General features: G+C 40.8%; 10 protein-coding genes and 1 long non-coding RNA gene across 15 annotated transcripts; 8 read left to right on the top strand and 3 right to left on the bottom strand.

Annotated features, from left to right (window-relative positions):
- Positions 1-2,546: 2,546 nt before the first annotated feature.
- LOC146512936 (uncharacterized) lies at positions 2,547-36,272 on the bottom strand. The gene is made up of 3 exons (XR_014875660.1): positions 34,769-36,272; positions 33,835-33,899; positions 2,547-16,897 (listed from the first exon to the last, which is right to left on the bottom strand). It is a non-coding gene; the product is annotated as an uncharacterized LOC146512936 (long non-coding RNA).
- Positions 16,891-34,903, top strand: kcnj12a (potassium inwardly rectifying channel subfamily J member 12a). 2 transcript variants are annotated; one of them, XM_085169853.1, is made up of 2 exons: positions 16,891-17,138; positions 21,921-27,623. In XM_085169853.1, exon 2 carries the CDS (start codon positions 22,080-22,082, stop codon positions 23,379-23,381), a length of 1,302 nt encoding a protein of 433 aa, XP_085025979.1. In that variant the 5' UTR covers positions 16,891-17,138; positions 21,921-22,079; the 3' UTR covers positions 23,382-27,623. The 2 variants fall into 2 exon arrangements, with proteins under 2 accessions (XP_085025979.1, XP_085025980.1); XM_085169854.1 differs by lacking the exon at positions 16,891-17,138 and adding an exon at positions 20,658-21,638 and having other exon boundaries at positions 21,921-34,903.
- On the top strand, positions 36,232-48,578 carry med24 (mediator complex subunit 24). 2 transcript variants are annotated; one of them, XM_085169840.1, is made up of 26 exons: positions 36,232-36,348; positions 36,575-36,705; positions 36,784-36,866; positions 36,991-37,029; positions 37,119-37,192; positions 37,445-37,668; positions 38,024-38,135; positions 38,239-38,389; positions 38,574-38,687; positions 38,964-39,017; positions 39,137-39,219; positions 39,688-39,774; positions 39,989-40,100; positions 40,359-40,501; positions 40,651-40,688; positions 40,799-40,881; positions 41,692-41,870; positions 42,191-42,290; positions 42,781-42,956; positions 43,085-43,349; positions 43,868-44,049; positions 44,138-44,231; positions 44,340-44,439; positions 45,285-45,365; positions 47,360-47,508; positions 48,262-48,578. In XM_085169840.1, exons 2-26 carry the CDS (start codon positions 36,576-36,578, stop codon positions 48,376-48,378), a joined length of 2,970 nt encoding a protein of 989 aa, XP_085025966.1. In that variant the 5' UTR covers positions 36,232-36,348; position 36,575; the 3' UTR covers positions 48,379-48,578. The 2 variants fall into 2 exon arrangements, with proteins under 2 accessions (XP_085025966.1, XP_085025967.1); XM_085169841.1 differs by having other exon boundaries at positions 40,001-40,100.
- A 78-nt stretch (positions 48,579-48,656) lies between these two features.
- Positions 48,657-51,300, bottom strand: csf3a (colony stimulating factor 3 (granulocyte) a). Its single transcript, XM_085169860.1, has 5 exons — positions 51,162-51,300; positions 50,453-50,625; positions 49,867-49,974; positions 49,627-49,773; positions 48,657-49,533 (listed from the first exon to the last, which is right to left on the bottom strand). Exons 1-5 carry the CDS (start codon positions 51,175-51,177, stop codon positions 49,342-49,344), a joined length of 636 nt encoding a protein of 211 aa, XP_085025986.1. The 5' UTR covers positions 51,178-51,300; the 3' UTR covers positions 48,657-49,341.
- A 7,618-nt stretch (positions 51,301-58,918) lies between these two features.
- Positions 58,919-69,171, bottom strand: lrrc3ca (leucine rich repeat containing 3Ca). The gene is made up of 2 exons (XM_085171251.1): positions 68,025-69,171; positions 58,919-64,077 (listed from the first exon to the last, which is right to left on the bottom strand). Exon 2 carries the CDS (start codon positions 63,990-63,992, stop codon positions 63,198-63,200), a length of 795 nt encoding a protein of 264 aa, XP_085027377.1. The 5' UTR covers positions 63,993-64,077; positions 68,025-69,171; the 3' UTR covers positions 58,919-63,197.
- A 7,299-nt stretch (positions 69,172-76,470) lies between these two features.
- On the top strand, positions 76,471-89,238 carry top2a (DNA topoisomerase II alpha). Of its 3 annotated transcripts, none has more exons than XM_085170602.1 (35): positions 76,471-76,658; positions 77,364-77,510; positions 77,644-77,734; positions 77,845-77,908; positions 78,023-78,168; positions 78,370-78,467; positions 78,560-78,772; positions 79,087-79,260; positions 79,540-79,641; positions 79,753-79,890; positions 79,982-80,120; positions 80,208-80,365; positions 80,456-80,581; positions 81,267-81,377; positions 82,202-82,307; positions 82,454-82,563; positions 82,709-82,801; positions 82,880-82,994; positions 83,207-83,328; positions 83,692-83,840; positions 84,132-84,363; positions 84,443-84,577; positions 84,699-84,899; positions 85,038-85,233; positions 85,398-85,489; positions 85,577-85,726; positions 85,825-85,908; positions 86,086-86,286; positions 86,398-86,518; positions 86,986-87,141; positions 87,462-87,645; positions 87,730-87,785; positions 87,883-88,002; positions 88,119-88,357; positions 88,710-89,238. In XM_085170602.1, the coding sequence occupies exons 1-35, from the start codon at positions 76,641-76,643 to the stop codon at positions 88,857-88,859; spliced, it is 4,737 nt and encodes a 1,578-aa protein (XP_085026728.1). In that variant the 5' UTR covers positions 76,471-76,640; the 3' UTR covers positions 88,860-89,238. The 3 variants fall into 3 exon arrangements, with proteins under 3 accessions (XP_085026728.1, XP_085026730.1, XP_085026729.1); XM_085170604.1 differs by having other exon boundaries at positions 87,892-88,002; XM_085170603.1 differs by having other exon boundaries at positions 86,989-87,141.
- Positions 89,239-90,144: 906 nt separating this feature from the next.
- LOC146512942 (gap junction delta-3 protein-like) lies at positions 90,145-91,572 on the top strand. Its single transcript, XM_085170608.1, has one exon. It carries the CDS (start codon positions 90,604-90,606, stop codon positions 91,462-91,464), a length of 861 nt encoding a protein of 286 aa, XP_085026734.1. The 5' UTR covers positions 90,145-90,603; the 3' UTR covers positions 91,465-91,572.
- Positions 91,573-94,938: 3,366 nt separating this feature from the next.
- Positions 94,939-98,309, top strand: LOC146512943 (gap junction delta-3 protein-like). The gene has a single exon (XM_085170606.1). It carries the CDS (start codon positions 95,959-95,961, stop codon positions 96,823-96,825), a length of 867 nt encoding a protein of 288 aa, XP_085026732.1. The 5' UTR covers positions 94,939-95,958; the 3' UTR covers positions 96,826-98,309.
- Positions 98,310-98,548: 239 nt separating this feature from the next.
- LOC146512944 (gap junction delta-3 protein-like) lies at positions 98,549-102,111 on the top strand. The gene has a single exon (XM_085170607.1). The coding sequence runs from the start codon at positions 100,129-100,131 to the stop codon at positions 100,993-100,995; it is 867 nt and encodes a 288-aa protein (XP_085026733.1). The 5' UTR covers positions 98,549-100,128; the 3' UTR covers positions 100,996-102,111.
- Positions 102,112-103,530: 1,419 nt separating this feature from the next.
- On the top strand, positions 103,531-107,005 carry LOC146512945 (gap junction delta-3 protein-like). The gene has a single exon (XM_085170610.1). It carries the CDS (start codon positions 104,521-104,523, stop codon positions 105,292-105,294), a length of 774 nt encoding a protein of 257 aa, XP_085026736.1. The 5' UTR covers positions 103,531-104,520; the 3' UTR covers positions 105,295-107,005.
- A 9,791-nt stretch (positions 107,006-116,796) lies between these two features.
- LOC146512946 (gap junction delta-3 protein-like) lies at positions 116,797-119,882 on the top strand. Its single transcript, XM_085170609.1, has 2 exons — positions 116,797-117,802; positions 118,230-119,882. Exon 2 carries the CDS (start codon positions 118,443-118,445, stop codon positions 119,292-119,294), a length of 852 nt encoding a protein of 283 aa, XP_085026735.1. The 5' UTR covers positions 116,797-117,802; positions 118,230-118,442; the 3' UTR covers positions 119,295-119,882.
- Positions 119,883-143,200: the final 23,318 nt, after the last annotated feature.

Consider the following 143,200-nt stretch of genomic DNA (forward strand, 5'->3'; position numbering starts at 1 on the left):
CCTGATTATAAGCTAGACTGACAGCAACGTACACTGTTGCTTCTCCTTTGCACCCCTCCTGCCTCTGTTACTTCAAAAAGTGCCTCGCCGTTCGCTCTAAGAGTCTGGAGAAATGTCTTGTTGTAAAAGACAATGGCCTCGAGTTTTTCTTTACACTTTCATTTTGGTGTCAGAAAGGGTCAGCGTTTCATCTGAATATCAAATCAGCTGAGATCAAATGGAAGTGAGAGTACTGTTATTGTTGGAGAAAAGGGGAGGCAGCTATAACAGTTTCTTTCTGCATTTATTGATCTCTGGATCTCTTCCACAGTCCATCTTTAGTCCTTTCTTTCTCCCCTAAAACCCAACAGCAGATGGCTGCCCCTTCATGAGCTTGGCTCTGCTGGAGGTTTCTTCCTGTTAAAAGGGAGTTTTTCCTTTACACTGTTGCCAAGTGCTTGATTGTTGGGTTTTCTCTGTATTATTGAGAGGGGGTTTACCTTATAATATAAAGTGCCTGGAGGCGACAGTTGTTGCATTTTGGTACACTTTTGGTTTCACTTTCAAATGCCACAACACACGAACAAAATCAGTTATCAGTCCATAAAATAATCAGGTCTTCTGCTCATACAGAAACACTTTGCTATGGGGTTGTTGGGGGTTAAGGGGTGGATATGAAACGCAGACTGGTGAAACACAATCCGAGCGGATAGAGTGGTCCTGGGTGATGAGGCAGCTGAGGTGATGATGCTCAGAGGACAGTGAGAGGCCAGTGATCAGGGTGCCACCACACCCTTTTCCTCACCAACCAATTAAAGTAATTAGTGGACTGTTTCCAGTTACTGAAAGGTTAAATGGTCAATTTTCCAGCTGCCATCACAGTTATTTCTGTATGAGCACAGAGCAACAATATGCAAAAACGTAAAAGCTCATGCAACATTTAATATGGAGAAATAAATTAACAAAATAAATAAATATTAAAAAGAGAATAAATACAGACATTTTGTGGAAACCAAATGGGGAAATGACATATTAAAAACACATAATTAATATCATAGTGTTTGTTTTTTACTTCTGATTTGTATTGTTTTGTTTATCCTATGTCCATGTTGCATTGTTCTTCCATTTGACAATCCTATCCTAATAATAATCGATTTTTGTCTTCTGGGTATTTTTAAAGAAAATATTTCATCACTGTTTGGTGACTATCTAAAGCTCAGTCGCTATGAAATAGACCAGGATATTACTTAAATGGGTTATCATTGATTTAATGTGTCATTCTTTACACAAACCAATAATTTCAGGAACCACAGGCAAGACGAGTGAGCTCCATCTGTCATGCCTTAATTGCCTAGACACTGAGGTCACTGTTCAGAGCCACTTGAGGTATTTTGTGTGCCCAAAAATAAGAGAAGTCCATAAAAATGAAAGCATGAAGCATCATCACTTGTGATCTTCCTGTCCTCTACTTCTGTTGCCTGGTAAAGATGTGATGCAACACAGTGAATAACACTGCAGGTGTAGGACACTTGTGCCTCAGCCAGAGTGAGCGCCCTAACACAAAATTACATTTATTTGTAGGAGGTAGTGTTTGGGCAAAACAATCTCTGTGAGCCTGAATTATTGTCAGGAATAAGGCAGCCTGATCAGTGATTTCGACACTGAACAAGGATAAAGATTATTACATTAACTGGGACTGAATTCTGAAACACAAATCTTGTGAAAACAAGCGTAAAGATCAGCGTGACACTGTATCAGGCCAATAGGTCATAGAAACAGCTTTTACTGAATTATAGCAAAGTGTTAACTTTGGTAAAATGTTTAGTAAGAATGAGATGGGGTTACAGGTGTGACAAACCTCAGGGGGTACTCTCAGTCCTAATCTTACTGACATATGTGTTGTCAGGTTAATAAGAAGCTCTCCCCATCAGTGTAATAGAGAAGAGTGCTGAGTGGCAGTTTGCACCTTTTCTTTCACAGTGCTGTGGGTCTGAACCTCATGGTGACAGGAGGCCTCACTCAGGAGGCGTACTGCTGTAATGAGAGCATTCCCTCCCAGTGTCTCCTGAATTGGATAATATTATGAGTGGGCAGCTTTAGGTTTTTAAAGTCACGAGATTAGACGCACTAAAACTGCAAGTGATCTAAAGAAAGCTCAAAAGGTACAACTTTACACCTAAATCCATTTGAGGAATTGTTTATGGCTGTGTGAACTGTTCATCAGTTTTCAAACGCCATCCTCCAGGGCTAAATAATGAAGCTGCTGTTTAGATTGTATTAGGGCTAAAAAATTGGGCTCGATTACACCACTTTGAGAGAAAAATGGATGCTGACACAAATGACTGCAGTTGGTAGGTTTCGCGTTTGTTTAATCAAGCCACTGAACTCAAACCCTCAACTGTGATTGTGGTGTTTTGATATTTGGGAGCATTTTAATGATATTACATCACAAATAACATGACCCTCTGTGCAGTTATGCATTGTACTAACAACCTGTCCAAGAGGTCTGAGCTCAGGTTTTGGTCATTAAAATTCTTGTAGCAATTTTTTTTTTTCACACCAAACTCATCACGAAATCCTGAATTTTCTGCATCCAAACTTATCAGGTAAGGCTGAATTATTGTGTTTTCACAGAAAATTTGCCCTTTAAAAACACACTATCAAAAAAGATGAAGTCAATATTCAGCCATGATGAGCTGGTCCTGACTGTTAACAAGAAAAGTAAGAAACTGAGATTCTGGGTCCATCCAACTGTCATGAGCAGCATAGAACATTTCATGGTTTGATCCAGGAGTTGAAGCTGTATCACGGCCACTTTTGTACATATTTCAAATTGTCAGTGGGACAGTTTGAGCTCTTGTTAGGAGAGTTGGGACCGCATCTGAGCGGACAGGAAAATAATTTCAGATTGACATTACTCAAATTGAGCAGTGCCTAGCTCTGTGTCTGAGGTAAAAGAGTGATATCTTACTATTTTCATATCATTGTGCATTCAGTCCCGGCGGGCGATTTGAGTCACTAGTGCACTTGTTGCCAAATGCAGTGATTTAATTGAACTAATTTTATTTTTCTGTTGTGTAAAGGTCTTAAGTAGCAACTATTTAATGGCTCAATTACACTACTGTAAATAAACGGTGGCTGTTGTAGATCAACTGCAAGTAGCAACACAATAATCTCTGGACCACCACTTTTGATTGCAAGTTAACTTTACAGGTCAGTCCGGCTGGGTCAGTCTGCACCGGTGACTGGTTGTTGTATCCTGGTAATACTCCTTTATAAAACCAATGCTGCCAAGCAACAATGTAATTTTGCAGTTAAATCACTACTTTGCAGCAACTTTGTCATTATTGTGGAGAAATGTTTTGAATTTCTTTTTCAGATCTATGAGATTCTGGCAGGACTCTGAAACTACTGGTTAATACGAATTTCTGTTTATGTAGGTGGCAAAAGATTTAGAACAGATTCACGATTTTTGACGATTTATTCCAGTCGATGGCCGTATAGATTGCAGATTGAAGGTAATTGCCAACTTAAACACATTCAATCACAAACTGATACCACAATGATAGCATTGACTCCACTTAATTGCCATCTTGATGCATTCAAGTCACTATGAAGATGGCAACTGGCTCCACAGATCTGGGCCTCGTTTTTGAAAGAACCATTTCAAAGATAGTAACTTGCATTTGCACATGGTTGCAATATATGTATATATGTGTATATATGTGTATGTGTGTGTTATTCAGCTCCAAATATTATTCAGCATGCTGTGATTTGCTGAACAACAATAATAATATTTCAAAATGCCAGTTTTGTTTTGTTTTGATTTTTTTGCTTAAGTGCCACATTGAATACTGAGTCAGAAAAATGACATATACTCAACACAGGAACAAAACTTCCTAAACAGTGAGAATGTTTTCTTATGGGATCAATATTTCATGAGCATACACCTAGTCTCAAGTAATGTGTGTGTTTGTAGTTCAAAACGAGTGATTGATATGAATCAGTGTACCTGATAAATCTGTATCTCAACATTACGTGATTCCCATAACTAAAATGAGGGCTGGCTTTCACACAGCCTCGGTCTATTTCTCACTTCGATCCACACGCCCACAGTGAGAGCTGTTAAAGAGGGATAGCAACTAAAAAAGACTAATCTCTCACCAAAGCCAAAGTGAATCCCTGTGTCTTATCCCAGGTCAGTGATACGCAAATACACATTCTTATTAGTTACGTATGCTACTCTACCAGATTGTCGCTAAAGATTTAAAAGTGCTGGTGAACTTCACTCACTTCAACAATAGCAATCCAAAAAAAAAAGAAATTGCTGAATATCATTCCCTTCCCTTGCCAACCCTTTAAATCCAGCCTCTCTCAAGGGAACAAAGGGAGAAATGTTTGGCCTTTGGAGCCAGTGAGCGGGGCCATTGAGCGCCTTGCTGGAGGATCGGATGCAGTGAATTAGCGTAAAGCCTCAGCGGAGAATAAAGCTGACGCAACGACACTGCCGTGGCCTAGCGATCAGCTACTGCCATGCAACACTGAACCTAACCTGAAAAGCTCCAAAGTTGAGAACAATTGGTATTACCACACCAACACCAAGGGATATATATGGGTGTGAATATTGTTGAACTGTACTCCTGTCCTTATCTACTCTAAAACGGACAATTAGGAAGAGCAAACATTGATTTGCAAAAACAATCTGAATCCACAGAGCTGAGATAATTAAATAGTTGGTGAAAAAGTGAAAGGTGTTAATCTGTTGATTTTTTAATTAACTGAAAAGACATCTTTTGCTTCTCCACACCTGTGCAAAAAACAGCTGACTGAAACACAGCTCTATTGCTATGAGGCAGGCTAACATGCTGCCCTGGCATGTGGGAACAATAAGCAATGGCAGCATTTAGGATTATTGTTAAATTAATCTTTACTTCAGGAGCTTAGGCTCCAGAGTCACCTGAATTGGGTAAAAGATGAATGGAGGAAATTTTGCTATCACATAATCCTGACTGCCAAACAATTTGGGAAAATAAAAGAAACAAAAGTAAAATGCAATGATCTGCAATGATCTCATATCAAATGTTCAAACTCAGAAACATTCATTATTTCATTAAAATATTGGCTCATTTTGAATTTGATCACAGCAACTCGTCTCAGCAAAGTTGGGCGGAAAAGAGGCTGGGAAGAAAGCGGCAATAAAAAGAAGGAACATTTTGCAACTAATTCATTTAATTGGCAACAGGTCAGTAACAGAGTGGCTATAAAAATGCTTTGGTGAAATTCTTGAGGGGTAGAGTTTCTCCGAAGCAAAGATGGAAAGAGGTTCGCAAGAACTGCATCTATTAATTGTGAACCAACTCAGAATAATGTTCCTCAACATAAAATTGCAAAGACTTTGAATACCTCATCATCTACGGTACATAATATCATCAGAAGATTCAGAGAATCCGGAGAAATTTCTGTGAGGGACTACACTAAAAACAGACATGAAAATCACCCCATGTTCTCAGGAAAACATCCGGAAATTACTAATTTTTTTTACTGTACCAGTTCACTGTGCCATCCACAAATGCAGGTTAAAAAATTGGCACAAATAGGAAGCCAGATGTTAAGATTATTTGGAAAACATGGACACTGCATCTCCGGGACTAAAGAGGAAAGGATCATCTGTTTCCTTTAGAGTTCAAACCTCTGTGGCTGTGTTAGTGACTATGAAATTAACAGCTCTGTCATCTATCAGAACACAAACGGGTAACTGACTGCATTCACCATTTTGAGTCTGTTTGGTGTATTTAAGGACATCATGACTTCCTTAATAAATAAACTATGATGGCAGAAAGTCATCCAAGTCTGAAATTCTTGGTGTCTGCACACCAGTATATGTAGTTTTCAAAATCCCCAAGGTGCAGCTGGACAAACAACATACCGCCCCAAAAAAGCCTCTCTAAGTTAATGTTTTTAAAAATTAGCATAGCATAGTACATGGTCCTGGCACATCCTCTTCACTCTCAACTCTAATGTGTAAAGCTGAGCTTCTTAACCCAGTCTTATGAATGGTATCTTGCAGTATTCTCCAAAAAGGCCCCGAGCTAGAGGGGCAAATGGCATCTCACCATATGCCTGCAAAAATCTACCATATGCCCCACTGGTTAATTCATTTTTCCAAGGCCACAGGCCTCTATTGCATCACCTCAACATACCAGTCAAACAACACACTTGAATATTTGTTCAACCTCCTGTTCCGCATGACATTTAAGTTTTCCAATTATATCTATAACTTCCAAAAGCTCTTTGTTATTTAGCATTAATCTACTGTCTCTTATGTCTATTCTGGTGACATTACAGATGAGTGTGTAGGTGTGAAAGCACATAAGTGCTTAAGGAGCATGGTCCTCCTGAGTGTATGTTGATGGAATGAGGGAGAAAGTAAAGTAGACAGTATGAGCGAGAAGGCAAAGACAAAGTCTGCGATGCTTAGTGATGAGCATCTATGATGCTGCTGAGAAAAAAAGGTCAGCTGCTGGTAAATTTAGGGTAAAATTCGAGCCTCGCTGGGCTCCGCTGTGTAGCATCGACAGATGGAGGGTGGGCTCCCAAGGAGCTAGACCTGCTACAAATATGTGCACACAGTCTCTATATGCATGTAAACGCATAAATGCAACCATTAAAGAAGCTGCACATGCAGAACAAGACAGCGGTATAAAGATCTTACCTTCATTCTCCTCTATCTCCATGTACTACATGATAGTATGAGATCTGGTTTTTGGTCTAGTATCACTTGGTTTCATTCAGTTCTGAAATCATGTCTAATTCTTTGGACCAACTCTTAACTGTCCAGTCACATCGCTGCTCCAAAAACAAGATTGGAGAAGCAAAAAATAAAAAATTGTGTGAACATACCCTGTAGCTCTGATGAGGTCACAATTTATCTGCTGAGTACTTATTCTTAATATTAGCTAACCCACAAGAAAATGCAAGGGATTATTTGATTTTACTGTGAAGAAACCATCTCTAATATATAAACATCACAAAGACAGAACCAAGAGCCCCTGAAGACATAATCAGTTCTGCAAAAGAGAGAGGCTGAACTTGTGTCATGTCCACATGTGTCATAATTAATTTTGCCATCTCTTATCCAACATTACATCATTAAGTGGGAACACTGCTTTAGCTGCACTAAAGCTAAGGGTGGCTTACATAAAAAACAGTCATTAAGTGTTTTATGTGGATAAATTAAGAGGACCTGAATGTCCTAAATCCTGAAACGAATGAACAAGGAAAAATCTTGCTCTGCACTCATCTGGTTTATAACGGGATTCGCATTAGCATTTTTCCACAAATCAACAAGCATTCCCAGCTGTCGTTGTAGATGCTTATTTACCCGAGATGCCAGGTGTTGAATGTGTCACAGCTAATAATGCTGAATTTGTCTATTTCGTAGTATCGGTAACTTAGATTTGAAAAAAATCATGGTGTTCAAAATTTTCAGAATGACAGCTCCTGTCACATCTCCTTCCTCCAGAATCTATGGCAGTGCATTCAATAAGCTGACAGCATGCTGGACACAAGATTTCAGCCATGTGACAAGTCCGTTCTATTCAGTATTTGTTCTGACCACCTTTATTCTTCAACACAACCTGAACTCTGGCACTCAATGCTCTTCATTGGATGTTGGCAGCCTCTGTTCTCTGTTAAGTTAAGATGATCCCATTCTGCTTCAGTAATGTTGAGGTCCAGGCTCTGAGGAGACCAATCCATGACTGATAGTGTACCACTGCAAGTTATTAAATTCAGGTCTTGGTATGGCTTTTATTGCATTTTTAGTGTGTTTGTAAGGATTAGGATCATTGTTGTGCTGAAAAAATCCTTGTAAATCAGGTGTCTTCTAGTTGGCACTGTGGTCTAGTGGTCTAGTGGACCAAACTTTGATAATACTTTTCTGCATTCATTATTTTGTCAAGCTCCGACAGAACTGGATGAAATACAGCCCCAAACCATGAAGGGAGCCTCCACTGTGTTTTACACAGATTATGATTGTAGGCACTCATTAGTCTACTTTTATTCTACATTACCCGACCTTCTCTGGATACAGAGTTCTTGTGTAATGTGGCATACCTCAGCCTTTTCTCCTTGTTTCCCTTCCCTAAGAATGGGAAGTCTTGACATGGGAAGCCCCGCTCTTCCACTGAGACCATTTCTGATGAGGCTTCAGTGAACAGCAGAAAGATCAACTGGAGACTTAGGTACATCTTTCAGGCTCTGTGTCAGGTCTTTGTTGGGGAGTTTTTCTGTTTCTTGCTGACATAACTTTCTGAGAGAGTTCATCTGCTGTAGATAATTTTTCCAATTAAAATATTTTATGCTTGTTAACTTATGTTAGTAACAAAGTGTCTAAAACATTTAAAACTGATTATTTTCTAAGTTGTCTAATACGCATAGACACAACACTGTTTAATCCCTTGAGTTAGGTACCTTTCTATGCTTGAATGATTCATAGGTCAGTGTTAAGTGGCTTAACAAATGAAAAGCGTTCCTCTGAAAATGATCAGCTACAAGGCCTGGACTGAAAGTGAGTAATAAACAGCCAAAGAAAAACATTCAAAGGCCTTCAAAAGACAACTGTTACTGAAGACCACTTTTAAAAAATGGCATAAAGGCTTAACTCCCTGGAACCAAAATATGGAGGATTTATAATTCAAATGTGATTGGATTAAAAATGTGGGAGCTAATTAGCTATGGCTACCTACTATCTTATGATCTTGTCATTAATATAATCAAACTCACTTCCAGTGACCCACCCTAGATAATCTTGGTTGCTATAAATATGGGACTACTGTGCTCGTATGATTTTAAATGTGTTGCGGTGCTGTATTTCCATCTGATTGAGTCTCTTACTAAAGTTGACATACTAAAGTCTCTTGTATTAGGAAGGAAATAGTGTAGAAAAGCACATGTACTTCAAAACGATGTTATGAGTTTTTGAGTAAATATACTCGCACCAATGCGAAAGGAGTTGAGAGCTTTCGATCACCACAGGGATGTTGTGTCACTTGGGCTAAAGCTGAGGTCAGGGTCAGCCAAGGGAGGGGTGGCTGTGGGGACACTGGATCCTGAGCTGATTAATTTCTCACCCCCAGGGTATCAGTGGAAAATCAGACAGGTGCTTTTCTTAGGTGAGGACACAGGGAACCATAGACACCCGACTTTCACCCCCAGCACTGCACATTAGATAATGAAAGTCTCGTGAAAAGCAAGCAGACAAGTTCCAGGGCTGTACACGAAGACTTTCAGCCAATCAGAGCAAGTAATTTATCAGGAGAATGACTCTGCTGTCAGCTATTAATGATAGCATTTCTAATTTTTAATGCAACATTTCAAACAGCAACAGGGATACTTTTTTCTTTTATATTTTAAATACTTTTCAGAATTTGTCCTTTTTCATTTCTATTTGAGCAACAAGGTTAAATCTGTACTTCAACTTTTAAAAGGATTTGTAACACAAGAATCTGTGTTTCTATCAAACTGACTAATGCATATACTTTTGCCACCACTGAGTGTTGTTGTAATATTTGTCATCAATGAGGATACTGCACTGAACTGTTTAATGAACAATGTCTTGCTCGAGGTCTTTTTGTTGCAGTTACCCATGGGACATTTAAAGACAAAGAGTTATGATTTTTAATAATCTTAACTAAAAGTATTAGGTGCTAATCAGCTGTTAATGGGTTACTTTATTCATACTTTCCTCAATCATATATCTAAATATGCTTTCGTGTCACAAAAAAATGTTATTATAAAGTCACAGATTTAAATGAAAGTCAAATAGGCTTCTGTAGAAGAAAAACAGAAGAAAATGTTTCAGTGATGAACGATGGCAGGACTCTTTCACCTCCAGCCAATTAAACGCTGAAGAATATTGAAGAGGCAGCCATATCTTTATCGACATTTGCCATAAAGAAAAGAATTTATATGAGAACATAGAGAAGGTTAAAGACTAGGTGAAAAACTACTCATAACAGCAAAAGGAAGAAGGCCAGATTAACAGAGCAGTTCTGAAATGTCATTCTTTTAACACATGAAAATAAGATCATACCTGTACCAAAATAACAGGTAGGAACAAGCATGGAGAATTCTTGAAATGGTTCATGATGAAATATTAATTAAAGGTGAAGGTTTTCACTTCAATCCCATACTGATTGTTTGATTTACAATCAACTGTGGTGGTGTACAGAGGCAGAACTACAGGAGATGTTTCTTTGTCCAAAACATTATGGAGAATGCTCCAAACCCATGGCATCCAAACATGATTAATGTTTAAATGATGATGATAATTTGTTGTTTTGCTGTGTTTTTTCAAATTCAAAGAATCCAAATGAAAAGAGGGTCAAACCAAAAAAACCCTCAAATAAAACAGGATTTTTGTTTGCTTTTTACATAGCTTTAACAGAAAGCTAAGCCAAGAAAATCTAGATAAACAAAACAAAAGAAGCCACACATTCTGAAACCTAGAGGGGTAAACAAAGGAGCCAAAAAACAGCAACCACTCAGTGTAACACACGTCCTCACTAGCATGAGAACCTTACAGCACTGCTAGAGCCAGCCCACTGAGGCTGCACACCTTGTCTCCACAGCCTTTATACTGCAGTGTTGATTGCTGAGTGGAGCCAGCTGTACACTGGCTCCATAGGGGAAAGGGGCGGGACCCAAGTCATCGGAGAGAGTAACACTACACATGCATATACACACCACTACTGCGCACAACACCCTGCATAACAATATGTGTAAGTTCTCAACATTCAGTGTATTTTTTTTTTTTACTCAACTCCTTGAAATAAAGCTGAAAATCTCTAATAACATCTTGATGGTTTCTTTTTAAATCAGTTGTAGTGTTCGTGTGAAGTGGAAATAAATTCTACAGCTTCAGTGAGTGTACAAATATTTCCAGCCCTAACTGCACAATTTTAATAAACGCATCTTAGACATTCAGAACTGTTGCTTGTTGTTCTTTTGTTACCTAATTACTAAGTCGAAGCAGCAGATACACTGTATAAGTGGAGGTCAATTCTTAGCGTAGGATAAGAGGCACATTATTGAAGGTGTTCTTCAGATTAAATCTCCATCATTGTTCATTTCCTGAGCTTGATGTAGCACCTGCCACATGGAGTAAGGCGTGGAGACAGAGAAATGTTAAGTGCAGATGAAGAAATCATTATGTAAAAGCATTAATAGTGTCTGTCCTCACATTAAATCATAGCTCTTGTGACAGTGGAGGTACTGTGGAAGACACTATTGTTGAGTTTTTGTGTCTTGGACATATGTGTGCCATAAGAGAAAAACTTTGCTTAATAGGAACGACAGGAATTTCTAACAAGACTGAATGTAACAGTGGAGATTTTAATGTATGTCATGTTTTACTTTAATTTTTGAAACAATTGATGCTCAAGTAATCTGTATTAACCAATATCTCAGGCTCTATATGCTCCAAATGCTCACTTTTATATAGTTCCTTCTACTCTATGACATCAGTGAGGCAGGATATTCTTAATGTGGGCATCTTAGGCACAGAGCTCTGACTGTGAGCATGTGCAGCAGCCCCACCTACCTGCTGTTTAACCCTTCTGATTATGAGATACAGCCAATCAGAAGGTCACCTTACAGGGAAAAGAGGTAAAACAACTTGATTTAGCGGGAGGATGATTTCACCAAGCCTCAGTGTAAGGTGTATAAAATATAGTCTTAACTGTGAATCATGCACAGCTAGGAATGCAACAGTCACTGAAATAATAATTGGTTACAACCAAGGTATGCAGAAGAGCATCTCTGAATGTACAACTTATTCAAACCCTGAAGCAGATGCAGAGGCTACAGCAGTAAGATCACACCAAGGACCACTCCTGTCAGCGAAAATGAGTAAGTTGAGCCTACAGCTTGCATGTGCTCACCAAAATCCATCCAAAATCCAAAAGTGTTTCCTGGTCTGATGAATCTGGATGTGAGGGTCAGAATTTTGTGTAAACATCATAAACACTTGGTTTCATCCAGCCTTGTATTAACAGTCAGGTTGGTGGTTGTAGTGGTGAAATGATGTGGGGGATATTTTTTTTGGCCAAATTTGGGGCTCTTAGTATGAGCTAAGTATCATTTAAACACCACATCCTATTTGAGTAGTGTTGCTGATCATGTCCATGCCTTAATGACCACAGTGTACTATCTTCTGATGGCTGCTACCTGCTGGATAACACACCATGTTACAAAGCTCAAATCATCTCACATGCTCTCCAGAGTCACTAAATCTCAATCCCATAAAGCACATATAGACCAGATACTCTGAGAAATGTTTCCAGCACCTTAAATTTATACCATGAAGAATTAGGGCAGTTCTCAGGGCAAAATGGGGTCCACCGTTGTAATAGCAGGGTGTAAAGTGGCAGATGTGAGTCTATATGTATAAATAGCATTTTACTTCTTGAAAAAAAAAATCCCTACCTGTAAGTGGACACCAGAAATGATGATCTACGTAAAAGCACCAATTATGTTCTGCAACAATTGCCCCAAAAATGAAAGAACGGCAAAAAGAATTAAGGCTTCAAAATCCTTACGTGTAAATGTAAAACGTTATTTCCACACTGTCCAAGAGTGAATCAACCCCCAACAAGTATGCACCATCACCAACCAGCTGGGCCCAAGAACAAGAAGGACTTTTCACAACTACTGCAGCCAGTGTGAGTACAGTAATATCACATTCTTAATCCCTGCTGACATGAAACGAAGTTGCAAAAATGAAATGAACAGGAATGGCTCCAAAGCCTGAAATAGCTGAAACAGACAGGAGTCTCAGAGAATAATGTAATTGGGCTGCTTAGTGACAAAGCTGTGGAAGAAGGAAGAGAAGGAAGGGGGGAGTTCAGAGCTTTTCTGGGTTTCCGCTGCATAAAGAAGCATTAACGATGGAAAAATTTGTTAAGATAAGGGGTAAAGAGGCATAGCAAGGTTGAATTTGTTTACGATTTCTAATAACATGCAGTAAGTGTGACAGAATGCAGGACTTTAATATTTTGTAAAAATGCATAAATAAAGCCTTAAATGATTTTTTTTTAAAGTAAATCAGACAAAAATAGAATTGATTTCATTAAATCCATGCATTTTACATCAATAACACATTCCTATATATTCATCTTTGTGTGTCAAAACCCTTTTGATGATATTCCTTGATTATGATGGAGAGAGATTGAGCTGTCAGCAGCAATAATTCAACAGAGCTCCTGTGCGGTGTCTGCCCTGGGCAAGTGTCATTGGGGAAAAAAATGAAAATGCCACAATCACTATCACCAGAATGATTGTGAAAAGTTTATTCTTAGGGCCTGTCTGATTAATGCAAATTACACAGTGCTGCACACGCCTGGAAAAACTAGAGGGACCACGTTACCACGAAGTCTTCACTTTCTGTGCTTAGCCATTGTTTTAATAATTAACAAGCTCTCGCTTCCAGGTTTTACCGGAAATCTGTGGCACAGTGGAGTTAGACTGTTTTTATAAGGGGGACCCTCACTCTTATTATTTGCTTATGCAGGCATGACTTACATGTAGAAGTGCATTAGATGACGTCATATAAGTCATGAAAATGTTTGCCTTTTTCCTGTTTTTTAATGATTCTCACACCTATGTTTCAGATCAGCAAAGACAAATAAAAACAAGGTTTTTGAGTGGCCCAGTCTGGACTTCCTATTGAGCTGCATCGACATGACCCTAAACAAGCTGTTCATACTGGAAAATCCTCCAACATCACAACTCTGCAAAGAAGAGTGGGCCAAAATTCCTTCATAGTCATTTTAAAGACTCATTAGATTAACTCACTTAATGGGTGGATGATCAGTGATTGAATGTAGTCGCCAGTTACTTTTTCAGATAGGGCCTGATGAGTTTATGTAGCTTTTTTCCTTGTAATAAATGAAATCATCATTTAAAAATGGCATTTTTCATTTTTATTTTCTACTACTGGGGTCACCAAAATTAAGATTACATTTCCTGGTGAATTTCAAAAGAAGTCCCACAATTAATTTTAGGTCCTCTTTTATTTCTTATTTTTATAGACAATAATTGTAAGAATAAGTTTACAGTTAAAGTGCACCTTTATGTCGACGAGTCAATATTCTACTGGTATTCATATCCTATAACAGAAATGAGAAAAATCACCTTACAAATACTTTGGTATGTGGGTGGATTAAATTTTCCTTTAAGCTAAATATTTAGCACTGACGTTTAAACTGGAATTTTTTATTATTAAAATAGGGCCTTTTTTAAATTAGCAGTCAGAGAAACGCTTGTATAGGCTACATTTGTTTATGTTCTTGATTATGGTGACATTATTTATGCACATGCTGGCTCTTGCACATTTCATTTTCTAGACACTGTGTATCACAGTTCTTTATGTTTTATATCATTTTATATCATCATTGTCCAGTACACATGACTGTGTACATTATGAGTGTCAGGAGACAACAGTATTAGTATATTTTTATACTGGGCATATGCCTTTGTTATCTGCTAACTGCTATGATTTTTGCTGTTCTACATGGTTTCTCTTATGAACATGGTGGAGCAGGCTCACTCATTTTGTACCCTGGTGATGGAATAACCTTCAGGCTTTGATTCCATGAGAATGAGATTGCTATTCATATGTTGGACTTTGCATTCTGTGGTCTTTTATTTGTTTATTTTATTTTTCCTTGTTTGCCACGTGTCCACTGATGTTACACTGGACTTTATCATTTTTGTAACCTTGTAATGATGCACTTTCTTGTCCAAGATTTCCTTGGAATAATGATTTTAATTTCAAGGGACTTCCTGGTTAAATAAAGATTACATTGAAAAACATGGTGTGAAATAGTACAGATTTAACAAACACAGATAAATAATAACAACTAATCTGCTGTGGTGACACCTAAAGGGAACAGCTGATAGAGGAAGAAAAAAAGAAGACTAATTTTTCCATAGCCAAAGCTGAAGCTTTTGTTGACTCTGCTCACGCTTCATCTCTCTTTTGCTTCATTTCATATCTTTTTGGTCTGATAATATTGAAAGTGTATTACACCTGTAGCCATGGAAGCACGAGTGATCCCACTCAGCGATCTCCCTGGGAGGCAAAACCCTCTCATTTAGACAGAGACATGGATATGTGAGCAGCCACCTGTGATTATGGTGTGGTTACATAACGAGGTTTACAGTCTAGATGTGTGAACTGTGTGATCTACTGTTCTCGAAGCTTGCATCGCCACGGCCTTACATTATGCAGGAACCAGTACAGTACCTGTTGCTGACACAGACTGAGAGGCCCCTTAAAAGGATTCTTTGAGCTCCATTAGTTGACGTCCTCAGCAAAACACAATAGGCTGGTGATGATCACACACAGGCTATTGCAAATCACCCTCAGAAGTCTGAAATCAGAGGCTGCCAGGGAGAAAGAATAAGAGCGTAGAGAGAGAAAGGGAAAAAGAGAGAGAGAAAGACAGAGAGAGGGAGGGTTCCTGCACTGATGAATCATTAGTGATAAAGCTAGGGCTGAGCCAGTATGGCTGTATTTAGAAACTTCTCACTCTTTCAGCCCCCTCTCTTACTAATTGTCATCTCTTTTAGCGTTTGACTGATGACAGGCTCTCTGAGAAGATGTGAGAAAAGGGGAGCAGACACACAGCTCTGAGGGTAATGTCACAGTTTTGAAGCTGTCAAGGGTAACGGTAAAGTACTCCACATTGGTGATGACTGAGAAAAAAGCTGCAGCTTGTTCTCCAAAAAACAACTTAAGGCAAAAACCAGGGACACTGGAGAGTGTTGCAGGCACGGTGACGCACCAAAACAAATAGACTTGTGAGTTTACTGTGTTTTCCTGGAGGAGGTTATTTGGAAAACGCTGTTTCAGTATATGGTGAGAGGAACTGGGCAATAGTGATTGTCATCTCTCTAATATTTAAAAGCTTCACACACACACACACATCCTGTGGTCAGATGTGTTTGATTAGTTGTTGGTGACAAGTGTGAAAGGCATCTCCCTTCCCTGAGACACAGCACCCAGCAGCATGATATTTTGAACCCATGGAGCCTTTCGTTCGTGGAATTGGCTACCACAGGGTCAAAAAGACACATTATCATTTTGCCCTGGTCACGTCAATATTCTCACCTGAACCTGAAATACATGACAGAGTAACCTCAATTACTTTTTAAATATAGGATCACATTCATCTACAGAGTAAAAACTGAACAAATGGTCCTCAGAAAGGTGGTGAATTAAGAGCTATTCATCTACTTTTGATTAACTATGTCTGATGGTCTGCGTGTGTTTTCTGAATGATACGTCTGTGCATCAAGTTGCTGTCAACTGGTAGTACCATGATGTGAGAGGGAGGGAGGAAGACAACAAGAGAGAGACAGAGAAAAAAAGAGAATAGGGAAGGAGAAGAGAGAGAGAGAGAGAGAGAGAGAGAGAGAGAGAGAGAGAGAGAGGGAGGGAGGGAGGGAGGGAGGCTGCAAATGGCAGCTTCTGTGACACCACAGGAAGGAGGGAGGGAGAGGGAGAGTGAGAAAGAAACAGTCAGAGGGAGAGAGTGTGTGCGCGAGAGAGGGAACAGCAGTCCAACCAGATCAGATTGCAAAAGATTGATAGAGAGAGCTGTTCTGTTAATAAGTAGTTTTATGGAAAATATGACAGGCACACTAAATACAAATAAAAATTAAGGATGAACACCAGCTGAAGACAATGCCTCTGAAGATGGAGATACAAAAACCTGAATTTTCACTTGGATAGTTCTCGTTTTGCACCTGTTCTGCAAGTCCAGTGCTGACTGAGTAACGGCTGCTTGGGCCAAGGTTTCTGGTGCGATTCAGCCTCGTCAGAGCTCCGCTTTACCTGCGCTCGCAAAAGCACCTGAAAACGACAGAGAGAGAAAGAGAGAGAGAAATCAAAGAAGGATGAAGAAATTCAAAAGAAGCCTTATCCTTTTGCTGAAGACGAAGGAGTGGTTTTCTTCAGTATTAGATTAGCAACAAAGAAGGAGGAGTTGTAGTGGCAGATGGAGAGAATGCTTCAGTTTGGTTAACAGGGATACTGGGAGAGAAGATACCATCTTTTAGTTCTGCAACCTGGTGTAGGACAAGTAATCATAAAGGTAAGATATGGAGAGAAAACTTTAAGCTGAACTTGGGGCCTGAATCTATTGTCGTTCTGTGTCAAATATCATTGCTCTGTGGCAGTGGAAACTGCAATTTCTACTTTTAAGAATTCCCAACAGAACCAACCAGTCATTCTGCTGAAATTCAATCAGAATAATCTGAAGTATTTGTTAAAAATCCTTGAATTAGACTAAACCAAAGTCATGTGCATCTTTTCAAGCATGGACATGTCCCCACGAACCCAGAACTCTCAATATGAGCAATGCCACGCAATGATACCTGACCTGATAAGTGTAAGCACCATAAATTGAACTAGTAGTTTAATTGTGTCCTGTAAAATCCACTGAGCAGGTACTGTGTTATAGAGTATAGCTTAAATTAAGCACAAATTAACATAAATATAGTATTATAGTTTGTGTGGATTTTTCCACCAGAAACCTTTCATGCATGCAGGGTTAATTAATTTAATTATGGCATCAGATTCTGGCCTTCCCTGCTGATATCACAGCAGGATATCGACAAGCTTCCAATTCGCACAGGGTTAAAACAAAAGTAATAAAAATAAGCTGGCATTTACTTTGATCCAAATCACCTATTATTATTCAGTACAATAGGAATGCAGAACAAGAAAGCATTAAAATGAGGAATAAACATGGTTTAATCACGCACAGCAGCAACTCCGATTTACCAGTTTAGTCTACACACCAAACTGGTAAATGTGTTAACTTTGCAAGTTTCTGATCTGGGTTATTATAAATCATGCTTATGCTTAGTCATGCTTATATGCTATTTATTATATCTGTGCATATTTATAAAAATGGGTCAAATTAAACAGGCAATTTTAGCTTTTCACTTTCAAATATGGTTTGCATCTGGTAGCATAATTAATGGCATAAATTAAATGAATTAGTTTGTTGATTCAAAACACAAGAGGTTGTCAATCAACCGAAGCATAAATCCAGTCAACGTAAATAAATAATCTGCCTGCTTTACATTTAAATAACTTAATATTGTGGGAGTTGAGGACAGCAAGTATCAAGGGACCAGTGGGCTTTTTCAGGTGGTGCACTTTTCTGCCTGTGTATAAAGAAATCACTGATGTGCAGGTACAAAGGAGACACAGGATGAAGAGAATGAACATTATGCAATCCTGCCCGAGAGTTCAATGACCTCATCGCGCTTTTTATCTCAGCTTAGTTCAGTTTGACATAATGTACGAATAGTTTTGTATTAAAACTAATGTTGTCAGAGATTTTTACCGTAGACGTCACTTCATATTTGAAATTGCAGAGTCTGGCTTTAATATGGATGATTCAGCTTGTGAAAATGGGCACAAACAATTAAGATAAATTGCACAAGTAAAGATCAAAAAAGCCCAGAGTGAAGCTCACATGTGGGAATGATCAATCAGTGGGAACCAGGTGTTTGAACAGTGGAATAGCTACAGGTGCAGCTGTAAAAAAAACCCACTAATGTTGTTCTACTTAATAAAGCAGCTGTTCTAACAATGTGTGAAGGCGACTCAGTAATTTATGTTACGTTTATCAGTCTTATAGTACAATTCAATGCACCGAGCACCTAAGATGGTTTTTCAGCACGGAGTCCAGCCTCCGGTGTTGGTAACTGTTTATAGTTTTACTATTTCTGTCTAGCAGTTAGTCACTGGTGCACCTGAAAACTCCCAAAAAATAAAAAATAAGATGTAAAGTTGTTTGCATAACATATTTCAGACAGCATCTCTCCATGTCGAGGTGGTGTCACTTTCTATAGTAAAATACTTGCGGGTCACTTGAGACGAGACGGTTCCACATGGTGAGCTATAGGAAAATACAATGACACCTGAGCCTTGGCTCTTCCTTTACAATGGCCTTGGGAGGTGGGCTGGGATCATAGTTCCTCAGCAGCTCAGTTTTCTGCGAGCTTGTCTTGAGATGCGGTGCCCTCTCCAAGTCCACTTCATTGTTGCCGCCCAATCCCTTCTTTTATTTTGCACATCCAATTATTCATTCTATTCATCCTAATCAGCAGGCGAGCTTATTATCTCCCCCAGTCGCTCCTCTCAACTCCCTAAGAACAGACACGATGGGCGAGGTCACAAAAAGGTTACACAAGAATTTTATTGAATTTGGTGCAAATCACTTTCTGTGCCCTGCCTTTTAAAGGAAAGATGTGTCAAAGATGTTTTTCAGACTTGAAGTGCTTTAAACACAGAACAAATCAATATGCAAAAAAAATGCACTGCTAATAGCCTGCCTCTGAGATATTGTCACGCTGCATGTTGCGTAAGACATTTTACATTTTAATGCTGACTTGATATAGGAATTAACAAATAATAATAAAGGTGCAATAAAGATGATCCCAATTAAACAAGCAATATGTAGAACCTGTTGCAACTTCCAGACTGACTGACATGATCCTCAGCTAATGCAATATATATATATATGTGTGTGTGTGTGTGTGTGTGTGTGTGTGTGTGTGTGTGTGTGTGTGTGTGTGTGTGTGTGTGTGTGTGTGTGTGTGTGTGTGTGTGTGTCTGTGTGTAAATAACAAACGTAAGGTTGCTATTTTTAGCTGTGCTCTTCTGGGAGTGTAATGCAACATTTGTCGAAAGCAAACATGTAAAAATAGCATATTTGTTTTCCTGACACGGAAGAATTTACCTAATTGGACAATTTAAAGACTGTGCATGATGTAATTGGGCTAGAGATCAAGAGAACTTACACCTGAAAAGAGTGTGAATGAGAGCAGTGCGTAGTGTGAGTGTTAGGCAGACGGCGGGACACCTGGGATTTTACATTGCACATGACTGAACTGTCTAGTCTTCAGGGTCCAAATCATGAAGGCAGACACACAACGGATGTGTCCAGGCGATAAAAGCTGTCTGCACCCAGAGGGACCTCAGTAAACTCCCATGGGTCAAACTTCTTAACCCCCAGGCTCGACATCCAGCTCAGTGGCCAGGTTATCTGCTGCCAAACAGTCATTTTACAGCTCTACTAATTGTGATCCATTTTATCCCACTCTGACATTTCTACACTTGCAAGGTTTAAAACATCAACTTATCATGTGTCTTCCTCATCATATTGTTGTAAGCTCAAGTTCTACCATATAATTAAGAATTATTATGCAATACCGGGCACTGTACCAGGAGAAAATCCTCTACCTACTTGTATGCTGCAGCAAGAGAAGAGAATATGAACCTGCAGCACCCTCACAACATGATTAATAACCCTGGAAATTTTACAGAATGGGGCCAAATAAATAGAGCCCGTCTTTATTAATCTCTTTATATAGCATCTGGAATTGCATGTCCATAGAATCAGTGGCACACATACCCTTAGGAGTTTAAATAAACAAGTACTACCCCATCCAGTCCCCTGGCAGAAGCAGAATGCTAAAAGGACAATGGCCTCAAAAGAAACAATGGAAGAATTATACTCATAGACTGTTTATACCACTTTGTAGGATTCCTTGTTACTTAATGGCCTCTCTTATGAGCTGTGATCAAAAACCTGATTAAACTTTGGCCAATCTCTTATCTAAAGCATCTTCTTGTGCTACTTATATTTTTAGATCTCTTCCTGGAAGTTCTTTTCAGATCACTTAGACAGGTTTCTATGATTTGACAACAGACCTCAAAATTGTATAGAGCAAACTTAAACTTGTCTTTCATGTCAATGTCTTTCATGACGCTGGTAGTGTGTACCAGCGTCCCATTTCCGGAGTCTCGTGGCTACACTGGCAAAATGTTTGTTCACAACCTGGATCAGTCATTAGATGTGGCTGCACCTTCATCAAGCCTGAAAAATTGCAGTTTTGACACACTTGTGCCGATTATAGAAGCACCAATTAATATGGCAACATAATGACACTTTCACTGAGAGAGCTTAAAAAAACAAAACAAAACTCAAACCTCAAAATTGGCTTGAGGGTCTTACGATCCGCAAAATTTAAATCAGGTGAGGCTTTTGATTTTAATGGACCTGTTCTCATAACTTTTTGAACACTGCTCATTCAACAGGCATCCTCATTATATTAAAAAGAACAATTAGGAGCAGTGACTCATACAAGAGTTAATTTGTTCATTAAGTAATAATAAACATCTGGCAGGGTAAGGCCTCCACTGTGAACCTTTTTTATAATTTGCAAGAGAAAAGCAGAGGAAATGCTAGTTGACAGAAGTGGATGTGCTGTGAGGCCAGCTCCTCACTTACCCAGTCGACATCAAAAGACATGAGAGCCCTTGAGTGAGGACCGATTGGATTTTGAGTCGTGAGTTTTAGAGAAAGGAAGATGAATACTACTACTACAGCTTGTACTAGGAAGTACAACAGAAACAATATTGCTACAATACTGAAAGTCTTTGTTTTTTATTTATTCAGCATAGATTTGGGAGTCTACAAACTTAAAAGAAGATGGACTCTAGCAAGACTGACTGCACTGATTAAGAGTCATGTGGACATAGAAACTAGTGATAACTTGAAATTTTACAGAAGGTCAGTGTAGTTTTTTTGTGTGTTTTTTAATAAAAACATATATAATGCTGTGAAAGGTAATGATATGAAGTCCTGAAAAAACATTGTCATTCAGATAAATATATGCAAAGAACCAAGTTGTTGTAGGCTTAAATACACATTTCACTGTCATTTTCTGGACAGAAAAGTGGTTATACATGTATCATTTAAAAGCTTTAATAATGAATATCTAATTTCAAATACACAAATAAATAAACAGAAAGATTTTCAGGCATATTCTCCTCTTCTGATTTTTTTCTGCAGGGATTGGATTAAGACACAAGGCTACCAACCATCCACCTAAATGACTCACTGACATGCAACTGAGCCAGTGATCAAGCTGTGAAGGGGCCTTGATCCCACACTGGGACTCCAGGTCTGCCCTTCTACTCTAACCCTGCAACTGGAGGTGCCGTCAGGAACATGAGCGTGGGAAGAATCAACCGCTACAGCATTGTGTCATCTGAAGAAGAGGGTCTGCGCCTCACTACCATGCATGGTATGAATGGATTTGGCAATGGCAAGATCCACACACGCCGCAAGTGCCGCAACCGCTTTGTGAAAAAGAATGGCCAGTGTAATGTGCAGTTTGCCAATATGGACGACAAGTCGCAGCGCTACATGGCCGACATCTTCACGACGTGTGTTGATATCCGCTGGCGATGGATGCTCGTAGTCTTTACTCTTGTGTTTGTTGTCTCTTGGCTGGCCTTTGGCTTAGCTTTTTGGGTTATAGCTTTGCTGCATGGAGATCTGGACAACCCAGCTGGAGATGACAACTTCACTCCATGCGTTCTACAGGTCAATGGATTTGTGGCTGCCTTTCTATTCTCCATTGAAACGCAGTCTACCATAGGTTATGGCTACCGCTGTGTGACTGAAGAGTGCCCAGTAGCTGTCTTTATGGTGGTCTTTCAGTCTATAGTTGGCTGCATCATTGACTGCTTCATGATTGGCGCCATCATGGCCAAGATGGCAAGGCCTAAGAAGCGAGCACAAACACTCTTGTTTAGCCACAATGCCGTCATTGCCATGCGGGATGGAAAGCTGTGTCTAATGTGGAGGGTAGGGAATCTGCGCAAGAGCCACATTGTTGAGGCTCATGTCAGAGCACAGCTTATCAAACCTCGGATAACTGACGAGGGGGAATACATCCCTCTAGACCAGATAGACATTAATGTGGGCTTTGACAAAGGCCTGGATAGGATTTTCTTGGTTTCACCTATCACTATTCTACATGAGATAGATGAGGAGAGCCCTCTTTTTGGAATCAGCAAACAGGACTTGGAGACTGCAGACTTTGAGATTGTTGTCATCTTGGAGGGAATGGTTGAAGCAACCGCCATGACCACCCAGGCTCGCAGCTCCTACTTGGCCTCAGAGATCCTTTGGGGACACCGGTTTGAGCCTGTGTTGTTTGAGGAGAAGAACCTGTACAAGGTGGATTACTCTCACTTTCACAAAACTTATGAGGTGCCGTCCACCCCCCGCTGCAGTGCCAAGGACATGGTGGAAAACAAGTACCTAGTCCCCAGCTCTAATTCTTTCTGCTATGAAAACGAGCTGGCCTTCCTTAATCGCGATGATGAGGAAGAGGATGTAGGTGGTGGAAGCAGAGCACTGGCGAACCTCAGTCCAGATCGAAATAGCCGACCTGAATTTGAACGCATACAGACCACCAGGGTCCTGGATCAAAGGTCATATCGTAGAGAATCGGAAATATGACCTCTACACTTTGACCTGAGGGTCAAATTTCAATAACTTTATTAAGGGTAAAAATGCAGAACAATGCAAAGTGCCATAGGAAAAGCTGACTACTGTGAAAGAGTGTAAAGGTGACAGGACAACAGTAAAAGGGACTTAATTGGAAGAAATGGGTAAAAGTGGGTGTATGCAGCTTGGCAAATTGTGGAAAAGAATGTCTACAAACAAGGAAAAAGCTAGAGGGATACCTTCTTCCTTTATGGAAACTTGAATCTTTTTTCACACGGTCATTTTGAGTTTAGAGTGTTAACTGATAGAGCATCAAAAAACCTTTATGACAAAACCTTATAATCGACCTTAGGTGTAAATACATTTATTAGATAAGTTATGTTTTGTGTGCAGTATCAGTTTCCAAAAACACTTTTAAAATTAAAAGTTGCTATTTCAAATTGTTCTTGAGATCAAAGATAATGTTGGAAGGCTTCTCTTAAGCTCTCTTCGAATTGCTGCGATTTGCTGGAATTGCATTCAGTGACACATTGAAAATTTGTGCACCGCAGCATTCAGATGCAATGAGCCATGATCAAACATCTGACCATGAGCTGCTAAGAACAACACAAGTCTACAACTTCATTCGAAACCCAAGCTAGGGACCCAGACAAGAATATAAAGTCCGAAACAGAAATGAAACTGAATGGACTCCCTATTTATAATGACCTAATTCCTCTTACAAGCTAACAAACCACGATTTGGCTGCCTACAGATATGATGACATTTGCAAATACGGTTCAACTAAGAAGTCAAGTAAAACAAAACTTAATCACTGATTTTAGACAATCGTGCTACAGGTGGCAATATCAAAGTTTGTACTGATCAAATTAATAAATAAACAACCCTTAAGAATGCACACTGAAGTGCTCTTTTACTTTTTCCACTTATGTGACAAGCAAAGATCAACTAAAACCTTTATGTTATCACTCTTCACTACTTTATCCTGAATTCTATCAAGACAAAACTGGTATAAACTGACTACACTTAATTTTTTTTTAAAAAATGGATCTATGCATATTAACCTATCAGGGGACAAGCATCCTATAGAGCTAAGTGTGTGAGATAAAATTATCTAAAGGGATTAATTCAACGAATGCCCAATGCTTAAAAAAACAAACTGAAATTAAAAAGGTATGGTGTCAATTTCCAAAGGTAACTGCTACTGAAGTTTATTTCACCAGAGTTAAATTAAATTTACAGTAAACTGACTGTCAAAAATGGATAAAGGAAGACTGCTTGATAGATTTATTTTGTCTGAGAGTGGGCCTATGATTAGGTTAAATCACAAATCTAAGATTTAGTTGTTTGTATCTTAAATGAACGAGCACCATAAAGTCTCCAGTATGGTTGCTTCGCTCACTGCTGCAACCTCGTCTCACAGTCTCTTGTATTTAAACCCGCCAGTACGGCGCAGGAAGCTGCTGCATTATTCTCTTGAATGATACAATATCACCACATAAGTGCTGATATAGGAGGAGAAGAAGTCAAAACCAGAAGCCAAGACTTTGTTGAGTGTTTTTTCCACAAACTCTCAAACATTTCCTGCATCTCCCTCTGTATATCTGTATGTCTCTGAGCTTCTGTGGCGGAGTATCATTAAGATGGCAGTAAAAGCCGACACGCTCATACACTCGTGTCTTCACCCAAGCCGCGAGCAGCCACGGCGTCACACGTCAGGTTACAAAAATTGAGAGGTACACAACCAGCACAAGGTACATAACAGATGATGTGACATCAAAATCAGCGTGCGACACCAGCGACACAGCGAGCATAATGACCCCATTAGGCAGATGAGTGTGTGTACAACACTTTGTGCTTTTAGATTAAGTTTAAAATACTTAAAATGTATAAACCAACTTTATAACTGCTCTGACATTTCTATTCAGTTTACATCAACAGTGGTAATATTTGACTACTGTTGTTATAATGTTACTAAGAGAGCTTATTTCAAACTATACTTGGATTGTAGATTTACATGACAACATTTTATTGATGATACAACAAACTGATCCTTCATTAAGCTGAAAAGTCAGACGTCCAACAGTAACACACACACAAAAAGACAGTGTTCCCTTTTTTAATACTTGACTTTTGCTTTTAAAACAGTACATACTGTAGACAGCTAAATGCAGTTTAGCAATATGCTAATAAATGAGTTAAGACACTGGAGGGAGTTCAGAATAGAAGCAATAAACACTGAAGCACACTTTTTTAAAAATGCGCTTATTCATGTTCATTCACAGATAACAAGTAAAAGCTTTTGTGCAAGAATAATGACCATAGAGGTTTTTTTGTTTGTTTTTGGAGTTTTTTTGTATTTTACTTATAATAAAACTTGTAATAAAAATAATTTCTCATGACTGATACCAAAGTAGTGGAGTGTAGCCTGGACTTAACTTGTTAAGTAATTGCTCCCACCTTAATCTTCCAAAACCAGTTCAGACAGAATGGGTAGATAGGCTCTAAGAAGGAGTTTGAGTCTCCAGTTTGCATATTTAAATCATTTCTAAAACTATATCAAAACATAAAGTATATATCTGTCAAATAAAAATCTAAAACCACATCAAGTAATCTTTTATTTGTAGTTTGCTATATAGAGAGTAGGTTAAAGTAACTATATAGAATTATTAAGCATGATAGCTTTCCTCTATGGCATGGACAATAAGATTTAAAAAAGAGCCCTTATTCTATACCATGCCAATTTATCATCCAAACCTCAACATGTTTAGCATAAAGTTCAGCTTAATTATTACCTCAGTAAAATGTGTATTTCATGGTCCTATACAAAAAATTATGGCAAACATCAAAGATTCTATATGTGCAAAGAAGGAGATTTAGGTCTCATTCACACAGGCCTAGAGACCAGTCGGTGGCCACTGAGCAGCCACTGGTATCTAGGAAGAAATTTGTATTTTCTAACCGGTTATTGGTAGGTGGTTAGGCTGTTGGCTGTCGTTGGGTGAAATTGGTCACAAAGACGTATACGGTGCTGCATTTAAAATCTCCTTGCAATTGCTTCAGTCACAAGCAGATTGCCTTTGTTGTCTGTAGTTTGCATGCTGTCAGCCAACAATCACCGACTACTTGCCGAGCAGAAAATAAATTGTGCGAACTTTGATCCAAATTGGCAAACACATAACATTTGGCTTCAAATTAAAAGTATCTTCAAAGTTGCTCTCTCTTGCAACCTGTCAGCAACCAAGGCTATCTGCTAACAAAGCAATCACAATAAGGACGGGTAGAGCACCCTCTTTATGACCAATTTCACCTGGCAATAGCTAGGAACCTCCTGCAACCCCTCAATAACTGGTTAGGAAACACCAGTTTCTCTAGCAACCAGTGGTTACCAAGGGTCACCAGCTACTGTCTGTGCCTGTTTGGCTGAGGCCATAAATGGTTTAAAGAAATGGGAAATAGAAAAGAGGAACCATAAAATGGTTATTATGCTGGTCACAATGACTAATGTTTTCAGTTAAGTTGTCATACGTGTGAGTCTAAGATACTTCTTGGCTATATGTTGCTTTTTTTGTAGGATGTAGTGAAACATAAATAGATTTTTTGGGGCTTATAAATGAAGCATCCTTTACCTACCCTGAACATTCATATGTTCATTACCTTCTGAGAAGGTTTTGCACACTGATGTGTGAAGCCTCTGCACCTACTCACGAAACATTAGTGATAAAAAACAGGTGAAGGGTCTACAGCTTCCACACTGCATTAAAGAGATTCATTAAATTCAATTTATACTGAATATTTTTTTTCAAAGATTGTTTTGAATTTTCATGTTGCCCACCTGAGCCCTTAAAAAAGAAGCACACACTAAAGTTTTAGCTAAATAAAACATTTATAGTGTAAAAAGAACAATGATTATAAAAATGATAATCAGGAGCAGCCAGGATGAACAACCTGCTTATTTTTATACAAAGTTGTTGGGTTTTTTCTTTTTTTTCATAGAATACAACAATCAATATTTATCTGTTTTTACCAGAGCACTACGATAAAAATCACACTGAGAGGCTAAAATGTAATTCTTGTCTTAGTTTTCAAATTTTCACTTTCTGTTGTTTCCTTTCTGCACAGAAGTTAATGATTAAACAAGTATTTCTCTTAAAGGGATGATTGGAAAAACCTTTGACCTCTGTAGAAGTCTTCCTATGTCCAGCAAAATGTCTACTGGGCTTTTTATTTTAATTCAAAGTCATTAAAATATTCAATTAAAAACAAAGTGAATTTTTTCATCTCTTTTGTTTCTTCATCCCTACCAAGTGTGGTCTGTGATGTATTGAAATGTACAGTCCAATTCAAACCTAGAGTTTCCTCGAGCATGCCCTCACATGAGGTAATACATCACCACGAGGGCCGTGTGAAGAAGAGAGATCGAGCTTCGTGTCACCACAGTCAGATAACTTCCTGGGCTTGGGCCAATTATTCAAGAAGGCTCATCAATTAACCACTGTGACACACAAACAACTATTGGGGCCAGAGGCCTTTTGGCCCTGGGGAATTGAGCAGGAGGCCTGCAGCTGACTTTTTCATATCAATATGGCAACAACACATGACTTTGCTACAAGAGAGTAAAAAGAAACCTTACTGTTTTTCACAGAAGACAAATTGATATAACACAGTAGACAAAGTACACATGTTAATAAGAAGATGGATGATAGTTTCAGCATCTTAGTTTTGTGCATGCTGACTTGTTGTCATGACTTACAGTGTGGCCTGAATAGTGCTATAAGTCAGCGGTCCCCAACCCCCGGGCCTCGGAACGGTACTGGTCCATGAGTCGTTTGGTACCGGGCCGCGAGAGTTGAGGCTCAGGTGTGAAATGTATGGTTTTCAGGGTTTTTATCGGTTTTCAGCGTTATTTTGTTATCGTTAACTCGGTTTTCCTGGGTCTTTTCACGTGTGTTATGAATAAATTTTATTTTTTTCGGTACCGGTACTAGTTTTATTTTGTTGTATTTATCCACGACACCTTAAAGGCCGGTCCGTGAAAATATTGTCGGGCATAAACCGGTCAGTGGCGCAAAAAAGGTTGGGGACCGCTGCTATAAGTAATAACTCTCATTTTCTTTCTAAAATACGTTGAAGTTTTTCTTTTAAGTTTAAGGACTTCCACTGCTGATTAAAGCCCAAACAACACTGAATAAGTTTATCGCTGCTATTTGAAAGGGAAAACTCTGAATTATCTAAAGCGATTTATTTTGTTGGGGTCCTTAAATTTTTTCCATCCATCTTCTTCGATATGCAATTCAAAGTTGGGGGCTGGGGATGGAGCCATCGCAGCTGTCATTGGGTTAAAGGAAGGTACAGCCTTGACATACAAAATAACTAGGCTAAGAAACAAAGTCATTATAAGATAATATCAGCCAATGTTGTTGCCCAAGTACAGAAATACATAGAAAATGTGAAACTTTACTTAAAGTGATGAACTGTAACAGGGGTCGTGGAAGCCAGTTAAACTTAACACTGAAAATGAGCCGTCTTTAGAGGACTGAGATGTCAAACTGGTGTACTTCCTCAGTAGGATTAGACATCAAGAGGTCCTGGATAATTAAGGGCATGTCAGGATAAAATGTAGCCTACTGGGACAGGGAGACTCTGACTTCAGTTTTAATTATCCCGAGCAACTGAAATCCCATTGAATTCTTGCTATGCTAAGTATTTTGTGGCCTCCGTTTATCCACCCTAACAAATTGCTCAAATTTCTCAATTTCTCAGTCATATATAAACACATATGACAATGTATCATGAGACCAAAATTATTAGCTAAAAGTAATTTTCCAAATCAGTATATTAATTACAGGCAAGTCAGTCATGCTCGGTCAGTGCTGGGATGTGAGTTTTTTTTCTTCTAAGTTTGGTAAATTGTGATGAAATAAAAATTGTTTTGTATTTTTATAGCTTTAACTGTAGAATATGCCTATTTTTGTTTAACCTAAAATCGTGGTAAAACAAAAATGCACTATCTGTTAATTCTAAAATATTCACGTAGTAGGTGTTAGCGCAGTGGTTAGCACTGATGCCTTGCAGCAAGAATGTCCTGGGTTTGACTCGACCACCCGGACAGGGCCTTTCTGTGTGGAGTTTGCATGATCTCCCAGTGGGTTTAGGTATTGCTGCTCTCTACCACAGTCCAAAGACATGCAGTCAGTGGGGATAGGTTTATTTAACAAAAACTGAACCAAAATGCAAAAGCTGTGTATGGACAATTAAATAAACCCCATGATTCAGTAGCTTATGGAATCATCTTTAGCAGCAGTGACTTGAAGTATTTACTTTCTGCATGACTTCATCAGTCTCTCACATAATAGTGGAAGAATTTTGACCCACTCTTCTTTACAATGTTGCTTCACTTCAATGCAGCTTGTGGATATTTATCCACACACAGCTGTCTCAAGTCGGGCTGACAACAGACTTTGACTGGGTCATTACAACAACCTTGTTTTTATTTTCTTTTTCAGTCATTCTGTTATAATATTCTGCTGAGCTTGAGATCACTGTCCTGTGGCATGACTCAGTTTCTGCCTCATATTTGACTCATTACTTTGGTCTTTGGTATACAGAGGAGTTCATGGTTGACTCAGTGATACCGAGGTCCTGTGGCTGCAAAACAAACCCAAACCATCAACTGTCCACCACCGTGCTTGACAGTTGATGTGAGGTGTTCATGTTTTTATACTGTGTTTGGTTTTGGGAACCTTAATGTTGTGCATTATGACGAAACAGGGCCCTTTTTTTTTAAAACTTTTGTGGTTTGTTCATGCAATTTTGCAAACTCAAGTTATGCTGCAGTGTTCTTGTAAGATAGATAAGGTTTTCTCCTGTCAACCACTACAAAAACATCACATTTACAGTGTAATGAATGTTAACATTTAACAGCTTTAAGCTAACAGAAGCCTGTAGAGTCTAAGATGTAGCCTGTGAGTTTTTAGCAATTTCTCTGAGATTTGTACGGTCTGACCTTGGGGTGAATTTGCTGGGACGTCCACTCCTGGGAGTATTAGCAACTGTCTCAACTAGAATGAAAAACTTCAAATGGCCATACAGTTCTTCTCAGATTGATTGGAAACAGCAGTTGCTTCTTTAAGTTCATTAATGATGTATTTCCTAGTTGGCATTTTGCTAACACAGACCTGCATGCTCCAGACCTGAAAACTGCCAAATCGTCTGCTTTTATAGAGGTGCTCACACTTCCCCATGATCAGTTAATCAAGTGCATTTGATTATCAGCACCTGGCTGATTCTCTTAACTCCTCTGGAAGCAGTAAGGGTGTATTTACAAGTCCAGACTTCACTTTTAATGAAATGCTGTGGCGAGACCATAACACAGCTGTGCATGAACAAATGCCCACGTACGTCAATGAAATTAAACAATGTTGTAAAGAAGAGTGGGCCAAAATTCCTCCACAATGATGCAAGAGACTGATAAAGTCATTCAGAAAACAGTTACTTCAAGTTATTGCTGCTGAAGGTTTTTCTAGAAGCTATTGAAGCATATGCTGTATACTGCGCCCGCATTTTGGATTAAGGTTTGTTAGACAAATAACGACACAGTGTAATATTTCATGCTTTGTAGCTCATCTTTGATTGTAATACCATCATTTTAAAACCTGCTATGGACCAGATGATTTTTTTTATTGAGTCCTGATGCATAAAACAATTTATTTCAAACATATCTCAACATGCATAACTTAAAAATGTAAAAAACAAAAAATACTGTAAACAGCCTATGCTTTTGTTACTATTACAATACACCGCCATTAATTGTTGTATTTTGTAGTGCAGTGGTTAGCTGTTATCAGGTCTGTACCTGCTGCCATTCTGTGTGGAGTTTATAGTCCAAAGGCATGCATGAAGGTTAGCTGTTGAGTCTAAACTGGCCGTAAGTGTTTATGTTGTCAACTTTGTTATGTTGTTAGATAGATAGAATGACTTGAATTATGCAACACACTTGACAACCTGGATCCCATGGGAATGTCCCCTCTGTGACTCCCAGGGAATAGACGAAGAAGCCAGCTGGGGTCTGGACAGAAACATTTACTAATATGATCTAAAAAAAAAGAAAAAAAAAGAAAGAAACTCTTACACCTACTAAAATGTAATTAAACTATATGAAAGGATGCAAGACATAACCTGGCTAGGATCCACCTAGCCCATATAGACTGGTTATAAATAATCCTGGAACACATTCCCTGTAGGCTGAATTGCTGATGACAGTAAAATGGGGGAAAACTGTGTTGAAGCAGCTATATAAAGCTCTTTGGTGTCAAACCACATGTGGCTCTAATCCGTAGCCAGCATTTCAATATTCGAAGTACTCTCGATTAGCTGCTGTGGTAGTATCACTCAATGAAAGATACTTCTGAAATCTGTGTTACTATGACTGAGAATATTACTAGATGGAATTTAAGTAGTTCAAAGCTCATTGAATGCTGCAAAAAATGGTTAATATGACGTTATATAAAAACAGACAACGATTTAATATGATAGCAGCAACATAATATAGAGACAGATATTACTATATTGAAGTGAGGTATAAATAAATATATCCTATAAAGACACGCAATGTATTTTTACAAGCAGACACTTCACAACAGTTTGTATGCCAGAGCAGACAAATGAAAATAAAACCAGTTGAAAGCGCTGCTGAGTGACAGTACAAACTGATCCTGAAGTGTGATGGGACTTTATCCAATTACTGAGATGTGTTTTTTAGTTGCCCAAATGGAAGAGACACAACAGCCTTATCCTACAACCCATCCTTGTCATCCTGTGTAAAAAGCCCACGGCTGTAAGCCGTGCCCCAGTAGACGTTAAAAGACAGCATAGATTAAAAAAAAGAATAATAACAAAAATTTTTGCTAGCTACAGGTATTTTGTTAGTGCTACAGTCCTCAGTTGTATGTTGTAGTTCCAAGTGTGTGTGTGTGTGTGTTTTTTCTTAAAGCATGGGCTATTATTCCTGATATTTTGGGCTCTTTGTCTGTTCTATAAATGGGCTCTAATACAAACACTAGAAATGGCAAAAATTTGAAATTCTCTATTATATCAAATGACAGGTTTATTGTTTTATTTTAGCAAAATTATTATCCTCAACTTCACTATACACATCAGTAAGACAGATATAATATGGGTAAAAACAACTCAACACATTTAGTCTTTTAGACATTGTCAAGGCAGCCTGATGAAGTCTAAACCGAGGATCAGAATGGAGAGGAAAGGTGATTTTGGAGGTGGCATGGTTGCTAGTGCCAGACGGGCTCGTTTCAAAAACTGCTCATTTGGTTGGATTTTCCCACACAACCATCTGTATGGCTCACAGAAAATGGATGAAAAAGAGAACATATCCAGAGAGTAAAATTCCTCTGGTTGAAAATGTCTTATTTATGTCAGAGATCAGAGGATAGGCAGACTAGATGGCAACAGCAACTCAAACAATCACTTGTTAAATCCAAGGTATGCAGAACAGTACCTCTTGTACAGCAAACTGAATCTTGAAGCAGATGGGCTACAGTAGCATAAAATGATACCTGGTGCTACTCCTGTCAGCTAAGAACAGGAAACTGAGGCTAAAAAAACTGGACAATAGAGGATTGGAAAAACGTCGCCTAGTCTAATGAGTTTCCATTTCTGCAGCAACATTCAAATTCTAGACTCAGAATTTGGCATAAACAGCATGAAAGCGTGAAGCCGTCCTGCCTTGTGTCAATGATTTAGTCTGGAGGTAATATAATGATGTAGGGAATACTTTTACTTTTACCAACAGAGCATCATTTAACACACCACCAGAATGTTGTTCCTGTTTGTCCATTTATCACCACAGTGTACCCATCTTCTGATGGCTGCTTGCTTCCAGTAGGATAGCACACCATGTCACAAAGCTCAGATAATCTCAAACCGCTTTCTTGAGCATCACAATGAGTTCACTGTCCTCAAATGGACTCCACAGTCACCAGATCTCAGTATAACATAGCATGAAGCTCTCATGTCAGTATGGACCAAAATCCCTGAGGAATGTTCACCTTGTTAAATCTATGCCATGAAGAATTAAGGCAGTTCTGAAGGCAAACCCACAACTAACAAGGTGTAACTAATGAAGTGGAAGGTGAGTGTTTAGTGCATATAAATTTGTTATAATGTTATTTACTGCAACTGTGCTTTTCCTATGTACATTGTTTGTATTACAAGAGTGGGTCAGCATATTTAGAAAGCCTCCCCATACACATGTTATTCCCAAAGTCGGTTGCCATGACTTTAACAGCTTTAACCAGATGTTCATGTCTCTCACTTTATTGTTCACCTATGTTAAAGCTGCTGTTTCTACATCACCCTCCAGAAAGACTTTCAAAAACCTGAGTTCAAACCTGAGAGAAAGAAGCTGTATGCAACATTAAACGTACTGACACATCATGTGCCTTACCTTCTCTTGGTTACAGTAGTTGCCTCTAGTCTATCCTGATTCATGAAGCAACATCACTGGACAACCTGAGGGGACAAGAGAGGGCCACTCTCATTTCCTGGTTCTGAACCCTTGGTAATTATCTTGGTGTGCCCAGAGGCCCCAGGAGAGAATGAATGACAGTAATGTTGTGTTTAAAAAAAAAAAAAAAAAAACAGAATAGAGAAGTATAACAGATATAAAGATCTAATAGAAACACATGCTATGAAATATCACATTTATTTAGTTCTGCTCTTTCATAGGGATCATTATCTTCTGCCTCTCTGTGCACCCCATACAGGTGGATGATTATGGTTTATTAAGCAATTGGCCCTAATGGGTTTAATAAATTGATTACACAAAACACAACGCAACACATAATCCACATTGTTTCATTGTTAATTGCTGGTGTGTTTGGAGATAGTAGCTTGTGTTTATCTCATTATTATGTAGCTGAAAGGTATTGGTGGTGTTGAGAGAATTTAAAAAATTTAGTTTGAAAAAATAATAAGCATCTGAAAATAACTATGTGCCATTTTCAAAATTAGATAAGTTGTCAATACAGGGCTCTTTCATAGTGAAAGTATCTACATCCAGGTAATCCTGAGAGACTTTGAGCACCACAAACTAAACACTAGTGAATCCCATTATAATGGGATTACTCAATAGCTTACATAGAAGAAAAATAAGAGTCAGCAAAACTGGGTCTGTCCCGGCAGTGAAGTCATGAGAACAGACACAGAGCTGTGACTTCAGTCTCTCTGGTCTCCCCAGGGGTAGACTCAAATCTCTCAGTACCCTCCACTAATGCAGCTCTCCACTATGTAGAAGGCAGAGGGGATAAGATCACTCTGCCCAAATTCACCGCTGCACACACACATCTCACAACTTCACAATCTCTCCAACCCTCACCTACCAAGACAACGCCAGGACGCACGGATCATCTCTTGCTGGCTGGCACAGGGCCGTCCCAGGACACAGACTTCGCTCTATCAGGACACCGTCTCCAGTGTCAGGCAGAATAAGGGTCTTTGTAGTCATAAACTCAATACAGGATATTCCCTAACAGAAGTAGTTGGGTGGTTTTGATATAGAGAACAGTATCCCTTTTAGCATGAAATACAACTGAGTTCAAAAGTTAAAAGGAGATAGAGAAACCCCTGCCTGAGTAGAATTGTTTTAAATACCAGTGCCACTTTCAGCATTGTTCTGAATATATTTTCTTCTTGAGCATGTGCTTTGTGAGTAACCAGATTGTTTATTTATTTAAATCTAAATAAAGGAGCCATTTCCACATGTGCTCATAGTTTATTCCACCCTTGTTTCTTTCTGGCTTTCTAAGAGTGTGAGCTGTTGTAAAGACACATGTCCTGTTTTGCTTATTTTCCACCTCAACATTCTGACATAATAAACAAAATCCTGCTGAAAGGGACTGGACTGGCACACACAAAAGAGGTACACCGAGGTAGTGAATCACACAGCTGAATGAGGTGGTTATGTAAGACAACAATGCATTTCACTGTATGCATGGATGAAATAATCAAACAAAATAAATGAAACTTAGTTATATCAGGTATAGCTTATGTCATCATTTTACAGCTAAAAGTACAAGAAAAAAATCAGTTAACGTTGAAACAAATAACACCAGTTGTTACTAAGTTAAGTTTGGGTTTAGTTTAGGATTGTTATGTCATAAAAAAGCAATAATAATAATAACACCTACACATGTGGGGTTGCTGAAATTTATAAGTAAATACATCATTGGCCTGGAAAACTGCAAGTGTATTAGAAAATTTTGTTCTAAAAAATACCTAAAGCAAAAGCACTTATTAACCATAAGGAATCATTTCAGAATATCACCAAAACAATATTGTGTAAACAAGTTTAATATGGTAGTTGTAGCTAGTTTTACTTGGTCTTCATACTGCTGAGTAAACTAAACCTAGCTAAAATCTCCAATAAATGAGGTGGTGTATAAAGTCCTGTATTTTCCTCCAAAATTTAAAGGAGTAGAAACAAAAAGTTGCATAACTCAAAAATACTAAGTCATGCCTCTGCAAGAACTATACTTTCCTTCATTTTCACTAACAAACAAAACGACACTGCAAACGGCTAACAAGACATCACAGGGGTCAGGCTAAAATAGCTGTTTATATTAGAAAATGATTCAGTTCTTTGGTTTCATGTTTTACCCTTAGCTGGAAGGCACAACAACATTTTTGCTGCCTTCATTTCCTTATGTATAGAAATGGGTATAAATACTGTGGTCGAGCTATGATTCTTACCTTTGTAAACAGCGACATCTGCTGCTAGTCGAGCGGAGCTCTGCCGGTATTCCCCTTCAACCAATCCGCGCGAAGAATACTGAAACGTCAGGAGGTTAACCAATGAACGGGTACGTCTTTCAAAACAAAAACGTCGCTTCTTGCGTTGTGAAGCTGGGGTCCTATAAACAAATGTATTTTAGCGTAAGCTTCTAAAAACTCAAAGCGTCAGGTAAGTATCAGATTTAGCACCGCTTTAAGACTCGTTTTGGTGTTAATTTATTGTGAAAACTTTGTTTTCTGTATCCGACAGGAGAAGTTTTGTTTAACTATTTTATTAGCAAATAGCATGAGCTAACGTAGCTAGGAAATAGTGTGAAATAAGCTTGAGTGTTACAGCGTAAAAACGAACAGTGACTGAATGGTGGCCATTTTTATTGATTTTTTTCCCCCGCCAGGATGAAGATGGTCAATTTGAAGCAAGCGATTCTGCAGGCTTGGAAAGATCGTTGGAGTGACTACCAGTGGGCCATCAACATAAAGAAAAACTTCCCAAAGGGAGTAACATGGGACTATCTCAACCTTGCAGGTTGGTAGTAGTCTGTTTAAGTATACCGGTTCTTGTGTTTTCTAAAGTTGCTCTAACTGTTCCTTGTATATAATTCAGAGGCTTTGATGGAGCAGGCGATGATTGGACCATCCCCTAACCCACTCATCTTGTCTTATCTCAAATATGCCATAAGTTCACAGGTGAGATAAAGCACTGTTGTATTAAAAAAAAAAAAAAAAAAAATGAAAACGTGTGAAACTGAGAAGATTCTCTAACCTTGTTGGTCGTTTTGCATGTTGTGATTTGTCTCCTCTCTTGCCATAGATGGTGTCTTATTCCAGTGTGCTTATGGCTATCAGCAAGGTAGTTTTCTGCATGACAATACTCAATGCAAAATTATTTTTACTATAAGAAAATGTGAATGATCTTAATACTTGTCTTTTCTGTGACAGTTTGATGATTTTTCCCGGGAGCTCTGTGTCAAGTCACTGTTAGAAATAATGGACATGTTCTGCCATCGCCTTAGGTATGTTAATTGTTTCTAAAGCATCTGCATGAATCTAATTCACGTCTTTTTAAATTCTGATGGATGCAGAAATGTTTTTTAGAACCAAGGTTTGCAGAAGAGCATTTCTAAATGCACAACACATCAAACAACACGACAAACCATGAAGCCGATGAGATCCAGCCCTGTACTAGCAAGGTGTACCTAATAAAGGGACCAGTGAGTGTGTATCTTGCTTAAAATGTCACTGCTTCTTGTCTCTTATTGATCCAGCTGTCACGGAAAAACAGAGGAATGCATCGGGCTTTGTCGGGCTCTGCTGGCAGTGGTAGTGTGGCTGCTGCAGGGCTGCGCGTGGTACTGTGAGAAGCTCAGAGAACTGGGTCCATCAGCCAGCACAGAGACCAGTCTTGGAGCCTGCCAGGAAAGGCTCCAGAGTCTGATGAACAGCACCAAGAACAGAGCTTTGGTCCACATTGCCAGATTGGAGGACCAAGGTATAGAAGTGTGTGTGGGTATTTGTTTACACACAGGGTTGTGCTCAGTTTTGTCTGGCTGTAATCTGCTGATGTATCAGTACATCTATATAGTGTATAAATTACCCGAGGCTCTATTAACATGCTCTCAAAAGTTTATTGGCAGTTTATTTGCCTTTTAATATTAAGTCATTCTAAGGCAAACACCTGCATATGTGTGAAATCTGGCAATTGTCAAAATTATTGGCAGTCAGCCATAGTGATTCAAAAATTTCACTTAAGCTAAAACTGTCATTTTTGGCCAAATCTTGAATGTGTGTTTTTGTGCCGAGCGTGGCATCTAAACACTGTTTCTGCTGCTGCTTTTCCTCCACAGGTTCCTGGAGCAATGTAGAGCAAGCTGTGCTTAATTTGACAGATGGTCTTAGTAGTGTGACTAACTCAAAACTGCATACTAAATTAGAGGAAAGCTTGTCACTAGTAAAAAGGTGAGGCTGACATGTTAATAATGAGCAAATGATCCTAATTTGACAATAGTTTCAAGCGTCCCATCTGACTTCTTTGTGCCGATTTCTTCACTCTCTTCTTCAGTATTCCCCTGATGCTGTCTGAGCAGAGTGACCCTCCAGTTTATGCCTCTTTTCCATCAGTTCATGCCTTCATCATGCTGGAAGGGACTATGAATTTGACAGGAGAGATACAGCCACTGGTGGAGCAGTTAATGATGATCAAAAGAATGCAGGTGAAAATTAAGCTGTGAAAACAAAAAAATCCCCAGTAAAAATTTAGACTGACAGATTTTTATAAGACAAAGGAATTTCATTACACACAAAAAAGAAAAAAAATCAGCTTTTGGCCAAAGTATTACGCAGCCTTTCCTGGTGAGGTTTTGTGTGATGCAAATTGAATCTTTCTGTTCCCATCAGAGAATCCCTGCTCCCCTTTTTGTCCTGGAGATATGGAAAGCTTGCTTCACTGGCCTCATTGAGTCACCAGAGGGCACAGAGGAGCTTAAATGGACTGCTTTTACTTTCCTTAAGGTTAGATCCACTTCAACGAGGAAAACTTGGTCTTCTGTTGTCTTTTTGTCTGCCTTTTGCTGCTTTTACATGTTGTTTATATCACTGACTGCTTCCTTGACTCTGTTTGTTGTGGATTTTTATTGTAGTTTAGAGAAGGAATAGTGTGCAAAATTTTGTGCGGTGATTTTTAAATCTCCCCTCTGAGCCGTCTGCATAAAACTGATTTGGTAGTAATATTACTGTCTACACTTCACAGAAATCAGATGAAATTAACTTGTGATTTCTTCATCTCAGATCCCACAAGTTCTACTCCGACTAAAGAAATATCCTCAGAGTGACAGAGGACAGGTAAAGTAAATGCCTGACCGATCTTTGTATTGGAAGTTAACACCTAGATATTGAGCGCTGGGTGTGTAATGTCATAAACTGTCTTTGTCACTTTCAAACGTTGCAAACGTTTTTCCCAGGATTTCATGGAGGATGTGAACATAGCATTTCAGTACTTACTTAAGCTTACGCCACTCCTGGACAAAGCAGATCAGAGATGCAAGTAAGTGTTCGTAAATGTCACTGGAGATGCCCCTGATCTCATAATAAGATTATATAGATAAGACAAGCAGCTATAGCTACTAAGCCTGGTTCTGCCGTAGGCTTCTTCTTGTTAAATGGGAGTTTTTCCTTCCCAGTGTCACCAAGTGCTTGCCCATAGGAGGTCATCTGATTGTTAGGGTTTCTCTGTATTACTGCAATATATAATATAAAGCACCGTGAGGTGACTGTTTTTGTGATTTGACATTATATAATTGAGTTGAACTGAAATGGCAGTAATTCAATATCTCTTTTATATTCAGCTACTGCCGTCTGTGACATTGTTAAAGCGGCTATTATTAGAATTATTACCCATCTTCCATTTACCATCTTGTATTCTAATAGTATAGCTGTTTATGTTTACCTGTATATACCAAGTTCAATGATGCTTCCAATTTTTTATTTTTTTCCCTTTTGCTTCTTTACGTAGCTGCGATTGCCTTGGAATGCTCCTGACAGAGTGTAATAAACTCGGGCTGCTGTCGGATTCAAATACAGTTAACCTCACATCAAAGCGGTATGGGTTTCTCTGCTATCAGAAAACATGCGATTATGGATATTTTAGGACAAAGATTACCTATACTTCTTTTTTAAAAATTTTAATTATATTGATGAGAAATGAGAATGGAATTTTATCCACTATATTCATGTCATTTCCCCCAACACCTCCATCCTATCCCCATCCTCTTCCCGTCCCTTTTTATCCTTCTCCCCCTGCAAATTTGATTCAGGACCGAGGACAGGGAGTTCGCCCCCAGGCTAAAGACCGCAGAAAATGCTAACATCCAGCCTAACCCAGGCCTGATCCTGAGGGCGGAGCCCACTGTTACCAATATTCTCAAGGTAGCACCCCATAACCATGTTTGAATTGTGCATGTTTTTAATTAATATATATCAAAATGCTGATATAGTGTTGGCCATTGACAGAAGTGACAAAGAAGGTTCAGAGAATCATGTATATGATTGTAAAAGTGATCCACAACCAATGAGACCTAATGTCTGAAAATATCAGAATCAATGTGTTTTAAAGGTCACAACATTACAACAGGTTAGTGTTTTTAAAAAAAATACAAGTTTAAGTTTTCCATCTTTGTTCATTAGACAGTAGATGCAGACCACTCTAAGTCTCCTGAGGGTCTGCTCGGTGTTCTTGGCCACATGTTGTCTGGGAAGAGCCTAGATCTGCTCCTGGCTGCAGCAGCAGCCACTGGGAAACTCAAATCCTTTGCCCGGAAGTTCATTAAGTGAGTAAATTACGCTTTTGAACTTTTAGTAACAAGAACTTTGTAAGACCGGCAATGTTCAAGTGTTAGGAGATTATGTGCAACGTCATCTTGAACGTGAAGTTTTCGTGTGTTACTGTGTAATGTTTCATCCCCCTGTTTTGTTTCAGGCTTAATGAGTTTCCCAAGCACATCAGCGGGGAAGGATGTGAGTTCAAATACAAGAGTGACATGTTCCGAATAGGGAATTTCTTCTTTCATTCACACGATCTTTCAGTGGGATACTAACACTGTGGATGTTCTCCTCCTTTCCATTAGCCAAATCTGCGTCTGTACGGGCTCTGCTCTTCGACATCTCCTTCCTCATGCTCTGCCACGTGGTGCAGACATATGGATCTGAGGTTAGTTCAGTTTGACAAAGTTCGAGTGCACAAAAACAGCCCAGGAATGGCTTTATTGCAGCTCGCTGGACGGCTTTGGAAAATGTAACAGAAGACTTTGTTTTTACAAGTTTTAAAACTTTTACTACTGATAAAGACATCGCCCATCGTCATTCATACTGCACTGTTATAATGAGGTAATAGATGTGTATGAAATGTTTTTTCCACTGCATACTATAGAAATTACTTTATTTATATATAATTTTACAGTGAATCCACTGTTTAAAAAAACAGTTTTTGTGAATTAACAAAAGCTTTTATACTTACAGGGCAATAATCACACAGAGCTGCCAACAATTACAATGTCACTTTACACATCTCTTACAATTTAGGCCCAAAGAGTTTTTAAATTTAATTTAATTTTAGAATTTCTTTAATTTACAACTGCAACATTTCTTTATCTTGACAAAATATTTTTTTTAAAAAACAGAATTTTTCCTTTTTCTTTTATTAAGAGATCTCAGGAGTTAAATGTGTAGTTAAACTTCTTTATGCTGACAGAAAGGGGATTTCTCTGGTAGGCTGTATGTGGCCCTGCGAGGTAAAAATGAGTTTTATGTCGTTGAAAATTCAAGTCTTAACTATGTTAATTGTGGACAGACTTACTTTGCCTCTGTATGTAATATTATATATATATATAAATATATAAATATTCTATAAAGGTATTCGCTAGCGTTAAAAAGGGAGAAAAATGTGGTGGTCACCTCAAAATAATAAACAGTAGAGATATTGTCTTTTTGAGCAGACTGTGATCAGCTGACTTTTGTCCAGGTGATCCTGTCAGACCCCAGTCCTTCAGGAGAGACGCCCTTCTTCGAAACTTGGCTGCAGACATGTATGCCTGAAGAGGGCAAGACTCTGAACCCAGAAAACCCCTGCTTCAGACCCGAGCCTGGGAAAGTGGAGAGCCTGGTGACCCTGCTGAACAACTCATCAGAGATGAAACTAGTGTGAGTGAAATCTGTAAATGAATCATTTACAGTCAGTGCAGATGTTGCCTGGCATTGCTGCGGTAATTAACTTTAGATCTTTTCTTTAGATGGTGGCATACTCAACCCCGTCATGAAGTTGCTTAACACCCTGAACTTCATTTACATGCCTGAATAACAATTACGATAGACGTAAAAGAGCACCGTTTTTTTACTGTACTGTATTTTTGTTTGACATAAATGTTTCTGATTTTAACTTGCACTTATTTAGTGTTTAGAAATGTCTTAAACGTGGCCAGCAATGCTCTGAATGTGTGTTTTTTTTCCTAACCTTGTGACAGGCAGGTGAAATGGCATGAGATCTGCCTTAGCATTCCAGCGGCCATACTGGAAGTCTTGAATGCATGGGAGAATGGTGTGCTTTCTGTAGAGGCGGTCCAGGTTTGTCTAGCTTCACTATTTTTCCTTCCTGTGGGTAATAAAGATTTCTTGTGGTTTCCTAAGTATCTCATGTCTGTGAAGGTTCTCAGTCATCCAGGTGATCGTAGTCAAAGGAGCTTGCAAAGAAAAGCGTCTTAAAGAAGTCCAGACGCTTTTCTTTGCAAGCTCCTTTGACTAAGTATCTCATATGATTTTCAGGTTTCAACCCTTCCCACCCTTGTATTTCGTTGAGTCATGACTTGACATTTTCCACTGAATATTTCGAGATTACTTGAGTAAAAAAAAAAGCTGTGAAAACGCGCATCATTAGTGACGTCTAATAGGTGTAGCCAACTTGTCACTTCTTCCCCATTCCTTTCAACTTTGTTTTCTAATGCAAAGTGGGAGGATGCCCATTTTAGTCAGAATTCGACCGTCTCTAACCCTTCCTTCTCTTCATTCTGCTAATCACATCCTTCCTCTTTCCTGGGTGCTGCCATTGCAAGCGTAGAAGATTACTGACAATATCAAGGGCAAAGTGTGCAGCATGGCCATCTGTGCGGTGGCATGGTTGGTAGCCCATGTCCGGATGCTTGGAAGGGATGAGAGGGAGAAGCCCCAGACTATGATCCGGCAGCTTGTAACGCCACTTTATGGGGAGAACACTCTGCAGTTTTACAATGAACGGTACAAACGCATAAAGAGCACATCCACACCAAATTCTGAGAAATTTCCTTGTTCTGGATTCAGTTTGATTCAGCGTCTCTCATCACCCGAGTTAAAAGTAACATCATTTTCTTCCACAATCTCACCAGCGTGATCATAATGAGCTCCATCATGGAACACATGTGCGCCGACGTCTTCCAACAGACGGGTGCCACCCTGCGGTCCCCAGTGGAGGGCCAGGAGCCGATCCCCTACCGCAACCTGCTGCCACCCAAAGAACCCATCCACATGGCCCTCAGCAAGCAGTTCCAGGCAGTGCTGCGTAAAGGCTGGGTGGACAGCCGAGCTCTGCATCTGTTCGAGAGTCTTCTCAACATGGGAGGTGTCTTCTGGTTCACTAACAATCTGGTCAAGGTACGGGGATAAAAGGTCTGATGGCTTATGCAGTGACCATCGACAACACTATCGATCTTTAAAGGCGAATTATTTTTATTTTATTTTTTTAACTTGAAGATTTTCTTTATTGGCTTCCTTGATCTATTACAATTTTTCTTGAGCAACCTTTAGCCAGAAACATAGTTAAATGTTGAAATTTAAGCAGAAAAAGTGAGAACATCGAGCCAGAACAAAGACGTTAGTGAAACCAATGTGGTTACATTAGGTAAAGAAAAGCTTTGCATGCATTAATTTCCTCATAAAATGTTGACAAATATGTGATGTATTTATGTACTTGTTTTTTACCCAAGCCTGTAGCTGTTTCTTTGCACGTCATTGACCTTAAATAGTGTTAGTAGGAGTCCGTGTTGTCGGTTGTGCAAACATTTGTGCATAAAACACTGTTGACATTATTCCGTTGCACTAATGGTCACTAATCTCATTTTATTCAAATCAATGGCCAGTTTGTGAAAACATGAAACTGTTTCTTAACACAGGAACTGTTAAAGGAGACACGGCAGGAGTGGGCCAATCGAGTGGTAGAGTTACTCTACAGCATCTTCTGCTTGGACACCCAGCAGATCACCCTCACGCTTCTAGGTACCATACTGCCCAATCTACTCACAGACTCCGCCCACTGGCGCAGCCTGGCAGACCCACCTGGAAAGGCACTGGCCAAGTAAGAGAAGCTTAATATCCTAAGGGCAGCAGTCGCTGTGGCGTTTTTGACTTCCGGTTTTGACTTTTGTCTCTGGATGTCCCCTCAGGCTGTCTGTGTGGTGCGCACTCAGCTCTTACTCCTCTCACCACAAAGGTTCTTTCTCAGCTCGCCAGCGCAAAAGGCAGAGAGAAGATATTGAGGTAAATAAATTTTTTAAAAACTTGGTAAAATTAGGAGAACTTGTGTTCTGTAAGAGGACGTGTTTGAGTGTAGAAATACTGACATGATTCCTTTATTATTCCCTGCAGGACTACAACAGCCTCTTTCCCTTGGATGACACTCAACCATCTAAACTCATGCGGCTGCTCAGCTCCAACGAGGATGAACCTGTAGCCCTTTCCAGTCCAGGTTAGGCCCCCTGGATTTGAATACACCGTTAAATGATAAAGCCTGTGGTTTGCAGATGTCTGTCTGCTAGTCTGAGCTGGGGATGATAATGGTGGTAATACCAGAGAGTTTCAGAACTGTAACAGCAAGTTACTTCTAGTAAGCACTGCTTTGTAAACTGGTCTTCCTCCTCATTAATTATCCTTCAAGTGCATTGGCTGCCAGCAGGTTCTAACTTGAACGCTGCCATCCAGTGCTTCTTGCTTTGAGCGATTGTGCAGTTAGCATACCCCCTTCATCCTGCTATTCACATGACTTAAAGTAATGAGCATTTATATTAACTGCTTTGGAAACTTTCCCTGGTTTAGTTTTACACAGAAACCCCCACACAGGATGTCAAACTTCAGTGTGTTGCATGACTTAGGAAAAAAATGCTTTGATGTTAAGACTGAAAGTGACACTGGTTTTCTTGCTACGTAAAGTCAATCATTTAGAAACCGTTCATCAACGCCGGATGCCTCACTTTATAGACTTTTTAAAATTTTATTATGAATAAAATACATCTTTTAGCGCAAGGAGAAATAAACGTTTATTTTCCATGTTAAGAAAAAAATCAATTAATTAATTTTGTTAAAAAAGTCATCTTTTCATTTTTAGTATCATTGAATTCCAGGAATTATGATTATGATGTAAGATGGCAGTGGAAACCAACCGTCAACGGATCCTTAACTTCCTTTTTCACATCCTCTAGATTTTTAAATGTTTTTTTTGGAGGGGGGAATAAAATTTCCTCGAATGACTAAATTAGTAGAACGAAAATGAAACTTGTCAACTCATCTATCACATCTTCCTTGTCTTCTGTACAGGAGACCGGTCTATGAGCAGCTCTCTATCTGCCTCACAGCTCCACACTGTCAACATGAGGGACCCCCTCAACCGAGTCCTGGGTGAGAATTTTACCAGCATCTCTCTTCTCTCATCCCCATCTCTTTCATAAAAATGTCTAAATTACGATGAACAAATTAAAGAAAAATCCTGAATTAACTAATCAGGAAAACGATTTGATGTGAAACTGGAGAGACTGGTATGTTGCTGTGATTAAAGCCACAAGATCTCCCATTCTGAAGGCCCAATGGGACCTCATCCAGCCCTTGAATATGTTTGCAAGGCCAAACACAGAGCTAAGACGCTCGTTATTTTCATGTAAAGTGAATTTTAGTGTGATTTTTATTTTTTATTTTTTATTTTTTTTAAATCAAAGTCCCGCTAAAAGAAATGTCTGACATTACTGAAAATTATATTTTGCATAAAAATATATTAGAAAGAACCTTTTTTGCCTCTGCAAAACACCACAATAGATTTTAGACCAAAACGTTGTAATTAAAGTGCAAAAGCTTTAAGCTTTCGTTTAAGTGATTTAACAAAAGTATTACATCAACTGCTTAGGAATTGCAACCATTTTTATTCATAATGCCCATTTTCTGAGGCTTGGAAATAATTGGATATTTACTGAAAAGCAGATTCATGACTAGGTGAGGCCTGTTTCCTCTTTATATCATGACACACTAACAGTTTATAATATCTGTAGTTGATTCCATGTGTTGAACTTGTATTTGGTGTCTTATCACTGGAGCTTTCATAATGAAGTCCAAAGAGATGCAAGCAGAGAAGACTTTCATTAGACTAACAGAAATCAAAATAAAACTTAGAGAGACGGTGAAAAAAAAGCATGAAGTGGTCAACTCAGCAAAATCAAACAGTGTTAAAGACCACAGAAGAAAACAAAAGTGCATGATCACAGAATTATTTCCTTTAAGCATATAACCACATCAAAAACACATTGAGGGTGTAGGCGTAGCATTTAAAGGTCTACCATCAAGAGACCTTCGTCAATGGAAAATTTGTTGATGGTGTGACTGCTGATGGAAGTAGCAGGATGAAGTGTTAAGTGCATGGGGCTGTGCTGCCTCTCAGAATCAGCCAAAGTCTGCAAAACTGATTAGTCAGCATTTCACGATGCAAATGGATAATGACCCAAAGCATGCTGAAAAAAACCAGCCCAAGAGTTTCTCGAGGCAAAGAAGCGGGATATTCTTCAGCCGCCAAGTCAGTCAACACAAGTGAGCACTGCAGAGAGACCCACTAATAAGCGGCAATTGAAGGTGCTTGCGGCAATCAATATAGTTAACTTTATGTTAGTTTGTCCAATTACTTTTGAGCACCTGAAAATGGGGCACCATATATTAAAATGGCTGTAATTCCTAAATGTTTAATGCACTACTTGTGTTAAGCTCTTTAAATTCAAAGTGAAAGTCTTCTTTCCAGTCAAGTATTTCAGATTATTTGGCTGAAAATCCACTGTGGTGTTATAAAAAGGCACAAAAAAGGGTTATCATCCAAACTTTCACGGGCCAAACAGTAAACATGACAATAATTAAAATACCCCATCTGTCTGGGTTTCTGGGGTGGGACCACCTTGGGTCAACCGCCTTCCGTGTATGCTCGTTTAAATTAAGATCTGGGGAGACTGGGGTTCTTAGGCTTTTTGTTATTTACTCGAACCTTTGTCGAGCAGTTTCTGCAGTGTGGCAGAGTGCAGTGTGCTGCTTTGGGAAACTGCTGTCATCAGGGAGTGCCATTACAACAAATGAAAGCGCTTGATCAGCAATAACATTTAGAAAGTTGATTGGGTTCATCTGGATGTAACCTTTTTTGTTAGATGCTCTCCTGATGAACAGATTTCCTTACCTGGATGATTAAACATGCATCAAAACATTTAGATGGGTGGTTCATGCCAAAGAATGCTAACACCCAGCCCAACAGTGCACTGCAGCAAGAGGACGACTCATCTTGTCAGTGGTGTTGATATTGGGGATGATTTGATTTGGGATATAAAATAATTCAGCAGGATAGTACTTACTATCTGTTCTCTTTCTTTTAGCCAACCTTTTTCTCCTCATTTCTTCCATCCTTGGCTCAAAGATGGCTGGACCTCACACCCAGTTTGTGCAGAGCTTCATGGAGGAGTGTGTTGAGTGTCTGGAGCAGGGAAGCCGTGGGAGCATCCTGCAGTTCATGCCTTTTACAATGGTGAGTTATGAGCTGTGAGGGGAGAGGCCAGACAGGTGGAGATAAAGGAGGGAGAAGGATGACTGCTTCTTTAGATATTATCGGGAAGGGTTCAGGAATCCTGCTTACAAGTGTTCTACTGCCTTTAAAGACTGAGTGTTCTGATAAGATCAAGAGGGAGTCTGAAGGTCATAGTACAGATGCTTCTTGCATTTGCAAGAGATATTAATCACTCCTACAAGCTTTGAAATGTTAGGGTTGCCACATTTTCAAAATATGTGCAGAGTTTGAAATGGAATAAAATGCCAATAACAAACCAGAATTGATAACAGAAAGGAGAAAAAATGGGTAATGGACAAAAAATGGTAAATGGCCTGTATTTGTATAGCGCTTTACTTAGTCCCTAAGGACCCCAAAGCGTTTTACACATTCAGTCATCCACCCATTCACATTCACACACTGGTGATGGCAAGCTACATTGTAGCCACAGCCATCCTGGGGCGCACTGACAGGCAAGACAGAGGCAACGTAGCTGATTTAGTGGAACATCTTTTTCTAGTTCTGAGAAAAAGTATTTCTTAATTCATTTCTTTTGTTCTAGTTACATTTTACCATGAGTGTCCCATGAAAATCAGATCAAGGGTCAGGAACACACCCACTCAAAAAGGAATGACAATTAGCCTTGAGCAACACAATAAAATTCTTACTGTTTCTTGGGAAATACCGCCTCTCAGAATAACAGTTAATTTTCTTTTTTTTTTTCTGCACATTTAGGTTTACGAGTTGGTGAAGCTGCCCGCTCTGGCCAAACCTAAAGTTGTGCTTGCAATCACTGACCTGACTCTGCCGCTGGGGAGACGTGTAGCTGCCAAAGCCATCTCTGCTCTGTGAGGCTCGGGTTTAAATTTACCTCCGAAATAAATCGAGGCATCGACGGATTTATCTTCTGTTGGTGGGCAACAAAAGCGCAGCGGAGGGCTGAAAACAGTTTGCAAGAGCTCTGGACTCACATTGTTTTGATATTCTTTTATATATTTTTTTTTTCACGCTTGTAAATAATTTTGGAGTAAATAAAGAAATCAGACAGAAAATTGTTTTTGCTTGCCTGTGTTTATTGGTTGCATTTGTTTTGTGAGTTTTTGTGACACATCATGGTGATATGGCACCTCTGTGTTTTGGTAACATGACGTGTGGTCGCTGTCGTTGTTGTCCCTTGAGTCAGAATGATCACATGCTAGCCAGCCCAACACATGACACCATACACAAGGCACTGTGGGTCATCTCTTGTCACAGTCATACACCGCTTGCAACACTTCTTAAAGGACATCCGTCTGGTGCAGTAGCGGAAATAATGACAGCAAAGTCCTCATTTCACCCTTTGTTGCACTTCTCTATTACAGTAGTAACTTCACTAGAAGTTCAGGTTTCATTTTATTGTTTTGTATAATTATGCATGTTTTTTCACAAAGAGGTACAAATGTTTTTCAAAAAAATGTTTTTTTTTCATTAAAAAATAAGAAAATACAGACATTATTATTATAATTTAAATAAAAATAATACAAAAATATACAATTTTACTCATGTTCTGCTGTTGGTATCGATTAACATGCCACCAACACCTTAAATCAACTGTCAAATACCTTAATGTACTGCTTTACAGAGCATTAGTCAATTGTGTTAACATTTCCTTAGTTTTAAACTGTGAAAATAAATAGTCCAGTCCAGTTCTGTTAATAAATATATAAATATGAAATGCAAATACAAATACAAAAATAAATAATGCTTTCACGGATCAATAAATACCATAACGTACATTTTGGACATGAGCCAAAAGCAAAGTATGACACTTTTTGGTCAGGACTCTGTCTCCACCTCTGTGCTGCGGTCCAGAGTCCTGAGGAAGCGGACCAGGTCCTGAATGTAAGACTGGAGGTCCACCAGAGTCAGGTGTGCTGCCACCTGAAATTCATAATCTGCTGGTAGATTTAAGGGCGCGGAGGGTTTGGTGGGGTGGGGTGAACCTTGTGGCTGGACAATTTTTAGCATCTAAAAAAGCAAAACAAAGAAAATGAGAAGATTAAGAAGATGCAACATGCAAAAACTATTTGTCAGACTGGATGTAATTTAGAAAAATTCTACCTCTTTGATCTGAATGGCGAGGTCTCTTACATCAGCCATTAGCTCTGTGACTTTATCTTTGTTTGCCAGCCTGGGGTAGTTTTTGAGGGAGCTCAGCAAGGCCCGGTACGTCTGCAGACCCTCATAGAGCTGTCTCAAACCGTCCTCCTTATGGAAGAGAGAGAGAAAAACAAACTGGTCATCATGTCTGCTTTTAGACTCTCGAAGCATGATGACAGTTCACTCTCAAAGAATGCTTACCAAAGAGATGTTTTCTGACAGGGCTTTGATATGAGGAGCAGAGGGGATGCCAAGCCTGGACCTCATGATCTCAAACTGCGCATTATCTGTGGAGTTCAGCTGCAGAGTCTACGATAAAAGAAATAACTTAAAATTGTTAAGGATGTATAGCAGCGAGGAATTCCAGTGAAGGCAACAGCAGATCGTTAAATTAAAGCACTAAAATGTCACATCCTAAAAACTAGACCAGAAATATTTGTCCTGTGTTCTTACAAGATGCTGAGTCATTAAGAGACTTTTATTTGTGGTTTCAGAAATACTCAAGTAAAATCCAGCTGTGTAAAAAGAACAAAAAACATGCCAGATGTTGATAACTCAGTTGCCTGTCATCTAAAAACCAAAAGACCATTGACAGACATGTGCTGCTTCTTTTCCAGAGACTGTTCATATCAGTCATTAGAGCTACATAAACGCATTTCAGATACAAACGCCGCAGACTGACAGGCTCGACCGCGCAGGCTTCTTACGCTGACAGCACTTTATCAAACACAAGTCATGACGCAGAAGCTTTAAAGAAATCAGGCAAAACTGCATTAGTGTGTCTCACCTCCGTCTTAATGCAGGATTTGTGTGTTTCGGGGATAGAGAGAAGGATCTTCTCTGTCAACAGCTTGCAGTTCTGTACAATCTTTTGAAATCCCGGACCTTCAACAAGTGCGCTTCTTTCCGGCAGAGGTGCGCTGAGGGCGAACGTGGCCATGTAGCAAGAAATGGCGAAAACTGCAAAAAAGAGAAGCAAACAAAACAAAAATTAAAAAAAAAAAAAAAAAAAGCTCAAGGCATCAGCAGCATAACATAGAAACAACCCCCGTTATTCATCCAGTATGCTGTGTGGAGGCAGAGAACAAAAGGCAGAACAAAGCCTCCTCTCAACCGGTCCTCTCTGCTGCAGATTTGGGCATGTCCCCCCTTGGGGCTAAATATGTGCAGCAGTTGAGAACAGCCCGTGTAATGTGAAGCCTGAGCCAAAAGTAACTGCAGTAGATCAGCATGGTGGAAAAGAAAGTCCGAGCAGATGTTTTAAAAAGCACCAGATGTTAACACAGAATAAAAGCCCTATTAATGAATCAAAACATCTGGTGCTTCTAAAGCAAACCTGCCTTTCTATCAGTCAGAGATGTCTGCTTGTCCAAAGGCTGATCCTTTGAATTTTTCTTGTAGCTTCCTCTACAGACTCTACAGAGTGTTTTCGCTCTCTGGGGACGATCAGCAGAGAGGAGAAATCAGTATTCTGTAAGGATTGCCTCACTACTCACCAGTCAGAATGTGCATGGCCTCTGCTAGGGAATGCCTTAAAGTATTGACCTCTAGTGAACACCATCAATGATTTATGGTACGCTTATATATGTAAAGCTGGACCGTGTGGAGGAAATTCCCCCAATTACTCATCCGATGGTGTTTCCATTAAAAATGTACACGTTTGCACTTTAAAAAAAAATAAAAAATTACAAATTATTGGGCCCAATAAGTGAGTAGTAATTTAATCAAGTTCACATTAAAATTATGGCTTGTTTTTTTTGTTTTTTTAAGCATTTTTAGCATTTTAGCAATAATAATAATAATAATAATAATAATAATAATAATGATGATGATGATGATGATGATGATGATAATGACAATAATAATAATAAGTATTATTATTACTATTATTAATATTATTAACAATAATAATAATAAATTTGGGGAGAAATAGGAACAAAATAAAACAAAAAATAAATAAATAAAACACTTGTTTTAAAAAATATGAAAAATGTTTGAGTCACATTCAAATATAAAATAACTAAATTGAAAAACGGACACAATATCAAATAAATTAAAAAAAAAACCCCAATAATAACAGTAATAATTAAAAAGTAAATTTAAAAAGTCGTAATGAAATTTCTTAAATGGATGGACCTGGTTTTTTTTTTTTATTTATTTATTCATTTATTTATTTATTGTAACAAAATATTTTTTTTAAAAAAGAGAGAAAAAAGAAATTTGACAGTTAAGTCATACAATTCCAGAATTACGTTTTAGGAAGTGAAATTTCCTTAATTACTGTCGTCCTACAGATTGCGCAAAACCGTCATATAGTAAAATGTAAAGGAAAGAAAGAAGGAAACGGAAATGAAAAAGAATTCAGTGAATTATTGTCTTTTGAAACACTGGATTTTTGGGCTGAATGTGTTCTTTTGTTTTCTAATGTTGTCAGTCGTCATTTTGCCTGTTAGTCCATTGAGTCATCTGATGACGTACTTTTTTTTCTGATGACGTTTTTTTTTTAATCTATTAATAGACTGAAACATGTGACATCTCATCCCAGGATCAAACAGCTCCCCTGTCAATAAGAGAGCAGCCGAAAAGTAGCTGCCTAATCTGTCAAGAGATGAATTCACCTCAATCTCGAATATCTACACGTAGCTGCACCCCCACACTGTAAACGTTGTTTTTAGATTTTTATTTATTTATTTATTTTTACTGTGGTTCCTGTTGCGGTATTAAGGATGATCAAAGTTTTTCCTCTTGTCATTCACACAGCTGCCCACTGATTTGGGGTTAGTGACATCACCGGATTTTGCCTCGAAGCGAAAAGGCTTACAACAGATACAACAGTCCCCCCTGGTGGGCTCGTCTTAGTATATGTATTGAACACTTGCCATGCAAAATATCACGATTCAATACGTTCTCCACATTAAAGGCTACAGTTATGGAATTTAATGCACTTAATTCCAGCGAGTGTGGGATCTATCTAATTATAATAATCATATATATCTCATCGTTTTTTCTTCTTCTTTATTATTTATTTATTTATTTTACAAGCTATTTCAACTGTACACTATGTCCCTAAGTAGTGATATTTACATGATGGGGTGTGGAGGAGGAGAAGGTCCAGTAAGTGCTGGGGGTCATGTAGCATCTGGGAGTTGCAGGTGAAGAGAAGGATTTTATAGGAGACACTGGAGTCGACTGGGAGCCAGTGGAGGTGCATATGGGTGGGTTTCAGAAGTTACCAGGACTGAGAGAGGGTAAGAAGTCTGTCAGCTGAGTTCTGAACACACTACAGTCTCTGGGGCTTTGTTGAGCAGACCTAACAGCACACCAGTGCAGGAGTCTAGCCAGGAAGTGATGAAGAAAGGACTGAGGGTTTCAACTGCATAGTCTGATGGGTGTCTGGAAATGTTCCTCAGGTGGTAGAAGGCTTTTATGTGAGTGTTAATTGTATCATGTATTATTTTAGGTTTTTGTTTGTTTGTTTGTTTGTTTGTTTTATTGCCAACCTGTTCCGTAAATACATGTTTATCCTTTATTTAAGAGTGCTAAAGGTGGATCTGGTCACCACTTCCTCTGAAGTCATCATGGCATGATGATGAAGTTCTTCTGAATTAATCATGATTACAGCATTAGGAATTAATTTCAAGTCATTACTGGCTTGGGTTTTAGTCTATTACATGATCTGCAGACCTGACCACAAAAAAGGCGGGAACATTATTATAACTCATGAATCATTAAGATTTGATGTAGCAAGGCATGTGTGAGATACAGTTACCTCATGTACATTTCAGCTCTATTACAAGATTTTATGTTAAGTCATGTTTAAAGTCATACTTCCTCTATCCTTACTGCAGACTGTTGTTTGCACAATCAGACAATAAAACGTACATTTATTGGTCAGTTTCATTGCCTTAGTTATCAGGTGTGACTTGAAAACATGTCTAAACATCTTAATCAGAGTGTAATCACCTTGCAGGTCAGTCCTGTGTCTCCTCTGTAGCCGTCGATAGGATCGGTTCTCTTACCGCTCTAACATGAGGCACTTGATCAGTCGGCGTAGCTCTGATATGTGGCCATGCTTGATGGGTTGTGAAATAAAGCTGTCAAATCTGATCCCTGAAATCTACACTGCTCTGATCTCCAATCATTCCTCTCCGTGAAAGGAGGCATTCATTCACTGCTGTAATCTCTCTCTACGGCCCAGCAGCGACCTTGTTGGAAACATGATTTGGTTGTAACAGAGGAACAATGTGTTGGCCCTGCACTGGGCTAAGCAGAGAAGGGTTGAACAGTCGTGCCCTGCGTAGCGGAAGAGGATAGATACCTGATGCATGAGTTGATTACACTTTGTATAATATGTCAGTTGTGCCTGAAAGCCTTGTGGTGTGGTGAACTTTGAATTATGTTGACAAATGCTCAGCTCTTATTGTAAACGTTGGATCCACGGATGAATCTGGACATACTGTGGCGGTTAAAATGGAATTTTAATTGGCATGTGAAGACATGAAACAGATAGTTCTACCTTAAATGCCTTGAAACCCCTCCAGAAAATGATTAAAGGGCACGATTACTAGGGGTGGGTTTTGATTATCTATCTATTGATTAAAATTGATTCTGGCTTGGATAACGTGATATCGATTCATTAAAATCCTGAATCGATTTTTTAATATAAATTTATTTTGCCCGAAAAGCCAGAATCTCAGGTTAAACCTCACAAAATTTCAAGCTAAAACGGTAAATGAGAGCAGGTACACGGATTCTGCACAAAGACGTAAACACAAAGCGCGGACCCGCCGACACATCAGAATCAGTGAGATGTCGCCTTTCTCACCCGACAGCACGGGCACGGTCGGGGCTGAAAGTCGACAGCTCGCTGATTCTGATGTTTCGGCCCTTTTTGGGCCGATTCTGAAGCTGCAGGTTTTATCTCTCTCCGAACAATATTGACTGAACCAGCAGCAAAAGAAGATCCAAACTAAGCTTCACATAAACATCGTCATGAGTTCCCTCTGGCTTTCGCTGTTTTGCTTCAACCACGATAAAATCACACTTCATCCACAACTCTCTCTCTATACTTCAAGAACAGTTTCCCGTCTAAAAATCTGTTTTCTGCATTATTCGCTTGTTTATTACACAAGTCTACCACTGTTTACAGCGCTGTCGGCCACTGTTTTTTTTTTCTTTTACTTACTTCCGAAAAGAAAGCCTCATTTCTGTTGTTCAATAGGCTACTGAACAAATTTAAACTTTTTAAAATTATGCAAAATCGCAAAACGCTTAGCTGTGTCTCTAATCATACCACTGTAACTTTGCTTCATGTCAGCAGCATAAGGTAATGTTCATATGTTGATTAATGGATTTCTTTCGTTTTTGATCTACTGCAGAATATTTTTTATAAAACCCAGGCCCAGGCTGTCCTGATCATGTTTTTCTGTTTTATCCTCAGTTACTTTGACACAAAGGCATCTGCTGTGATGCTTACACCTTTGATAAAGTCTTGCAAGTGTCAGCTTTCTTTTTTATAGATATAAAAATATGGAAATGTACAGATGCATGATCTGAATTATAATATTTCTGACTCTCTGAGGCAAAATTTCCCTGATTCAAATCGAATCAAATCGAACTGAATCGAATCGTGAATCGAATCGATTCGGGACCTTTTGAATCAGAATCGAATCAATTCTAGAAATCAGTGACGATACCCAGCCCTAACGATTAGCATAAAATGTACAAATAGTTAAAGGAATTAAAGGAAAGGGGTTTTCTTAATATTTTAGTCTTATTCCTGGGTTTGGAGAGCTCTTCTGAATGTAATGATCCTTAAAACAGAATCATTCGCCACTGTGCTGAAAATCCTCATCTGTTTCTGTATTTGTTTTTCCACTAAAGCTAAGGCCTGTGCACTGATTTTCTATAAAGACAGTTGTGTTTAACCAGTTGATACCGGTAACTGCTTACAAAAGCCAGTTTTAAAGATTTTCATTTCATGTGGATTGAGAAAGATGGTTTGCATCATTCGTTTTACGTGGAATCTCAGCCCATCTGGGTAGATATGCGTTGAAACGAACGAGGTAGGTTCCTCAGAAAAAAGATGTCTGAAGAGGAAAAAAATCATGTTGGGGAAGTGTTTTAGTGTCAGTCACGTCACAGACATGGTGACGATGATATAACTAGTAATTCCATGACTTTGTCATGACAAAATGTGTAGCTGTCTGTACACACGAACTATGAGGATTTGGTCTATGACTTCCTGTTATTGCATAGACCACAAGTCATTTGTCATTTGTTAATCTCCATCCTGCAAATGAACCATTCGCTTTTCATTATGTTTTGTTGGGCAAAAAAGAGAAATAAATGTGTTACATCTAATTTGCATTTATATGTCAAACAAGAGCATTCAGAGAGCCCAACTCTCCCTGAAGGACACGATTTCACCTCTTTAAATCAGTTCGAGCTGATAACCAACGGGATGATAAACAACAATTTATATTCGACGGATTGTAACCAAAACCTGTATGAACTTCATCACTAGGACCAAGTTTGTGTCATCAACACAGATAAACCCAGTTTTTTTCCATTTGGTTGTGGTTGGCCCAATCTACAAAAGGTTTTAATGAGCTAGTTTATATAGGTTAAAGTTGAAATAAAGAACATAATCCAAGGCTCTGGTAGTGGGAGAGGGGGTCATTTGCAAATCAGAAGGTTGCTGGTTTGATCCCTGGCTGTTCTAGTCTGCAGGCTAAATATCCCTGGTCAAGAAACTAACCACTGCTTGCTCTCCGATGCATCCATCATAGTATGAATGTGTGTGAATGTTAGATAGAAAGCACTTACATAGAAAAGGCGTGTGTGAATTGGCGAATAAGGCAAGCTGTATAAACCACTTTGAGTGCTCAGAGTGGAAAAACGCTATACAGCAGGGGTAGGCAACCTTTCAGATGGCGAGTGCCATTTAAAATTTCCTCAGAAGTCAGTGTGCCATATGATTGCATTAGCAATAAATTTAATAACACTCTATATGAACAGTTACATAATATATAGAACCACTTTATAGAATTATATTTGTTTGCAGATGTTGGCAGCTATCAGTGAATAGTTATCAGCTATTTTGAAACAAAAAAAGACACTTCTTATCCATAACAGCAAATGAACTGTACAACAGAAAATACAAATGCTATTTATGGTCACTCATGTGAGAGAAAATCTTCTCACACAGATATGTAGAGCCAAATACTGTCAATAAGGCTTCTGCAATGTTCTGAAGACAGTTACACTTGTCAGGTAGTGATGTCCAGCAGGTGAAAATGCAAGCTCCATGAACATGCACAGCTGTGGATTCCAGCTGCTTCGATGTCGCATTAACTGGCATTAACTCAACCAGTTAATGCGAGACAAATCCAGCTGCTCATTAAAGCTCTCTGGTTTGATCAGAAAATAAAACATTGGTCCATACACCTGAAAGTCCCAAAAACATATTGTGAATTCTGTCTCGAGTCTACGGATGTATCCGTGTATTTCTTCCTTCCCTTATAACTTCCCTTCAACTCATTCATGTCACCTAAAAGGTAAACCTGTTTCTCCATCACCTGTTCAGCTCTAATGATTCAGTAAGGACATCTCCTGGTTTCATCTTCATGTTTCCCTCTCACCAGATAACCAAACAAATATCATGACCAGCAGCTTTACAGCTGTGGCTCCAACAAACATCAGCTGATACTAGAAATTAATATTAAATAAATTCTAACAACAGCTGAAATGTGCTGCTGTTTAGCGTGACATCCGGAGGTTTCTTCTTTCTGGCGCAAAGTGGGCGATAAACAAACAAGAGAGAAAGGCCGATCAGCTGATCATTGATCAGTTTCATGATTAAAGTAGCAACAGGTGAGGGAGGGGGAGAGAATGAGGGAAGAAGAAGCAGCTGTGCAGCGTAACAACAGAATAAATCCACCTTTGTGTCTTTTTCCATCCTAGACAAACTGCGTCCCTTCTCAGCTCAACACGAAATGCGTAATAATTTCTCTGAATGTGGGAGGATTTGTCTTTTTACGGGATGGTTGGCAACTCTACTAACTAACCTTATGAATAAAATAAAGTTCACTATCAGTAACATCATAGCACCTGCCCAGCTGTATAGAAACTCCGTCATGCTAGCTAGTACGCAGTACGAGTTATTGTAACTGACTGTAAAAAGTCAGCACAACGAAAATAAACTCCACCTAAACTTGGTTTATATCTGACCCAGATAGACTGCAGGTCATAACTTCTTACCTGAAGTTCAGTTCACCTGACACGGAGCGGCGGCCGCTTCAGGTCACTGCTCCTCCTGCTTCCCTTTCCCTCATCCACCTGCTGGCCTCCACCACTTGCTAATTTTACTAAATCTGTGGAAGCTCCGCCATAGCCACCACCAAACAACTGAGTTAATTTTACACACCGGCCAGCATCTGGCCAATCCACCACTTTCATTGTTTATACCGTTACAAAAAAAAAATCATCGGGCCACCGAGCAAATGTCCGGTATGCCCGATGGCCAGTCCAGCTATGGTCGTGCCATCAGTTAACCCTTCGCGTGCCAACTGTGGCATGCGTGCCAACTGTGGCATGCGTGCCCTGGTCTACACTGTGTATAGTGAAGTCTGCAAGTTTTCAAACAGCAAAATTTGTTTTGTGCCCAAATCATTTTGCAGATCATTAGAATGAAAGTTATTGGCCATGTTTGCATAGCCCTTTTTAATGACATTATTGTATGTTGGGTGGTGGTCACGGCTATCCAGACTATCCTATCTTCTTTATCCAGACAATTGGGACACTGAATGTCACCTCTCCGGTGGGGAGGGGGCCTGAGATTGTCTAAATTGGACTCTGTTCTATACCAAATGCAGAAAAAAAGTTTTAGGAAAGCAATTAAGTTCATGTTCCAAAAAATATGATTGTTTGCTTGCAGGACACCAGGAGAGATGAGTCCTTCGTCACAGATGGTGTGGTCAGTGAAGATGGTCGCCTGCAGGTTCAAGCTCATTGCATCTCCAACCCACATCCACTGCCACTGTACTTAAGGGAAGTTTAAGGGACTTTCTTCTGCACCTACATTTGGATCACCTTGATCCATGACAGTCATTCAGGCAGTAATGCCTGGACTGGAAACAAGTCATCCTTAAAATAATACAACATTCCACCTCCTGTGTTGGAATGAAAAACAAATGTGTTGTTTAAATCAGAGACTGCACTTGTGACAGAACAACAAATATTTTATTTTGATAAGAGTAATATAAGTACAAAACAAACTTGTGGTAGGCCTAAACTTAGTTTCAGAATAATTACATCTGAGACTTGTTTCATTGTAAGATTATAACAGTGATGGCAATATAATTGTTTGTTGTTCAGCAGAACAGTGTCCAGTATGTTGGCTGTTATACTTTGTTGTGTTTGAAAATAAAAGTTGGGCTGATTTTAACATCATTAAAAAAAAGTGTTGTTCATTGTTTTTAATCATATTCAGGTTACCACAAATTGTTTTTTCATTTAGTCGAACTTGAAATGTTTGTCAGTAGGTAAACAATTAGTATTGTACAGTCAGAAATATCAAGTTATTCTTAATACTGCAGACTTGCAATGAATAAGTTGTCCTAACAGTCATCTTAAGTAAGCTTTACTTAGTTTTTTTGAGGCAACGAGTTTGCTTTTTTTTTTTCAGTTCTGGAAACTAAATAGGTTTTTACTCTGTACTCAAAGTGAATAAGTTGCCTTAACTTAGTCATCTTAAGTAAACATTTCTCAATTTGCAACGAGTTTGCATAGTTTTTGAGTTCTGGGAACAAATTAGATTTTACAGTGTAAAGGCTCGCTTTTAGTTTGTCCAGCCACGTGTTCTGCATTTGGTTATACTCCTCAGCACTATCACTAATAATTTACAAACAATGTGAGGGTTTTTTTTGCACTGAAAACATAAAGCGTGGAAACTGAGAATTGTCATTCTTATTTTCAAATTTATTCTCATTTCAAATATTAATCCAGCAAAAAAATATTCTGAGCATTCTTCTCTGAGTGTTCAGTAAGACTAGAATCTGTATATCTGTATAGATGCCCATACATGCACGCAAAATTTAGTTTTTACTTTCCCTGAACAACACAGCCTGCAAATGGCACAACCTGTATATCTCTGCCTTAACAGATGTACCCCTATACCGTCCACTGATGGACACCAGTGCCATCACAGATGTTGACTTTTAATCTGTCAACATCTGTGACAGGTTGAAAGACATATCTTCTCTTTAGCCCAAAGAGTTTCCACAATTTCTAAAAAGAATTTCAGATTCTAATTGGTCAGAAAGCAGATGTTGTATTTTTCCTGGTTAGCTCACAGTATTTCTCAGCAGCACTGCCAAGCCCATGCAGTGATTTCCACCACAGAACCATCTGTTTTTAATGCAGTACTACCCAGTAGGTGTAGTTAATGGTGGTTTCTCCAGATCTTGAAATTTTGTAGATATAACTTTGTAATTTTTTAAAGATATTTTCTTTTTTGCCCTTTTTTGCACTGCTCAGCTACATTATTTTATTAAAAAAATAAAATAAATCACAACCTGATCTCTAGCAGTCACTGATAAGGTTAAAAAATGACAGTATAGGAAAATGGGTCAGGGGGAACTCGTGCAAGCCAATTTGGGTCCCGCAGGTCATTTTGCTCCCAGTATACTCTAAATAAAATGAATTTTTAGTTAGAGTATGCTATCTACTTTTGCCCTTGTTATTGTCTTTTAAATGCAATCTTCTTTGACCAATAAATTCTATTTGTAATGTATAGACATGGACATTTATTTTCCTCACACTTACACACTTTCCACCGCAGGGGGAGCTGTATAACACAAAATAAAGCTGGGACCTTGAAACAATGTCTCCTGAAAGTCTCTTCAGATCAGCCTCAAAGAATATTGACACTTACCCAGAGGATGTCCTTGACGGTCTCCTCAGATAAAGCCTTGAAGGTGTCACTTACCTTTTTGGCTAAAAAAGCAAATTGACAGGTGCCCATTCAGGTCCTCACTCTGGGACTATGTGATCTCAGAACCTGGAAACATTTTCACCTGCAACCCAACCCCAAACAGCGCTGTGCTCTGTGGGATTGGATGAGTCACCTTATCCCCTAGTTTGTGTCCCATTACCTAGCAGTTGTAATGCTCACACCAGTGTAACGTGTCCAAGGTAGCAGGCGGGGCAAGCTGAGCTGGCCTGAAATTTAAATTAACCTCAGCAACATTTATGTGTGCATGGGGAACAGGTGTTGCATTACCGGCACCCTCAAAACCCGCCATGCACCCGCGCCTCTGATACGAACAAATGTACACACTCACATATATTAGCTGGAAGAGCTACTGAAACACATGTCTGCTACTAGTTTAATGCTTATCTCCCCCTGCAGTTAGGCTCCCTTTACGGTGGCTGGTTTCAAAGCCACCGTGAGAGTGTGTTATTGGAGGAAAGAGGGTAGGAGAGATCGCTATTTGTGTGTGTGTGTGTGTGTGTGTATTAGTGACTGTGGCAGGAAATGTCACAGGGAGGTACACCATCTATTTTTCAGTGCAGCTGAAGCTCCTGCTCATCGTGGGAGGCTGTACCTGGGTTTCTTTAAGATTAAATCCAAAGAGATGATCGTTTTCTGTAACAAATTCCTGAAACTCAGGAGCACGAAGCCTCTTCATCAGATATTGCTAACAGAAAAAGTTACTCAAGCACGTAACACCAACAACCACCTTTAAATTTGTATTTTTTCCCCAGAAACTTTCAATCTTTTCTAAGCTTTTCTTAAAGAACCGCTTCATAACTTGGGTATGAAGCAATTTTTTTTTTCCTTGCCCCTGGCGTTAGCTTAGCTTAGCATATCTTAGCTTAGCTTAGCATATCTTAGCTTAGCTTAGCATAGCATAGTTTGAGAGTGAGATGGAACTGGCTCAGAGTTTACTGCAACTTCTGTGGACCATCCATGAGCAGCCGAAGGACATTTGGAAAGTGCTTTACCCAAGCAAGAGTAAGCTGGGCTGCAGAGATGGGGGCAGATGATCCCCTGTGGCATTCTCCCTCAATTTCTCCTCAAGAACTGGGTCATAGAAGATGAAGGGTGCAGTCCCTTTCTGCTCAAGTGTTTTATGGCCACCATAAATCATTCATTGGGCTTGCTCTGCTCTAGAGGCAATTTGTGTGTCCGACACAGGGAAGCCCTTGTTGACAAACCATTCCCCTCATCTTCGACATCAAATTTCATTATTCAGCACTGCACTGGGCTATTCTTACCTTTCTATACCAGGAAAAAGAAAAAAAAAACATGATTTCATCAAAGGAGATACAAATGCATCCTCCTATTTTCCATTCTCTGGTGAAATCGGAGATTCACTTCCCCGCCAGCTCTTTAAATGGACCCAGCAGGTCATGGCCTCATAAATGTTATTTTGAAAACCCATGCCAGTGACCGCATCAGACAATATGGTTCCCACAGGCACCATGGGAGCCTTTTAAAGGCTTGAGAGAATACGAAAAACAGCACAAAAGCAGACACTAGATAACCAGGTATCATAAAGGATTCCTCTGTGTAAAGGGATAAAAGCAATGTATGTTTGGGCTTTTCCGACCAGCTAAGAAAAAGGAAGCTTGGATATGAAATAACAAATAATTGCAAATTCTTACCTCCTGAAATCTTTTTTTTCCTGAGAATGATATATGATTAGCACATTTTCCAGAGCTTCAATGTGTTTGTGATATCATGTAGGCTATAATTGTCATGACTTTGCAAAGGTTGCTTGTTAAGAAGTAGATAAACCACCAAATCTCTCAAATCTATCCTCTTAAATCTTTAACAACCAGAAAAAGAAAAAGGCAAGTCTTTTGTAGAGCCAGTTGGCCGTCGGCTGTTCTCATCGATATGGTGCTCTGGTACTGTAGCTGCTATCAAACTCATCACAGAATAACTGAGTATTGCTTCATCGTGCATACATCTGCAGGGAGATATGAGAAGTGATGCATCTGCGAAAGAATGACTAGGATTCCAAATGCTGTATATATTTTCAGCTCAGTTCAATATAAGAAACCCCCCAAAACAACACTTCACTTATATTATAGTGGTGAATACTGTAAGGACTTTAATGGGAAACAGGTGTACAGAGTTCCATACTGTAGTGTTGCCTTGTCCTACAGTTTACATTGCTGTTTGATGCTTCCTCCTCACTTGTCTGTTTGTGAGAGAGGTACATCAATGTGCATGCACCACTGGATAAATTCTATTTGTATCCCATGTTTGGAGTTCAAGAAAAAAGATGCCACAGCTTTTACTTCTTTAGCGCGCAGACTAAACCATCAACTCAGCCAATGAAAACTCCTAATGGGCTGCTGAAACATGAATTATTCATCTGGGCTAGGTTGCCTGGTTTTCTTGTGCAGGCACATGTTTTATTGCCCAACTTGGCTCCGTGACATCAGCTGGGCAGTACCTCAGTCCTATTTGTTGTGGGATACCATTTCCGTTCCCACGCAAAGCTCCATTATCAGTCCTAGACCACAGTACTAATGGTGGAAGATTCTTCTGACTTGCCCTGTCTGCTGGGCAGTGACTTGAGATACTCCAGATGTCGACGTGCGTCCTCCTGATTAGCCCTGACATAGTAGACAAGGTAGGAGATGACCATGGTGAACCAGCCAAACATAACAACCAGCATGGCCACATCTGTAGTCCTCTTCATCTCCACACAGAGGTCTATGTCCGGTGCCAACAGGAAGGCAAGTCCTTCAACTCCTATTTTCTCAGGTTCTGAAGTGTGGCACACAACGCCTGTCAGTGATGCAGGCTCCAGGTCCACACGAGGCATGGCCATCTGCAAATTGCAATTACAATGCCACGGATTGTTTGTTAGGTTGGCGCGAGCTCGCAGCCCCTCAAAGGCATCAGGGGTCAAGTTTCCTAACTTGTTAGAAGAAAGGTCCAGGAACTGTAGCGAGGAGCCGAGGCCTCTGAACGCACCTGGTTCTAACTCACTTAGTTCATTGTGTGAAAGGTCTAATTCAACCAGTTGGGTTAAACCGGCAAAAGCATTTGTTGGAACTGTGGTGAGGAGGTTAAAATCCAGGTAGACACGCCGTGTGTCATTGGGGATGTCCTGCGGGATCTCTGTGAGCTGCAGGTTGCTGCAGCGCACCGTCTTGCCGCCACTCTCGCTCTCTGTGCAGTAGCAGTTCTTGGAGCAACTCGTGGCAGCATGATGAAAGCAGAAGGTCATTAGCACCAAACTATGCAGCAGCAAACACATGACCACTGAGTGGCGTAGCAGCCAGTCTGCAAGAAGGGACATTGTGGGATACGGTGGGCATGCTCCAGGGAGGACCACCTCAGCTGAGGGCTGAAGTCCACATCAACCTCCCCAGTAACTGTTGAACCTGTTGCATAAAAAAAAACAACAGAAAGTGACACAGGCTGTGGGAAGTTTACCTTCTGAAAGAAAGAAATGAAGAACAGCTTGTACAGTGAAAAACTTTTCTTTTGTAAAACACTGATGATTGTAAATGTTCTTCAGAAGCGGTGATGTTATTTAAGGGAGCAACAGGAGCTTATCTAATTGCACTGTAGAGGCAGCGGGAATACTGTACGCTCATTTCAGCGTGTTGCCGACTAGCAACAACTGGTGTTTCCAAGAAACTCAAAGGATCAAAGATTCCTTTCATCCCAGCACAATAAAGAAGCTAAGAAAATACTTTGCTGTCACTGTGCCTCTTTTATAATTGACATCCCTGCAGTGCAGGGCTATTTCAGTACACATAGACGGGCATTAACACAGTAGTGTGACACTAAGAAAAATATTCTAAACAAAACATAACTCCACCTACATTTTAACTTTTTTTCTTTAACATCTTTTGTCACATTTCCAGATTTTTTATTTAACATGTTCTAGTTTTACTGGGAAGTGCAAGTAACACAGAGATAAGAGCTTGTCTTTGTGTCCTGTAAATGATAAAACTTTTATATTTTGTAGGTAAGTCTTTGAAAATTGCAGGTCAACCCACCTTAACACACTTCATTAATAGCTGATAAGGGCTTACTCCTATCCTGTTACTAATCCTCTTCAGGAAAAACTCCTTAAGTCAGTGTAACGTTAGCGCTGGCCACCCAATCCTTATGCTGAGGTAAATGCTAATGCCCCCAAAACAACTAAACAGACAATGTGATGATCTGCCTTGTTTGAAGAGAAAGAAGAATTCACCAGGCTGCTTAATTTCTCCAAAATGGTCAGGGACTGAGCAAGATCCACTTACCAAGATTAAAAATGAAATCGATCTCTAAGTACCTCAAAGTATCACATGACTGGGGGGGTTGGGGGTAGTGGGTAGTGGCACTGGTGGTGTGTACATGAGATGCAGCTAAAACCCTCAGTGCACACTAGTTAACAAATGAGTGTCAGACAACCTCAATAATGAGCCATTTGGGGAGACTGATGCAAAGCACAGATGAAGCTTGTGCTATTAAGCACTGACTGCTGCGGTTTGCCTCCTTCAGATATGCCATTTATCCGTCTTCATCAAGGCCAGACGAAGCAACTTTCAAAGGATTTCCCTCTGCACTCTGTGGCAGCAGGGTGTACGAGAAAGTAAAACAGCACGACAGAAAAGCTTAAAACCCAAGGAAATTAAGGGTCTTGTACGGCTAGTGTTATGCTTCTGTAAAGGCAGTACTTTTCCCATCACATAGCATGCCAGCCTGGTATTTGGCTGAGAGATAATGGGGGAGCAGAAGTAAAAGGGCTGGTGACAGAGATGGGGAAAGCATGTGGGTGAGATGGGGAAATTGGACACACAAGCACAAGGTTGTGAGAGAAAGAATGATATCACAACGATTTAAGGAGAGGGGTAACATTGCAGTGACAGCACAGAGAACATTGCGTGACACTAATGAGAGATCGAGGAAAAGGGCAGATGTTAGTAAGCCAAAGAGGCAGCTGAAAAAGACAGCTGGAAGAGAAAGGATAGGCAGGAGAGGGAAAAGGCAAGGGACACTTGTAAATAAGATCAAGACAGTAGACATGGTGTAAGCTGGATGAGTAGCAGGGTGGGGCACAGGTCTGCAAAAATAAAAAAAATTAATAAAAATCTGTAATGCATTTGCAAAAGATTGCATGCATGCAAATGTTCGAGGAACAGTTAGTCTTCATAAAGTAATGTGATAAATAATGATGCAGCTGGCACTGCAAATGCATTGCTTTTGCAGCCACAGGTCAATCTCTCACTTCCTAAATTCACTGCTGTCAGGCCTGCGCACACTCGGGGACCATTTTAATATGGAGCAATGACGTGGACACACACACCCAGACATCCGAGTCATTAAGATCTAATATATGTTAGTGTCTGTTGTGTGTAGTCTCACAACAGTAGCCTATTGCGGCAGCTGTGAACACCACGTGAATTTAAAATAGGGGAAAGTGGGGTGATTTGTGCCAGTGGGGAAGTTGTGCCACCCCCTGTTTCTAGGGAACCATAGAAGAAATTGGTCATGTGACCACACATTTTTGAACAGTCAGCCATTTTACTTATCCTGCAAAGAAGGGAACGACACTGCATGAGAATTAAGCACATTGAAGTTTAGAAAACAACAGTTTTTCGGTTTTCAAAGTAAGATTTCTAGGCTCAAGGTTTTTTGGTTGATTTGTCAACAAGTTTGAAAACATTGCACAAATGTTTTAATGCTTTGACAAGCTACACTATGAGTCCGCGCAGCTAGCATGATGTTAGTTCAAAACTGCAGGATGATGCATTTTTTCCAAAATAGTAGGGTTGGAGTGATTTGTGCCAAAGCGGACTGGGTTAAGCTGTGTCACTGGCACAACTCACCCCCAATTATGAATATTTTAAACATATTATTTTATTGTAATTGTAGCTTTTATTTCTACAGTTTACCACTAAAACTATACTACAATCTTAATTTCAGACCAACAATTAATACTAGACTATCATGCCAAGGAGTTATAATGAGGAGGACAGGCAGGGTTTCCACTCCTTTAGAGGACATGGACAGAGACCGAGATGGAGAAGGGGGAGTCCATTCGTCAGGTGGCAAGGAGGATGAACATATACATAGGATGACATTAAAACAAGAGAAAGAGAAAGATAAATGGAAAAGAAATAAGGCCAGGAAATAAAAGAACTGGACTTGCCAATCAAGTCTTTGATGAGCATAGGAGAAAGAACTCGCAGAATATATAAAGGCACTAGAAGCAATGTTTTATGGTCTGAGTCCCATGAAATGCCTTGAACTGGCTTTTGAGTATGCACAAAGAATCTTTTATAATCAGTTGCACAATTTACCCCAATGTATTCTTTCCAAAGGCACAACTTACCCCACACCCGGGGCATGCTGTGCCACTTTTTTTTCCAGAAAGCTGTATTTCTTAAATACTATATTCCGATTCAAAGTGATTGTGCCCAAGGCTGCACCACATCCTAAAATATATGTACATATTTTATTTGAAAGCATTACTGTCATGGCCTCGCTTTAAAGTCACGTTAACTAAAAACTGGCATGATTCACCCCACTCTCCCCTGAGCTGACAGTTATTTGTGGCGGCCTGGGTAAACAGCAACAAGGAAAGGACAAATGAACATCATCGATATAGCTTGTTTAACTTGGATTGGTCCTTTTAATGCAGGCCAAATATTATTTCACTGATTTCAGCTCATGAAGCCCTGTTCTGGATACACTTTTGTGGCTCCGTGCAGCAAAACACTGCACTCGGTAGATTTCCATTTCCAAATAAAAGTCTTTTTGACTTGACTTAGAGAGCAGTACAGTAAACAGTAATACTGCCGAGCAGCCAGCTCTTCTGATGCAATGGCTCTCACTCCGTGCTGGAGATTAGAAAACTGTGTCACTGACTCATCAGTGTATCCTCAAGATTGACTTGAATCTTCAAATCCTCAACATAAAGTTTTACAGCCTAGTGATGCCATTAGTTCTAAACTTTAATTTATGATAATGACAACACCAGCTGACATCACAGGAGCTAAAACGAGTGGCTTAAACCGGCTACCGGGTCCAGCATAAATACCAGTTTTCCTCACGTACAAGCATCTGGTTAAAATGAACTGAAAGCAGATAAAGGTAATACCTCGTGGAACCGATACCTTTGTTAAGTTTGTCTTTCATCCCGTTCAGCACCATTAAGCGCCTTTTCCCAACAGCAGCTACGTTTTTAAAATCTTTGTTTAAACGGAGATTTTTTTTTTTTTGTTTGGGGGTTTTTTTTTTTGGGGGGGGGGGGGGGGGGTTAGCTGCATAAATTATCACAAAGAACAAAAACACATGCATCGTGCCCAGTATCACAAACACAAACACTCACGTCTTTGCCGCTTTCCCTCTTCTTTCCATGGCGCGTTTCTAGGCAAGTGTCCAAAAATAATATCTTCCACCAGCTCAGTGCGCTTTCCAACAAGCGGCTTGTTCGATATTTTGGTTCGCCTCCAGTAAGTCCTCCTGCAGCTCGTCAAACTTGCGGCGAAAGCCGCTCTGGAAACTACGACGCGCCAGTGGAAATGCCCCTTCACTCCAGGGCTCTCACTCAGAGCAGCCTTTTAGTTTCCACGCAACGAGAAAACTAGGCAACATTGCCCAAGCCTCAGCGAACTGGCAAGCAAACGAGCGAGGGCATGACTTTCAGTGACGGCGGTGTCTCACTGACTTTGATCCAAATACATGGCAAAATTGATATTAATGCACAGTCTCACGGCGCATTTACGCACTGGTCGGATATTTTCTCCCACTGTTTAGAGCTGAGTGCTGGACATATATACTGAGGAAAGGTCCATGTGATGGCATGACTTAATCCATTCATTCGTTTGAATCTACTAATTGCTGGGATTGACGTGAGTTCAGTGTGCATGCATCAGGTGCCAGGAAAGTAAAAGAGTGTCCCTCCCACACCATCACACACAAACGCAGAAATGAGCTCATGCACAATCCAGTGCACAAACATGGCTCGGTTGTGCTGGCAGCCTACACTGATCATGTTTGATCTGAAGCTTGTTGTTTCAAACATGCAGCCTGGCTGCCAGCGCTGTGGATCTGGAGCCGGTCTCCAGTCCCCTTTCCTGCCTGCTGCCACCCGATAAGGATGTCCAATCAAATCCACTATAAAAACAGACGTGCATGGCCACTAGCCTGGGAGAGCCTGCCAAGCAGCCAGTCATAAGGTATTAATGGAATTAAAATCAATAAAATGGGATACTTCACCCAAACTCCCTTCCTGGTGCTCTGGAATAACAGAAGGCATATGATTCACTTCTTTTTTTCTTTCATTGATAGTGATGAATGTGTGCTAAGGAAGAGAGTCAAGCATAAACATAAAGAATTTCTGATTATTTGGGTTGAAATACAGTATTTTATGCATCTATGAACTGCTTTTTGTATAATCCTGGAGCAGTGAGAGATAAAGAATAAAATAAAATAAAAATCACTGTTTTCCAACATATCCTTTTCAAATTCCCATCCCAGTGCCTGTTTCAATTTAGAACGTATAATTTCTTTGTCTGTCCAGACATATTACTGTAAGATTATTTTAGGGACTAGTAATTGTTTGTGTTATGAGATTCAGGCTGGATAAAAGCATCATAACACATCTGTGGGTCTCAGTCCTCATGAGAGATACATGAAACATGGCGTTCCGTGCTGCTGCTTCTTCTGCAGCCCTCAGGTTATGAGACTGCTCTTGTCAATTAGACAAGGATCAGATAGGTGGAAAAGCATATGACAGAGAAACAGCCGAAAATAGGATTACTTTCCTCATCGACAGAGGAAAGTGCACTGGCAGTCAGTCTTTCTCAGCTTAATCAGATTATTTTAAATGCTCCACGGTGGTTGGCAGCTAGATGGTGCATTAAAAACCATGCATTAGTCCTGACAGAGTACACTTCCAAGTGGATCAAAGTTTCCCTTTTTTTCTATGTAACTGGGGGGTTTTTAGTCTGCATTACTGATCAGCTTCAAGCGTCCTCTGTATTACCCCAGTACCTGTGCAGGTGGCATACCTACAAGCTAACATTAATCCATGAAGTCAAATTGCTGAGTGGGGATTTGGCTGAGAAAAATGCTAGCACCAAACTTTTTACAATGTCACCTCAAAAGGGTGGGAATGTCATTTTTTTCTATGTACTCTGAGTTCCAGTGGAACAAAAGGACTCATATTAATGAGATCCCGGTCTTTCATTCTCATTTGGTCTGCTCACACAAAGTCTTACACATGCATACATATATAGTTAAGCGCACGGGAACACGCACACGCTGTCTCCTGCTCCCAGGTTACTCATCCTCAAGATCAAAGCCCTGTCTTGTCTTTGTGAATACAACACTAACCTTCTTTATTTATTTATTTCCTTGCCTGTCTTGAGCCTTTTAATCAAAAGCTGTGAGAACAGTGTATTAAAAGGATTTCTCGCCTGCTTAGGTCACCTCACCTCATCTTCTCTGCGAGGAGTCTTGTCTTTGAAGTCTGATATTATTGACATTAAACAATAGGGTGCCAATATGAAAGTATTGCAGATATTCATTTGAGCCTTCGCCACTCACAGAGCTACGGCTGCCAGAGCCATTTCAAAAGCTTCTAAGTACAAACCTTGGCGTCTTAAATCTCACTAAAAGCAGGTTATGAATGGCTTTATGCACTAGCGGTATGCTGGAAAACGGTAATGTTGTTTCTGTACATAAATCTTGTTTTTGATATGCTCCAGGGCAGTGGCTCTCACTTTCAGATTTGTGGGTAGGAGACCCAAAAGTGGAGCTATGTGGTCAAAAGATGTATCAAGGATAGAAAACCTTTTTTCATAAACTGTACATGATCAAGTTTTTAGAATTAGTCAGTTGATCACAGTTGCTGACATGTTGATCCCATAGACTGTATACAAAAGATGGATTACCACTGTGACATTAACCAAGTGACAGAGAATTACTGGAAATTACTGTCAATGTTGGTTTATGTTTAAAAAAAAAAGATTTAAAACAACATTCTGAGCAACTAAAGCAGAATTCGCACAGATGTGTTTCCGGGTGAAGCACCCTCGCTTTTCATTTTCTTTGAATGGGGTGACATCAAGTGTTTTGATTCAACCTCTGGAGTTGCAGCACAGGTGTCAGCATTCGTGTCATGTCAGCGCAGCCATTTGCCAATGAAATTCATGCATCCAGTCTCTAGTCTGGAGCCTATCCCTGCCTACCATAGGGCAAGAGGTGGCATACACCCTGGAGAAGTAGCCAATATGATGCAGGGCTAACACAGAGAGACAGACAACCATGCACGCTTACATTCAAACGTACAGATATTTAGAATCACTACTTAACCTAACCCCACTAACTGCGTAAAGAAGCCGGAGTACACGGGGAGAACCCTCACAAACACTGAAAGAACATGCAAACTCCACACAGAAAGACCTGGAATTTCTGTGGAAATAAAATCATGCTATGCAGATATGCTGAGAGAGCAACAGGGTTTCATTGTGCAGCTCATCTCAGTTTTATTTCAGTTTCACTAAAGGCACTTGTATTGTAAGGTAACGACCCAACAATAATAGAGAAAAAGCCCCAGCGAACAACAAACCCCTGTGAGCAAGCACTTCGCGACAGCGGGAAGGAAAAACTCCCTTTTAACGGGAAGAAACCACCAACAGAAGCAGGCTAAGGGAGGAGGAGCCATCTGCCATGACCAGTTGGGATGAGGGGAGGGAGACATAATAAAAGACTCACTGTAAAGCATTAAGTGTAACAATGTAGCATTTCATTGTTGATTGTTGCAAATAATCAACCTGTTGCTAACAGGCAGCTAAGTTGGCTACCTGCTGATTGAAGCCCTTTTTAGCTTGTCTTTTGAGGATTGGTTATTATTGCCATGACAATCACACGAGCAAATGTCAAGAACGCCCACATTTAAGAGCTGAAGCTTGTGAATCCTGCCTTGAAGTGTCTTCCCCTGCAGCAGCAGATATTTGAAACACATACAACACCTTCAGTTAAAGTGGCCACAACCTTATTTATTCAGATGTTATTTACTAAGCATCGTAGCAGTGCAAACAGGTTGTACAGCATTATACATAAAAACTAACCTTCAAAGTTGACATGAAGAGGGAATTTAGTAATATGGACTTAAACCAATTTTTGTACGAGGCCGTGAACATACGAGGAACTGCAGCATTTAGCGCTTACATCTTATTTTTATTTTTACTCCCAGTGGGTACAGCGTGACAATTCTTTAGCATCAGTAATGTTTTTGTATGTTTATCATTTTGGTTTAGTGCTTAATAAAAGTACATGTAGAAAAAAAGACTACCGGCTTGAGCTGCTCACCATACACTCAAAGCTTCACATGACAGAACTGCAGACAGAAACATTTAGGAAATAAGGTTGTTAAATATAATAAACTGTACTGCTTGGGAAAACACTTCAGGGTAAGATTACTTTTAACAAGTGTGATTAAATAACACTGCATCACCGATTGTTAAATTTTAAATGTTAAGTTACTATTGTTGCTCGCAGTTGCCTGCAAACACAGGATAGAGGTGGTCTGAGCTGCCCTTTCAAACTAATAATAATTCTTAGTCCCTCACTGTATTCACAATGACAGCCAGGGAGGGGTGTTCACCTTAAAGGTCATGTTGTGGACGTCCAAGGACACAGCTGGAAATGTGATGGTCAAAACATGACCCAGTAAGCAACCAGAGGAGAAAAGAAATCTGTATATTAATGCTGTGAATGTTAGACGTTTGCTCTAAGATGTTATTTTCCTTCCTAAACACTGTTGTCTCTAATAAAAAGTGTTCCCTGAGCTACTGAGATTTTGTTTTCTACCATAAGCCATTCACTGGCGGTCGTTTTATCTGTCACACACCTTGAAATTGACTGAGCCAAAATATTCACAGTGGACCTGAAGCTGTAATTTTGTTTTCATTTTAGTTCATTGTCATCATTATTATTTTTTTGGAGTTCTCTCTTATCCTGCTACTCGCAGGGAAAAGCCTTTGCCAGGAAATAATTACACACAGTTTGAGGGGAATTTAATCAAATATAAGTAAAAATCCAACAGAAAACACTGCTGTGACACTTACTCTTCATAGAGAGTGTTTGGTAGCACTTTATATAAGGGCCTGCTAAGGGCATAATTTCCAAAATCTGAAATTATATTCACCCACAAATACTTTTTTTTTTCACCCACAAATTCAAGTTTTTACAGAAAATATAAAATGATTATACTGTAAGTAATTTTAAGATAGTTGTTATTACAGTTTTATAATGCAGCAGATAGTTTTATGTTCAATGGTGGACAACAAAATTGATACATATACCCTATATTTGATGAACCCCCTTTCTAATAAAATAAACAAGACTTTTTAATTGTATCAAATCACATCATGATTCAGTTTTCTGTATAATAGTGCCGAATCACAACAAGTCAACTCAACAAGTCAACTCAAGCAACTTCACATTGTAACGTAACCATTCAATAATACAGAGAAAACCCCAACAATCATGACTCCCTATGAGCAAGCACTTGGCAAAAGTAGGAAGGAAAAATCCCTTTTAACAGGAAGAAATCTCCGGCAGAACCAGGCTCAGAGAGGCCATGAAGCTTCTCTGTGGTCTTCCTCTTTTCCTCCTGGTTTGCAGCTCCATATTTGGTATCCTTTGTCCAGTTTATCGACAATCCCTCCTCTGCACATGTTCAAACCATCTCACCTCTGCCGCTCTTATTTTCTCTCTAGTCTGTTCGACCTGAGCCGTCCCTCTGATTTACTCAATTCTAACCTGTCCATTCTGGTCACTACCAATCAAAATGATTCCAGTGCAGGGTCATTATTAACTCCAATATCTTTGGCTTATATTTTGTGGTCTATGATAGATGCAAAGCCAAAATAAAGAAAATTATCTTTTTTTTTTCCACTCTTGGCTGTCACATCTTTCACAAATCCCAAAACGCTCTCCTGGACAAGCTCTGACAAGCTTGTCAAGTGCTCAGTTGGAGCAGCTCTTTACCTGTCACACTAATATCTGTAAAGGAGCCCTTTCCTTGTAAGACACTGTTCATCAAGTCCTATCAAGCATCTCCTTCAGACAGCTATCAACACATGTGTGACTCTCCAAGTTTCGTTTTCTCCCACCGTCCCCAGCAGTCAAGCTTCAGAAAACACAGAGCCATCAATAAATAAACAGGAAGGCAGGTGGTAGCTACTGAGAGTGTCCATCTACTTTGCAGGGTGACTATTTTTGGATGCTAAGTACTTAGCATTCCTGTTTCAAACTGCCCACTTCTGCTAGATAAGAGAAAGTCTGTGTGAGACTTACACAGTGTTTAAAAAAAATAATTTGCCCTCATTAAAAGTAAAAAATGCAACAGAAATATATAAAATCAAAGGTTTATGTTTTCTATTAATCATTAAAGAAAATATTCTTGATATTAGATAGATAGATAGATAGATAGATAGATAGATAGATAGATAGATAGATAGATAGATAGATAGATAGATAGATAGATAGATAGATAGATAGATAGATAGATAGATAGATAGATAGATAGATAGATGAAATAGTCCAGATATATAATATCTGGAATGTAATAAATAATAATTTTTGAGTTCCAAAAGACACAAAAATCCCTAGAAGGTCACAAATGTTTATTTTTGCATGTTGTTTGTATGCATTTAACAAATGTGATATGTTGATCTGATCAAAATTCTGCACCCTTATTGTAAAAGTACCGCATAAACTGTCTGTTTTCTTTTTTAAAAACAGTCTTTTTTTAAAGCTAGCATGTCCAACCCTGTGTGCATTGAAAGTGTGAGGGCAGCAGGCACATTCTTTTAGATTTCTTAAAGGAGATAACTCAGTCTTTTTGGCTGAAAATACCAAGCAAAAAATATCAGATAAACAGTGCAAAAAGTGTTCGCTCCTTCATTCATGTGTGCAGCTGTGGGTGTATTAGTGTACTTGCAATCCACTACATCGACCGGACCGAGGCAGCTCTACTCAAGCTCCTCCACCCTATTATTACCATGCTAAGGTCAGATGAGTGGGCAACATAGCAGAGGAAGACAGATAAGAATGGTAGAACGGTTGGATAAATCAGGTTACTGCATTTCCATTGACTGATAGCCACAAGACAAGAAATATGAAGAGAGATGGTTGCTTAGAGCTGAATAAAACTGTGCTACTGAAGTAATGCTTTCTTAGCATCACATATGAATCTTTTTATCCCAGTAGAATAGAGGATTGGGGAAAAAGTGAAGGTCTATCTGATAAATGACTAAAAACCACAGTTTAGGGTTATCGTGCAGCTACATGGGAAGAGTCCAGGACAGAAAGGAACAATATAAAAGAAGAAATCTGATATTGAGCACTAGACAGATTTTATGCAGTTCCTGTATTTTATGCAGGTAAAAGAGAGACAAAGGACAGAAAGTGGCAGCGGTGGTGATAAATCAAGTGAAAGATCCAGTACACTCTAATGTAAAAAGAAAAAAGAAGTGAGCACCATGGTCCCAGAAAAACAGAACACTTTTCTTGCAAGGCAAGTTTTGTACATTTAAAAGGCCACTCATGCTTTATATCCCAAGTGACCAAAAAGTGTCAAAAATCATAACACCAGACAACAAAATCCATTTCCTTTTCCCCCTTTTTCCTCACATCACGACCTCTTTTTCTCTGCAGTTGGGGAGTTGGAGGAAGGAAAGCGACATCAATCAGGCTATGGTCCCTTTGCCAGCGTCAGTGGGGGTCTGAGCCTGCTGACCCTGGATCTCAGTTTTAGTGAGCTTTTGTTGCATGAGCAAGCCAGTCTACAATCAGTCCACATCCATAATGCATTTGAAAATCTTTCTTTTAGTTGAACTGGTGTGAATTTTTATCTGAAACAGCATTTTATTTCCTATGTGAGGTGAATCTCTTACCTGTAAAACTACTTGTCTGTTATCTACATGAATGCATGAGTTGTTGGAAATGTGATAAAATATACATAGATGTTCAAGCTCCCCTCCTCAGATATGACTTCTGATTTGATTATGCAGCTGACTTTTTTTCTCTGATCTCTGTAAATCCTGAAGGATTATAAACTAACATGTCAGCCTTCAAAGACTCTTGCCTCATCAGTGTCTTTTTTTACATCACGTTCAAACACTCATGTCTACTGAAAGATTATTTTTTTTGTAATTAATTTTAGTATATTTTTAAATAGGATGCGGTATTTTAGTTGATTTGTAATTTCTTTATAACTTCGTCTTAGTTTGTTCCTTTATTGTGTGTTTCTGGAAAGCGCATTGTTATGATAGTTACTATTATTGTTATCAGTCTATTACAGTTGATAAAAAGTGAATATTAACGTTTGAGACCGCTCAGTCCGCCTCTATTAAAAAACGAGAAACGTGAAATCATCAGGGAAAAAAAGCTTCGTTTGTACTTGTAGAACAAAAATTTCAAGAACATTGAAAACAAAATAGTAATAATAAAATATAGGTCGCATTTCTTCATTAGACACTATCAAAATAGAGCTGACATGAAATTTTTTATCCAAAACAAGGAAACAGGCTATTTTGTTTCCCTCCTAACTCTTTTCCTGTCTGTTCTTGAATTCCCAGCACGTAGGTTACTTCTTTTTGAATGCTGATTGGCTGTGATACAAGAGATGGGTGGGCTCATGCCACTTTTACCGTCGACGATTGGTTATTTAACTGAAAAAGAACGGATTTGCTGCTCTCATTGGAGGAATTCGTCACGCGCTCAGTAGTATGATTGGTCAATATAGCTGGCGGGAGATGTTGCCACAAAATTTCGAATATTCATACTGGGACCTCAGCTCAGGCAGCGAAGGAACGTTTTAGTGCAGGCAGCCGTTATTTTTGAGGGTAGCTGGGATTTATTTAGCTTGTTGCAAACCTAGAGTGTACTATATTTCAAACGAAGGGCTTTAACATTAAATACAAGAAGAATGGCTGAACCGTTGAAGGTAACGTTACTGTCGCTTTCATATTTGCTGCTAACGTGTTATTAGGCTTACGTGCTAACCTGCTACAACTGTGAGTTAAACTTCTAAGAAACAGTTAAAGGCACTTGGCTAACGTCGTGACCTGCTTAATGTAACAGTGTGCGATGTTTAGACGTAATAATGCACTACTTGCAGAGTGTCCCTTTTAGTAACTTAACAACTAGTCCTAACTCTTGGCACAACAGCTTGTAAACATTAACTATAGCTAATGCTGCTAAGCCAGTTGAAATGGTGTTACCCCTGCATTCATTCTCCTCGCATTATTTATTGTGTTTGAAATAAAAACTGTCCTTAAATACTAAGCTAAACCCTGTCCTTGAGCCTCAAATGTAATCAGAGCCAAGCAATTTTCTCTCCCCCCCCCCCCCTCCCCCGTACATTTACATTGATGTGTTTTTTGTGCAGTAAAAAATGCAAAACTGTCAGCAAGTAGCACTATAGATGATGTTGATCATTATATTAAGGTTTCCTGCAGTACAAAGATAAGTCCCATCTTCGTTACGGTGCAAGGCCTATAGAAGATATCAGTATATTGATATGATTTAAAGCTTTTCATTTATTTATTTTTTGCACCGTGTGAGGGAGAATTGCTTTCGTTATGCATAATGACAATAAAGAGTGTTGAGTGATGAATCTTAAAAGATAACCTTGTGTCGTTTTCATCAGGCCTTTTTGGAGAACAAGCCGGTGGAAAAGCTGAAGAAGGATCCTAAGCGGCTGTCAGTGGAGAGAATCTATCAGAAGAAGACGCAGCTGGAGCACATTTTGCTCAGACCGGACTCCTACATAGGCTCTGTTGAGCCTGTCACTCAGGTAAGAAGTTTTAAAATTTCTTTAACAGTCATGTGTAACAATCTTTTTTTTTTTTTTTTTTGACTGCACAGTTATGGTTCTTATTGAATGAACGCATGCAAGCTTCTTGTAATTATTTAACTTTTTTCATTAGCAAATGTGGGTGTTTGATGAGGATGCTGGACTGAACTGCCGTGATGTGACCTTTGTGCCTGGGCTCTACAAGATTTTTGATGAGATCCTTGGTAAGTAAAAAGCTCCTGCAATTATAGATGTCCATGACAAACCTTTATTAAACAGTGTTTTAGCTCCAGTAAAATGTAGTAAAAATAGATTTTACTTTCTCTTCCCATAGTAAATGCAGCTGATAACAAGCAGAGAGATAAGGGCATGTCCTGCATCAAGGTCAACATTGATCCGTGAGTTGTGTATAACGGTGCACTACCAAGTTTAAGATATTAAAATACAAAGTAACTCTACTACAGCTATCAGCTGACAAATCAAGCGCTTGTGTATGTTTTTGTTCCTTTTAGTGAAAACAACACCATCAGTGTATGGAATAATGGGAAGGGTATTCCTGTGGTGGAGCACAAAGTGGAGAAAGTCTATGTACCTGCTCTTATCTTTGGACAGCTCCTCACTTCAAGTAACTATGATGATGACGAGAAGAAAGTCACTGGTAAGATTGATGAATTTGAGTGCTTTATATAATACTGATTGTTTTCTGTCATTCTTAATGAGAAAATATTCTGTATAATTACAAAGACTCCCTTTTACATCATTATGTCCAACACAATTAATGCTGAAATTTTAGCGTTTTATTAGGAAAAAAGCCTAATTTAATGTTCAATCTGGTCCTAACTCTATAAATGTTCTTCAGGTGGACGAAATGGATACGGTGCCAAGCTTTGCAACATCTTCAGTACAAAGTTCACTGTCGAGACTGCTTGTAAACAGTCGAAGAAGTGCTTCAAGCAGGTATGAAGGAAGATCGACCTCATTTCCCACTTTCATTTTTATGTCTTGATTGGGGAGAATGTCATTTTCTGTTATGCCCATGTTTTCCATAGACTTGGTATGACAACATGGGCAGAGCAGGGGAGGCTGGCATCAAACCGTTTGATGGAGAGGAATACACTTGCATCACCTTCAGACCAGATCTGGCCAAGTTTAAGATGAGCATCCTTGACAAAGACACAGTGGCTCTGATGACCAGGAGGGCCTATGATATTGCTGGATCCGCTAAGGGTGTCCGGGTGTTCTTAAATAGCAAGAAGCTACCAGTAAGTTACTGTGATCTTTAACTTTTTCCCGTTAACTCTTAATGTTTTGGGAAGTAATTTTATTAAGCTTTTTAATATATTATGTGTATTTTAAATGTTGACTGAAGACTTCATTCACAAAGTTAAACCTAAAATTCAAAGCTTTTTGTGGACTTATAAAAAGTAGTCACTTACCTCACTTAAAATTATTTCTACTAACTTCATTTAATGGAATATTTGATGTTAGCAAGACAAATCTTGCATGTTACATCCTAATTTGTTTGGGCTAAAATGCATTGAAAACTGATATAAACCATATGAACTTCACACTTAAGGTTACAGGTTTCCGTAGCTATGTGGACATGTATGTGAAAGACAAGGTGGATGAACTGGGTGGTCCTCTTACTGTCATCCATGAGACTGTCAACGAGCGCTGGGAGGTCTGCCTCACCATGAGCGAGAAAGGTTTCCAGCAAGTCAGCTTTGTCAACAGCATTGCCACAACAAAGGTAATAACTCAGTGCATTGGATTTGATCTAATGCATATATTGTGTCTATGTGTAGGCTGTTGTTAAATCAGTAATTTAAATGATTAAGTTTGTTGGAAAGCTGTCTAAATTTACATCTTTGAGCAGCTCTGAAATAGTTTAAGAATGATTGAACTAGACTGAGCTCTCTTGGCAGCCAAGCAGAAGTCTGGCTGCTCTCCAGCCACTTTGTGTCACTATGATTAAGACCTACGGTGTTTATTCTCTAAATGGATCTTGTTTTTGTCCTCTGGACTTTAGGGAGGCAGGCACATTGATTATGTGGCTGACCAGGTAGTTAGCAAGCTCATTGAAGTGGTGAAGAAGAAGAACAAAGCTGGGGTGACAGTCAAGCCTTTCCAGGTATTCATTTAATTTATTTTTTAATGAAAATGAATATGTAAGTGTATTCCGTAAAAATGTTTGTTAACAAAATGCACAACTGAGTGCTCTTCACGTTTTTTTTCCATTTAGGTGAAGAACCATATGTGGCTGTTTGTCAACTGCCTGATTGAAAACCCCACCTTCGACTCTCAGACCAAAGAGAATATGACTCTGCAGCAGAAGAGTTTTGGCTCCACGTGTCCTCTGAGTGAGAAGTTCATTAAACAGGTGCTGATGAAAAGCCACCAGCAGTGTATTTCTCACAAGTTTAATCATTCATCGATTTCACTAACTGGTGTCAATCCTTTGTTGCACTTAGGCCACATCTTGTGGGATTGTGGAAAGTATCATGAACTGGGTGAAGTTCAAGGCTCAGTCCCAGCTCAACAAGAAGTGCTCAGCTGTTAAACACACAAAAATCAAAGGTGTGCCAAAACTGGATGATGCCAACGATGCAGGTAATGTGCGCCACAGTCGGTACAGTTCAGCATCCCGAGAATGGAGATGACCTGCAGTCCTACTGTACTCACTATATTTTCTTACAGGTGGGAAGAACTCCATTGGCTGCACGCTGATTCTTACAGAGGGCGACTCAGCCAAGACACTTGCTGTGTCTGGGCTGGGAGTGGTCGGAAGGGACCGCTATGGAGTCTTCCCTCTCAGAGGAAAAATGCTCAATGTCCGGGAGGCTTCACATAAACAGGTTAGGCTAGCAAATATAATGATTGCTTGAATCATTTATTTATTTAACAGCTGTGAGTAAAACTTGTTTGATTTTTTTTTTTCTAATCAGATTATGGAAAATGCAGAAATCAACAACATCATCAAAATCATCGGTCTTCAGTACAAAAAGAACTACAGTGACCCAGAATCCCTCAAGAGTCTGCGCTACGGCAAGATCATGATCATGACAGATCAGGTGTTTTGGCTGATCTTTATTTTCACTCCTTTCCTACCTTCCCGTGTCTTATTTGTATTGATAATATTCAGGATGTTCATGTTTCTGTGTGCCTACATATATGTAAGGATAGGTCTTTGTGACCATAATGGTTTTGTCTGTGCATACTGGCCCTGGAGCCTTTCATAAGGTGCCAATGCTGCAGGAACAAATGGATGGTTAGAGCAGGTACAAATCCAGTGTAATGTTAACTGTGAGCCCATTTTTAAGAGGAAACATGCACTTAACCTGAGGAAGGTATCCTTCCCCTACAGCTGTGAAGAGAGCTACTAAGTAATTTTCACTGAGCATGACTTTGAAAGCTATGACTCAATTTAGATTAGTGGGGCAGCTGAAGCTTAATATGAGCCTCAGATGGATGTTTGAGTGAATTTTTAGTTTTTCTTCATCGAGCAAGGCTTATGAATTTTGTTCATTATTTGCCAACACAGTGACTTTCAGATGGAAAAACAGGATCATCACTACGATTTCTAGTAACAATGCACATGTCCTACTCTCACATATATGGGGAAATAGACTCTGAATTGGTGGATGGATGCTAATATACTAATGTTGTCACAGAGCACTTTACTAACCCTTTTTTGTCATCACTCAATTACACACAATTACTTTGTTATAATATATCTGACCTGTGTTATTGTCACAGGATCAAGATGGCTCCCACATTAAGGGCTTGTTGATCAACTTCATCCACCACAACTGGCCTTCGCTGCTGCGTCACAACTTCCTGGAAGAGTTCATCACCCCCATCATCAAGGTATGTAGATGCTCTAAAAAGCCCTTTGCAGACTTGCCATGTGCAATATTGTTGGCTTCATCTGGCAGTTTACATGATGTGTTCTTTCATTCAGTCATGGATCACTTACAACTTCATACCTACAATAGCAATAGAGAGAGTTGTGATGTGCCATGTTTTGTTGTTACAACACAACCGAGTAATATGAGTTTGTTTTTCTAAGACAGGGGTGGGCAATTCCAGGCCCCGAGGGTCTGTTTCCTGCAGGTTTTAGATCTCACCTTGGGTCGACACACCTGAATCACATGATTAGTTCGTTACCAGGCCTCTGGAGAACTTCAGGACATGTTGAGGAGCTAATTTAGCCATTTAAATCAGCTGTGTTGGTTCAAGGACACATCTAAAACCTGCAGGGACACCGGCCCTCGACGCCTGGAATTGCCCACCCCTGTTCTAAGATCTTATTGTTCCTATGAGCCTTCTTCGCAACATGCACACATTTGTTTTGTTTTTCTTCCCTCAAAGACACCTGAGAGATGAACAGTTGAGATATGGCATGTGCTTATTTGTTAATGTGTCTGAGTTTTTACCCATGTTGGAAATTTGAAACAATACTGCCATCTGCTGTCAAAACCTCAGAATACTCAGAGCTTAATGGAAAGCTTGGTTTCTCTCTCTCCCCCCCCCCCCCCCCCTTTTTTTTTATTTTTTATTTTTTTTTATTCCAAGTTACTTTTAAATTAAGAATCCACATTTTTTTTTAATAATGTTAAAATGTGAAAAGCTTTAAATGACTAGGCGTCAAGAACCATGGTGATGGACATCTTATTTCTGTGTCTCTTCAGGCGTCTTTTAAGAAAAATCAGCTGTCTTTCTACAGTATTCCTGAATTCAATGCATGGAAGGAGAGCCAGCAAAACCACAAATCTTGGAAAATAAAATACTACAAAGGTTTGTTACAAACCCCTGTGTGGTAGTAAAACAGACAAGTAAGCAACACATAATGCATATGGCCATTGTCATTGTTATAGTTTCTATATTGTTTTGTTGTAACTTGTACAATCTCTTTTGTTCTTTTGTGGCTATTGCCCATCTAGGTTTGGGAACCAGCACATCACAGGAAGCCAAGGAGTACTTCTCTGATATGCAGAGACATCGTATCCCATTCAAGTACTCAGGACCTGAAGACGATGAAGCTATCACCCTTGTAAGATGTTACCCATCTGTGTGGATCATTTCTTGGCCAATTTATATTTGAGCTGGGCTTTTTAAACATCCTGTAGGCCATGACTAAGAGTTGGAGCATTAGTTCTTGGGTCTGTTTTTACAATTCTTTTTTTTTCTCTGGGAAGGCCTTTAGCAAGAAGAAAGTGGAAGAGCGAAAAGAGTGGCTTACCAACTTTATGATGAACAGACGCCAGCGCAGAGAGCACAACCTGCCTGAGGTAATGTCTGTGCAGCTGGTGAACTCAATATCTTGTTTCTGTTCTGTTAAGTTTGACTGTTTTACTGTCTCTTTGCAGGAGTACCTGTACGGTCAGTCAACCAAGTCCCTGTCGTACAACGACTTTGTCAACAAGGAGCTGGTACTTTTCTCCAACTCTGATAACGAGAGGTCCATTCCCTGCCTGGTGGATGGTACGTGAAATAATGATAATTAAGAAAAAAGGAAAGATTTAAAACCGTTAACTAATTATGGAGAAATAGAAAGCTGAGAGTTGTCCAGATCCAGTTTAAAATTTAAGTCATTTGAGCATGTGTTCAGGGAAGGGTTTGCTGAGTCTTCTTGACAGGTGTAAAAGGTTGTGAACTGCTGGTCTAATGTCTGGATGCATTTGTGTTTACATCAGGACTGAAACCAGGTCAGAGGAAGGTGATGTACTGCTGTTTCAAGAGGAACGACAAGCGAGAGGTGAAGGTGGCACAGCTGGCAGGCTCAGTGGCTGAGATGTCGGCCTATCACCATGGAGAGGTGAGGTGGCTTTAATGTGGGGGTTTTGTCAGTGTGTTTTTAATTTAGATTCTTGGTTTGACTTTTCAGTTTAACTGTATCATTTTTATGTTCAGAAAAATGTTCACTTCTTTTTAAATAAGCTTTGCTTTTGAATACTGTATGTTATTAGCCATCAAATTCTTATATCTAAGAGTAGCTGTCAATTTTGCCAGAACTTGAATTGTTACACATGGAGAAGATTCTGGTAAAATAAAGTTTATTTAAAGGAAAGTAGAAGCAGTGATCTTTCATAGAAAGATTTTTTAAAAAACCAATGCAAGCCATACTGGCTGTACATTGCTGTTTCTGTTGTATTTACTCTAAACTCTTTCTTGTTTTCAGGTCTCTCTGATGATGACCATCATTGGTTTAGCCCAGAACTTTGTGGGAAGCAACAACATGAATCTCTTGCAGCCTCTGGGACAGTTTGGAACCAGGCTGCACGGTGGCAAGGACTCTGCCAGCCCTCGATACATCTTCACTATGCTCAGGTAAGCAGGATTTCTCATAGATTTAATAACAAAGTGCCAATGTAGGGAGCCAGCAACCGAAAAGAGGCTACTATTGGTCAGTGTTAAGGAGGCTTATTGTAGTTAAACCACTGTCACTTCTTGCACTGCTACATCATGCATTGTGGATGAATGAGTTGTATGTAAGTGTATAGAACTATCAGCCCATGTTCTGCACTTTTTTCATGAATCTAACAAAATGGGGAGAGTTTTTTTACATGGATTAGTTACTGAGTCACTAACAAAAATTCTCCCACCAATCTTTACTTCTAGCCCCCTCGCCCGCCTTGTTTTCCCAGCAGTGGATGACAACCTGCTCAAGTATAACTATGATGACAACCAGCGCGTAGAGCCTGAATGGTACATTCCCATCATCCCCACTGTGCTTGTGAACGGAGCCGAAGGCATCGGCACAGGTTGGGCCAGCAAGATTCCCAACTACGACATTCGTGAGATCATCAGCAACATCAACCGTATGCTCGACGGCGAGGAACCTCTGCCCATGGTCAGGATGGTTTCCTGAGATCTGTCATGTTGGGTGATTTGCTGTGCGAAAAACTAAGTGCTTGTTTTTCCTCCTACAGCTTCCAAATTATAAAGACTTCAGAGGCACAATTGAGCAGGTGATGGATAACCAGTACTTGAATAGTGGAGAGATCTCCATCCTTGATTCGACCACTATTGAAATCTCTGAATTGCCTGTAAAAACATGGACACAGGTTGGTCAATTAAGTCATTTCCAGAACATTTTACCACGTGTACGCATAGTGTTTATTAGATTGACTCAAATAAATACCCTCTTACCCTTTTGCTGAACTCTTCATGTACTTTCTCGTCTAGGCTTACAAGGAGAATGTGCTGGAGCCGATGCTGAATGGCACAGAGAAGGTTCCTCCTCTCATCACAGACTACAAAGACTACCACACTGACACCACAGTGCGCTTTGTGGTCAAGATGACAGAAGAGAAGCTGAGGGAGGCTGAGGCTGCTGGCCTCCATAAAGTCTTCAAGCTGCAGAGCCCCCTCACCTGCAACTCGATGGTAATGATTGCCACTTACTTGCACACATTCACAGCAGGATGAATAAAGTCTTCTATTGCTTTCCTGTGAAATCTCAAACATTTATTCGCATATTTCCAAACCCTGTGAAGCATCAGCATTTTTCCCTTTGTTTTCCAGGTTCTGTTTGACCACGTGGGTAGCCTGAAAAAGTATGAGTCTGTGCAGGATATTATCAGAGATTTCTTTGAGTTGAGGATGAAGTACTACGTGCTGAGAAAGGACTGGTTGGCAGGCATGCTGGGAGCAGAGAGCGCCAAGCTCAGCAACCAGGCTCGCTTCATCCTGGAGAAAATTCAGGGCACCTTGGTCATTGGTAAGTGCAAAGTTTCAAATAGATTCTGTGTTGTTGTTTATTTGTTTGTTTTTCAAGCACATTTTTCAATAACAGTAGAAAACCCTGTATATCTTCTGATATAGTTATTTATAGTTAGTTTGGTTGTTCCTTGATTAGTATTAATACTGTCCATGTGTGTGCAGAGAACAAGCCAAAGAAGGAGCTGATCCGCATGCTCCAACAGATGGGCTACGACTCCGACCCAGTCAAGGCTTGGAAACAGGCTCAGGAGAAGGTGGGACACTCTGATTCCGACAGTTACAACAAAATTCAGCTGCAACAGAGAGGGATGTTAAATAACCACCTGTGTGAACTCTCTTAGAATGAGGAGGAGATGGAGGAGGAGGAGGAGGGGGAAGGAGGAGAAAAAGACGACTCGACTGGACCGGACTACAATTATCTGCTGAGCATGCCCATGTGGTTCTTGACAAAAGAGAAAAAGGAGGAGCTGTGCAAACAGAGGGATGCTAAGGTGAGCTATGCGGCAAACCTAGTGATGCTTTAAGCTTGAAATGTTAGATTATTAGCTCCTGTGTTAATCAGTGTGTTTCTGTCCTAACTCTTGTACAGGTGACAGAGCTGAACACCCTAAAGAAAAAGAGTCCAGCAGACCTGTGGAGGGAGGACCTTGCTGCCTTCTCTGAGGAACTGGCGGTACTGGATCTTTTCTGTCTTCCTCTTTTCTTTTCTTTTTTCTGCTTTATATCCAATCAGTGCACTTTGTTAGTCATGTGATCAGACTGTGATAATGTTATATCTAAAGAACAACTGTGATCAGTGCTTTTGCTCCTGGTTAAACTTGTGATGTATTTTTCTTCTTCTTGTGTTTAGCGGGTTGAGGCAAAGGAAAAGGAAAATGCCACCCTTCCTGTAAAAACTGGAAAAGGCAAAGCAGTAAAGGTGAAAAAGGAGACTTTGCCCACTCCACAGGGCCGCCGCGTCATTCCACGTGTCACCAGCACCATGAAGGCTGAAGCTAACAGGAAGGCTGATCTGAAGAAAGGAGAGGGCAAGAGAGGAAAGAAAATCAAGGTATGTTTTCATATGTGATTGTGCATATAAACTGTTTTTTACATTAACACATTCAGAACAACAAACTGCCCAAAAGTAACATTTTTCTTGACCTCGTTTCTGTCTCTGAAGAGTGAAGATGTTGTGATGAAGATGGAGTTTGGAGAGGATGCAGAAAATACAGAGCCGGTTGAGGAAACGGGCTTAGCTGCACGGCTGAGCAAGAAAACCAAGACCCAAGCAGCAGAAAAAGGTAGAAATGACTGTTCAGGATATCGCCTGGAAATCATTTCAACTATGATCACACACCTCTGTGTACTGGTGTAACCACGAAGCTCTTTAGTGATATCTAGTGGCAAACCTGTAACAATACACATTTTGCAGACTTGACCTCCACAATCCTCGCTGGAGCAAAATCAAAATTAGCCTCTCAAGTTTTGAAAATTGCCGGCTCTCAACTAAATGATATTGTACTCAACATGAATACAAACTCCGTTTTTGGGGAATTATAGTTTGGATTAGGTTTTCAACAACCTAATCCAAACTATACAGACGTTCCTTCATGCACACAAAACTGGATTGTGTAAAATTTGGTGCTTGCTATAACATTCACTCAAAAATGTTGATAATCATAAGCAAGTTGCTATAATAAATATTAGTTTGCACTTAAATTTTACATTTTTGTTTAAGTTCATAAAGAAGTGCATTTCTCGTGTGCAGCAGCATCAAAGACGGGCAAGCAGACCACTCTTCAGTTCAAGCCTGTTACCAAGAAGAAAAACGCGTGGTCAGATGAGGATGTTGGCCTGTCGGACAGTGAAGTAGAGGCAGAGGAAGCGGCTGCCCCCAGAGAGCGCATAGAACGGAAAACCAAAGGTGAATCTGCTTGATGGCCCACACTGCTTCCTCTGCTGATGATAACTCTTTAAGTGGTGTGATTTCCTATTTATTTATGTTATGTTTGTCACACCTAAATGTTTTAGATAATTAAAAAATGTAAATATTAGACCAAGATAATACAGTAAACATAATGTTTTTTCTTTATTGTTAAGATTAACTTATCTGGAAATGAGCCAAATTGAAGGGTTTTTGAGCAGCATTTTAACACGAGACCTCAGCTTCTCGTGCTTGTTTTCTTTGACAAAGCGCAGCGTTACTAAAGCTGCCTTTTCGTTTTGTTCTTTTTACTGTTTAAGCTGCGGTGAAGTACAGCATGTCTGACAGTGAAGATGAATTTGATGACTGGGGGAAGAAGGACGCTCCAAAAAGGAAGGCTTTCATAAGTGATGATGATGATGCATGCTTCGCCCCAGATCCCAGCACTGTGTCGGACAATGATGTGGACTCTCCAGCTCTGCCTCCCAAAGCTCCAGAACCCACGTGAGTATAAGAAAAACCTTAATAAAAAGTATATTTCTTTTGTTTTAATGTACCTTAAAAACAAACCTTGTCTTTTCTCTGCAGGAAGAAGGTAGCAAAAAGCAAATCGACAGTTAAAAAAACAGACACAAAGTCGAGCTGTAAGTATTTTCACTTAGGATCATAGTTTGATGAATTTGAGAAATGTGGGGCCAAGGCTCTGAGGACTGGATATTTTGTCTCTGTGGCACTTTACAGCTCTGTCAGACGATCAGGAGCCAGCATCCAAGCCTCCAACTCAACGGAAAACCAAAGAGGCCGCACCGAAGAAGCCCGCCGCTGCCAAGAAACCAGCTGCATCCAAGAAGAAGGCTGCAGGTAACACAGATGTTTGTTTGGTCTTATAAAGGTCATAGGTAGATTTGAGCACATGATCATTATAAAACAAAGAAATCAACAAATTCTTTCTTTGGAATGTCGTTTTTTTTCTCTAGATGTGAAGCAGCCATCTATCTTGGATGCTCTCTCTAAGCCCAAACCTGCGTCCAGGGCTCCTGCTGCCAAGAAGGTCCCGTCATTCGATTCTAGCGACTCAGAGAGTGAAAAGAAAGCTCCCGTCACAAAACAGAAACCTGTTCTTAAACGTAAAAAGAACATCAGTGATGACTCTGACAGCAGCTCCTCAGGTGACCTCATGTCACGCCTCAAATCCAAGACGACTGCTGGCACCAAGGTCAGTTTTTATACTGAACACTCATTTTCTTTTTATGTGTTACGTCATAAGATCTGATTCAAGTATTTCAGAAGTTGGCATATTCCTGCAGTACAGTAGCCCAACCTCAGGAAGTAAAACTCTAAATATAAAATGAAATACTATAAACTCTGACCACGAAAAAGTGGCTCAACAGTGAAGCTATTAAAAGAATAAAAGTAGCTTTTTAAATGGTGACATTTGAAATAAAACTACTGACTTAAGTAGAACAAATGATTCTCTGCTACACATGTTTAGATTTTAAAGGTTTCCTGTATCCATCCTGTGCTAATATAATCACTGTTAATCCTTTTAATCTCCTTTTCTGCTACAGAAGAGCAAGAAGTGGGAAGAGGATGAGAGTTTCCAGGTTTCAGACCCTGAAGAAGCCGCTCCTGTAGCTGTAGCACCACGGGATAAACCCTCACGGGCCCGGAAACCCATCACCTACAACCTGGACTCAGATGAAGATGAAGATTTTTAAATAATGGTTCCCATGTTGTTGTTTCCAAAACATGAGTCATGTAGTGTGCCATGCAGGTAATATTGAACTCATTTTATCTGTTGAAGTTTAGCTGCATTTACACTCGCCTCATATATGGACCTTGGACCAGCAATCTGTAACTTTTAAATTAAAAAAAAAAGACAAACAAAAACTCACCATTGTTTATTTAAAGAAAAAAAAATGTATTATTTCAAAGAGAAGGAAAAAAAAGCTGGTATACAAGTCTAGTTTTAATAGTATTTGTTCTTAGCTTCTGGGTGTATTATTAAATCCACTTGTTTGTGTTTTGTGCTGTCCTGTAAATATTTCTTTGGCGGTTCAGTTTATACCTTTAAAAAATAAAGTTTGTTTTTATTGATTGCATGGTGTGTTTGATTTGTGTCACCGGGTTGTGTTGGGGCTCCTGTTTAATGAAAAAAGCTACTTGCTTTAATTTTGTAGAAAGATTTTAATGCAATGCAGCAGTAGGAGCATCCAAATATACACTATATTGCTAAACGTATTCACTTATCTGCCTTCAAACACATGAATTTGAGTAAACTCCCGTTCTTAATCCGTGGGGTTTAATATTGGCTCTGCAGGCCAGTCGAGTTCTTCCACACCAGACTCATCCATGTCTTTATGGCCCTTGCTTTGTGCACTGGTGGACTCGTCCATCAGATTGGCAGACAGGAAAGTGATTCATTGCTCCAGAGAACACGTCTCCACAGCTCTAGAGTCCAGTGGTGCCATCCCAGACTTTGTATTGAGCTCAGTGATGAAAGGCTTGTATACAGCTGCTCAGCTATGAAAAGCCACCCTACACACTGTTCTTGAGTTAATCTAAAATATTTGTAGAAGCAGTCTGCATGCCTAAGTGCATTTGTTATACACCTGTGGTCATGGAAGTGATTGGAGCACATGATCCAATGATTTGGATGGGTACCTGCCTCTCGCCCTAAGACAGCTGGGATAGGCTCCACACCCTCATGGACCCTAAATTGGAAAAGAGGATGAATGAATAAAAATATTAAACTTCAAAAACTAAAAAGTGATTTGATTTGGTTATTACTAATCGAATCAACCAGACTACATGCAGAATTTTAAACTTTGATGCAAGCACTCATATGATCAGGGAATGTGAAAGTACAGCTTTCTGCCATTTAGGAAACTTACTGTTTTCCTTACTTGGGAAAACAAACGTGACGGTAGGTCATGAGTCTCTGCATAGTAGATTAACACTGTCGTCAGACTATTTTATCTTGGCATCTCTGGCATCTCTGAAATGTAGGAGTTAGGTTTCAACCTGTCCATTAGCAAAGTTCAAATGTATGAAATGGAACCTTGGATCAGTCTTGAGGTTGGTTACTGTACTCTACAATGTTAGCTGGTTGTATTTTATGCTAACTGAAGGAGAAAAGAACTGAAAGGATATATTACAGGCTGTTGCAACAGGGTTTTTTTTCCTGAAGTGTTGTCCTTTATGTACTCTCTTTGCGGGTTCTTTGCGTCATTTTTGGTTTCAGCCCACTAAGACAGCTCGCTGAGCAACTAAGGTGGATAGACCTTGAAGCAACATTTAATCAGGTTTGATGGGTTCAGTTAAACCGTGAGTCACTGATTGGAGATTACAATAACAAGAATTCTAGTTTCATTTTAAAGACAAAGGCAGCATTTGCTCTGAGACGAACAGGTGAACAAGCCTCCAGACTTCCAAGAAGCCAGACCTGACAGAGCTGCAGTCATGGGTGAGTGGGGCTTCATCGGTGGATTATTTAATGACTTCCAGACCCATTTACCGATGCTGGGTCGTTTCTGGCTCGTCCTCGTTTTGGTGTTTAGGATACTAATCCTGGGAACTGTGGCCAGTGAAATGTTTGAGGACGAGCAGGAGGAATTTACCTGTAACACTCTCCAGCCAGGATGTAAGCAGGTGTGTTACGATGAGGCTTTCCCCATCTCCCAGTACAGATTTTGGGTGTTTCATTTGATCCTCATCGCTACACCTTCTCTGCTTTACTTCGTGTATGTAACACATCAAGATCACAAGAGGGCCAACAGCTCCTCGTTGAGGAAAAGGAGCAGCAGGAAGAACAGAGAAGGAAAAACTTTCAGGGCACTCTACATTATCACTGTGATCTTCCGCATACTGGCAGAAATCGGCTTCTTATTTGTCCAGTGGCGTCTCTACGGCTTTGAGGTGAAGGCCCATTTCCCATGTAGTCGTTCTCCCTGCCCCCTAACAGTGGAGTGCTTCACTTCCCGGCCTGCAGAGAAAACAATCTTCCTCCTCTTCTATTTTGCTGTAGGGGTAGTATCAGCATTTTCCAGCATTGTCGAGTTTCTCTACGTCTCTTGTAAGTGGTTTTGCTCAGACCAGGAGGACAGAATCTACCACTGTGACTGTGAGAATCTCCGCAACCACAAGCAAGAGGAAACAGAGGAGAAATCGGGAGGAGAGACGATGTCAGTGAGCACGGCCAGCAGTGTGAGAATGAAGAAGGGATCAGTGAGAAGCAACTCCAGTCGACAGAGCTCCAGCATTAGTCACAAGTACAAGAATCCAAGAGGAAAATATGTGAGCGCCTCGAGGCTTACATTGTGAGAGGACACATATGCTGCAATCACAGCATCCTCCTTTTTCTATCATCGCCACAGGGCGATCGTGGCTCAAGAGTTGGGAGTTCGCCTTGTCAATCGGAAGGTTGCCGGTTCGAGCCCCGGCCTGGACAGTCTTGGTCGTTGTGTCCTTGGGCAAGACACTTCACCCGTTGCCTACTGGTGGTGGTCAGAGGGCCCGGTGGCGCCAGTGTACGGCAGCCTCGCCTCTGTCAGCGCGCCCCAGGGTGGCTGTGGCTACAATGTAGCTTGCCATCACCAGTGTGTGAATGTGTGTGTGAATGGGTGGATGACTGGATATGTAAAGCGCTTTGGGGTCCTTAGGGACTAGTAAAGCGCTATATAAATACAGGCCATTTACCATTTAAATTTGTGACTACATTTCTAATTCCCTCTTCATGTTTTCCTCTTCATGTGTATTGGCGACATCATGAAGAAACTTATGGGAAAATGACAAAACAAGCACAGACGATAAGAAGGATGCATGAGAGACATCGTTGACTTGTTAGTTCTGCTGAATGACGAAAGTCTGCAAGCATTTTGACAGAAACATTTCCTGGAAAACACTTGACAAACTTCCTTACAGGTGATTGTTTTTTAGTCAGTGTTGCCCTTTTGTAGCTGTCAGATTCATCAAACATAGAACCTCTAACCCAGCAGGGGATTCAGGCCATACCGAGAGGAAAATAAAACCCAAGAAACCTTGAAATGAGTACTATTTTTATATTTCTTGGAGAGCCACGCCTTCATCCTACTGGTTCGACTTGCTCTTCTATCTTTTCCTTTCTCTTCTGCTTTCTCTCTCTCCTTTGTTTGTGTGAATGTTGGCATTTGGTTTTTGTGTTTCAGAAGTCAAGCCTCAACCTTACCTGCCCACACATTTCGAGACTGTGGCTAATTACTGTGTTGACTTTGCTGATTGCTTGTTGGCTTCTTAAGGCTGAGGAGTTCCTTCAGTTGACCCCAGGCTGTTGCACCACTCAGTGTAATTTCGTTTGCATGCTACACTACCAGTGGGCGAGGACCCTCTGCCTACGGTGAAGAGAGAGAATGGCTTCCTGAGTGTTCTAGGCTTTATTAAATTGACTCAAATAAATATACTTATATTTATCCAATGCTTTTAAGTCCACTTTGCCGAACTCTTTATTGACTTTCTGGTCCAGACCTAAAAGGAGAGTGTGCTGGAGCCGATGCTAAATGGCACAAAGAAGGTTTCTCTCATCACAGACTACAAGGTGTACTTCAGGGCATCAATGAGCTCCTGGACAAACTGAGGTGCAACCTGGCAGAATCAGATGGACTGAAACAAAACGACCCACGTGTCAAATGTCAGTGTTTATCGTGCTCCTCCTTGCACGAACAAGTAGATACTAGTCCTGCTGGTGGATTAAAGACCTTCTATGACCCCTCACCTCTGCTAGACTAAGTAACTGGCTCCTGGAATCTCCTCCATGCTTCTGATCAGATATATTAACATTGTGCATGTGTGTGTCAAGAACAACTAAAAGAAGGAAGCGATTACTGTTCTGCATAAATGGGCTACGATTCAATTCAGTCAAGGCTTCGGCAGACAAGATTTTTAGCCACAACAAACGACGACAATCGTGTGTTGTTTATTTGTTTGTTTGTTAATTTATTTCGATCATGTAAACAACATAAGGGTACATTTAGCAAAGAAAAGAAGAGAAAAAAATACTATACAAATAAAGTTAATTTATTTCAATATTGCTTCATCTGTTCCGATTCAGTTACACATCGAAAAGGAGTGGGAAGAAGTACACACTTCTTTAATCCCACCCCTTTGCCATAAGCTATCAGTCAATATATAGTCAGCTTCCTTACTGATATACTCTGTAGACTTCTGATAATATATACATCACATGATGAAATTTTCGAAATAGAGACATTCACTGAATTTCAACATTTTTCCTTTCTTTATAATTCAAGAAAATCATATCTTTATAACTTTGAGCTGCTTTATGTTTGGATGTTGCTTCCACTCCATATTCAAACTGTTCCACAGCTTCACTCTATGCACAGAAACACAAAAGCTTATACTTGTAGTACGCACCTTCACAATTTTGAAGTTACAAAAACCCCTTAAATTATAAATTCCTTGTTTTAAAAAAAACATACTCTCAGTATTACCTGGCGGTTCCTTATTTTTTGCTTTGAATAGAATTTGTGCTGTTTGGAATCTCACTAGATCAGCAAATTTCAATATTTCAGACTGCAAGAAAAGTGAGTTTGTATGATCCCTATAACCTGCACTGTGGATGATTCAAACTGTTTGTTTTCTTCTTTTATTTGAAGAGTAAAAAGTGAATGTAATGTACTTTTATGTAATGTAACGTACTGTACTCTGCACAATAGCTTAAGTAAGGTGAAACCAGTGAACAGTAGATAATATGAAGTGATGTCCCATCTAATACCTGCTTTCCCTTGTTTAGGATTCCAATGCTTGATTCTTTGGAATGAATACATCTTACGTGAGCTCTCCAGTTAAGTTTTCCATGTATTATTACCCCTAGAAATTATTATAATTTATTTGAATCTTAGCATTTGTATTTAAACTACTATTTCCAAACAACATAATTTTAGTTTTATTCAAATTTAATGATCATTTGTTCTCATCCAGTAAATGCTGCAGATCATCACCAGAGCAGAAAATGTTTGCAAAGAGTACCATTTTTAATACTCTGGACACTTTACAAATGTCATTGATGTGTAAGTTGAAAAATTTTGGGCCCAAAACTGACCCTTGGGGTACACCGCAACATGTACAGCCACATGTTGTTTTTTGTAATAAATAAATATTTTTGGCAGAATTATATTTTGCTTGTGTACAACTTAGATTTCTCCATCCATCCATCCATCCATCTCTATCTCTATCTATATATTTATTTTACAATAGTAGATATTTATTTTGAACCGGTGTACACCTGTCTTGTGGAAAACTTAGTCTGACATGGATATTACAGCATATCAGAGCCCTTAAAAATGTTGATAATCATACATAAGTTGTGAAGATTTGCACTTTAACTGTACAAGTTTGTTAACGTTTCACAAAGAAACCCATTCTTATGCAAAGCAGCATCAAAAACAGCACCGCTCTTTGGTTCATGCCCGTTACCAAGAAAGCCAAGAAAATCCTGGAGTCAGATGATGAGGGTTGATGGCCTGTCTGAGTGTTAAATGGAGATAGAGGAAGTGGATGTGCCCACAGAGTGCAGAGTGAACATGAAACTAAAGGTGAATCTGCTGATGAACCAGACTGCTGTCTCTGCTAATGGATTTCAGAATGATTGTTCTTTTGAAATAAAAAAAGAAAAGAAATAAAAAGAAATCATAGCACATTTATATTTGGCGTGTTTTTTTTTTTTTTTATCACTGCAACCAGTGCTCCTTGCACCGAGAGGGTCTCTTCATTGGACACCAATGACTTCGAAAGTGAAAGCAAAGCTCCAGAAAGAAAAAGGAGCTCAGTGACGACGCTGACAACTTCTCAGATAAACTCATATCACGCCTTGAAGCCAAGACAATTGCTGGCACCAAGGTCAATTTTTACAGTTCAACTCTCAGTGATATTTTCTATTATAAGATGAGATAAACTTTGTGAATCCCATGCAATGTTTATATGTGACATTAGACCCAAATGACAGAATGAATAAACTAAAACAAACCTTTGTTTCAGTGAGGCACAAGTCCAGGAGGCAACTAATAGCCCAGACAGTGGAGGAGAAAAACAAAAACTATGGACAAAGAGCACAACGTGACAAAAACGCACAAACAGGCTGAGGGTTTAAACAGACACACTGGTGTAAACAGAGACATGGGGAAAACTGCGGTACAAGACAGCTGAAATGAATCAATGACGATGAGATAGAGGAAGTAAAAGCACATACTAGACACAAAGATGCTACCAAACACAGTGGATGGGAAAAATAAAACAAAGTAGAGAATTTCATATAACCACAAGTTGGTACAACTGAAAGACAAATCAATGTTCAACCTATTTTATCTTGCCATCACTGTCATCTCTGGAACATAGCCGAGTCAGTATATTTCCACCAGAGTCAATTTCAAAGAGTCAAAACCACGTATATATCCTAAAACAGAAAGAAATTTGGAGCAGTTGGCTCTATAATGTTAGTGGGTAAGAGTTTCTTAAAGGCTCGTAGGCTGCTGTTATCGTTTTATGTCTTTAATGATATTGTTGATAGTCTTTGCAGGTTCTTATATAATGTTTTATTTTTGGTTTAAGGCCACTGGAGTATGAACTCAATCAACACTTAGGATGGATACACCTTGACGCTACCTTTGATCACTTTTATTGGGTACAGTCTCACTGTGAGTCATATATTGGAGATTATAATAGCAAGAATTCTAGTTTCATTTTTAAAACAAAGGCAGCGTTTGCTCTGAGACAGACAGGTGAACAAGCCTCCAGACTTCCAAAAGGCCTGACAGAGCTGCAGCCATGGGTGAGTGGGACTTCATTGGTGGATTCTTTAAAGACCTCCAGACTGAGTCGCCGATGCTGGGTCGTTTCTGGCTCGTCCTCATGCTGGTATTTAGGATAGTGATCCTGGGAACTGTGGCCAGTGACATGTTTGAGGACGAGCAGGAGGAATTTACCTGTAACACCCTCCAGCCAGGATGTAAGCAGGTGTGTTATGACTTAGCTTTCCCCATCTCCCAGTACAGATTCTGGGTGTTTCATATAGTCCTCATCGCTACACCTTCTCTGCTTTACCTTGTGTACGCCACACACCAGCATAACAAGAGTGCCAACCCCTCTCCATCAAAGAAAAGGAGCAGCAGGGAGAACAGAGAAGAAAAAGCTTTAAGGACACTCTACATTATCACTCTGATCTCCCGCATAGTGGCAGAAATCGGCTTCTTATTTGTCCAGTGGTATCTCTATGGCTTCAAGGTGGAGGCCCAGTTCCCATGTGACCGATTTCCCTGCCCCTACACGGTGGACTGCTTCACCTCCCGACCTGCAGAGAAAACAGTCTTCCTCCTCTTCTACTTTGCTGTAGGGGTGATATCAGCATTTTCCAGCGTTGTGGAGCTTCTCTATAGCTCTGGGAAGTGGTTTTGCTCAAATCAGAAGAAATTGGAGCTATATGACCAATGTGACTGTGAGAACCTCCACAACCTCAAGCAAGTGGAGACAGAGGAGAAAGCAGCAGTAAAGATGACATCAGAAAGAACAGCCAGCAGTGCGAGAGCAAAGAAGGGATCAGTGAGAAGCAGCTACAGTCGAAAGGTATACAGCAGTGGTCACAAGTGCAAAAGTCCACCAGGAAAACATGTGAGCGCCTCGAGGCCTACATTGTGAGAGGACTGACTGCAATCACAGCATGTGTGATTCAGAGTCTTTTCTATTTTAAACCTGTGACTACATCTCTAACTCCATTTCATTTGAAATGATTTCACTGTTGATGTGTTAAACAGTATTTACAGTGGGACACTTTACAAGGATTGTTTGGAAAATGAGCAAAGAAAACACTGATGATAAGAAGGATGCATGCAAGACGTTGTTGTTTAAATGATTAAAGGCTGTAAACAGTTCAGGAAGGAAACATTTTCTGGACTACGCTTGATAAACTTGTTTAACGCTGATTGTTTTGTTTGTAACTGTGTCCCTTTTGTAGCTGCCAGAGGCAGAAACTCTAACTCAGCAGAGGATTCAGGTTGTACTGATAGGAAAAATAAGCACGGCAGCCTTTTAGAGAAAATTTCTATTAATTTGACAGTTCCTGGTGAGCCACACTGACCGAATTTAGCTGTTTTTTTCTTGACTAGATCTCAAATCTTTCTTATTTTGCTCACCATCAATCAGCAGTATCAATTAAAAAAATAATAATAATAAGCACATGGACTTATTTTGGAAAGGTCAGCTTTCCAAGGTCAAAGCTGACCTTCAAAACATTTGAGCTGAACTTATTTTAAAATTGCTGAATGTTTGGTGAAAAAAAAGAGTTGAATGAGCTGAAATATAAACATGTTAAAAGCTAAAATTCACAGAGACGAAGTTTCAAAGTTGGAAAGTAGTTGAATTTTTTTTTTTTTAATGTACCTGACTAGAATAGATACAAACAATAAAGATTTTGATCTCAATACTGTGAATAAATCATCAAAGTTTTAGTAAAACCCTTGCACTTGTTTTTACAAATTACCTCGGACTAGCTTAGCACAGTTTAGAAACATAATGCACATAAAGAGATTAACCAAGTGCACAAGAACTGCAATCAGAACTGTTTATGAACTGCAGAATTTACACTGTATGGGAGCGCAAGTGTTTGCTATGACTATAATTAGCACCACTGACAAACAATGGGCTGTGAGATCAGTTCCTTGATCATTAATATGGAAATTGTCATGTCGATTGATCAAAAACCACCAATCAAAGACCATTGATCCAAGACCATGAATACCATTCACGGAGTTGGGGAATGGCTGCAATCACACAATTATAAGATGGTGAAAGATGTACCCTTAGGCCCCCTCTTCTATTCAGAGATGGTCTTTCCCTTTTCATGTACATGGACTCCTTGAATCCTCAATCAAACCAGAGTTCCTCCCTGTCCAGGATGTGTACATCCTCATCATTGAAAGAGTGTCCACTGGCCTGTAGGTGTAAATAGACTGCAGAGTCCTGACCTGGTGAGGTAGCTCTACTATGTTGTGCCATCCCCTTGAGCAGAGGTCGTTTGGTTTCCCTGATGTATAAATCACAGCAATCCTCCTGCTACTTAACAGCGTACACTACATTATTCTGTTTGTGTCGGGAGAACCGATCCTTGGGATGGACCAATTTTTGGCGCCGCACATTTTGGGGTTTAAAAGCCACAGAGGTGTTAGAGGTGTTTAGAGAAAATGCGTCTCAGTTGTTCCTATACTCCTGACACATAAGGGATCACTAAGATTTTTTGCTTAGGCAGCAGTTGATCTCTCCTGGATTGCCTGAAGCATTCTTTAGGTGCCTTCCCAGCGTTTCTCTCACTGAAAATGTTACATCCGGATGAACAGAATCAGCTTTTTGGGAACTCCTTAACTGAATTAAAGAGCATGCATCAAGATATATTGCACATCATAAATCTAGCCTTAAATAAGATAAGGTAAACTTCAATGTTCAGTTATGCATTTTAACAGCTCAGTAATGCATCAACACTAAGCCTGGTCAGTCTTCCCAGAATGACCATCTTATGATGAACCATGCCAACAAGGCAGAACCATGGCAGACATTCTGCTGCCCTCTACTGTCCAAAGTGATACACATCGACTTGAAACACCAAACTTGAAGGACATGTTATAAATCATACCAGCACACAAACAGAGTGAAATGTACAGAAACACAAGCATATGCTGCATAAGTAATTCACAAAAGCGACAGCATATTTGTGTGGGTCACAGTGGCGTGGACAGTGCCAGCCTTCCATGCCCCATGGTCAGATCACCAGGCACTTTACAAACTACATGACCTCTAAATACCCTTGTTTTTACAGTTTGTGTGATTGAGTGGCAGCCTAGCATAAAATAAGCTTCAAATTACCATTAAAAATATATAAGTTACATTTGTTAGAACCACAGAATGCTAGTGTGGTGAGTTTGAAAAACTCAGCGAAAAACCGAAGAGGCTCAACCAAAGAAACCAGCTGCATTCAAGAAGAAGGCTGCAGGTATCAACACAAAGCTGTTCGGCTCAATTAGAGCTATGTGCTTTTTTATAACGCAGATGTTGGTTTGGTCTTATAACAGTCGCATGTAGATTTGAGCACAGCTGTTAAAAAGGAAAAAAAAAGAGAGTACAGAAACCTTTGCTTACAAGAAAAAAAAATCCCTCAGTGACGACTGATAGTAGCTCATCAAATAACCTCATATAACGCCATATCGAGACGATTGCTGGTGCCAAGGTCAGTTTTTATACTGAACTCTGAAAGATGGTTTCGTTTTAAGTGTTATATGATAAGATAAACTTTGATGATTCCATCTCATCTTTGCATGTGAAGGTGGACCAAAACGGCTGTGGAAAAACACTACAGTACAACAAAGAACACGAGCAGGCTGAGGATTTAAATAGACACATGATATAAAAAGGGAGATGGGAAAGGCCAGGGTATGACACACAGCTGAAATCAATCAATGATAATGAGACAGAGGATGTCCAACTAAATACTAGACACAAAGACAAAGGCTAGAGAACACCACTGATGCCAAAGATCATGATGCCTGTCAAATATTCTCCAGAAAATAGCTGATATTACTGAATTCAATTATTCTGACATCAATAATATGATACATTTCTGCTCATTAACTGGACAAAGTGACCAGTTGACACAGTAACTGCTGTTATACAGTGGTAAATATTTTTGACTGGCTTTCAAGCTGTCAATATGTAAGTAATGTGTTAACTGAAGTCAACAACAAGATGATCTCAATCAACACTTAGGATGGATACACCTTGACGCTACCTTTGATCACTTTTATTGGGTACAGTCTCACTGTGAGTCATATATTGGAGATTATAATAGCAAGAATTCTAGTTTCATTTTTAAAACAAAGGCAGCGTTTGCTCTGAGACAGACAGGTGAACAAGCCTCCAGACTTCCAAGAACACAGACCTGACAGTGCTGCAGTCATGGGTGAGTGGGGCTTCATCGGTGGATTCTTCGATATCCTCCACACCGAGTCACCGATGCTGGGTCGTTTCTGGCTCGTCCTAATGCTGGTATTTAGGATAGTGATCCTGGGAACTGTGGCCAGTGACATGTTTGAGGACGAGCAGGAGGAATTTACCTGTAACACCCTCCAGCCAGGATGTAAGCAGGTGTGTTATGACTTGGCTTTCCCCATCTCCCAGTACAGATTCTGGGTGTTTCATATAGTCCTCATCGCTACACCTTCTCTGCTTTACCTTGTGTACGCCACACACCAGCATAACAAGAGTGCCAACCCCTCTCCATCAAAGAAAAGGAGCAGCAGGGAGAACAGAGAAGAAAAAGCTTTAAGGACACTCTACATTATCACTCTGATCTCCCGCATAGTGGCAGAAATCGGCTTCTTATTTGTCCAGTGGTATCTCTATGGCTTCAAGGTGGAGGCCCAGTTCCCATGTGACCGATTTCCCTGCCCCTACACGGTGGACTGCTTCACCTCCCGACCTGCAGAGAAAACAGTCTTCCTCCTCTTCTACTTTGCTGTAGGGGTGATATCAGCATTTTCCAGCGTTGTGGAGCTTCTCTATAGCTCTGGGAAGTGGTTTTGCTCAAATCAGAAGAAATTGGAGCTATATGACCAATGTGACTGTGAGAACCTCCACAACCTCAAGCAAGAGGAGACAGAGGAGAAAGCAGCAGTAAAGATGACGTCAGAAAGAACAGCCAGCAGTGCGAGAGCAAAGAAGGGATCAGTGAGAAGCAGCTACACTCGAAAGGTCTACAGCAGTGGTCACAAGTGCAAAAGTCCACCAGGAAAATATGTGAGCGCCTCGAGGCTTACATTGTGAGAGGACTGACTGCAATCACAGCATGTGTGATTCAGAGTCTTTTCTATTTTAAACCTGTGACTACATCTCTAACTCCATTTCATTTGAAATGATTTCACTGTTGATGTGTTAAACAGTATTTACAGTGGGACACTTTACAAGGATTGTTTGGAAAATGAGCAAAGAAAACACTGATGATAAGAAGGATGCATGCAAGACGTTGTTGTTTAAATGATTAAAGGCTGTAAACAGTTCAGGAAGGAAACATTTTCTGGACTACGCTTGATAAACTTGTTTAACGCTGATTGCTTTGTTTGTAACTGTGTCCCTTTTGTAGCTGCAAGAGGCAGAAACTCTAACTCAGCAGAGGATTCAGGTTGTACTGATAGGAAAAATAAGCACGGCAGCCTTTTAGAGAAAATGAATATTATTCTTGTAGTTCCTGGTGAGCCACACTGACTGAATTTTCTTGTACTGGGTTTCAATTCTTTCTTATTTTGCAGTATATCTGATGATGGCCATCATTGTTTTGGGCCAGAATTTTGTGGCAATCAACAACTTGAATCAGATTATGACCTCACTGGTGCAATGGTCGCTTTAGGTACCCGTCCATTTAAAGGTAGATCGGAGGTTTATCCAGCTTGGGCGTTAACTGACTTCATATTCCAGTTGCCTGGAATCAAAAATGAAACACTGCATTAGAACACGTAGAAAGTAATAAAACATTAACAGCAGCGTATAATAAATACCTGCTTCTTTATCTTTTAGTTAACAAATTGTAAGAAACAGTTATAGGCTAACACTGTATACACTGTGTATACTGATGCAGGTTTCTCTCCATTTTAGGATTTATAAATACCCACTGCAGTATTCTCCTGTACTAGGTGTTGCCACTCAGGAGAAGTCAAAATTTCTCAAACTATTGTAGCATATTGTAGCATATCCTCTGTATAATCTGTGAATATCTAAGTTTCTGTACTGACTGATTAAAACGCCTGTAAAAACCAACAATGCTACCCTTCTGTTTCCAACCCAGCTGCAGCAGCAGCAACACAATGCACCAGGTTTCAACACTGGCAAGTGGCAGAAATGGCGGCTAGCAACAGCGGACGTGACTTTGTCGTATGGTATGGTCCTCATGATCCTGTAAAAGTTATTAAAAAGGAGAGGACACATGCTACCTTTTGCCTGGTTAGCCTTGCCAGAGTCTTTGCTTCCTTTGTTACTTAATTCATCCACATGGTTTCTATTAATTTTGTTAACCATTTTTATGAATTAGCTCAGGTTAGCTTAGCATATTTTACAAGCATAACACACAACAACATTTGAAACAAAAGAAATTAATCAGGGATATTTTCTGTGCTTCTGGACACATTACTGACCTGTGAAAAATCAGAAATAATGAGCAGAAGAAACATGCCAATGTTAGCCTGATCAGTCTTGCTAGGATAGTGATCTCATGACACCAATGGAAACAAGGCAGACCTATAGTAGGCATTCTGCTGCCCTCTGCTGTCCACAGTGGTACACACTGACTTGAAACACCAAACTTGTAGAGCTTTATAAATCATACCAGCATACAAACAGAGTAAAATGCACAGAAACACATGTATATACTGTATAATGAATTCACAAATGGACTGTGCCAGCCCTCCTGCTCTTCACCTCGTTCAGGTCAACAGGCGCTTTAAATACATGCCCTCTAAAGGTGGTGTTCATAAAGTTTGTGTGACTGAATGGCAAACAATTTAGCATTTGTCATGTCCTCTGCTGACAGTATGGTTAATTTTAACTTTTGTTGGAAACTAAATATAAATCAGTGTTCTGCACTTGGACAATTCGGCCGCTAAAGCTGCAGATATCTTGCACTACTTCCAGCCACTTCGCCTACCATGTTTTCTCAACTGTGGAAAACCTGCTTAAGAATAACTGTAACAAGAACATTCCTATCACCCTCACTGTGCTGATGCTTGGTGTTGAAGGCATTCACACAGGCTGGAAAACGAAGATTCCCAACTGCAAAACATGTGAGACTATTAGTAACATCCACTGTGTTTGACAGTGAGGAACCTCTGCCCACGTTGACGACAGAGAACGGCTTCTCTGGCTCCGGCCATGTTGTTTGATCTGAAGTTCAAAACTATGTTCTTACAGCTTTCAAACGACAGAGACTCTTACTGAATAAATGGAACAGAAATCTGTGTGACATAAAAAAAATCCAATTCACTGTTTCAAAATAAAGATTCTCATCATATCAAAGGGAAGAAAAAAAAGTCTTGTTTTAGGCTCATTTCCTCTTAGCTTCTCGAAATGTGTTGTGCACTCCGCTTGTTTGTGTTAATTGTACAGTAAGTTGGAAGTCGTGTCACGGGTTGATTGTGTGCTGTTTCATGTAACCTGTTAAATATTTTGCTTCTAGGTAATATTCATGTTGTATGTCGAGGGAGGAGCAGCCAACATTGGATGCGCTGGGTGTCATGACGACACAGCACTCAGAAATATCTACATGTAAGTAATGTTTTATTATCAAGGAGTATCTGGAGAATGTTGTGACTGTATTAAGGATGTAATGTAGAGGATGAGAGAGGATTAGCAAGAAGCAAGGGAGGGAAGCTATGAAGAGGATGAAGAGTGGAAAGGTCGTTAGTCTACATAACATACTTGTGTAGAGAGGCGAATGGAGTTTTAAACAGGTTTGGACAAGTGAGAGGACGACTGAGGAACAGAGAAGGGTGATTGTTTTTCCCTGATTGGTTATACCTCAAAAGTAGATGATATATAACTTAAAATGTTGCTGTTGTTTTTTCAATTAACTACTTCTTAAGTACTCAGTAATTAAGTTCTGATCAAATTTAGATGCCATATCCAGGGTCACAAAAGAAATTCTTTTTTACAGAGTTTAATCTAACAACTTAAAACCAAAAACAAAAAAATTGTTTTGATTCTGGTTCTTGCTGACTAAATTAAGAAACTACATGTATAATTTTTATATTTAACAAAACATGTCATGCTGTGATCAGGAAACGTGTTGGTACAACTTTAAAGATATTCTTCCATCCAGTAAAGGAAACTTTTTTTTAAAATACTCATCAAGATTTTGTCTTTCTTAAATAAACATACACAAAAAGAAAATCTATGCTCAACCTGTTTTGTCTTGGCAGAACAGACATCTCTAAAACATAGGTGAGTAGTTCAACCAGTCGGTATAAGACACATTTTCAATCCTACATTTGAGACAACACTACATCGGTAGACTCCACACTATTAGCTTGTTAGTTTCTTACAATTTCTTTGAGCTGATGTGTTAACTAAAGGCAACAGAAATTGAGAATTATTGTAGGCTTTTAGTTTAAGCCCACAGGACTCAGTCAACACCTAAGATGCAAATATCCTGAGCCCACTTTTGACCAGATTTAGTTTCACTTTGAGTGAAAGTCATGGATTGGAGATTATGATAACAAACATTCTGGTTTCATTCTTAAAACAAAGGTGGCGAATCTGAGACGGATCGGAGAACAAACCTCTGGACCTGACAATGCTGCAGCCATGGGTGAGTGGGGCTTCATCGGTGGATTCTTCGATGCCCTCCAGACCGAGTCGCCGATGCTGGGTCGTTTCTGGCTCGTCTTCATGCTGGTGTTTAGGATAGTTATCTTGGAAACCGTGGCCAGTGACATGTTTGAGGACGAGCAGGAGGAATTTACCTGTAACACCCTACAGCCAGGATGTAAGCAGGTGTGTTATGATGAGGCTTTCCCCATCTCCCAGTACAGATTCTGGGTGTTTCATATAGTCCTCATCGCTACACCTTCTCTGCTTTACCTCATATATGCAACACATCAGCATCACAAGAAAGCCAACAGCTCCTCATTGAGGAAAAAGACCAGCAGGGAGAACAGAGAAGAAAAAACTTTAAGGGCACTCTACATTATCACTCTGATCTTCCGCATAATGGCAGAAATCGGCTTCTTATTTGTCCAGTGGCGCCTCTACGGCTTCAAGATGGAGGCCCATTTTCCATGTAGTCGTTCTCCCTGCCCCCTAACAGTGGAGTGCTACACTTCTCGGCCTGCAGAGAAAACAATCTTCCTCCTCTTCTACTTTGCTGTAGGGGTGATATCAGCATTTTCCAGCATTGTGGAGATTCTCTACAGCTCCGGGAAGTGGTTTTGCTCAAATCAAAAGCACTTAGAACTAGATGACCAGTGTGACTGCGAGAACCTCCTCAACCACAAGCAAGAGAAGACAGAGGAGAAACCAGGAGAAAAGACAAGCAGTGTGCAAGTGAAGAAGGAATCAGTGAGAAGCACCTCCAGTTGAAAGGCCTCCAACACTGGGAACAGGACCAAGAGTCCAAGAGGAAAATATGTGAGTGGCTCGAGGCTTACAGTGTGAGAGGACTCTGAATCACACATGCTGCTATCACTGCATCCTCTCTTTCTATTATAAATTTGTGACACATTTCTAATTCCTTCGTGCTGTTTCACTGTTAACATTCCTTACAGTTAAGGAATTTTTCCATGGAACATATCACAAGGAAATGCTTAAGATCAGGAAACGAGCAAATGCAACAAAATGATAAGACGAATGCGAGGCATTGTTGACTTGTTGACACTGTTCTGGTAAACGATAAAATGCTGTAAACAGTTCAAGGAGGAAACATTTTCTGGATTACACTTGATAAACTTGTTTAACGCTGTTTTTTTTGGACCTGTTGCCCTTTTGTAGCTGGTCAGAGGCAGGAACTCTAACCCAGTTTTCTGGCTTTGTATCTTCTCTGGCAAGTTAGCTGCTAACAGAGAGATAGCTTATTTTTTAATGAATGACTTCAGACTAGCTTAACACATTTTCCAAAATAATAAATAAAAAACATCTTAAAGAGAAGAAAGTAATCAGGGGCACTGCAACTATACACATGGCTTTACACTTTATATGAGCAGGAGTGTTTGCTATACCCACACCTGTAGTTCAAGTAAAAAAGTGAAATCCATTACACATCTGTCTGAAATAATATTGGGTAAATTTCAGAGGTTGTTTAAGCATATTTATTTGCTTCTGGACACATTCCTGACCTGTAAAAACTGACAAATAATATAATAGTGGAATACACTGACTTGAAACACCGAACATGCAGGACTTGAGACACTCAAACCACCTGCACTTAATTAGTATGAAATGTATTTTTTTAAATGCATATATAACAAAAATAATTTAATAAAGTAATTACTTATTTGTGTGTGTCACACTGACAGGGATTCTGCCAGCCCTTCACCATGCTCAGGTCAGCAGGAACTTTATAAACTACATGTCTGTGAAGGTTCTCAGTCATCCAGGTCATCATAGTCTAAGGAGCTTAGAAAGAAAAGTGTCTGGACTTCTTTAAGTTGCTTGAAGACATTTCACCTCTTATCCGAGGAGCTTCTTCAGTTCTAGGGTCAAATGGTGGAGAGGTGTGAAAACGGGTGTGGGTCGCAATCAGCCAAGATTTCGGGTGAACTCATTGTGGAACCTAGCCCCACCCTATCATGTGATTTCCTGAGGTCAGAAGGCCCAGGATGTGAGTGGGTCTTAAGGCGTCTGGGAAGGGATCTCAAACTGGATTACCGATGGCAGACAGTTGGTGTCATAAACCACCGCCTCTCTTCAAAGAGGGTCGTTCACAGTGGACATAGATGGCTTCTTTCACTCCTCTTTCAAACAATCTGTCTTCTTAGTCCAAAATCTTTTGGACAGAGAGGACAGACGCCTTAACGCCCACTCACATCCTGGGCCTTCTGACCTCAGGAAATCACATGATAGGGGCTAGGTTCCACGATGAGTTCACCCAAAATCTTGGCTGACTGTGACCTACACCCGTTTTCACACCTTGGCTCATGTGATTAGGTAGAGGATCATTAGGGGCTCCATGTCCCTTTGGGGGGACACTCACACAGGGCTTAAATCTGGGACTCTCCACCATTTGACTTTAGAACTGAAGAAGCTTCTTGGATGAGAGGTGAAAGGTCTTCAAGCAACTTATAGAAGTCCAGATGCTTTTCTTTTCAAGCTTTGCCGGTTTTGTAGGTATATTAAACTGACTTTAATAAATATACATGTAGCCCGGATAGGAATTTGGGAGTAGATACTCATAATTCCCATGGACATAAACGCCACAGTAACATAAGGTGTTCACAGTTAAGTTTATGTGATGTAACTGTACCCTGAATGTAATTTGCCCTGTAATATGTCACAAGGTAAATACAGGTAATTAGAACAATGAAACTGTTATGTTAATCATAAAGTATTATTTTATGGTATGTAACTCTGAAGAGAGTTAAAGTATTGTTCAGAGTTCTAATTTTCTGGAGGCCCGTGAAGGTAGCACAGAACGGGACCTGTGATCGGTTGCAATGGAGGAGGAGAGGAAAACGGCATGGAGAGATGCACGAGGTTAGCTGAACAGATGTGAGAGACTCGGCTAGTTTACTGAGGTTAACTAGCACAAGAGAGTGCGTGTCTAGAAAGTTAACCGTGCGAGAGCTTTGCAACAGAGTGCGGGCGAAGTGACTTTTTGTTTCAACTGTCGCACCACCGTGAAAAAAACTGTGTTTCTAGCTACGACAGCCGAGGCTAAAGGCTAGCCCGGACTGCTTGGCTGCGCCGCGGAGGCAGCCGCTATGGACTGTCAGAGAGCTGGACAGTGACTGGCTAACGCGCTGTAGCAGAGACAGCATCGGGTCTGTAGGGAGAGCGGACAGTGGATTTATTTTGGACTGGTGAACGGCAACCTACCGAGCAACTGAACTGTAAGTTGGACTTTTGTGCTCATACTGGGGAGAAGAGGATTTTTCTCCATCGTCCGCTGGGAGCAGCAAACAGGCCTGCAACAAGTGTGAATGTGAGTGCGTGTGGGGCCCATGTGTGAATATTGTGTATCTAGTGGATTTATATAGCATATTTTGAGTGTATATTAGTGAGTCACTTACCAAGAGGTGATAACATAACTTGTGTTGTTTAACATAATGTCAAAGGGAATTATTTCGTTTACACAGCATGTTTCATTTGTTTATGAAGCTGAATATCATTTAAATTGAGTTAAGAAATGGGTGTGTTGTACATTACTTTTGCCAGCCCTTACATTCAGTAAACGTTTGGTTGGTGTTAAAGAGTTGTCTGGGGTTGATTCTTTTACTACTGGTTAAGTCTAACTTGCAGGCAAAGGTTTACTGATAGTTTCCCTGATTCCTGTCTATACCAGAACCATTTGTGGTATCTAGGCTGTAACGAACCTAACACCCCGCCTAGGGGGTCCAAACTGAGGTAAGTGGATTTAGACTCAGTATCACGGGTGGGGTGCTACATAAAATGGAGGCACCGCTGGGATAAAGACTGGTAGTAATTAGTATTAACTTGTGACCCAGACAACCCTTAAAGAGAGAGTGATTTGAAGTTATAGTAAGTTACAGCAGAGCAAAATCAGTTTGTGTTTGGTATTGTGTTACACTATACACATACAGTAAGATTCACACGCACCCAGCACCAAGAAATGGCTCAGTTACGGCACTGGTGTAAAGGAGAAGGCCTTAACCCTTCGCATGCCATACTACTTAGAGATGTTCCCGAGGACACAGAGATTGAAGTCATAGAAAGAACTCTGCAATCCATTAAAGTTCTTGGACGTGTGAAGGTTAGAGGACGTATGTATGATCCTCAGAGCAAGTGTTTGACCGTACTGTGTGAATGCAGAGAAAAGGTAAACACTAAAGCCATTCCTCTGGACATTCTAGCTGATGGCAGCAATTCACCCTGGAGAATCATCGGCCACTTAGAGGAGGAGGATGGTTCAGATGACCAGCTGGGTGCAGATGACTGGCAGGCATCTCAAACTGATTTGGGACCTGCCGCCACACTGCAGGCCTCCACTCCTGAAGCAATCATCAGAGCTGTTGGAGACCTTCTGCAAAATACCTCTAAGCCTGCCAGTGACAATAGCAGCTACAGGAGGTTGCGCACCTTCTCAGGGGTTGTTCCCACACCCCCAGGAGAGGAGCAGTTGGAGAACTGGATACTACAGGCTCGACTGATGATAGAGGAATATGATCGGCCTGACAGAGAGAAGAAAATCAGGATAATGGAAAGTGTAAAGGGTCCTGCGTTGGAGATTTTACAGGCTGTACGATTTAATAACCCTGAAGCGACACCTCAAGAATACATTGATGTGATTGAGAATACTTTTGACACACCAGAAACAGGAGAGGAACTCTATTTTGCCTTCCGAATGCTATGTCAACACAGAGGGGAGAAACTTTCTGAGTTTCTGGGAAGAATGGAGAGATCTCTGAGCAAGGTGGTCAAAAAGGGAGGTCTGTCTCCTGCCCTCATTGACAAAGCACGTCTTGATCAGCTCATTAAAGGTGCAACAGGGTCTGACCTGATGCTGTTAAGTTTGCGTTTAAGGGAACAAAAAGATAATCCCCCTACCTTTCTGCAGCTGTTAAATGAGGTCCGCATTGAAGAGGAGCATGAAGCTTCTCGGCGCAGACTTAACCTCAACAAAGTCGTGCATGTCAAAAGCGCTACTGTACCCACAGGGGCACACGTGGAAAATCTTAGACTTGAGATACAAGGTCTGAAAACCCAAGTCAATGAGCTCACCACTGCTGCAGGGGTGCCAGGTGTCCATTCACCTGGGGCAGCATCCACAAAGTATGCTGAAGCAGACAGCTTGGGAGAAGACAAAAACCTCCAAGCGTTAAAGAAAGAAGTGGTGAAGCTAAGAAAACAGATCTCTGTCATGTCAGTCAACCCCAGCACAGGGGTTGCGGTGCCCTCGCCCAGGCACCATGGTTCTCCCACGCACCCTCAGCAGGGAGCAAGAACACTCAGAGATCCCAGTCACTTTTTCTGTTATCGCTGCGGGGAGGATGGGCACATCTCTACCAAGTGTAAGGCTCCAGAAAACTACCCTAAAGTGATACAGAAATTCATTCAGGCTCAACGGAAGCAGGGAGAAAGTAATAAAACTCCCAGTTCTGCAAAAGAACCGAACACCACCAATGTAGGTGTTAACCGGAGTGTTGTCAATGTCAGGACGCCTAGTTTCCCTGAAGGTCTGGTAGGGCCACCCTCCACAGCCGGTGTGAAGGTAGATGGTGTACCTTGCACTGCTCTCTTAGACAGTGGCTCTCAGGTGACCATCATTTTTGACAGCTGGTATTCAAAACACTTGTCTCATGTGCCTTTACGCTCTGTTACGGGCCTAGATATTTGGGGCCTAAGTGAATCAGAGACCAGCTATCCTTACAGGGGGTACATTCAAATTGAATTGGAATTCCCTGAAGAAACACGAGAGAAAGTTGAGACTATCCCAGTCCTCGCTTTGGTGTGCCCAGACCCTCGGTGCTCAGATACCATACCTGTCTTGGTGGGCACCAATGTTCATAAAATCAGACCCATTTCTACAACTGGAAAGAAAGTGAGAGTGGAGAATGTTTGCTCTGCCAAAGTGAATGTTCAGCAGCCTCAGAACCTACCTACTATTATGTCTGAGTCTGCCAAGGATGATGACAGTCCAGTAGCTAACGTTAAGTGGACTGGTCCTGGCCCACTGGTCATTCCAGCTGGGAAAGAACATATAGCTGTATGTAAAGTTAAAGACATCCACACCATTGGAGACAGCATCCTCATTACAGAACGGGCAGCTTCACATGCCCTTCCCCCAAGTGTGCTTGTACAGCCAACCGTATTGTTCTCAAAGATGCTTGATAGAGACAAGTTTCTGGTGCTCATGCGCAACCAGTCACTAAAAGACACTGCCATTCCCATGGGCACTGTGGTTGCACACCTGCATGTAGCTGATATAGTGACTGATGTCCCAGGCCCAAACACAAAAGCTTCTACTAAGCTTGACCCATCTCTGTTTAATTTTGGGGACTCTCCTATACCAGCTGAATGGAAACAGAGGCTTAGTCAGAAACTTGCAGAGAGAGGCAAAGTTTTCTCGACGGAGGAATGGGATGTGGGTTTGGCTAAAGGAGTGCAACATCACATCCGTCTAGCTGACCATACCCCCTTCCGAGAGCGGTCCCGCCGTGTTGCCCCAGCTGATCTGGATGACTTACGCCGCCACCTGCAAGGACTTTTGGCAGCGGGGATAATAAAAGAATCAAGGAGTCCCTATGCTTCCCCCATTGTCTTGGCACGAAAGAAAACGGGGCGGTTGCGCATGTGTGTGGACTATCGGACCCTGAATCGCAGAACTGTCCCTGACCAATACACAGTTCCTCGCATTGACGAGGCGTTGGACTGTTTGTCTGGCAGCAGGTGGTTCTCTGTCTTGGATTTGCATAGTGGATACTACCAAATTCCCATGGCAGAAGAGGACAAGGAGAAGACTGCTTTCATATGTCCTTTGGGATTCTTTCAATTTGAGAGGATGCCCCAGGGGATAACAGGAGCCCCCGCGACCTTTCAAAGAGTAATGGAGAAAGCAGTGGGAGACATGCACATGATTGAGGTCATAGTGTACCTTGACGATTTGATCGTTTTCGGAAGAACTTTGGAAGAACATGAGCAGAGACTAATCAAAGTTCTTGACAGACTGGAAGAGACTGGCCTTAAATTGTCCATTGACAAATGTCAGTTCTGCAGGCCACAGGTGACATATGTTGGACACATAGTGTCAGAGAAAGGGATTGCCACTGACCCAAGCAAAGTTGAGGCGGTAGCTCGCTGGAAGCAACCCACCGATCTCCCATCACTGCAGTCTTTCCTAGGGTTCTGTGGGTATTACCGTCGCTTCATAAAGGACTACTCCATCATTGTCAAGCCGTTAACCGAACTATGTAAAGGTTACCCACCAACTCAGAAAGGAAAGAGAGCTGTCAGAGTCCCAGAAAAGACCTACCATCGGGTAAATGAACCGTTTGGGGACAGGTGGGATGCTGCATGTACAGAGGCTTTCCAGAACATTATACATTCTCTTACAAATGCACCTGTTCTGGCATTCGCAGACCCAACCAAGCCTTATGTGTTGCACATTGATGCTAGCCTTCAGGGGTTGGGTGCTGTGCTTAACCAAGAACACCCAGAAGGGCTGCGACCTGTTGCATTTGCTAGCCGAAAGCTTAGCTCATCAGAGAAAAACTACCCCGTGCACCAGCTTGAGTTTTTGGCGTTGAAGTGGGCTGTAGTTGACAAGTTTCACGACTACCTGTACGGAGCACAGTTCACGGTGAGGACGGATAACAATCCCCTCACATATATCCTCACCACTGCCAAGCTCAATGCCACTGGGCATCGGTGGTTAGCTGCTCTTGCCACTTACGATTTCACTCTCCAGTACCGACCTGGAAGCAGCAACATTGATGCTGACGCGTTATCGCGCAACCCCTTACCAACAGACGACACTGATTGGCAAACTCTGCCCTTGGACAGTGTCAAAGCTCTGTGTAAGCAGATCTCCTGTAGAAAGTCAGCAGGAGGAGGGACAGTCAGCTTTGCTGAATCTTTAGGGGTTTCCCCTGAGGCACTCCCAGAGTGTTTTGTTTTTCCCACTCATCTTGACTACGGGTGTTTGACCCAGATAAGCAAAGCCGAGCTTATCAAAGCACAAGACAATGATCCAGTGATCGCTCCTGTAAAGAAATCCATGAATGGAGCGATTCCCTTTACTTTCGATAAAGACTCCAATGCAGAAGCCATGTTGCTTCAAAGAGAGGCAAACAAGTTGGCAATCACTGATGGAGTACTCTACCGGAAAGTACAGAGACAACCTGGAAAGGAAATACATCAGCTTGTACTACCCCGAGAGCATGTTGCCATGGTGCTTAGATCACTTCATGATGAGTCAGGTCACCTGGGGGTGGACAAGACTGTGGAGCTCATACGAGACCGATTCTACTGGCCTAGGATGAGTGCAGAAGTTGAGCAATACATAAGGAACTGTGGGAGATGTGTTGCACGTAAAGCACCTACACAACGAGCTGCACCATTGAACCAGATCACCAGTAGTGGGCCACTAGATCTCGTGTGTATTGATTTTCTATCCCTAGAGCCAGACTCTCAGGGATATGCTAACGTTCTGGTAGTGACTGATCACTTTACCAGATATGCACAAGCTTTTCCAGCTAAAGACCAAAAAGCCTCCACAGTAGCCAAGATTCTCTGTGAGCGGTACTTTGTACATTATGGACTTCTAGCCCAGATACATTCCGACCAGGGACGTGATTTCGAGAGTAAGCTGATCCACGACCTTCTGAGAGTGTTGGGAATCCGGAAATCCCGGACAACGCCTTATCATCCCCAGGGAGATCCACAGCCAGAGAGATTTAACCGGACGTTACTTTCCATGCTGGGAACCTTGGATCTCAAGAAGAAACAGGCGTGGAATCAGTCCATTAGTCATTTGGTACACGCGTACAATTGTACACAGAACGAAGCAACTGGGTACTCACCCTACCTGCTTATGTTTGGCAGGGAGGCCCGGCTGCCTGTGGACATCTGTTTCGGAACCAACAACCAGACACACAGCAGTCTGACACATCACCAGTACATAGCTAAGCTGAAAGCTGATTTGCAACAAGCTTACCGGCTAGCGACAGAGGCTGCTGACAAAAGTCATCAAAGAAACAAGAAAGCACATGACAAGCATGTGAAAGAACAGACCTTGGCACCAGGAGACCGGGTGTTGCTAAAGAATTTTGGTGTCACTGGAAAGCACAAGTTGAAGAATAAGTGGAGAACTGCACCCTATGTTGTGCTTGACAAAATGCCCTGCCTACCAGTATACAGAGTGAAACCTGAGAAGGGACTGGGGGTAGAGAAAACGGTGCACCGTAACCACTTACTACCCATAGGGTATCTAGTGAGAATACACTTATTCATTTGTTGTACTTTTTAGACCATTTTGATGGAGACAGTTATTAACCTCTGTGTCATGCAGTGTTGGGACTAACGCGTTATTAAGTAACGCGTTACAGTAACTACGTTATTATTGTGGTAACGAGCACGGTAACTAGTTATTATGCCAAAATCAGGAACGCGTTAGTCGTTACTGGGATTTAGATAGGGTCGTTACTCGTTACTTCATGTGGTGGCTATCGCGGAGCTTCCACAGATTCTGTAACATTAGCAAGTGGTGGAGGCCAGCAGGTGGATGAGGGAAAGGGGACGCAGAAGGAAAAGAGACCCGAGGCGGCCGCCGGTCCAAGTGTGAACTGAACTTCAGGTAAGAAGTTATGACCTGCAGGCTATCCGAGTCAGATATAAACCAAGTTTAGGTGGAGTTTATTTTCATTATTCTGACTTTTTCCGTACTGCGTACTAGCTAGCATGACGGAGTTTCTATACAGCTGGGTGGGTGCTATGAAGTTAATGATGTTGAACTTTATTTTGTTCATAAGTTATTAGAGTTGCCAACCGTCCCGTCTGGTATTCAGAGAAAATATTACGCGTTTCTTATTGAGGTGAAAAGGAACAGTTTGTCCCGTAATTCAGCTACAATGAAAAAGACACAAAGTGGGAGTTATTCTGTGTCTTTGCTGCACAGCTGCCTCTTCTTCTTTCATTCTCTCCCCTCTCTCTCCTGTTTCTACTTCAATCATGAAAACTGATCAATGATCAGCTGATCGGCTCTCTTGTTTGTTTATCGCCCACTTTGCGCAAGAAACAGGAAACCAGCCAATGTCGCGTTAAACAACAGCAGCACGTTTAAGCTTGATCAGCAGTTGTTAGAATTTATTTAATATTAATTTCTAGTATCAGCTGATGTTTGCTGGAGCCACAGCTGCAAAAAAGCTGCTGGTCATGATGTCGGTTTGGTTATCTGGTGAGAGGGAAACATGAAGATGAAACCAGGAGATGTCCTTACTGAATCATCAGAGCTGAAAAGGTGATGGAGAAACAGGTTTACCTTTTAGGTGACATGAATGAGTTGAAGGGAAGTTATGAACTGTTTCTGAGAGACAGATAACCCCAAGATCCTTTTTTAGGTAGCTGACAGCTGGTAACTGTGCAGGTGTGGATCTAGCAAAGTTTTGCCAGGGGGGCCAGGTAGGGCATTAACAGGGAGAGGTGGGCACAAAGAAATACTTTTCTTTCTTATTCTCATTTAAAATGTCTAGCTTTTAAAAAATAATTATCTCAATCTTACAATAAACGATTGATAGATTGATGCATATATACCATCAAAACAGTGTACATCACTGTCACAACAGCGTTTGTTTTCATTCAAAGGCTTTATGATTTTTCCTGTAATGGTGGGCCGGTCTCTAGTCAAAACGCTCGGGCCGATTTTTTGTCCCAGTCCAGCCCTGTATGCAGCTCATCTGCAGTCTGGTGTTACCTACATCTTCCTATTCAGAAGGCAGAATTTCCGAGTTCTGAGTACAATCAAAGCACCACGACTGCAGTTTTTGTGTTGGATGTAAAAGGCGCACATGACGCTGTGACGTAGGCTAGAATCATGGCAGGGGTCAATGATGGTCCAGGCGTGGGATTTCTCTCGTGGAAATATGCACATTATCTTTTCCTTTCTATTGGTAGGTGGCACAGTGCACTTGTGGCAAGTAAGCAAGCTAGAAGACTGGCAAAGTTATGGAAGCAACACATTAACAAGAGAATTCTGAGTAAAACCGAAGTTACTTTCCCTAGTAACTAGTTACTTTGAAAGTAACGAGTAACTTGAAGTAACTGAGTTACTTTTGATAGAAGTAACTAGTAATGTAACTAAGTTACTATTTTAAAGTAACTTACCCAACACTGGTGTCATGTAACATCTGTGTGGCAGGCAAGGTAGAACCCACACACAGGACTCGGAGACAAGGGAATAAACTAAAGGAGGCAGCTTCATTTGCTGTAACAAGAAACTGTAAAACAAAAAATACAAAAATGCAGGCCAGGAGGAAATCAGGAAACTGTAAAACTTGGAACTTGAAACTAGGGATAAACAAAGGAACCACGACAAATTGGGATGATGTGACAACGAGCAGAGGTAGACTGAGTAGAGTTAGAATTTCGTTCAGGATAACGAGAGGATGGGCAACAGAAGGGAACACAGCTAGAACTAATGCAGACTAAAGAGACAGAGAAAGGAACACTGAACAAGACACACACGAGATGAGGTACTGTCAAAATAAAACAGGAAGTGACACACACTGAGTCAAAGACAATGAAATGTGAATTTGGCACTGAGACCAGGGTGGAGGTGAGCACGAGGGACACAGGGAAGGAAACAAAGATACAAGAGAACATCACACTTTTACATTACACTGCGCTTTGTGGTCAAGATGACAGAAGAGAAGCTGAGGGAGGCTGAGGCTGCCTACATAAAGTCTTCAAGCTTCAGAGCTCCCTCACCTGCAACTCTGTGGTAACGACTGCCACTTATTTGCACACATTCACAGCAGGATGAATAAAGTCTTTGGGTGCTTTTCAATGAAATCCCAAGAATTTATTTACATATTTCCAAAACCTGTGAAACATCAACATTTTTCCCTTTGTTTTTCAAGTTCTATTTAGCCATGTGGGCAGCCAGAAAAAGTCTGTGCAGGATGTCCTCAAAAATATCTTTGACTTACAGATGAAGTAATTTGTGCTGAGAGGACAGGTTGGCAGGCGTCCTGGGAGCAGAGAGTGCCAAGGTTTAAGTGGTTTTTATGTTTGTTTTTTCTCCATATCCAGTCATAAGTGCATCTTGTTATTCACATATGAAAGTACAACTGTAGTGTCCATGTGGCACAGTCATATAAACATTGTTACATATGTTTTGCAAATTTTAGTTTGCATGCTTTCAACAACATGATCCTGAAAACCAGGTGCTTAGTCTCGCACGGTTATTAGAGCACAGCACTCAAAAGCATTGACTGTCATAAATAGGTTATGACATCAGTAAAATAACAGATTGCAATTTAGATTTTTGTTAAAGTTCACAAAGAAACACATTGCTTATGTGCAGCAGCATTAAAGATGAGCGAGGAGACCATTCTTCACTTCAAAACTCCTACCAAGAATGATAAATTATGTGTTTGTTTGATGAATTTTAAGAGAAGATAAAGGTTATGTTACAATACACACAACCTATAAGAAGATGGCTTAAATAATTGGAAAGACTCAGTAAGTTAAAACTAACTCTATTAAATAGGAAAAATAAAGGGACTCTGTTCTATAATCCACTTGTTAGTGTTTCGCCTTTACCTGTAAATATTTTTGGCTGGTCATGTTATACCTTTAAAAAACACAATATTGACTTGCTTACATTAATTATATGGTTTATTTGAAGTTGTGTTGCTATTACTGTGTTACTATTGTGTCCTGTTTCATGTCACTTGCCACATATTTTTCCTCCAGAATCAGAGCTCTGTAGAAATATTTAAATATTTACGTGGGGGGAAACAAATAATATTTTGTTGTAACTTCAGCAGACAGCACAGCTCGAGTTTCATACCATTAACATGTTTGTTTTAAACCTTAAACTTCTTTTAAAAGCTTGTCGATGCCAAACTACTGGAACATTTCTATAGCTAGCAAAGCCTGAACTGAAAACCAGTGAGCTCTTTTGATTTTGGTGATAGCTGACTAAATGAAGAGGAAAAACATTCCCAATTTTTCTTTTTACATGCAGCCTCTCATGTGGTTACCAGGGAAACTGGTGGACCAACTTAAAAGAGATATTTCCTGCCATTTAGGAAATGCTCATCAAGAGTTTGCCTTTCTTGGATAAACACCTTCTGTCTGGGGCTGGATGGACACTGATTAGGACGTAGCAGGAATTTCCTGACAACTGTTGCCGCCCTTTCAATCATAAGTGCCAGCCAGCCTTAGGAACATGGCACTTTGGAGAGAGCTAAGGGTGAGTATACTATAAGATCGTGTGGGCATGAGAATTGACCATTTTTTATCTGGTTTATCTGAGCGTATACATGGTAGGAGAATTTTAAGGGGGGTAGGTCACGCATTTGTCTAGATACTGCCGATTAAATCCTAAATCAAATGTGTGCTCAACCTTTTTTTATTGTGGCAGCACATGTGTCTCTGACTGAGCAGTTCAACCAGCCTGTATATGTCAATGAGAGTCAGCCTTTAGTAATCGAAATCATTTACAAATCCTGTATTCTGCAAAACTGCATTATTATACTCTACAATTTAAGTTTGTCAGCTTCCTGGAAGTTCTTTGAAATATTACGCTAACTGAAAGCAAAAGAAATATAGAGATTTATTGTAGGCTGGTGATATTGTTTGATTCCTTTAGTGATGTCCTTGAATTACTGTCTTTGCAGGAATATGAACTCAATCAACCTAAAGTGCAAAAACTATGAACCCACTTCTTTTGATCACTTTTATTGGGTTTAGTTTCACTGTGAGTCATATATGGGAGATTATAACAAGAATTTTAGTTTAGTGTTTTTAAACAAAGGCAGCGTTTGCTCTAAGACAGACAGGTGAACAAGCCTCCAGACTTAAAAGAAGCCAGACCTGACAGTGCCGCAGTCATGGGTGAGTGGGGCTTCATCGGTGGATTCTTCGATGCCCTCCAGACACAATCCCCGATGCTGGGCCGTTTCTGGCTCTTCCTCATGCTGGTGTTTAGGATAGTGATCCTGGGAACTGTGGCCAGTGACATGTTTGAGGACGAGCAGGCGGAATTTATCTGTAACACCCTACAGCCAGGATGTAAGCAGGTGTGTTATGATGAGGCTTTCCCCATCTCCCAGTACAGATTCTGGGTGTTTCATATAGTCCTCATCGCTACACCTTCTCTGCTTTTCCTCGTGTATGCCACACACCAACATAACAAGAGTGCTAACCCACCCCCATCAAGTAAAAGGTGGAGCAGCGAGAACAGAGAAGAAAAAGCTTTAAGGAGGCTTTACATTATCACTGTGATCTTCCGCTTGGTGGCAGAAATTGTCTTTCTATTTACCCAGTGGTATCTCTACGGCTTTGAGGTAAAAGCCTATTTTGAATGTAGTCGTTCTCCCTGCCCCCTGACAGTGAAGTGCTACACCTCCCGGCCTGCAGAGAAGACAATCTTTCTCTTCTTCTACTTTATTGTAGGGGTGATATCAGCATTTTCCAGCTTTTTTGAGCTTCTTTACAGCTCTCGAAAGTGGTTTTGCTCAAACGACGAGGACAAAATCTACTACTGTGACTGTGAGAACCTCCACAACCTCAAGCAAGAGGAGACACAGGAGAAATCGGGAGGAAAGACGTTGTCAGAGAGCACAGCCAGCAGTGTGAAAGTGAAGAAGGGATCGGTGAGGAGCAGCTCCGGTCGAAAGGTCTATTGCAAGTGCAAGAGTCCAAGAGGAAAATATGTGAGAAGGAAGATGCTTATGGTGTGAGATGACTCTGCAGTAGCACATGCTGCAATCAAAGCATCCTCCTTTTTCTATTTTAAACTCACAACTACATTTCTAATTCCATTTCACTTGAAAGAATTTCCCTTTTTAGGAGTTTTTACACACTTCACAAAAAATGCGTGGAAGCTGACCCATCCAACTTCAGGAAATGAGTAAAGACAACACAGATAATAAGAAGGACAAGAAGGATGCATGTGAGACATTGTTGACTTGTTCGTTCTGGTGACTGATTAAAGGCTTAAAGGAGGACTTTCTGGAATGTACTTGATAACACTTGGTTAAGACTGATTGCATTTTGTGTTTGTGTTGTACCCACTTTAAAGGATAAATCCGCCCTGAGGCAGTGTGTGAAGATTAATTTATTTAAGCAGGTCTGGAAAGTGAAGTAAGGCTTTGTAAATGGAGGCATCTGTCTCTATCCAATCTGTAATGTTGGATTTATTTCAACATAGGGTGACCAAATTCCCAGCAAAGTAAATGTGAAGACAAAGTGAGATGCTGGGAAGTAGTCTGAAATTTTCGTGTCTACTTTAAAAATATAAATACACCAAATTCTGCACGTTATCGCTTCCCTTCTGTTTCAAATGCCAGACTTCAGAAAAGTGCACAACCAGCAGTACTAGTCAAAATGTGTGGCATTGTCTCAAGATGTGGGAGTGGGGTACAAGGAATAAAGTCGCACATAAAGAGGGACGTCTGGTCACCCTGTTTTTCAGGGGTTTTTTTCTCTGTGTTTTTTGAGTTTCTGACAGAGATTTAAGAGTTTCTATAACTGTCAGGGGGCTGGGTCTCCATTTTCACTTCTGTTGTATTTTTGAGTTCTTATGTTATATTGAAATAGTGTTACGTTCTATTATTATTATTAGTTTGTCTGAGATGAATTTTAGTTAATATTTCCATACCCCTTGGTTTATATATCATGTTTCCTGTCCAGTCTGTCATGTGTTTCATCTCTGTGTGTCCACATTGTAACGTTTGTGTGTCATGTCTACGTTTTATTATGTTTCCTGTTTTATTTCAAAAGTCTCGTGTTTCCGTGTTCAGCGTGTTTAGTTTTGCTTCCCCTGTGGCATCATGTTTAATTGTGTCAGGTGTGTTTCCCCAGGTGTTTCCACTTCCCTCATTATCCTTCTGTGTATTTTAGTCCTTTGTCTTCCTCTGTTCAGGGTCCGTTCTGTCACGGCAGAGTAGCTGGTGTGTTTGTGAAGCAGACCCAAATGCAGACACGGGAGACATGAACTGAGGTTTAAACACAAAGCGAACCTTCATTACAGCTGATACACAAAACAGAAAAAACAAGGCGAGGGGAAACTAAACTAACCTAAACTGGGAAAACTAAGATTAACTATGAAAACAATGAAAAGAGACAAGAACATATAACTGAACACTGAAGTAATCCAAACATGACCCTGTACATTAACCTGAGCAGTTGAAAACAAGCATCTGTGACTTGAAATGAAGACAACAGACGGACCCACACTGAACAGAGGATGTAAATACACAGACTCACAGTCACAGGGGAAGCAAAACTAAACACACTGAACATGGAAACACAAGACTTTCAAAATAAAACAGGAACCATAATTGAATGTAGACATGACACATAAGCTAAAACTAAAACCTAGCATCAGCACTTTACTTAGCAGATCACTGACTGAGGTTATTCACTCGGCTCATTACTCATTACTTACAGTTAGTCACAAATTAGTCACTACTCCCTGATTATTTTTGTTTGCTGATCAGCTTTTCAGATAAATATGCAGTACATGACTGTGATACAGTAATTGTGTTTTTGTTCAAAGCAAATAAAATCTGCTTTCATCGAGTCATAGCTAACTTATTTAATAAAATAAAAATATAATTTCATCACGGTTTCCATCTCTTGTGATGGAGCTTGTAACTTGTAACAGTTTGTTTGTTTTGTTTAGTTTTTCAAATGTGTTTTTTTTTTTTTTTAATGAATGGACAGTCGATATGACTCTAATTAAATTAAATGAGGTTATTAAAGCCTTATTGTGATATTATTGTGAGGTACGCCTGTCATGGTTGCCTGGTACCTCAAGGTATCTCTTTATGTGGGGTTCATAACTTGTAACTAATGGTTTTATCAATGGTTAATGTAAGATTTGCTGACATTCTACGGGGCCAACTCTCTCTGGACTGGAAGTGAAAAATCCACACACTTCCTTTCTAGAAAAAAAAGCCTTAGAGGACAAACTCCATTTATTATAAGGAATGCATTACTCGCATTCATATCTGCACTGCGTTTTCCCAGTCAATTAACTTTTTTTTAAAATTCATCTTCATTTTTAATTATCTGCTAACCAAAACCACGGGTTAAAATGTCCAAACCTTCAGTAGAGGGTACAGTCTACAAAAGTGGTGTCACGTTTTTTAAAGGATGACTTCACTTCACTCTAACTCCTATTTAAAAATGCTACAGCATCCTTAAACAACAAAGATCTCAAGTGGAGTTTAATGAATTGAATTTCTCCTTTTGAAGTGCTTTATTTAGCCTCGACGGCTGGGAAACTTTCAGAGGCCACACCAGCAGCAGGCAGCTGGACTGGTTGCTCAGCTTTTATATTTGTGTCTCCGACACAGTCGTGAGCAAATGAATAGACTCTTTGTGAGTTCACCGGTGTTTCCTTTTATTGATGTCACAACACATTTCACTATTAATAATCAGACACAGCAGCTTTTCTCCCGGCTTCCTTTTTCAAAGGATACCGTAGTGTACCGTCAATAAGTTGCTCCAGTGCCGGCACACCACACACCACGAGACAGCATGCGCGCCGTTTCTGTTTGTGGCCGAGGATCATGGGGGTGAATGTAATCATGTCATAAGAAACAAGCTCTGTGGCATTTTTCAGAGTCGTTGCTGCGCAAGTTTGGACACGAACCTGTTGTTTTTGTTCATGAGTTTATCACGCTGAATTTCATTCAGTGTGCAGTCAAAAGAATTGTTATGTAAAACCTTAACCCTGTAATGCCAAGAGTATCATGTTTGATACATGAGTTTTTGTGAGTGTTCGAGACCTCTGCAACATCACTGTGGATTTTTTTTCCTCCTGAAAAACCTAAATAAATTGCACAATACATTTATTGATTTATTAGTTCATTTCTTTTTTATTTCATTTGAAAGAAGGTTAAAAAAAATGTACAGTTATTTCATGGTTCAGACTTTAACGGTTTAAAAATGTTACCCTTTGCAATCATCTGATCTCAAAACTGCTGTTGCTGGGTGTTTTTTCAGTTTGCCTGTCTCATTTTAGTGTCTTTGTTGTAGCTCCAACTCTGACTCTGACCTAAATACTTGTGTCACATGCACAGGTGGTGTAAAATATTCTAATCAAAGCAGTCTCATTTGATCACCGCTCAGCTGCACAACATGAATATTAAAGCCCCCTCTGCTCAGGAACTTGTTTTGCTTGCTGTTACCTCACTTGGATGTTTGACCTTGACGGTACGAGCAGTGTATGTGTAAAAGCAAATCCTCTCATGTTCTTTTGAATGACAGAGATGGTTTCCCTCTGCTCACCTCAAATTTCTGGCAAGCAGGTGTTTTTCCTGCCAGGATTAGAGACAAAACTGGTTTGGGACACCAGTTGTATAACAAAAACTTCCAGAAACTCCAGACAGTGAGTTTTTGTGCCCTGCAGTGTAACCACTGTTGCATAATTATAAGTTGCATAATAACGATATAACTTACCCTTCACTGAGTGGCCCTTTTAATAGGTACACATGTCACAACTCGGTGAGTTTAGCCATGTTGACGTGATCCATTCATGTCCATCAGAATGAGGAAGAAAGGTGATTTAAGGTTCTCTGAACACGGCACAGTCGTTGGTGCTGGATGGGCTGGTCTGATTATTTCAGACTGGGATTTTCCCACACTCCAACAAAAAAATCCAGTGAGCAGTTCCTGGTGGCAGAGGTCAGATTGCCAGACTGCTTCGAGCTGATGGAAAGTGATAGGTTTGTAGCTTGAACCTATTCGCTGGGACGTTGAAGACAATATAATTACACAGCAAAGCAAGACACGAAGTAGGCAAAGTTCTTCATGTTTCTCGTGCACGGGAGAGAACCGGACAAACGCCGTTCCTTTGCTTGACCCCAGTTGCTCTCGTCCGCTCCCCCGTAACACTGCTCTTTTATTGAGGTTACATGAATATGCATAGGTTCATTAACATATGACGTCTACATACAAACAAAGAGTACCTTGCCTTTGTGTGTGTGTGTGTGTGTGTGGGGGGGGGGGGTCAGAGTATGACCCCATAAAGATTTCCCTAAACCTGCTGGTCTGGAAGTCCAACAGTTCATCTAAACAACAGGGACTTAGCCTAAAACAGATATAGCTACGTTTATCCTACCATAAAACAATAAGAGAAGGGACGACCTCTCCCATGCTCCCAGAGTGTGGGTGTGGATGCCAGAACACTCTGGAATGCGCACAAAGCCTTTGCAGACTATTAAGGATCACACATCCTATCACTACACAATCGATTATACACCACTACCAATCTAAAACTAATTATAAAACTCTAAGCATATATAAGTAGATATTTCTAAGCATAAATGACAATCAACAATACAATACCTAACAGAAAGTTTACAGATAACTCAAAGAACCACTCGTTATAACCAAGGAATGCAGAAGAGCATCTCTGAACAACACAACCTTGAAGCAGATGGGCTACATCAGTAGAAAACCACACCTGGTCCCACTCCTGCTGGCTAAGACTTTCGAACTGAGGGTACTGCTGACACAGGCTCATCAGAATCGGCCAACAGGCCACTGGAAAAAAAAGTTTCAATCATAAACACAAAAGTGTGGATCCTTGCATCAACACTTCAGCCTGCTGCTAGTGGCCGAATGGTGCAGATGATCATTTAAACACTACAGCATACCTGGGTATTGTTGCTAACCATGACCGTGCCTTAATAATGACCACAGTGATTACATCTTCTGTTGGGTACACACTGATGTTCCACGTAACACGCCTCAAATCATCTTAGATCAACTTCGGGTTGTGGTGGAAGTATCTGATGAGCATATGTATAATTTTTGGACTACAGTCTGCTAAAGAAGTCAATATACACCATAGTTTAAAATAATATACCACAAAAGAATTTGCTGAAAAGAAATTTTGCACTAAAGCAAAAATGATGACCTTGATTATTCTGTCAAGTTCGTCTTGTCAACAGTAGGGGGCAGCAGTGAAACACTAAATCCCACACTTATGCCGCTCATCTTCTGTAAGATGACTTAATTTGCAGCCACATTATCCCAGTGACACCCAGTGACAGTATCTTTTACACTGCAGGGTTTATTCATGCATATCAATCCTTTTAGGCCTCGCTTCTTTTCTTAACGAACAGTTCAGACTGAAACTGTGCAATATCTTACTTGCTTTAAAGCTTTGTCATTTGGGGTAAATTGAATGAACTGGTTCTGTGTTTTCAGTTAAGAACGAGCGCTGGAACATAAAAAAAAAAACAAGGTGACCGTCATTTGAACACCAAAGCATCCATAGGTCCAAGTGGTTCATCTGAACACAAAGATAATCTAAATAATCTCCAAAGAAGCTTATTTTTTGCTTTATGCATTCCTCCAGGAAACACACACACACAAACCCCTCCTGCAGTTCCCTGGACGCATCATATATGCAGATTGCAAAGTGGTGCAGCTTCTTTGATGTTGCACAGAGCAGAATTCTAGATGTGTTTTATATAACCGCTCAAGAGGGAAGGAAGGAAGAGTCGAAGAGGATTACCGTCAAAACTTCCCGTCTTTCCTTTTGCCTGCCTGCATTTCTACCTTTTTAAGTCTGTCTCGTCAAACTGGAAGCCTGCCTGTTTGTTTCTTTCTCTACCCTCTCTATTTTCCACTTTCTATGCTTTCCTACACTTCACACTCTCTCTCGTTCTTTTTTTTTCTCTCTTCTGAATCCAAGGAGGCTTCGGTGCTGTCTCAGAGAAAATGTAGGTCATCTGTTTTCTGCGATTCCCCTCACACCAACACGGAGGAGGAGATGGAAATGATAACATCTTTCTCTGCTCCCTCCATCTCCCCACCCCTCTTTCATTCTCCACCTTGAAGGAGACACTTCAGGGGCTCCCCGCGCTCTACCTGTGTCCTCTGCGTGCTCCTCGGAGGCTCCCTCAGTACACACCGACCTGAGTGACAGTTCCACGTGCGGAGTGCCTCTGAGCGTCCCACATCTTGTTCAGTCGTGTGGGGACAAAACTTGCCAAGATGTGTTCCCCCCCCCCCCCCCCCCCACGCCCCCCCTCACCCTCAGAAACATCACTCCTACAGTTTGCTTTCTCTGCTCCAAACAAAGTATGAACAGCTCACTCTCAGCTACTGCGTCACTCTTTGATTTGGTTTATTTATGGCACAGCGCCCAGTTCTAAGCAAATCAAGCAGCTTGTTTACCGGACTGACTTTGGTAGCGTGTGACCCAATGATGTTGATGTAAGTCTCCGAGGGTTAGAGTAAACACTGGCGAACAAGTCACAGAAGAAGACGCCTTACATTTGTATGTATTTTTATTGCTAATGAACTTGCATGGGGGGGTTGATTAGTGATTAATGGCAGGAGAACAAACAGAGAGCATTTCCTGTGACAACTAAATGACAAATGCTTATTTGGAAAACAAGACAAAACAAAGAAATGACAGAGGAAAACAACAAATGCTGGAAAAACTGACTCAAGTATACATATTTATCTATAACTGAGTCAGTCACACAGATAGTTTCAGCTTATATTAGCCTATACTCAAAATCTCAGGCTGCTGGTTTATTTGTGGTCCCTACGATATTTAAAAGTAGAATGGGAGGCAGAGCCTTCAACGTTCAGGTTCCTCTTCTCTGAAACCAGCTCCCAGTTTGGATTAAGGACACAGACACCCTCTCTACTTTTAATTAGCCTTAAAACTTTCCTTTTTATAACGTTTATAGTTAGGACTGGATCATGTGCCCCCCCCCCCTTAGTTGCATTGCAATAGGCCTAGGCTGCTGGAGGCTTCCCATGATGCATTAGGTGTTTCTTCTTCACTGACCTTCCTTCACTTTGTGTTTATACACCACTCTGCATTTAATCATTAGCTATTATTAATCTCTGGCTCTCTTCCACAGTGTGTCTTTTTTTTCTCCTGTCCCTCCCTCGCCCCCAAATGGTCACAACGGATGGCTGCCCCTCCCCGTGGCTGGTTCTGGAGGTTTCTTTCTGTTAAAAGGGAGTGTTTCCTTCCCCCCTGTCACCAAGTGCTTGCTCATGGGGTATGGGTTGGTGTGGGGATCTGATTGTTGGGGTTTTATCTATTGTTGTAAGTTCTTCGCATCATAAAGTGCCTTGAGGTGACAGTTTTTGTGTCGATGCCTTTTGTAGTATTTTTATTGGAATTATCTGTCATGAGGCTTGTGAAGTATTAGGGAATGAAAATCTATTTTTATTAGCAAGTATCTGTGTCTGTGTTATACACCTACACAGTTTATGACTGCAGCTGGCTTCACCAGCTTTTTAGCAACTCCCGCCGAAAAAAAATCTAACCTAGTCGCTACCTGCTGATCATGTTTATGAAAATAAGAAAATAAGAGTGGATGTTGGCAAAAAAGTAAAATGCAGCGTTTTCCAAAACTCTGAGCTCTTCCCTTCAGAGAGCCATGCAAAGGCATGAGGTCATTTTTGGTGCAAACAATGTATTCGTCACTGCAGACTGAATGTGCCTTTCTGGTGCTAATTTACCAGAAAAGTTAGATTACCACTTTAGAGTCTTTTAGGGCCAAGTTACGCAACTATGTAACTGTGACCTCGCCGACCCTCGGTAATGCTGACGCTTTCCCGTACAGTTCTGTGTGTACTTGCTGATCTCTAGCCTGTCACACAGCCGGACACAGAGCTGATGGATCCCATCTCTTTTCCCTCGGTCAAAGCAGCTGAAGCGTGCCTCTATGTTTATGGCGTCACTAAAGAGCTCGGGTCACCGCACATCACACCTCGACACTCTTCCTAGTCCTCCTCCTCATCCATCCATCCATCTGGACCCTCCACCCTTCCTCTCTTTCCTTTGCCACGGGGCACACTGTGCGCAGCATTTGCAAGGAAATGTTCTCATCGCCTCTGTTTCTTTCCCTCCATCTGCTTTCTTCGCTTCTTCCTGTTTCCTCTGCCCAAAGGGGCTGGATGGGGGTTACGGGATGCTGGGCTACAATGTGAATGATATACTGTCATCCTATCTCACCCCCACCCTTACCCCTGCTATCGTTTTCTCAAGAAAAATATTGCGTAAAGGCCTTTGGGCTTATGGCCACAAAAAAAGGCCATGTTGTAAATAGTGACCGGAAAGTGGATGAGCTGACTGCCTTGTTTTGAGAGCTTCTTTCCAAAACAAGGTATTGCCTGGGTTGCTAAAGCACAGAGCCAAGAACATTTTATTTTATGAACATGAATGCTTTTTCGATTAATTTTGTATCTTTTTTTTTTTTCATTTCCTTTGCACATTTGTCTGGAAAAAGTAATATTGCTCTAGGTTGGATGGATGGATGGATGGATGGATGGATGGATGGATGGATGGATGGATGGATGGATGGAAGTAAAGTTGGGAGTTTGAGCTCTCCCCCGGTTTCTGTCAATTCTCCGTTGGTGTTCACTTGTTTTCGATGTCCTTGCGGTCCTCGTGGGAGATTACAGAGACTGTGTGTGCGCACTCAAGTGTAGCTACTGTGTCCTTGTGAACGTATACCTCAGTATTTGTGTGTGTGTGTGCATAAGTGTGTGCATGCATGGCTCACCCCGTGCGTGCAGAGCTGTCCAGAGTGGTGTGCTCAGCAGTCGTGCTCGGCTGCACACTAACACGATGTGACAGGGTAGAAATACCAGTACCGACCGTGCTCTCGCCCACCCACCATCTCACACACACACACACACACACACACACACACACACGATCTCCATCCCGTCACCATCCACTTCCTCCCCCCCCCCCCCCCCCCCCCCCCCTCCATCTCCCACTTTCTCCACCGCACCGTGCCCGCACCCCATTGGCTGTCTACTTCCGTCACTCCATGTCTTCTGCTCGGAGACAGAACCATGAGCCCTCCATGCTTTTCCCTCCCCCTTCATTTCACCTCACCCCCGAAAAGCCGTTCTCCCCATTTGGCTGCCTACTAGCAGCATTATGCAGGGCCCTACTCTAATATCAGTGTGTGACATGGTATGAAATGGGACACGTTACGCAATGTCCCATTATGCAATGCAAAATTTTCATGTGTTCATCCACCCACCCTCTTGAGATGGGTCCTTTTTCTCCACTTTGCTTTCGCTCTCTCGTTCTTTCAATATCTCCTTACCGGTTGGTTGGCTTCCTTAACGGTGAACCAAGGTGACAGTCCCAGTAGGGGACAAAACTCATTTGACATTTGCAGTTGTCACAATTTGAACCCTGACCTCTGCTCCTTTGCAGCTGGCGGGTTCAAGCTGATAGGACAAGGAGAAATTTAAATACCATGCGACCATCTTCTCATCTTAGAGTCCCGGTGTCAAAGAACACAGAGACATCTTTCTTATAACCTTCAGGCTACGGCTGATTTATCATGCAGCACCTTGACTCATATTTATACCATAACACATTTTCACGCTTGGATACAGCTGGATAAAAGGCTACTCTCTGGCCACTAAGCAGCTCCACTGGAGCATTTCAGTGCCTTGCTCAAGGACATTTCTGCTTTACTTTTCAAGCTTGGAGTAGGCTCTAACAGGTGTCATTAGAATACACAAAAAGCTAGATTAAGGTCATTTTCTCCCCTCTGATGGTACAGTATGGTACTATACTTTCGAAGTCAGGGAAAAACACTCACATAAATAGATTTATTACATCTGTATAAAAATAGAAAAAAATAAATATTTTCCCTACACCTTTTCCCCAACTTACACACTCCACCCAAACTCCCAATTCGCAAACCCCCACCATGACCGGCCAAAAAGCAAAAGCAGCTCAGGTACCTGCCGACCAGCACAGATACAAATCAATAATGTTTTACAAAAGGAAATACATATATCATCAAGTACGGAAACATCAACAGAGGCTAACAAAATTCATGCGCATGCATGAAATAGCCAAAAAAATACATTTAAACTCATGTCCATAGGTGGAGATGAGTCAAGATTGCAGGTTTTATTATATATTTCTTGTTTCAGTTTGTCATACTGGAAGCAGCCTCAACAATTTTATATGCTGCAGAAATGTTTCACCTGGACAAGTGCAGTTGTATTATGTAAACCAATCATATTTTTTGCTTTTAAAATTTTAATTTGTCAAATAGCTGCAGCTGACAGTATTTTCTACTCACAAACCCCAGTGTGGGTGGGTGTCCCTAACACACCTGTTATTCAAACCTTCTGTTTGCAAAGGGGAGCCACTAAGAAGAAAGTTAGGTTAAAAGGGAGAGGAGCTAAAAAAGAATTGTTTCAGAGAGAAGATGAACTGAGGGGGGGGGGGGGGGTCACACCAAAACCCAGTGTATATACGGATTATTTTGAACTGTGAATCATGCAGTGCAACCCCAGAGTCCAAGAATAACAGCAAAAGTGAGCGCAGCAGGTCCAAGTTCAAGATTTTACTGGACTGTGCTTGTGACTGTTTTTTTAAAAGAAAGAGTATCGCAGCACAAGATGTTTGGACATCGACCAGTTGGTGGGGGTGTCCAGTCTATCTCTAAACAAAACAAAGTGTGTGTGTGTAATTCAAACCATATATAGATTACCTCAGGACTGTGATATTATGTCCGAGGTGCCTCATATGACTAACTTTTTCCTTTTGGCAACTAAATGAAAAAGAGTTGTGTCAGTATTATTGCTACTATGATTAATGAGACAATAAGGATCATTTGTCATTTGTGGTAGATTAAGGATTTTAAGAGAATTTAGGATACACAGTGGTGGACTACTGCAGTTTTACAGGCACCTATAGCAAATAAAAGTAAGTGCTTTGCTTGATGTCGGCGAGTAAAAATGGGCACTTTTCACACCACTGTTGATAGTAAAGATACTCTGAGAGAGAAGGAAAGGGGGAATTAAGGCCACAGAGGGGACGGCGTTGCTCGTCCCTCTTGCTACTTTGACCTTTTATACAAAAGAATCTATATAAAGACTGAACAGCTTCTCTATATTTTTATTCTGCATCATTCTCCAGTTCACCTCTCCTCCTCTTTGTGGGCTTATGTGAACTCTCTCTCTTCCCTCTCTGCCATCTCTCCTCCCCTCTTTCCATCCCGTGTTTTTCTCTATCCTCAGGGAGACAGCTGCATGCACAAGCATTTTGGATCACTGAGCTTCAAGACACCGTTTCTAAAAATTGCTCCATTTTTTTCTTTCCACCGAGCATTTTTCTAAAGCGCTGAGCTGATATGATGCTGCAGTTCTTGCCTTGGAATTTGTTCGGTGAGCTAATGGATGAAGTTTTGATGCATTATTGATGCAAAATGATTTCTTTGTGCTTGTCACCGTCCTAAAATCATATTCGGGTTTCAAAAGTGGCTTAAGATGGGCAGCTCTGAGTCGTGCTATCACGTTTTTAGTATGTAAAATTCAAGCGCTAACGGGCAGCTTCGCTCTCTGTTGCAGATTTATCTACAATAGTGTAAGTTTCACAGCAACGCAGCCCTGAAGGCATCCATCTTGGATGTTCTCCAGTCCACTGAAGGCGTAAGGGCGATGCCCGGTGCCTTGGCTCCCTTCCAGTCCAGTGGGCATGGAGCAGGCCTCAGAGGCTCCGGGGACTTCCCTTTTACACCAAAGTCTCCCCCCCCTCCTCCTCTCGGTCTCTCTCTCTCTCTCTGCTCCCCACTAACCAATTAGAAGGGATAAATGCTTAAGTGGACATGTAAAAGACTGCATGTAGGTTGTGGGAAACAGGAATAAATCAGGAGTAAAAGGAGTAGCAAAGAAGTGTCATGGGAAAGGAGATTATGGCGAGAAAGGACAGATAGGAAGCGTGTGTGTGTGTGTGAAAACAATGAAGCACTGATATAAAAAGCTGAAAATATGACAACGTAGCCGCTTCTGCCCCACTGCGTCTGATTCATCCGTCACACATTCCACACTCGAATGTGTGTTGCCGAATACACAGGCCCGTGATAGATGTTTATGAGCTAATGTCAATTTTCTTCTGTGAATTTACTGTCAGCGGATGATGAATGCACTCAATATCGCTGGTTATTCATCTCATATATTCTCTGAAATGCTCCCATTGTGGCACAGAGTCACAGAGCCACCAATAGGTGTCGTCATTGCCCAGCCTGTTCTCAGGTCAAGCCGGCAGAGAGAAAGGGAGAGAGAGATCGTTCCCCTTCAGACCTATTGTAGCAAGATGTGGTGTAACCGTGCACTGTAGCTCTGTCACGATAAAGACAACAAAGGCGAGCGAGTGTGTCTGCGTAAATTAAAGTGCGCTGATTTATGAATAAATGTTTTGCATGCAGATGCAGAGGCTGCGGTTCTGTCAGTAACACACTGCAGATGAAAGTAGGTGACAGGTTAAGGGCGGTATGTGTACACAGACGCCACATCATCCACCTTTGTGTGTGAGTGTGTGTTTGTGTCCCTGTCCTTGTGTTGGCCATGCTCCTGTAAGCGACCCACATCAATTCGTAAGGCCTCTGCCCTTTTCCTGAGGCTGCCTGAGAAATGTGATGTGACATGCGGGATGAGTAAGATGGAGTGAGGGGGGGGAGAGAGGACGAGGAAGAGGAAAAGGGTGATAGGTGAGGATCCAGAAGGTAGATTTTAGGGGACATTTCAAAGCACAAGACTGAGAGATGCACAAAGTCGGGCTGTCAGGGACGCAGACTGACCGCATTCTGACACACTCCTGCATACTTTAAATAGACAGAGCGAAACAGATTTTTATTAAGTAAATAACCGTGAAGCAAGGTAAACATTAACACTGACAGGACTCCACCGGAGCACTTGAATCAATGCAGAAAGACATTAAAGCATGAATACACTCAACAGCATATTGGTATTACTATTAAGACATGGAAATCTACACTATCATGTAGTGGGAATTTATTATAACATAGCAGGTTATAATCAACTGTAGTGGATTTTTGTAAAACTGAATTTGCTGGATGCAATTCAAGATCCATTTTATGGATTACACAGTCTGTCAGTTTATCCACCACTCTGTTCAAAACTCAAATATCCAGTGAATGTAGGATGAATGGCGGTCATATTAATATTCCAGTGTTTTTGCGGGTCGGGGATTTTTTTTATCCAGTAGCCCACTCTTGTTCATGACATGCCAACAAAACTAGCCACAGTTGCTTAAGTTTTGGCTGTACTTTAGCTGTGTCTCAAAATGCATAGTTCCATACTTATGCTATCTATTTTGAGACTGTAAGTGCATTTTCACCAGCAGGTACGGCTACGTGAAGACTGTAAATAAAAGATGACTACCGCCACCAGAACATCAACAGTGGCTTAGGGAAGACCCACAGACGGTATAAAACTGGGTAAAACTGCCAGGTAAGAAAAATGAAGCCAATGTGAAAGTGCCTTCAACATGCATTCCATCTGAAGGCCACCAGATGGCGATAGCTGTGGCTGCAAAAGGACTTGTGGTCCTATGGAAAAATGACTTTCTGACGTGACCTGTGTAAACACATTCCTGATAAACTTGTGGGTTTAGTTACACATTTAGGGTAATCCTGAATAAAGAAAATGAAGTCTATTTTCCAAATCTCGGGTGGACTAGCCATAGTATGCTCAAAGTATGTTTAATAGCTAAGTTGTTAGCCAATGAGCAAATAGTTTCAAAGTCAGAGACACCCTTCCTTGACACATTGATTTATTTAAAACCAATGGTGAAAACGTTAATCTTGAGGCTAAAAAACCATCACACTTTTGCATAACTTCACCTATTTTTACAATCGCAGGTGTCGCCACCTGCTGGCCATTAGAAAGAATGCAGATTTTATGTCACGTCTGCACTGGCTTTACCTTTTAGATCAACAATCTGTCTGTATTATAGTCTGTGCTGAAACTTTTGTGTCTCGATTATATAGGAGAAGCAACAGGATCACCAACCAATTTTCAGCCAGTAGCAGGAAAATAAATTGTCAGCACTGATCATGACAACAGTACCTGCAAGGTAATAGCTACTTAACATCACATACATGTTTTTGTGTGCTGACTTCCTACCTTCACCATAGAGTTATTGAGTATTGATTGATCAGAGCCCTTGCACGTGGTAAATGTTCAAAAATCCTGCAGCTAGCACAACAATTAGCTAAAACGTAATTTTCTATAAATGCACAACATCATGTGCTTTTAGAAACTAGAATGTCAAGATTCTTTCTTATACACATGTAAGTACGAAGTGTACTGCTCTACACAGAAGTCTAATGCACGTATCCAGACACAGTTTAGTGCTAATTAGCAAACATTAGCACGGCACATTCATTGTATTGGAATATGAGCTATTGTTATTGTTTTTTATCTCAGTGAGCTGCCGGTCACATCATATTAAGCAACTACAATGGCTTGTGTTGCTGCTGTTTATGTCTGCCTTTAACAGCATCTCTGCACAGTAGGCTACTACCTGGGGGAGGCTACATCAACTGCACAGGCTCCCTTTTCTGCACTAAACATCAGCAGTTTGTGAGAAGCGTGATGTTAATTAAAAACAAAAATCTGAATTTTACAGCACCGCCAGTGGAAACAATAAAGCCGTGGATATTCATCGGTCTCTGTGGGTTTGAAGTATCTTGTACTGAGCAGACATTTTTGCCTGTATTGGGCAGCAGATGAGAAAGCAATCAAAGCGAGAGAGAGAAAGTGAAATCTATTATGTGTGGTAGGCCACCTATGGAGATGACTTCAAGTGCTTAGCCCAAAAAATTAAAAAATCTATGAGACAGAAGGAGGCTGGGTAAAAGAGACACAAGAAGAGACAAGAGGCTAAAATTAAAGGCAGTAAAAGAAGCCAAAATTTCAGGCCCAGAAAGAAAATGCTGCACGTACTGCACATGTGCACGTATGGAAAAACCATTGCTACTGAGCCCGCCGATGCAACTCGGAACTTTATTTACAGGCTGGATTGAAAAGTGAATTTACTGTCTATGTAGATTGTGTGTGTGCATGTGCGTGGAGATTGATGGGCCTACATGTGAATCCATGTGAATCTACGTGTTGGTGTATGCATGTTCTCCCCTCCCCCCTCCTTTCTTCTGAGTGCTACCAAGATGAGTTTGTTCCATATGTATGTCATCTCCAATCACTCAGTGGAAATGGGGCGGGGTGGCAGTGCATACTCTCCATGCACATTAGTCTATGATGTAGATGGAGATTGTGTATTAAAGAACAGAGGTGATAAAAAAAAAAAAGGTTCCACTGTTTTGGGAGGAGGTGATAAATTAAGTTGAGAAAGGTGGTTTTTAGGGAGGGAGGGATGGAAACAATATTCTTTTAGTGGTTTCAGCTTCTCTGGAAAGTTATTGGTTTACTGCAAACGCTCATTCCTTCTTCTTTTACTTCCTTTCTTCTCTCGCTCCTCTCCATATTTCTCCCTCAGTGTTTCTTTCCCTCTAAAGTTACTCCCCTCCTTCCTTCTCCCTCTGCTCTGCCCCACCCATGTGTACTTTGACACCCAACTCCTGCTCAGCACGGCAGAGGGCTGGCTCCAGCCTACAGTGTCCTAGACCTAAGTCATGTGACGCTGACCTGCTATGTTTTACAAGGCTGCAGGGCAGTGAGGGGGCCTCTGAGGAAAAGGGCTGCGTTCACCAGCGGCAGGAAACAAAGCAAAAGTCGGAGAGGAGAAGGGGAGTGTGTGTCTGTGCGTGTGTGAGTGGGGCGATTGTGTGGGTGGGGGATCAGGAAGCAGTATTTCAAGCGATGGAACTCCGCTATAAAAAGTTTGACATCACGAAGCGTTCAAACGTGCTGCATTGTTGTTGGCCTGAGATGGAAAACCTTTGATCAGGGCAGCTTGATTTTTCTCTTCTCCTTTTTTCACCTGGTCCACATATATTTCTCAAGTCCAATTGACATGCTAAGATGAGCTCTGGCCTTAATCTCCTTCTCCCTTTCCCTGCATTAAATCTCGCGCATCTGAACCTTTTCTCTCTTCCCCTGCCTCTCCAGCTCTCTCATTTATTCCCCCATGAGTTGACCTTCACTATCACTCAGCTCCGCAAAGCCATAAGTCTGCTCTCACTTGCTCTGCTGCCTTAATCTACGGCTGTGGATGCAGACGTATCCTGCTGTCCGAGCAACCTACTGCACACAAGCGCATACGTACACATCCAGTCATATGTGCACTCAAAAGGGACTTTGCGCTGTGAAATAAGCACATGAAGGATGACCGTGGATACTTATGAGCATGTATGACTACACAAACGCACACACAGACTCCCTCGCACACATGCATCTGTGTCATTCCTGGGAGACTTTAGCCCATTAAATGAGCACAGCTCGGTCCAGTCTCTCAGATCGCTGCCTTTCCCCCTCTTTGTTCCCCAAATCAGGAACAGCTGTGCTCCTCCACAGTTGTAAGTCACTCACTCAGTGGAAATTTAAAAGCCATTAGCCGAGCCCCTCATTGCTACCCCACCCCGTTGTGTATATGAGTGTGTGCAACTCTCTTTTTTTATGTCTCGCTTATCTGGGCGCAGAGACGCAGACACATTTGCCTGCACACTCGTGTGTACGCGCTGAAAGTCCAAACACCCCCTTGGCCCTGCGCGGCGCATTCAAGAAAGCGCTTCTTTGAGTGGCCTCTCTTGTTGAACCTCCGTGCTTTCAAGTAGCCTGAGCAAAGCGCAGACTCATCAGAGGCCGGTGTACTGCGGGATCACGGCGTCATGTGCCTCCCACACCTTGAAAACTTTGCCGTTTTCCAGGCGCGAGTAGTTAAGAGGGGAAGGAGGGAGGACGGGGGTCGCATGAGGTCATGTTGTCTTTGAATGTGGAACAACAAAAACAGGGCCCTGCTGAAATAGCTTGCCGCTTGTCCACTTCTTGGCTTAGCCGAGCGAATTACCGTGCCAGGAAAGAACAACAAGCCCAGAGCCTTTCACGGGAGCGAGTGCTTCAAGCTCGCCGAATAGACGCAGGCACAGCTGCACGCTCGAACACAGCAAGCAGATGTCGGAGGAGACGCAGACAGAGAGATAGAGAGACAAGGGAAGGAGGAGATAAAGGAAAAAGAAGGGACCGTGACATGGAAAGTAGACTTTCGGATGTCAAAAGTCAAATCTATGGTTCTTTCTGCTGTTTTTCTTTTGTCTCCTCCACCTCCTTGCCTCCCTCCGCTATCTCCTGTGGAGATCTCTCATTTCCTGCAGGCCCAATGTTGATTTCATACTGGAGCTCAGGGCTTAGAGTGGGAGTCTGTGAGATGGGGAACATGCAGAGCGTGGGGGTGTTTGGGATCAAGCCAAAAACAACCTTCACCTCCACTTAGCTTTTTTTGCGCGTGTGTGTGTTTTAAGTGAGCAAACATGTAGAGTTTTCTTTTTTGGGGGGGAGAGAAACTTTCAACTTGTTCACACAAGTCAAATAACATTAAGAACATTTTTTTAAAATCCCTGTTTATTAAACTAGCGTAACAGATATGATACAGTTTTAACCCAGAAGTTCTCACATGACCACTATCTGCCAGTCATCATGACCTTTGTGGTTGCGAATGACACAGCCTGATAGAGGAAATAGTCTAGGTGAGGGTAAGTGCCAGTTTCTGAGCGGTGTAACTTTGACCTTTTCTAAATTAAGGCAGTTTCCTTTGTCAGCACAAAAGAAAGCATAACGAATCACTTCAGTTTCAGTAATACAAAGAAAAAAAAATGGCAGATCATTTGTATCTTATCAGTCAGTGGTAACCGAGGAAGGTTGAAAAATAGAAGTTTCACCGCTCTGTCTTGCAGGCGTAACACACCAATATGCAATGCACCAATACGCAACACACCAATATGTACGGTTGCACTCACACGCACGGAAGATTGTAACACTCAGATAACTGCGGCACATGGGCAATTTCTGCTCTTCACTTCCTTTCTCTCAATTGTTAGCCTAGATGAGGCCTTCTAGACATGAACAGCTGCAGCCCTCTGCTTTCACTTCCCCTTCTATGAAACCACACATGTATCTGTTACCACAACAAGTTCCCTAAACGTGGCCTCTAATGCCCTCTGTGCCTCCCTCGTGCCAACACACGCACACGTGTGCCTCCGGGTGTACTTACACATATGTATATATAGAAAAACTGACGCCACCGTACTTCACGAGGAGGGTGTCCAGCAGGTTATTTTGGCAGTGAGGTTGTCTCTTGTGTTTACTGTTGCAAGCTTGTGATGCTTTCTGACCCCTGGGCAGTGGTAAGAATTTTGAAAGAAATTTCCTTTTTTCTTTTTTTTTGAGGTGTTAAGTTGTTTTTGAACTTAGAATGAGGGTGTCACTAACCCTGACTTCCTGTGTGCAGGTCCTTTGGTGGCAGATTTTCACCTCTGTGTGCACAGCCACTGTCTCAATTTGACTAATACATACAAACTCAGTTTGACATACTATCAGTGGCATGGCATCCAAAACACACAGACACACACACACACACACACACACATATAGCAAGCCTAAAGGAGCAGCATTGCGTGACTGAGGCTTCGCACCTCTCTTTCTCTCTTTCACTCAATGAAAGCATGAAAAAAATCCCTCCCCCGCAGTAATGTGAGAATTGTGTGTGTGTGTGTGTGTGTGTGAGTGTGTGAGCCGCAGCGTATGCGCATGCTTTCAGTGTCTGTCTAGGGCACTGACTAACTATGCCCATGTTTGGCCTACGTCTTTGCCATTTACATACCCGATGCACTGCATGTGCACATGCCTGCAGAAATAGTCTGAGCTTACATCCCCTCTCACACATATTGGCTCCGGGTCTGCCAGCATGCAGCTAGTCAGTCAGCATCAGATCAGCAAACCACACCTCACTTTATTATCCTTATTTCATATGTGTGTGTGTTCATTTTTACAGCTCTGTAGACAGTACATTCTATCCAAATACACATTCACATTGTAGCCTCAAAACCTGCTCTGCTTTTATTTTATTTTTTTTGTGAATGAACCCACTGACACAATGGCTCAGCCTTTTCATTGTCTCACCGTGTTTTCTCCTGGGATTTTTGGTTAAAGCGATGCAGTGCGAAGGTGTGGGCTGCTAGTAGTGAACAAAAAGCTCTCGGATGAGCTCATTCTCGTGACCGGTCACTCGTGTCATGGAGACGTTCAAGGGCTGATTAGGAGAAAGGACAATATCCAAGAAACGTGTTCCCGTAAGCCGGTCTGTGCAATGTCTGCTGCCAAAACGGCCTCCCATTCTCTTGATCCACTACATCTACACTATGCGTGGGCTGACAGGCACAGTTTTGTGATGGGTAGGCAGTGGCCAGGTGGCTAATTGAGCTGTTCTCAGGGCAGCCTGTAACAGCGTGCCACCCTGTGCCAAGGTGTTGCCGTTTCCCAGGGCTCAAGAATAGATGCTTTTAGTCTACGTAAAGTGTGTCCAATTACCCTGCCCAATGACACAGAGAAGGCTCACAGTACCGGATGCAAAGCACAGACCCAGCACGTTCATCTGGGCTGAAACATGCTGGGTCGAGTGAGTCTATTGTGCCCGATGTGGATTCAAACATCTTCTGTGACTGCAATTGCGTTCAGAAAAAGGAGCCAATAACATATGCATTATTGTACCACACCTGATCATTACCTTGTTGTATTTCCAAATGCTATGCTTAGTTCAATAAAAGCGAGGGTTTTTTTCTTTTTGGCCAGTCATTATAAGCGGTTGCTAGAGGGCAACATCCCTCCATCCATTGCTGCATCTTTTTTTCTGCAGAGGGTCACATGAGGCTGGAACAGGTCACATCTGGCATTCGTGAAAGGCCTCGCACAACCTCAGCAGCTAACAGTAAGAGGAAGACAGCCAATCAAATCAGCAAATTTCAGATGATCACTGAACCTAACATGCGTGGCTGTGGACTACACCCAGAACTTTCTTGTGTGAGGTGAAAGGTACAAGGTGTGCTATCGTTTTGCTCCGTGTAGGTAAAATGATCATTTTCTTTTCTGATTCCTGGTCAGCGTGAGATTTTATAATCCTCCTTCTTTGCTTATAGAGATTTATAAATCATTAGTAATAAGAGCATTTAACTGTTTTGCTCTGTGTACTCCTATGGGTGCTCCAGATATTCAGTTTAGATGTGAATGTGAGATTTTTCTTGTGAACCTGCATTCTGACCGTCATTTAAATAACCATATTTAATACACATAAGGATGCCAATATGTGTGCTTAGTCATCCTGAATGTAATACTGAGCAATCATAGACATAACAGTACTTGACAGAAAGTCGACTTTTTAGTCGCTCTTTCGCAAATGGAGATCAGCCACGTCAACATCTTCATGCGTCCAAACGCGTCATTTTTGGAAGTGGAAACTAAACATAATGAAAACATGTCGACGTAAATTCAGAGTATCAATAAATACTCGCACTTACAAACCGCAGTGCGCATTTACATATCAAAACAGTCATTTCCAGCCAGTTATGTCTTTACACATTCACAGTTTTTTTAATAAATATATTCATGTATTTATTTCTTGCAAGCGTTCGTAAGTGGGTGAGAGGTGAAGCTGCAGGCAGAGATTCACCGGCTGTGAGGAATCAGTTTCAAGATTGTAAACATCCCCCCCATTAACAAAAACCCTCATGCTTCAGCTTATGGGTGTGCCCCCCCCCCCCCCCCCCCCGCCAACCCTCCCGCCCCTTCACCCCCCCCTTCCTTTTCGTGTTTCCTGTTGAGCTGGCTAGACTCCTTTGACAGATTTACAACTCCGGGGTCAAAGTTTTCCGACAGCAGCAGATAAATCTTACACCACCAGCCCCCCCCCCCCCCCTCCCTGCTTCTCCTTCACCTGATAAAAAGACACTCACTCAAAACAGCCGCCCTGCGCTTCCCCCCACCGCCAGCACACCGCCCACCGCCCACCACCTCTCCCCACATCCTTTCATGTGTAATTTGCCCTTTTTTTCTCCCACCCCTCCTTTTTTTTCTTTTTTTTTTTCTACAGGAAAAAGGCAGCGCACCTTTGTGCATGAACGTGTGTGTGCGAGGGCGCCTGGCTTCATTCGCTCAAAAAGAGGTGTGTGCAAATCCTTTAGCGCATGTGTGTGCGTGGATGCAGAAGGGTAAGTTCCTTGCAAGTTTTGTGGTTAAGAGAAAGAATGCAGGACATTGTTCTTAAACCATGAAGGCAGGCGTTTCATGTTTCAATTGTCTTTTGGGGGAGGTCTGGTGTTTTGATTTTTTTGGTGGTGGTGGTGGGGTTCCTCTTTGCTTAGCTCCTTCTCTTTTCCCGCCATCGGGATTTTATGTGTTGGCCCTTGTATCATACACACTCTGTTTTTGTCTCCTCTCCAGACAGATAAGAGCATGCTTCATTCCACCAGCATGGCAACAGTTGCATTTACTCACTGCCTTCCCTCACACATACGCTCTCTCCTCCTCGCTCTTATCCCACCCAACTGTAACATTCATTTCTCTTTATTCATCACCCTTTTATCACAATGTCTGTGTCAAACATCTTCAGCTCTGCCAGGGCAGACTGTGGAAAAATGGAGACAAGAAGTAAGACAGAGATATACTCGAAACACACAGGTCTAGGGGCCGTGTCTCTCCCACTCCTTTAGTTCCCTCTATGCTCTGATCTCTGCCCCGAGGTCGAAGACAGGATGATCAGTATTTATATTCTATGGCTAAACTTTTCTCTGTGTACTTACTAATACTATTACTTTTGGTATAATGGGATGTGTAACTCCCTCCTTTCTTTTTAATACTTTCTTCTGACAAGCAGCAGATCTGACTTTAAAACATTCAGTCTGACACGATTCTTCTGTTTCTTAAGACTTCTTAAGAAAAGAAATTAAGCACATTTGTTAATGACCTTAAATTACCTTCAAGCTCCATTTAGCCTTAGCTTTAATCTTGCGTTGTTTTCCCGAGAAAGTGAGGATCCAACTTTTTTTTTTCCCCGAGCACCATGAAAATCAAAATTGATTTTCCTCGAATTTTACCCTTACAGTAATATCATGTTCTTAGCCTACAACAGCAAACGCTCCCCAATCCAATGTTGTGTCAGATCAATGAGCATGATTGATTTGGTGGTGTGCTGACAGTTCTGATCAATGTTAACTTGGATGACAGCCACAGATCGTGCATCACTGTCATTCACAGTATGTGTGTGTATCTTTTATTACTTCCATTATTTTTGAGCTGTTCTATTTTTATGGTGTCATATTATATTTGGCATCAGATTTATTAAGCATATACTGTTTAAAACAAGCCGCAAGCTCACAAAGTAATACACGCTGCCAAAAATGAGGATGTCCAAAAAACTGCATTTTCTTTAGTGAACTCCAGAAGACATGTCCAGAAGACATTACTCAAATAATGTATTACACATTACTTTTCTTAAAAGTAAGGACTTAATTGAAAGAAAGTAACTAATTAACGGCCCGTGCGTGGGGCTGCACGCCGCCAACGTGTTAGCGCAGTTAGCTCGTTAACCCATGCCCCATGCGTGCAGCCACACGCATGGAGCAATCCACGCTAACTCGCTAACGGACATTTGTCGCGTTAATGCGGTCATGGCGTTAACGTCATTTTAACAAGATTAGCGGTAACAGCACTAGTTTTTACATATGAACATAAAAATAGCAACAAAATTCATAGTTAAAAACCAGCCCATATAAACTTCAAAGCAAGTCATTGTGCTGTACAAACATTTACAGGTATAAATGCAGGCAGGAATGTTGCACGTGTGAATGCTCACCATTGCCTTTGTTGCCTGTCGAAGATCAGGCACTGGCTGCTAGGCTGGGGTCAGCGTGCTTGGTTAGCTTCATGTTAGTGTCACGCAGTGGAAATTTGTGTTTTTATGTTTTATCAATCTGTGTATTGGTGCATAGTGTTGATTTTATTTGCATGATTTTATTGTGATATTTATATTGCATGTTTGTTTATTGCTATTTATATTGCATGGTTTTATCCTCATATTTACATTATGCATTTTAGTGTTGTTGTACAATATTCTTCTAATCCACTGTGGACTAAGCAGACAATTGTAGGCACCTGTGAGGTGGAGGCGTTCCCCGAGGTGGCCTATCAGCCGCCAGACTGACCTGTTAAAGGGGATAGTGAGTGCAGAGACAAAAGGAGCAACGCACGAAAGGTGAGCAGGAGAAAAAGAAACCTGTGTAAGCCCGCACATGTGTTGGAGGAACTGCTGCCTGACTGTGGGGGGCCACGAGTCATTCGGCATTCCAGTCCCCATGGCAGGAACAGCAACAGTGAGTGGCGATGGCCGGAATTCACAGCAGGGCAGGGGTGCGCCTCTGCCTGCATCTGGTGATGCTACGAGGGAGGCTGTGTTCAGGTGTGGAGTGGGGCGGGACTGTGCGGTGACGGGCTGTCAGGAGGAGACATGTCTGCGACAGGAGCCCCCTCCTTGTTCTTCTGGCTGCCGTGGTTTCCATCCCGGAAGAGAAATTCCTCTCCTGTTTCAGATAAGAAACATTTGCCCACGTGTGGCTGGACTGTGGGATTATGGGGCTGTGGGAGGGAATTTTAGCATAGGGATGGGAGACATTTGTTTAGCTTTGTTTTAATAGTGTATAGTTATTTCTGCCGGCAGGGTTTTTAGTGTATTGAGAACACTCTTTTTTATTGTATACGGGGGATTTTAACCTGTATTTGTGATTCAGGCTGTGGTTTTTTTCATGGAAATAACTCACTCCCACTCACTCCCCTTCCTCTTGTATGTGAACGGACTTGGAGGTGA

The sequence above is a fragment of the Neolamprologus multifasciatus genome, chromosome 8 (assembly GCF_963576455.1).
Source record: "Neolamprologus multifasciatus chromosome 8, fNeoMul1.2, whole genome shotgun sequence".
Lineage (NCBI taxonomy): Eukaryota > Metazoa > Chordata > Actinopteri > Cichliformes > Cichlidae > Neolamprologus > Neolamprologus multifasciatus.

Coding starts and splice junctions, on each gene's coding strand:
- kcnj12a (XM_085169853.1), top strand. CDS start 22,080: ATGAGCGTGGGAAGAATCAACCGCTACAGCATTGTGTCATCTGAAGAA.
- med24 (XM_085169840.1), top strand. CDS start 36,576: ATGAAGATGGTCAATTTGAAGCAAGCGATTCTGCAGGCTTGGAAAGAT. Junction 44,232..44,339: donor GGCAGAGAGAAGATATTGAG/GTAAATAAATTT, acceptor TATTCCCTGCAG/GACTACAACAGCCTCTTTCC. Junction 47,509..48,261: donor AGTTCATGCCTTTTACAATG/GTGAGTTATGAG, acceptor CTGCACATTTAG/GTTTACGAGTTGGTGAAGCT.
- csf3a (XM_085169860.1), bottom strand. Junction 49,774..49,866: donor TGTCAGAAAACATCTCTTTG/GTAAGCATTCTT, acceptor CTCTTCCATAAG/GAGGACGGTTTGAGACAGCT. Junction 49,534..49,626: donor TCGCCATTCAGATCAAAGAG/GTAGAATTTTTC, acceptor TTGCTTTTTTAG/ATGCTAAAAATTGTCCAGCC.
- lrrc3ca (XM_085171251.1), bottom strand. CDS start 63,992: ATGTCCCTTCTTGCAGACTGGCTGCTACGCCACTCAGTGGTCATGTGT.
- top2a (XM_085170602.1), top strand. Junction 80,121..80,207: donor GGATGATGCCAACGATGCAG/GTAATGTGCGCC, acceptor ATTTTCTTACAG/GTGGGAAGAACTCCATTGGC. Junction 87,786..87,882: donor AACAGACACAAAGTCGAGCT/GTAAGTATTTTC, acceptor GGCACTTTACAG/CTCTGTCAGACGATCAGGAG.
- LOC146512942 (XM_085170608.1), top strand. CDS start 90,604: ATGGGTGAGTGGGGCTTCATCGGTGGATTATTTAATGACTTCCAGACC.
- LOC146512943 (XM_085170606.1), top strand. CDS start 95,959: ATGGGTGAGTGGGACTTCATTGGTGGATTCTTTAAAGACCTCCAGACT.
- LOC146512944 (XM_085170607.1), top strand. CDS start 100,129: ATGGGTGAGTGGGGCTTCATCGGTGGATTCTTCGATATCCTCCACACC.
- LOC146512945 (XM_085170610.1), top strand. CDS start 104,521: ATGGGTGAGTGGGGCTTCATCGGTGGATTCTTCGATGCCCTCCAGACC.
- LOC146512946 (XM_085170609.1), top strand. CDS start 118,443: ATGGGTGAGTGGGGCTTCATCGGTGGATTCTTCGATGCCCTCCAGACA.